The sequence below is a fragment of the Lepisma saccharinum genome, chromosome 1 (assembly GCF_977018435.1).
Source record: "Lepisma saccharinum chromosome 1, izLepSacc3.1, whole genome shotgun sequence".
NCBI classification, from domain to species: domain Eukaryota; kingdom Metazoa; phylum Arthropoda; class Insecta; order Zygentoma; family Lepismatidae; genus Lepisma; species Lepisma saccharinum.
Genome location: NC_139229.1, coordinates 80,002,372 through 80,146,550, shown reverse-complemented (window position 1 = coordinate 80,146,550; position 144,179 = coordinate 80,002,372). Strand labels below are relative to the sequence as shown.

The following is a 144,179-nucleotide window of genomic DNA, read 5'->3' as shown; positions in this document are numbered from 1 at the left end:
TGCGCGCTAAATACGAGGTGTAAGCTGGAACGCGTCAGAACCTTAAGACTACAGGACACCCTACAACTGTTCCATGGCAAACACGTGTTCTCAAAAATCGATATGTTATCCGGATTCTGGCAAGTCCCCTTGTGCGAACAGAGCATGCCTTATACAGCCTTCGGATTCGAGGATAACCTATACGAGTTTACCGTCGTTCCGTTCGGAATCTCTAACGGCGTGCAAGCTTTCACGAACGCCATGGCGGAAGTGCTCGGAGACGAAGTGAAAGATTTCTGTCTGTGGTATGTTGATGACATCTTGTGCTTTTCGAGAAACGTGGAAGAACATTTCGAACATCTAAACCTGATCCTCACTAAGTTACGAGATGCGGGAATGACAATTAAACTCGAGAAATTGGCTTTCTTTCAACCGGAAGTGCAATTTTTGGGCCACATCATAGATGCTCAAGGCGTGAGGCAAGACCCAGTGAAGTTTGATACGATAAGGAAGCTCGAGCCCCCGATATCAAGGAAAGGAGTCCAGCGCCTTCTAGGGATATTTACGTGGCACCGGCGCTTCATACAGAACTTCAGCGAACTTGCGTCACCCCTATTTGAACTGCTGAAACAAGGAAAGGCATGGAAGTGGACAGATCAACACCAAGGAGCCCTAGATAAACTGAAGGACGCCGTCTGTGAACAGCTTCGGCTCTACCACGCTGATTTTTCTGACGTTTCTTATGTCCAGTGCGACGCTTCGATCACGGCCGTGGGCGCAGTACTGTATCAAGAAAAGGAGGGGGAGAAACGTGTGATTCAGTACGCCAGTCGTTCCCTGCGGGGGGCGGAGAGAAATTACACCGTCGGAGAACTCGAGTGCCTGGCCGTGGTGTGGGCCATAGAAACCTTTCATATTTATCTGGCCGGAGGACACTTTATTGTGAGAACATACCACCGGAATCTCCAATGGCTGCACCGCGCAAAAAACTGGAGTGGGAGACTAACGAGGTGGAGCAATCGCCTTCAGCGCTGCTCGTTCGAGGTGGAGTATGTGAAAGGGCGAGAGAACGTTGTGCCTGATGCCCTGTCAAGATACGTTGGAGGGAAAGGATTAACAAAAGTGCACGTAAATTTGATGCAGTTCGATTCCCCGTACCTGACCACCTTCAGCCGCGGGCGGTTTGCAGAGATGCAACACGAAGATGCCGAGCTCGCACAGTACTTCAGTATCCTGGAAGACCAGCAACCCGCAGATCCACGTCGCCAGCGACGCGTGAAAGAGCATTTTGTCGTCGCGAACGGGATCCTGTGCAAGACGGATGTCCACAACCCGGAGCGCCTGAGGGTATATGTGCCAGCTGGAGCGAGAAAGAAAATCTTGGAGGAAGCGCATGACAAATCAGGTCACTTCGGGGGGAGGAAAATGTGGAGATACCTCGAGAGTACCTATTATTGGAAAGGGATGCGGAAAGACGCTAAGAAATGGGTGCTCGATTGCTTCATCTGTATGCAAACCAAGCCTAACCGCGTCAGAGCAGCGAGGACGAACCCAACATCGTTTGTGGCGGAGAAACCGCGGGAAGTGTTGTTCGCAGACTGCGTGGGACCACTCCCGAAAAGCAAGGACGGCATGAAGTACCTATTCACAGTTATGGATGGATGCAGTCGTTTCCTGGTTGCGTATCCAGTCAGGTCAACCGCGACGAGAGTGTTGTTCCATAAGCTTACTGAAAATTACTTTGTGCACCTCGGAACTCCGCGCTACATTCTCACGGACCGCGGAGCTCAGTTCACAAGTAACCTCTCCAGGGACACTTTGGAAACATACGCAGTGAAGCCCATATGGACCCCGAGTTACAGGCCGCAGGCAAACAAGGTCGAACGCATGCACTGCGAAATGAACCGCCTCTTGAGATTATTTTGCCATAAACAGCATCAGGAATGGAGCAAACACGTCAACTCGATTGTACTCCTCCTAAACAACACAGAATCCGACACCCTTGGGTTCACACCAGCAGAACAACAATTCGACAGCACACCTCGGAGAGACGTAATTCGTCACTTTGGGTTGAAGGAGGACAACCGCGACCCAACTGTCCAACAAAAGATCCTGATGGCTGTCGAACGAACGAGAGAAACCAGGAGGAAGGCAAATGAAAGACAGGCAAGAGACGGCGCCGAGATTCGAACTGGAGACCTCGTATTTGTAAAAAATCACGGACTTAGCTCTCAAATCGAAGGGAAAATCAAGAAGCTCTTTTTCATGTACGATGGTCCGTACTTCTGCAAGAGCAAGCTCGCCGCCAATATTCTGGAGTTAGTGGACTGCACGACTGGGATAGCACCCCAGCATATAGAGAACTGCAAGAGGTGGAACTGTTTCGATGAGAAGCGCAGAGAGTGGACAGCACTGTACGAGAGTAAGAGCGACGTAGGAAGGCTAGCTGACACGTAAATGCTCACATCTTGTTCTGGTTTTGTATATATAATCTTCATATTATGTTTATATTCAGGGTGTTATTATATATGTTATGTATCTGGAAGGTCGCAGTGTCCGTGCAGTTCGGAGAGTAAATTTTGTATACAGGGTGTTCATGTATTTGATTGCCAATTTTTAATATACAGAGTGTTCAAGGATTTGTAACCAAAAAATTTCTGTCCCTGTTTAGAGCGAATTTTTCACGCTTACGAAATCCTTGGAAGAAGAAGGGGGGCGAGGTTGTGACAGTCAGATTTACCGTCATTATTAGTATTATTATTATTATTCATGTCTGTAGCGGTAAAAAGATGTGTTGATTCAAAGTGTTGAGTGTTTTAATTTGTAAGAATACATATTTGATTTTTGCCAAGCCGACGGGAGGAACGAGACGTTCGCGTGTCTTAAGGGTGATTACCTGAAGGGTCACGTTATGCGTCTAAAGCTTAGGAAATTCGACCGTAATGACAAACATTTAAATATATCGGTTTCCAGCGGTCAGATTCATGTGAAACTTATACCAGCGCAGCAGCATGTGTGCAAGGACGGATGTGTGGAGTTTCGTCGCGATCAAGCAACAATTACGGACGCCAGATCAAATCGGTTGTAATTGATCAGTTTGTGGACACCGGTTGCAATTGAGCTATGGGCGACGGCCAGGCGGAAGCTTAATCCGCACATACCGAACTTCGAGCACGGCCCGTCCAAGTTGGGAGACAATAGAGCGAAGTGGAATGACCTCTCCGGAAGCGTCACTTCAACGATCGCCTAGCGTCCTTTTTCAAAATCCAAATAAAACGAAGGACATGGTTTTTCGATACACAGTCTTACCGCGATCTCTGTAGCGAGAGCACCTCCGTGCTACCTCTCCGTATAAAGTTTTGCCGCGATTCTTGTAACGAGAGCACCTTCGTGCTACCTCTTCGTATACAGTGGACTTTGTTGTGTTTTGCGAACACCAGTGTGTGATAGGCAGTAAGTCTACACGAGTGCGCCTACCTCAACCGCTGGGGGAAGTTGAAGCGAGACCGTGTTTCCGTGATTACCTTACGCCGTTTATAATTTTTGAGCAACGAGGAACACCGGAAACTATGGCGGGCTAGAGGAAGAAGAGAGATGAGGGCGTTACCGTCGATTCGCCCGATGTCAGACGAGACTACGCCGATGATGCCTACCAGCCGCCACGGAGAGAGAGAGAGAGACGTCGAACGCCGCCCTGTCGACGCTCCGACGACGCCTACCAGCCGCCACGGAGAGAGAGAGAGAGAGAGAGACGACGAACGCCGCCCTGTTGATGCTCCGACGACGCCTACCAGCCGCCACTTAGACGTCCCGACGCCCAGACCACGGAGATGTTCACCGATCCCGAGAGGGAGAGAAGCCGAGGAACCAGACGTATGAACGCCCTTCGCATCTTCATCGTCGCGACCAAGGAAACCTTTCGTGTGAATACTATGTGTTTTCAATCGCCTGTAAAGACGCCAGGATGCACCTCGAAAGCTGAGAGATGGTAATGTATTCATCTGTGTGATTGTCAGCACGTGACGGCCCGTTTGATTTAGAAAACGCCCTTGAAATTCGTCAACATTTTGAAAACGCCCACTCAACTCGAAACTTCATACCAAACTCCCGTCGCGCTTGTCATTTGTAATTTATCTGTCTCAGGTCAACTTTTCTTATTCCTTGTGATTTTTTTTTATGATCTTAAATTCATTGTTGTTTGTGCTCCTTTGTATTTGTTTAAAGTGCTTACTATTAGAGTGAAGCGCCGCCCACTTAGTTGTTTAATCTACTTGAGGTTTGTTCATTTTTATGTGTCAGTGCTGTGTCGCTGCTAGCTACGTCAGGTCGCATGTGTGATTATTTGTTAAAGTATTTGCCTGCTAATATGAATTGCTCGTCGCGGCGAATTGTTTAAGTCCCGCCTGCTAGAGAGTATATGTTTGCGTCACTCAACGGAGGTTATTTGTTATGTTTGGAACCACGTGAGGTCTTGTAAAAAGGAAAACGTCCGCCCACGTGAATGTAATTGCAGTTGAGACGCCTTTGTTTATGCCGGACACACAATGTATGGTCACCGCGCCGACCTAGTTTATTTTTAAAAAAGGGTGAACTTAAGTAAGGGCTGGCTAGGATTTGAGTAGCACTGGAGAAAAATCACAAATGACCTGGTTAGACAAAAATTAAGGTAAATTTAAATATGAATGCAATCATTAGGGCTTATCGTCATAAAACCTGTACATGTCATGTATCATTCTTTGTGTCGATGACCCCATGAGAACTGAATGTGTGAATGAATGTGAGAGCGTGAAAGAGGGGGAGATGTAGTAAATTGATTCTTGTTTTGTTATGAATAGAATATACTTTTTATTTTCATGTTAACTTTTGGGCTATATCATTTCGTACGCATGTCGCTACCCGTGATTTTCAGGTATGCAGCTAGCCGCTTCCCGGCTACAGGTAAAGAGGTGGTAATTTGAAAGTATATATGTTTTTTTTTTTATTCTATACGGCTAATTACTATGCACTGTTGGTCACCGGTTCCTACACACGAACTTAACCTGGACCGTAACGCTATTTCGCTTGTCCGAGGGAGATTTTTACCGCCTCTATCTAGGTAGTGGTAGCATTTGTTTTCCCGGGCAAGGGAGGGCGTTTCACAAATTGATCTGGAGAAAAGGTCCTTGGAACGAATTGAAATAATTTACAGATAAAAAGGATCTTTACGGTCCAGAACCCATTTACGCTTGGTGATTTTCTCTCCTGGACCGGAATTGAATTTATTTAAAACTCCTGGACCTTTAACAACCCTGCTTGAAATGCAGTTTACAAGAACGTCATCAAGAAAGTTTTATCCATACGTGGCAAAACTCGCGTGCATTAAGTTACATCGTTTGCTGCTTGCTGTAGCCGGCAGCGAACTTATCCTTACATTTGAAAAACAAAAATCTGGCCTGGAACTTGTGGAAGCAGTACCCAAATGAACATAACCACAAAACGTTTAGTGATATTCGGAGACATTCAAAATATTTACTCAAAACAAGGTATACTGAATATGTAAATAACATAACAGCCGAGTGTGTTGCTGAACCAAAGAAGTTCTACTCGTTATTAAATTCGAGAAAACAGAATCCTCGTGTGCCTATGGAAATTGTAAATAATTCTGACACCGATGAAATTCCGACTATTTTCCTTCGCAACACTGCTGACTCCCTGGCTCACCCTCTGTGTCTCTTACTAAACAAGTGTTTTTATGCAGGTGTGTTTCCTGAACTGTTCAAACGTGCAAATGTTGTACCGATCTATAAATCTGGAGACAGACATTCTGTAAAATCTTATCGACCAATCTCTCTTTTGTCACCCCTCTCTATCATCTGTGAGAAAATAATCAAAGACAGGTTGCTGCAGTTCACATCTCCCCTTATAAATACTGCTCAGCATGGTTTTCTTCCAGGCAGCTCTTGCTTGACCAATCTATCGGTATTACTTTCTCATGCTACTCAGTCTATCTCAAACAATTCCCAGCTTGATGTTATATATTTGGACATTTCAAAAGCTTTCGATAAAATTAATCATAATCTCCTTCTTCATAAATTACAATCCAGATTTCACATCCATGGTAAACTTCTATCTTTGCTAACAGACTATCTGCATGCACGAGAGCAGCGTGTTATCCTCCCTGGCTCCTCTTCCAGCTTTCTGCCCGTCCTGTCCGGTGTCCCCCAGGGGAGTGTCTTAGGCCCACTTTTGTTCCTTCTTTACATGGATGATCTGCCAGACAGACTGTCTTCTCTTCCCATAAATGTACTTCTCTTTGCCGATGACTGTAAACTCTTCAAGGAAATTTCATCGGAACGCGATTCACTAATCCTACAACAAGCTCTTACAGAACTACTTGTGTGGTGTCGTCAGTGGAAACTTCAATTGAACCCTCAGAAATGCTCCTGCCTCACCATTTCCTTAAAAAGGAACAAACTGGTCTCTCTTTATACTCTCGAAAACTGTCCCATCAAAAATGTTTCCTCTCAAAAAGATCTTGGTGTTATCATCGATTGAAAGCTAAACTTCAATGATCACATTACATATATTACTAAACGAGCCATGCGTCTCCTTGGTATTCTGTACAGGTTCCCTGAAATCCAAAACCAATCAGCCATTAGCATATTTTTCAAATCCTTTATATCTCCCATTCTTGAATACTGCTCCCCCATCTGGACTATGGCTTCTAAAACTAATCTTTCCAGGATTGATTCTGTCCTCAGCTTTTTCCTCGCCATTGCTCGACATAGAATTCCTTCTCTCAGACACCTCCATAAAACAGATATTATGTCTATTTTGAAGATCCAGTCACCACACGTTCGTCACGAACTAGCAGACATGAAATTTTTGCATAAAATCATTAATGGCAAAATTAAAACCGAATTCCTTGTCAACCAATTTCTTCTACGAGTACCCTCACGGCCAACCAGCAACGTAAAGCTCTTTCACATTCCTGCTACAAGGCTCTCTCTCCTACAGCGGTCTCTTTACTATAGGCTCCCCCACTTATATAATAACCTGCCTGTAAATGTGTTCTTGTCAGAACACAGGTTCCGACAATCGCTAAGAATGTAGTGTAACAATTTCTTTTTTTCGTCTGCCATCTTGTATTGTCTTTTTTTGTTGTTATTTTTATTTTTATTATTGTTTTTATTTTATTCTTGTTGCTACAGTTTCAGTATAAAATTGTATTTCAGTACTGTATCTGAAACTTTAATTAAATAAATAAATAAAATTGGATGTCTTGTGAAACGCATGAGCGATTTGGAGATGCACGCAGAATGCAAGGTCGAATTGCGCTTTGCATTATGCGATGCATTACGAGAAGTAATTTTTGACGAGGTTAATTGACGTGCGAACTTCTTTTTTTTTTTTTTCCAATACGAAAGCAACATACTACCAGGGGTGGGGGGAGGTTGCGTGCGTCGAAAGAACACGCGATTCCACCGCACAATGGGAACGTGAAATTTAGTGGAAATAGTTCAATGTCCCATGACTGAGACCAGTCGAAAATAACGTTTCAAAACCCTCCTGCTTCTTCCCTTAAGGGCACACCTTTCTCCCTTTTCTTGTTGTTCCTGTTTTTGGAACTACCCTAGCTCAACTCACCCGCTAAATAAAAGACGAGCATAAAAAAAGAGAGGCCTTTTGTGCGATTGCAGACTATGGAGAGGACGCCATCGTGCATCAGCTGTAGTGCGCAGAATTTGATTGAAACGGGATGCTCTGCGCATTATTGTTTTGGATTGAAGCAGGGTTTCTCACCAGTGTTGCAAACTTCGATTTATTAACACTGAATTTGTCGATACCTTTTGGGGTGAGTGGATGTTTCAAGATTTTCTAACTTTTTGTCCATAATTGTGCTTGTCACTTTGTAAAATCAACCAGAAATGAATGCAGATTGTTGAAAGAGGAAAACAAAAACAGGCGCCCAAGGAGGCGATTAATAATAATAATAATAATCCTTTGCGCAACAGCCCATGAAGGGCCTGGGCATACCTACCGACTGCCGGTCTCCCTCCCACACTTTCTAGTGGGGTCATATAAGCTGGATCTGATATTCCTAAAAGAAATGTCAAATTCAGGAGGAAGAAAGTGGCAAAATATATAATTGACTACCAAACAAAACGGGGGAGTAACTGGGCTGATGTGTTTTATGAACCCAATTTGTGTATGTGTGTATTAATAATATTCATTACCATTACACAATGCACGTAATTTGTGTGTCATGTTAAGACACACATGCATGGTGGCAGTTTTTTAAAAATATATTCATAAAGTGTAAAAGCTAAAAAATGAAATTAATTGTGATATGCATCCAAAGTTGTTTTTTCTAAAAAAAAATCATTTATTTTGAGGGTTTTTATGGTGAGGCAAGGTCGCCCGCAGGATTTTTCTCAGGGGATCAGCAGTGCTTAAAGTGGGGGTTAGGGGTGATGCTTTCGCGCAGGTAAAATAATTCTCTTAAAGCATTCCCAGCACTAGGATAATTTGCATAGGCACTTAATATGCTGTCTTTCACAGCATTACACGTCCATGTTTTCACGCTACAATTTCAAAATTTGAATTATATGAAGTCTTTCTAGAAATCTCAGTGAAGGCACTTGTCCCCCTGCCCCCCCCCCCCCTGCGAGCGTCCTTTGGTGAGGTCCCTCACCTTTACAGTCAACCGATGTAGATATACAACGGTTAGGACAAATTATATCTCAGATGGTTGGTTATTAAATACCTATTTTTACTTATTTATTTATTATTGTGGCCCTTCTCAAAGCAATTCTTTCTTCACAATGGAAGCTCGAGTTTCGGGCCTCAATCTCCTCTCAAGAGAGGGGGGAGGAGAAAGAAAAAGCTTGAAAAAGAGAGCATAAACGTAGGGAGAAAGAAAAGAGCCGCGAAAGCAGAGAGAGAGAGAGAGAGAGAGAGACGAATTAAGAAAGAAGGAAAAAGAGTGAGCGAGAGGAAGAGAGAAATAAAGGTATAGAGAAGCAGAGGAAGAGAAAAAGAAAGAGGAAAGGAAATTTAAAAAAAGAGAAAGAGAGATGATCTTACCAGTCAGTTTGTAGCAAATCTCATTACAATAATTGTTTGACTCCCCGTTAGCGTAAGGTTTACTCTGTCGCCTTGCAATCAAGGGGTCCTGTGTTCGATCCCTGATGGATGCACACTGTACAATGGTTCAGATCCCACTTTAAGCTGTGATTTGAGGATGGAGTGAACCAAAAAAACAAACTTTGACAAACGTTCAGATCGCCCGCACGGCATTTCTCTTAACAACGTCACTAGCTGCCATCGTTTCAAACACTTACCGACAGAAGGTGAAGGACGTCCGACTAATCTACTGGTATTGTCTTGGAAATTTCGCGAATTGTTGATCCATAGTGATAATCATCATCAGAAGTTAGCAACACTGCTTCTTCCCCGCTCTCCGATCTAGCAGCACGTTAATCGAACGAAACCTCACGCGGCTTACCCCTCCCCCCTTCGCCCCTCTCCTAGTCCCGGAACTTTCATCACAGTGGACCTGACTCATTCCTTGCCAAACGATCAATACCTATTACCCCTTCACTGTTTCCAATGTAGACACAACACATCTTTAAACATGCACACGTGGCTTTACGTCATCAAAGCGCATGCGCCGCCAATAGACGAATCTCTGCTTACGATCGACGCAAAACATGAGCGGAAAACAAACCGTGTCTTCCGCAAGTCTACGAAAAGTGTGATTATTTTGTTGTTTCTTCATATTTCTTTGATAGCTTGTTGCTAGGTAGGGACACAAGTAAGCTCTGCCCACGCTAACAAGAATTTTACTAACGCGCTTATTTGCACGTTCTATTGTAATGTTGAAAGTGAAATATATGTTGATGCTGTGTTATAAATTGTGATTAGACGACATAGGCAGCCAGGAAAGGCAAAGTTGTGTACAGGAACTCATCAGTACAGCTGAGTTTCCTTTCGATTGCAGAGACCTTCTAGAAGACCGAGCGAGGAACAGGTGATACGAATAGAAGAGCCCTCTCCTCTTTTTCCTCCCCCCGTTTGTTTCTCCCTTGTACTTCGGTTCCCCCCCACTCCGCGGCGCTCAACTACCTTTGTCCCCCCCCCTCTTCAACAGAATCTCCAGAGCGAGTAACGGACAATTCCGTCGGACGGTGTTTCCCGTGTGCGTCGATTTCTGTCAGGTCGCTGCAGCAAGACCACGGTGGAAATATTGCTGCGTTTGCAATCGTATTCGTTTTTTCCCTCCCTCGTAACCTTTGTTGAACAACGGTGGCAATTATCAAGTGAGGATATGAGTGTTCAGTAGTGACACGTTAGGACTCCACTGAGATACAACGACTGCTAACTGTAATGGACAAATTTCAAGATTCTGCGAATCGATGTACAGGTAAGTTGAATTACAATAGAAAAATGTGTATTTGGCGCACCAAAACGTTGCGTAAAAAATGTTGCGTATTGATTCAGTTTCAAGATATATGCAGTGTTTACAACAATACTTTCATCTCACTCGCTCTTGTGATTTTTTCTCGTGCATTGTAGTAACAGATTTGCTTTTAAAAAAAGCTCTTCCCAACAATCAAGCACGTTTGCAACGAAGCATGCTACAAAAGCGTGTACGGATAAACACACATTTCTAGTTTTAACCGTGTGTGTAACAATGTCTAATTAACTATATTTACAATAAAATACATTATACGTAAAGGGTATACAATTGCCAGTGACTGATTTTGACAGGCCGCGTCTTCCATCGTGAAATGAACTTCAAAGCTCCATGATAGACAAACCGAGTCTCGCTATGTGCGATATCCAGTATTGCAAAATTATATGCATAAATTCATATTTCCCACTGTGGAACGATGTTCAGAATGTTTTCGTGCTCGTGTGGGAAAGAACATGGCGCGGTTTCCGAGCCAATCGAGTCATGCTACGTCACTGCATGTTCAGCACCGAACCGTGACTGGTTTGCGAAAGTGAAAAAAGAAGGAAAACGGAGTTTCACGACCTACGTTAAACACGGATGAATAACCCAGCATCGACGTGCAAAATAACAACACGCGAATGTTTCGGGAAGAGCTGGCACGCACATATTGTTCGTCCGATTGTAACACGACAGAACATGAGGAAATATGTGCGAAGCCGTTAATTGGATTTTTGTAACAATTGGCTCTGAGCATTGAAATTTACTTTCGTTCAATGAATAATAATAATAATATCGATCAACAACAGAATTAACAATAACCATAATGGAAGTTGATGGTAGCCCAAATCCTTGTTTGAAAAACAATCCAATAACTGAAAAACCTAAAATAAAAACGAAATTCATTACTGCGTGGGTGTTAAGAAAAATTAAATATTGGGTGTTCAGCCTAAAACTGCACCGTCAATTAGATTAATTAATATCCGCGGTATACTTATAGGCCGTAGTATGGTAGTGTGAGAACAATAAGAGTGTGTCCGTAAAATAACGGTAGGGTTTTAAACAGTCATAGTTTTGGAACAAAGCATGGTAGAGAGACGAACGATACGTCAAAGCAAAGAGAAACTCTCCAAGTTTATGTACATATGCGAAAGCTTACGCACTGACACCTACACTGACACTGTACCATTGCAATAATCCCTAAATAGTTATGCAACCCATGAATCCATGACCGTTGTGCGGGTTTGCATATGCTTAAGGATATAGATAATTTTCTCCTACCCCTCTCGGCGAATATCTAAGAGATGAAAAATAGCCATGGTAGTCCTGATATAAATCACGTGTTTATTGGAGAAACAATTTCTGTCCAGTGCTGGGAAGACTGTAAATAACAGTTCGTGTTTTCGAGGTTTTATCATTGCAACAAGCAAAGCTACTTGTGTTCAGAAGTGGTGCATCCTCAGGGGAGACATTTTCTCTAAACAAATTTGCATATAAAATGTTTATATCGGTTATCCAGTAGGATGGGTAATGTAGATGCGACAATCCTTTATGACCTAATGTGTGGAGGTCCCAGAGCTGGATTTAAAATGCCGCCGCCTAATGATTGTAAGAATGTTCTACATTACTGGAGAACTGCATGGCCCCACCGCTCTTACATACTCCTAACAGACCCTGAGCATCGGGAAGAAGGGGAGGGTCGAACCAATCTGTCAACCCCGCCCCCTTTCCTGGAAATTCACATAGTTCGTTTGAAGTTACAAAAAAGCTTGTTATTTTTTTGTACTTAATAACATAAATACAGTTTATTAGTATTCGAATTCAGTAACCAAAGTAAAAAATACATTAGATTGAAAAAAATTAGTGTAAAATGCAGGAACCATGTTATGGTTTTTCATGTTCCACCATTTCATCCAAAGAAAGAATTGTTCCACAGTTTTCAAAATTCCAAAATTGAGAATTTTATGTGAGAGGTCGCATAACATAAAGTTTATGACTAAAATTTTTGTCTTGAACAAGGTGTGTAATGTGTATAAATATTTTTGAATGCATTTCAGTACAATAACTTAATGAAATGTAATAAAGATAATGAACAGTTGTATGGCACATTCACTCACTGCTGGATCTAGTAGAAGTCTCCACAAGGATATAATAATATAGTAATAATAATAAATTTGGAATAAAATGGGTTTATTTGTACTATTTTACAATAGCCATTATTGTACGTATAATAAGAATCGTAACAATAATAATTATTTTTATCAACGGGCTGACCCCCGTCGACAAACATTTCTGGCGACGCCGATGTATTCGATCCAAAATCACTCTGCTTGCATCAAATAATCTTGCGTTAGAATGTATACTGGCTTCCATTCAGTTGTGCCTCGTAATCATTTATCCGTTTCACGCAATACTTTATTTTTTAAAAACACATTTAATACTTGATACTTCTTCCCGACCAAAACTTTAACTCCAGCAGTGAGTGAATGTGCCATGCAACTGTTCATTATCTTTATTATATTTCATTAAGTTATTGTACTGAAAACAGAATCTTTACGTGGATTTTTCAATCATACACTTAGTGCATGTCCGTACATAATATATATGTACACAGAAATAATGGATAGGCTTCAACGTAGTGCGATCCATGAGTATTACCGTGCAAATTGTCCATGACTATTTTCATTAATTTTTCTCTCACATCCTATGTGTTTTTCAGCGATGGATTTTTATATATACTGGTGCAGAAGCTGTCAACAGCTTGTTTTGAGTTTTCTTTTAATTATTGAAACTTATTGGGTCAAATATAGTTCACTAACATGGTGATGGGCAATTTGCACGGTAATACTCATGGATCCCACTGTACAACAGCCCAAGGATAGTACAAATTTTATAGTTACAATTGTGCATTTCCAGAGGTAACAGACTGACAGAGCAGTTTTAATTATATTTTACTTGTTTGTATGTGATTCATGGAACATATATTGAAAAAATGAAACAGAGGAAACTTACAAGCAGTAATTTTTCTACTTGCACAGCAAAAATTCTTCACATTTATTCTGCCACCACTATGTAAAAATAAATTTTAAGGTGACAGACTGACACAATTGGCAACCTATGAATCTGGATTTTTCTAAATCAAAATGAATGGAATAGTACTTCATGAGGTATTTTTTTAGACAAATTTTAGAGTTTAGAAACACGTTTATTGTATATTCGCAATCTAAATATGTTCTCCAAAACATTGCTCTTCACTGATATATAATTTTGACCATCGAACTTAACATTTTTCAGGAATTGCTATTTTAATTGTTACTATTTATTTATTATGAATAATAACTTACAAATAACAATTTATAAATTATAACCAATAAGATTTTGTATACACAATTTGGATACAAAGTTTGGCTTGATGTATATTCATTATACGTATTAACCGCAACAATATTATATCTTTTTCATTTAAGTTTATTAGGATTGAACTTTAATTTTCCAATAAACGCAAGAAAGTGCTTGGCTTTCGTCCGGTATTTTGTATACACACCGTGCCTTTATCTACAATTTAGTACAGCAGTGCGATGCATAAACATTCCAAGACAAATTGTCCTTCACCATGTTTATTCTCTCTGTTTTACGCAATCAGAGATTGAAACAAATGCCAAACAAGCTGCTGACAATCTCTACACCAGCATACGTAAAGCACAAGTCCTTAGGACTTGTGGATGCAAGAGAAAAATAAGTGAAAACAGTATGGACAAGCAATACTTGTGCATCGGCGACGCAAGCGATTCCTATCGGCCGAACAACAAAACAGCGTCAATTCAGAAGTCGCACATCAACTGGGAAGTGATTTGGACGCTGCTGGCCAACTGTTGTAGTAAAAAATTGGAAGTCGTCAGAGCAGAACAGTCAAGAAATGGACAAAGGCTTCCTTCTTGCTCCCCCTTCCAACCCTTCTAAGGGATTAATCGGAAAAAAAAAAAAAGCACCTGTGGGGCTTCGAGGGAAGGGTTCGTTTACCTACCACGTGACCAGAAAGAGGGGGATGACGTATACGGGGGACACAATGCAGCACTCGAAAACCTATTTAGTCATTTGTCCACAAGCCGAACGTTGAAAAATCGCCTTTTATTACATTTATTGAGTTCACTACGATGAAGCCTGGTGAACTATATCGTGCAACATTGTTTGCTATGTATTAATCCGCGCGTTGTAGTTGCGCTTGCAATAGAACTCAGAAAATAAATCTATGCGTCTCGAGGAATTATTGACATAAAACAGATTATGTGGAAGTAATAATAATAATAACAGCAATCGGAAAACAAATGCACTAATTACAGTAATAATAATCTTAATAAAGATATTAAGCATATGTTTTCCAAGAGCACAGATGAAGTGAGGCAATTAGTACCACGTAGTATAGTGGGATCCATGAGTATTACCGTGCAAATTGTCCATGACTATTTTCATTAATTTTTCTCTTACATCCTGTGTGTTTTTAAGCGATGGATTTTATGTATGCTGGTGCAGAAGTTGTCAACAGCTTGTTTTGAGTTTTCTTTTAATTCTCGAAGCTCTTATTGAGTCAATAAAGTACACGAATATAGTGATGGACAATTTGCACGGTAATACTCATGGATCCCACTGTACAATAAATTCACGGTGGTTTGATTCTTTTGATAGGAAAGATGATGTAGACAAAATAGACTTCTTGGGTTTAGCTAATGAGATTCTTAGAACAGCAGCATCTTGTTTGTATCTGTTAAATTGTTTGAGGGAGTAAAAGGGCCACAGTTCAGATTCAGTGGCGTGCCAATCGATGTGTTATTGGAGGTCATAACTGCCCCATTAGGCTCAGTATTCCTTAAAAGAAAATCAAAGGCAGAAAAGGAAGGCTAACTACTAAAAAAAAGTCCAATTATAACACCATTAAGCCTTGTTTCCATGATTATGAAAAACTAAATATGCTGACCAAGGCAGTAATTTATTTTATTAAAAACATAAACTAAACGTAACGTTTCAACCTTCTAGCAAGGTCTTCTTCAGACTCTGTATCAAGTACAAAAGCTTTTGTACTTGATACAGAGTCTGAAGAAGACCTTGATAGAAGGTTGAAACGTTACGTTTAGTTTATGTTTTTAATAAAATAAATTACTGCCTTGGTCAGCATATTTAGTTTTTCATAAAAAAAAGTATGGCAGCCCGCCCTTTTCGAACATCCTGGCCACGCCACTGTTCACATCAAGTGATTTAGCGGGAACTGTACCTCCCAAAAATTCGCGAGGTTACAAACCTCTGTTTCTGAGCTACTGTTTCTTATAGTTACAAAATCAAAGGGACCCGGCTTCGATACTGGGTGGAAGTACGTTGCACAGTGGTTCGGATCCCACTTTAAACTGTCCAGTCCCGATTCGTTTATCTGTGCCAAGTGGATTTAAAACAGAACATTATAGTTACAATAAATGCAAATTCAATAATGGCAGGGGTACTGGAACTTTATTGCAAACAAGAATAACAACAACAATAATTAATAATCCGAGTCATTATCTATAAGGTTGAATAAATACACAAATAGTGGTGTTTTCCTGGTAATGTAAACATAGCACTGTTCGCAGTAAGCTTCACACTTGTGCATTCCATATCGTGGCGCCATCTATGCTGCCAAGTATAGACTAAAAGTTATGTGTGCTTCTCCTATCTGCTCACGTGGGCGTAGTGAATTTCTAGTGAGGAGTTGAGGGCATGACCGATGTCCGTCGGGGCCTAGGTAACACGGTTGCGATTGAAGCTAATAACAACCACGCTCCCTTTCCCCGCTGTTGATAATATCGATCATCCATGCTCCCATGGATGAGGTGGGCGGGGACACAGGTGATCACGTGAACGAAGGAAACGTGTACACCGACATGGATCATGTGTTCAGGTGCGTATCTCGGCAGTGAATTTTCCCAGGCATGTGGGTGTGGAAGAAAAAAGGAAATTGAAAATGCATAAAATACTTACATGTTTATGTCACGTGTACTTAAACTCCGCAGCGTGCAAGGATCTTGTAGGTAAACACTAGATAAGTACAACCATGCTTTTTAACAAGTGGTCCCATGTTCGATTCACGGAAGAGATACATTTCTTTATTTACGACTTTGTTTACATGGCGAAGTTAGGACATGAATGCCTTCTCTTCCACTTAACCAATAACTATTATAGTGTTCAATTTTTCTTTACAATTAATTGTATTCAATTAAAAATGAAAAAAATATAAATGAAAAATAAAGTGACAATAGAAAAATAAGTAAGTAATAAAAGTAAAATTAAAATAAAATAAAAGTAATACAGTTTGCATACGAGGAGTCAAGAACTGGATTAACTATTAATCACAATAGATTATTTTTTACTAACACAATGAAAACTATATATGAAGAGGAAACTAAAACTTATAAATAAATGCAGTACAGTTTCTATATAAACACACATACACACGCACACTCACACACATACACACACAACTACCTATAGAGAAGGCAAATTTCGTTAGCTAAAGGTATTATTCATTGTTTTCTGGTAATTCATTGTAGGTCCAAAATGTTTAACATGTGTAATTTTAATTTTCTTTTGAATATTACAATTGAGGAAGAGCCTTGGATTTAAGGGGGCAGTCTGTTCCACTGTAGGTCCACTCCCCTTTAGCCTAGATCATAACATGGACCTAACAAATATTATTATTACTATTATTTGACATCTAGTGCAAAATACACTAGGGTTTAGATTGATTGCTTGATTTGTTTTAACTTTCTTCGTTTTTCCACCAGTTCTGGCTAAGATGGAGATTAAAATTAAAAAGATGAAATTGATGGAAGGACCCATGAACAGGATACACTACAAACCCTACAGAGGATTATACTGGCTGTGAGTACAGACGCCAGACCCTCGTTAGTCTGCAGAATGCAGTCCAGGCTGTGTTGCGTGGAAGAGAGGTTGGCATTTTTTGTTTCTTATGGGAGAGTCGCCCCTCTCGGATGTAGGTGACTAAACATGTTGACATATTCTACAACAACGTTGTTCCAATGTTTTTCCGACGAAACGAGACTAACAGTAAAACAATACGGTACACGCTTTTGAATGTCTTGACAATTGTTGAATAGACACAGAAACACGACTCGTGCAACAAAAAAAAATGTATGTTTTAATTATTTTTTTTAATGAACCCCGTGGCGCGAACATCACTTTGAGGACCAAGGTCTTCCAATACAAAGTCTCGGTCTCGTCTCGATTTGCATGTGGCCTTGTTACCAACCCGAAACATGAAGGTCTGCAAAGTGGCTTTTCATTGGCCGATGACATTTACATCGGGCCTGTTATTGGACGAAATCCTTCACAATTTTTAGTACACCAGTTAACATTACGAGTTTGGTTTGAGTTGCTGTTTTAAGTTCACTTTATGCACAGTAAGGCTAATCGGGACTGGACCTACAGTTTAAAGTGGGATCCGAACCACCGGGTATCGAACCCGGGACCCCTTGATTACAAGGGAATGACGCTATCACTGCACCATGGGGGAGGCCCAGTTAACATTACGAAGCTGGAACACAACGTTTCATATAAAGAGGCTTTTTAAACTACTGAAAGAGAAGAAAAGTGTACATTTTTACAAAGGCAAATAAAATTGCCGGGAAACAAAGACAACGAAAAACAGAGTTTTGAACCTCATAATACAGCAAAATGTTCATATTCGAATGTGCATCAAAGAGACCTCGTTTTACCCAGGAATTCAGTTACACAACTCATTACCAAACACAGGGCTAAAATTAATAATGCACTGAGAAATTTCGGAGTATAAAAAGTAATATAGTGGAGATAATGTTACGTTCATCAAAGAATTTCGGGCGAAAGCAGTCATGTTGCAAATAACAAATTCTCTGTGTTCTGTGCATTTCTTCTGTTGTGCTGTGTATTAAAATTTTAAGTGAGTATTATTCGTACGAACTGTCAACATTCTGTGTACGTTTTTACATATAAATTATAAGCACAATTGTCCAGCAGTTTTTTCCGGTGATTCTTTTCCAAATTAAATTTCAAAATCACTAAATTCGATGAGAAAATACAGATTGGTGTCTGCACCCCAGAGGCCACCAGACTCTAGTGAATGAGTAAGTGGTGTCTGAGTGGAGCTATGCATAGGAAGTCTGTACTCGTTCTGGTCTTGAGTTCCAAATCCCTGTGTTGTTCTCGTTCTCGTCTGGAGTTCGAAATTCCTATGTCGTTCTGGAGTTCCAAATGCCTGTGTTCTCGGTTTTGTCTGGAGTTCCAACTGCCTGTGTTGTTCTCGATCTCTTCTGTTTGAACTCTTGTCAGACATAGAATAGAATAATCTCTTTATTTTCTACTGAGTGAATGAATGTACAATTCCATTTGTTCATGCATCGTCGCGGAGAAACGACGTACCTTGTAGATGATAAACTTATAATAAAGCAATGGAAATAAGTAAGAGCAATATATTTTCATCGAATTTACGTTAATGTGGCAACACTGCTTCGACTTCCCAACCGGAAGAAATGTCACCGCTGCCATAGCTTGTGTGTGCATTTCTTGCAACCGTCAAAGGTAGAAAATAGAAAAGGTAGACTGGCCATAAAGGGAAAGAGCAATAAATCTGCCCTTTTATTGTTTCCCCACTTCGACGCGTCGCTTGGATTGAAAAACGTGACAGGCATAAGTACGAAACCCTTTACATGGGATACTATTCTAACACTTATTTAGAAATTTCAGATTTCCAGTTCACTATAAGTGGTTTTTGTGCCATTGTTATTTCCGTACAGACACAACATTCCAGTATAATGTGACAGAAGACACGGGTGTCAAGAAAGATTTTCAAGCCGTAAAGTTGCTAGCACCAGGTAGCAGGAGCGTCACTCATTGTTCGGAAGCAATTCTGTGTGTGTTTCACAGTTTCCCTTTCTCCATGACTTTTCGAAGCCGTGACTGGTCAAGTCACTGAGTAGTATATTTTATGTAAGCAGTTGAAGCTCTGGTATTTTAGAGTTGTATAGTCTCACGGGAGACAAGGTGAAATAGGCAGATATAAAGACAGAGAGATAGGAAGAGAAATGAACAGAAGAAAGAAGAAGAGATAGGGACAGAAGAAGAAAGAGATATTATAAGAATGATAGTAACGTGAGGAAAGAGAAAGGAAGAGTAAGAAATAAACGTGGAAGAAAAAGTGAGATAGAAAGAGAATAAGAATGATAGAAACGTGGAACAAAGAAAGAGTTATAAAGGTAGAAGCATTGAAGAAAAAGACAATAAGAGATATGGAAACGTGAAAAAGAGAATAAGAAACATAGAAATGTAGAAGAGAGAGAGAGAGAGAGAGAGAGAGAGAGAGAGAGAGGGAGTAAGAAAGATTGAACCAGGGAAAGATAAAAGAAATTTGGAAACGTGGAACAAAAGGAGAATGCGGAAGAGGGAGTACGAAGAGAGCAAGAAACGTGGAAGCAAGAGATGAATATTGAAACATGGAAGAAAGAATATATAAAGTGGAAAGAGAGAGTAACAAAGTAAGGTGGAAAAGGAAAGATTGGAATAGAGAAAAATAAAATTGAGTATTCCTGATCACAGAAGCAGACCCAACTTGAAACTGTTAGGTCTACCCGAAGGAAATTTTGTGGCAAGCCACTGTTTCACCAATTAAAAACGGGCACTGGAAAGATCGATACAGAAGTAAATACATAAAGTGTACAGACGAGAAGGGAGGGAGAGACGTGAGAGGCGTAAAGAACTGCCAAAGGGGTCGTATAAATCTCACGGCTGTGGCTGCCTTCAGCCGAGACCTGCGTGTCTCGCCAATTGGAAGCAGGTTGGACGTGAAGTGACGTTGAGAGGCTTGAAAGGACATTGAACAAACTGCAGGCAGAAAGAAACAGTCTATTCTTTTTTCACAAGTTACAAAGGAGAAACAATCTATTAGCAGACTTTTAATCCCGTAGTAACCTTGAATGATCAATTATTAATTCGCGATTATTCTGTGCCTGACAACTTCAACAATGAGGAAAATTGTGATATAAACAGGCTGCTGCATAAATCACCGATACAAACTTTTAACACTGTATCAAGGTGAACCGTTGGCGTTACGGAAGTCGAAGGGGTCAGTGCTCCCCTCCCTATAAATTGACATCTTTCAATGTTTACGAAGCTGATTATAGAAACCAAAACGACTGATTTATTTGGTTCATTTTACTTTGCTTTTCTTACCCATCTTTGGCTAATCGCGAAGATTAGGATGAGTGATGTTGATTTGGTATTTTAAGTCCATTTTATGCACAGTAAGGCTAATCGGGACTGGACCTACAGTTTAAAGTGGGATCCGAACCACTATGTGTCTCAACCGGGCACCGAACCCGGGACCCCTTGATTACAAGGCGACGACGCTACTACCACTGCGCCATAGGGGAGGCTAGGATGAGTGATGATTCTGATGAAGAGACATTCACAAGGAACACGATATCCAGGCCGGGATTCGAACCACGGATCCTTGGCGCCCTGGAGTCTAGTACTAATTGTACAACAAAATTTGATATGCTGAATTTGCATATATCACACTTCCCATAAGCGTTACGCTAATCTCGGTCGGGATGTAAGGGATGACTCTTTCCGAAGACACCCAAATGTCAAGCCCTTGTCCACATTGTACACCCTTGACTGCATTCTTGCAGACTAACGAGGCTCTGGCGCCTAGACCTGCAGCCAGGATAATACTCTGTAGGAATTGTGACGTTCATGTGTGTTTGTGACTGGCCCTGCATCCATCTCACCGTAATCACGATTCATCCCTATTGTTGCGATTAGCCAAAAGTGGAAGAAAAGCGACGTAAAATACACTGAATTCATCATTCAACTGATCTCAGCCATTTCTGGCTAGAATCAAATAAACTATGACCTGATGTACATACATCCATACATACATGTGTATATATATGTGTGTGTGTGTTTGTGTGTGTGGGGTGTATATGTATGCATGCATATATAACGTCTGTCTCTCTCCCTGGTAGAACTTGGGAGGAAAACAAGAGATGGTCAAAAAGGGGAGGGAAAAATTCGAGAGCATCACGTGCTTAGTTCAGGAGGAGGCAAAAAAGAAAAAGAAAAAAAATGCTTGTTCGTGATTTCCTCACAGCTGCTGACTCCATCGTAGCTCGACAAAGAAAAATTTCTTCAACTTACGGCTCAGCCGAAATAAATTCTAGATAACTGTTGAAGCAAACAGCATTTTGCTCTTAAAATGTGCAAAGCGTGGGTTAAAAACTTGCACATAATGTTGTTCTGACACTTGAAAATGTACAATACATCAATAAGAGCCTTCTCCATAGTTTTTAGGGTTTTGAGAATGAAAGATTCTATATCCATGACGCTCCCTTTCCTTAGATTTGTAACTATCTCTCTGGCATCCCTAAACTTGAAGGTTTATTGCCGCAGCAACACCGTCTTCCACGTACACCCATTGTAACGTTTTGTAAAATTAAGTGTTCACTTTCAATAAGAATTAAATACTAATTATACGAAATAATAGAAAATTCTGCTTAAAACAATCGAACAATGTCGGTCACACTGCATCTGGGACAAAAATGCTGTATAAAAAGTTGATTTGTGGCACTAGTATGTGAGGTGAGTGTACTATATTTTGGTCAGAATGTGACCGAAAACTAAAAGTATTTTACTTAATTTTCTTATTAATAGGATTAGAGTTATAGATATTAATTTCTGTAACTGTTAATATGTTGCAACATGTAATGGACAAACGATAAATTTAGTTTTGGCATAACAAGACTAAACAGTAAGAAATATCTAAATATTACAAAATGAGCTGTAATTAGTGGCAAATTAAAGTTACATAGTCTGTCACATCTTGTTGCACATGAAGAATACGATTTGTAAATAACATAACTTGCTGAACACAAAACACGAACATACTTGGTAAGTAGAAAAGTACATCTCATACACATCAAAAAACAGTAGCCATTATACACCAGAGTCCTATCTATCTTACTTAGATAAAACAGCAATATATAATCAATAGAAATGTTAGACTCATACAATGTTATCTAAGTTTAGAGACAATTGAATTTAACATTTCAGGGTTTTATAAAGTTCATCTCTTTCAACGGAATAGTTTGAACACTCTAAGAAGATATGGTTTTTCTTCCCCAGTTTGAACACAAGAACAAACTGGTGAGTTATTCATTTAGATTTTATATAAATGTCTAACATCGTAGCATGATCAGACTAAAATATAGTAAAAAAATAATCATTTATATGACCAATAAAGAGAGCGTCGTGTTTACAAAACTAGGAACGTGTTTCAATTAACTTAGTTATCATGAAAAACGTGCCAGGATAGAAAAAATATATAACGTACTAAATATCCAATCCCTAATCTGTATTCCTCGAAAGAGACATCGTCTTCACGAAACGATTCAATTTGATAAAATCATGAGGTATTCGTGAAGTCTTTGTTTTCTATGTTTAAACACACTCGAGGAGTTTATAGGGAGGACATATCAGTCAAGAAAGAGACAATCAAGAAGAGAACTAGCCAAACATATTTTACTTTATAAATTTATAAATAACTTAATTGATGCTCAAGATTGTCTTCAGTTGATAGGATTCACAATTAAACCTAGAACGTTGCGTTCTTATTTGCCATTTTCTTTGGTTAATTCTAAAAATATTGTACATCAGAATTCAGTAATGGTTCAAATATGTAAGGCCCATAATGTACTAATACAAAATAATGTTAATATTGATTTTGCTATGTCCTACAAGAAATATTTATCTGTCATTAAACAATTTATTCTTAATTAGTATTTTGTCTGAAGAATTGTAATTCTATATTTTAAGTTGTTTTATCAATGCTAAATATAATTTTATAATACAATATAATATAACACAAACTGAAAATAGGCATTAATATCATTTAATTATTTGTGTATATGCAATTGGTTTATGTGTTTGTATATGTTAATATTTGTGTTTATGTATATGTTAATATTATGTTTATGTATATGGATATTATGTACCATAGTTTATTTACTTGTAAACCCCCGTTGTAAGTGGAGCAATAGCTCTGTTATGGGGAGTATGTATAAATAAATAAATAAATAAAAATGACTCCTTGCTTTCCTTATAACACAGAAGAAACGCTTTTGCCGCGATACCCAACCCACCTCCTGCTCCGTTAATTGATTTATGCGTGGAAACTTGTTTCATGAAGGCACCTGTCCCCTTCGCCACCTGCCTTCAAAGGATTCACCATTCCACGTGCGTGCCTCAGCTTCCCTCAAAACTGAGGACTGGCCTGTTTTTTGGGAACAGGGTCATCTTGCTTCTTTTGGCGGGTGAATGAAATGGTGGCTTCGCGTTTGTTGCACATAGCTGAAATATTATTTGGGAAATAATGATGCACTGCACAAGTCTATTCTAAATAGTGTTATTGTAAGATTGGACTCGATGCGATGACGACAAAGAAAAGTCACTTGACAAGCATTGACCTCAAAGGACGGTCAGGACACCGAGTGTAGTTTCTGTGTTTCGTCGTCGCCTTGTAATCAAGGGGTCCCGGGTTCGATACCCGGTGGAGGAACATAGTGGTTCGGATTCCACTTTAAACTGTAGGTTCAGTCCCGATTAGCCTTAATGTGGACTTCAAACAACAAATCAATCCAGCAATCATAGTTTCTGTGTCTCTGTGTGCATGTACAGTGCGTTCGTTTTGTCTCTGGGCCGAGATAGCGCGTGACAAGGCGCAGATGCCGGCATTTTCGTCCCACAACGTCTCGCTTATTTACGCATATATCTTTAGCATGTAGACAATTATATTTATATTGCATAATGAGTACTAACCTGTAAGAGTTCTTCAAAGTTGTTCACGCGCTATCTCGGCCCAGAGCAAAAACGAAAGCACTGTGTATGTGTATATGTATATCCAGATGGTTCAAGAGTGGTTACTGGGATTTCCGTCGCAAAAGGGCAGATCCCAAAGAGACAGAGTCGCAAGAAACCACGGCCGAGAAAGTAAAGTGTCTTAAAAAGACAGGGTGGGCAAAATACAGTGTTGCAAGAAGACAGGGTCACAAAAAGGTCGCCTAAAGAAAGCATCTCCGAAAGAGGGTTGTCAAAGGACAAAGTCGCCAACAAAAGATTCATTGTCAAAAAGTAGCTTTTTTGGAATAACTTCTCCCTGCCACCAGAGGGTCGCCAAAAAGCTTGGTGCTCATCTGATCCCTGTCTTTCAGCGCACCTGTCTTTTAGGTTTCGTGCTAAATTATCACTTCCATTGAAATATCTAGATTATTTTGTCTGCATTAAAACAGCTCTGTCGTTTGTGTGTGTGTGTGTGTGGAGGGTGGAGCATACGTAGTGCTTTAAATATGTGCCCATAATCAGTTGCTTACCCCAAGTGCCGAGGTCATCACACATCACTGATCCAGTGGCGGCTCGTGGTCTGGCTCTATGGTTGTGCACTTCAGTCTCGCGTCCAGAAGTGTTATACCACCCCTGTAAAATACTCGCACCCGTTTTTGCGTACATAATGATGCTTAATATATTGGCAACCCACGTTTTGATCACCTTTCACTGAAAATGAGGCTACGACAGTTAGATTTCATGATTTTCTTAACACGAATTGTTTTACAAATTTCAAATATTTCGGTAATTATCCAGCCAATCACGAGAGGAGCGATGTTATTGTGCAATATGTAATTCAGCATTCGATAACCTGATAAAATCAGTCAAAACATAGAGACACCGATCTACAATATCAATACTATTGTCGATTTGCAAAATATTTCGTAAAATCTTCCTCCCTGATATTAATGAACAAAGAGAATTGGCATACACCAAAGAAGCCAATCCAACTACCACACGGAGGAAATCAGTTGTGATCTATCTAGCCGTTGTTTATTTCTAACTAGCTGATTGCTCGGCGTTGCCCGGGTATTTATTTATCCCAATCTTCTATTAGACAGGAAAGTAATGAATTCTAACTATAGTGTAAAATGAACTTGGAGTTGAATGGCATTGAGAGTGTTACTATTCATCTTAGCGACCCCGCAAACTATGGATTCCACACTAATATCGGTCGTTTTCGAGTATTTTTACATGTCACCCCTTCCCACCTTCACCCCTAGGGGTGCCACGGGTGTCTTGGAGTTGAACGGCATTGGGAGTGTCACTATTCATCTTAGCGACCCCGAAAACTATGGATTCCACATTAATATCGGTCGTTTTACGTGTCACCCTCTTCCCACCCCCACCCCTATGGATGCCAGGGGTGTCTTAGAGTTGAACGGCATTGGGAGTGTCACTATTCATCTTAGCGACCGAAAACTATGGATTCAACACTAATATCGGACGTTTTTATTATTTTTACATGTCACCCCCTTCCCACACCCAGCCCTAGGGGTGCCAGGAGTGTCTTACTCCCACAGTATTTCTTTCCAGATTGTAAGTTATATGTGTACCAAGTTTGGTCATCGTGAATGTCACCAATTAGCTTAGCGACTCCGAAAACTATGGATTCGACACTAATCTAGATCATTTTTGACGTTTCATTTTTCACCCTCTCTCACCCCCCCCCCCATCCATCCCTATAGGTGATGAACTTGCAGTTGAACGGCATTGGGAATGTCAATATTCATCTTAGCAACCCGAAAACTATGGATTCCACACTAATATCGTTCGTTTTCGAGTATTTTTACATGTCACCCTCTTCCCACCCCACCCCTAGGGATGTCAGGGGTGTCTTACGCCCACAGTATTTCTTTCCAGATTGCAAGTGATATGTGTACCAAGTATGGTTGAAATCGCTCCAGGCGTTTGAGAGTTATGCCGGTACAAACATACACACATACATCCATTTTTATATATATAGAGATGACAGACTGGTCGAACCAAGCAAATCAAGCGAAACCAAGAGAATAATAAATCTCAAAAGAAAATTACAGTACTCACTCGTCCACACTGCTCTGCTTCGTACTTCAGAATTTTTCCTTCCCTTCCGCCGTATCCATATACGGCATTACTTCAGTTGCTACAGGCTTTGAAGCTAATTTCCCTCCAAAAATTCAACAACGTTAAATTTCAAGTGTCTGCTTTCACTATGTACGTACAGTTTCCCTATTCATCATGAAATCAAACATTTTGCAATGAAACAGGTACTGTACGACCTTTTGACAGCTCTAAACAATTTTACAACGCAGTAACAGACGACATACAATGCAAAATAGCTGACTGATTAATGCACGCTTCCTCCACGCGGGTTGATAATTCGACTACTACGCCACAGAGACAGTTTATTTGGCCAAGATGCACTAAGCAAAGGCAATATCAGGCATGTTTAATACACTCGTTTCGCTTTCAGTTGTCCTCCTCCCCTTCCCTCTTTTCTTCCCCTGTCATGCTCGGGACAGAATCGGAGGGACAATATACCATCGAAATTTCCCTTTTCTAAAAAAATCCCTCAATTTGCAATGATGTATGGGTTGCCTCGACTCCGTCACACGATCTCCAGTGGAATTGGTTTGCAACACTACATTTACTCGCACACCGATCGCTACGTTCACGGCTTTCCTAAATGAGGCAACCTCCCCTCACACGGCGCTCAAGCCAAAAGACCCAATCAGCGTCCTCTACGCGACTGCTTCAACAGCGTCATAGGGAGCGAAAGTAACATTGTGTTCAAAACCCCGAGCGCGCTTCGGTCTACGCGGGTTGATAGCACTGATGGCAGGCTTCTCCACCATCTCTCTTGGTGGAGCGGCGTGGGAACACTTGATGTTTCGAAAGAGATAGAGTTCAATAAATTAGTATAATAATAATGATTTACATTACCGATTTATTTGGGTGTGCACGTGCGAATGTGCGAATAGGCAGAAACCGTTACTGCTCTGGTCATCCTCATAGTCCCGAATAGCATAAATGCGTCGTTAAGTAGACAGGAATTGTTTTATCTGTATTCGAACCCAGGATCTCAAGCTTCGTAGCAGGTATGATAACCGTTTCACAGCAGGTGATGGCTGCGGATTTCATTTCCCAAGCTTCAGGCTTTATCATTGAGCTGATATTTGCTTTGGGAAAAACAACATACGTATCTAAAACAGGGGTGGGAGTTGATTGTGACGTTCTAATTTACGGGAACATAAAACAACGTAGCCAGGTGCGACATTGCAAAATCAGTATCGAAATTACGGTTCGGCAACATGAAAATCTAATCAAGTGTTGTTCGTAACATGACTCCCTTATTCTGATAAGCCTTAGTGGGAGGAGCTAGTCCAACTTGACGCACGGCAAGGTGCCGGTGATTAACTATTTGTGTGGTGCAACTCGGCACACCTCAACCTTCCCATGCAAATTCCTTCGCCAACAGTTGCATTGTTCGAAGGCGACCAACGGAACGGGAGTAGTTATGTGTGCGTCGCTTTGCAGCATGCGAAATTCCACGTGCGAGGCGTTTGGGAGGAACGCTTTCACGCGTTTCTGGCACTAGTAAAACCAAAAGGGGTCCTCCCAGGGTCTGCGCTGTGATTTCGATTGTCCTCACCTTTCTATGCTCGTTGACACTCAAACGTTCCTACCGCTGCGGCAAAATCGGTCCGATTTGACGGGATGGCAGAGTGCAATTATTTTTAACATACCTGTCTTTATTAGCCAGCTTGGGGGAGAGTTAAAACTTCCCAAGCCTCCAGTAAGCAAGTGAACCGGTTGCGTATTTACAAACCCTAGAGTGCTGCAGAACCAGACGTACACAACGCTGTCTTACCGGAAGAGCTTATGTTCCTTGTCCGTCGTTCCTTGTTTGTCTGTTTACAGGATAAGTATGGAAAGATCAGACTCGTGATTATTTAGAAATAAAATTTGTAATCAAATTGTCGAAATTATATTATGAAATATATATTTGTATGGAAAAAAAATGTTAAAAATGTTTTGAATCGTTTTCAGGTGACTAAAATCAATATGAAGCCATCGTGAATAATAATGTTGATATCTCTGAAAGAGCTTGTAGCTTATACGAAGTGATTACTGCATTAAAGGAGAAATGTCGTATCTTGGAATATACTAAATAAATCCATTTCTGTATAATCAACCATACTATAAACATTTTTCGAGCAGGCCTCATCTCTTGGGTGAGATGAGTCAAGGCAAGGATACTATAAACCTTTTCCTGCTCCCCCAAAAATAGGCAATAGTTAGGCTCGATAGTTCGATGAACTAACCTATCTCTAACTATGCACAACCATGGACGTGACATAGAAAATATATTCATAAGTAGTTACAATGTTTGCACTGATGTGACTTTAAATACGAAAACCTTTCACTTCTAGAAGAGTTCTGATTTTCTGTCTTTCGAAACCTTAATTTTAAAAAAATGTGCTCAAAATTAACCTCAGTTTGAAGGGCTTTCTTATTTTCTTGGGATGGATCTCTTAAAGCAACATTGTCAATTTCAACCCTGCAATCTAGCGTTACCTTGAGGGAACACTGGATTAACTTCCGGAATGAGAGCCAATCAGAAGCCACATATCGTTGGAGGTTCTGCAGGTTCAGGTTTCCACTGTGATAACAGAAAATGCTTTTGCGACAGTGGCGGTGAGCGAACAAACGGTCTAACCAGGGGCGGGGAGGGGGGGGGACGTTGGTTCCCGCCTCCAAATTTGGAGGTTGACGGACGGGCACCACGGTCAATTTAGTTTTGCAGCAATCTTCATTAACAAATATATTCAAATAGAAATATTCTGATTAATTGGAATTTTTCGGCGTCCGAAATGGAACATGCCAATCATAATCAGCACTTACTATGTTAATTTAATGATATTGGCCATAGGAAACTAAAGGAATCCATTAAATCCAGTCGTTGTGATCAAGTTTAAAGCAAATGTTATATTTGTCAACAAGTCTAGACGTAATTGAACCAATACTCTCTATGACTATGCCATAATTTACTTATTAATATTAAATTTCAAGGGTACATATTAATGAATGTATAAAATTTAAAAAAATCAGAAAGCTATTTACGAGTAAAATAATTGGGATCGGGACATCGACTTTTAAAAAACGAATTTACCGGGCCCACGATGTTTGAGAACCAACCACTGCTCTACGCTGTTGCCCGTCACGCATGTGCAGCGTTCTCGCATCCACCGAAGGCTGCCTCATCACTTTACTTGAGCTGGGATAACTGGAAGACAGAAGCAATCGAGTGCACGTGGCGCACTGTGCTTCTTTACCTCAGCCAACGCATGAAGTAGAAATTATTATGGGGGGTTTGGGGGGTGTTTGGTCGAACCTTGGGGTTAGCTATGGGATTCTCCTATGGAATTAACAGGGTAACAATGAGACAAATGGGGAATTCTTTTCTAGTGGAAGATTACATCTTCCCCCTCCAATTTCGAGCACTCACCTCAGTTCTTTTCAGGATTACCGTTTTCCACCCAGTGTACCTAATCAAGGGGTCACGGGTTCGATACCCGGTGGAGGCACATGGTGGTTCGGATTCCACTCTAAAACTGTAGGTCCAGTCCCGATTAGCCTTACTGTGCATAAAGTGGACTTAAAACACCAAAAAAATCCACAATCCACCCAGTGTAGTTTCGAGTTTCCCAGATGAATCATATTTTGGAACTATGTGGATGAAGGAACACGCATTACTCATATGAGAAAGTGGTTTCTCTCGAATTAGATGAAATTTTGATACGTGTGCTGAACGTCCCAGAGACCGGACTGGCCTACCGGGACACCGGACAAAATTCCGGTGCGCCCTCTCAGTGCACTTCGGAGAACATACATTCAACGCCCCCCCCCCCTCCTCAGCCGCTCGCAATCGGTGCCCTGTTGAGGAAAATTGCCACCACCCTCTTGGCAGTTCCAGTCAAGCGCGGCCCATTGGTCACAACCGTCGAAAATTTAGTTTGAAAACGAATCCATGTATTGGCCTTCCTTTTTTGTTTTTTGAAAACGAACCTTGGATACCTGAAAAGTTGGTAAAACATGGTAATGCTTATTAACAGCCATAAAAGTCTCCTTAATGATATTCGGACGCACGCCATTGAATACACGGCGACTTGGAAACATTGCCTGATCTTGTTTCTCAAATTAATGTTTGTATAATAATACAGAATAGTACGAATAATGTACTTAATATTACACTCACAAAACCAACATAAGCAGCAAGTCCTTGTCTGTTATACTTGTTGCTTGTGTCTGCTGACAAAATTTCGACCCGCTAGTGTTACCAGCTAAGGTGATATGCCCCTAAAATGACACTTTTTCAGTTAACCCATAAAATCGCCAGTCATAAATCCATCTAATGCTGCACATGACCCATATTGGTCGCAAATAACAGATTGACATGGCATCAGTCATCAGACGTCTAATAATGACCCTTTGATAATTTATTGTATATTTTTCTCACAGAAAAGTGACATTCTGGAAAACTTTTAACGCTGCCTTCGGCCAGTTTTTAATTTATATAATTTTCTGTACGACGTAATGTTAATGTTAATCACTAAAAAATATCTAAATAAATGAGGCTTTATAATGCAGAAAACACTTACGGTTTTCATTATATACATTTTCAAAGTTTGGGTTTGCACGACTTTTGAAACAAACTGTACCTGGAGTTCTTTTTGAATTTGTACACTCCCCGTATATTTCGACTACATTTAGAAAATAATTACATCATTCTATGCGGAACAATCTCCTCCCCAATGGTGTGTGGATTCAACTACCTTTACCAAAGTAACACGCAATAGCAAATTCCGCAAGTAAGCGATTATCGGTTAACACTCCTGCCTCTTATCACTCCATGCCATTGGCATTGGCTGTGTCACGTGCAACAAGTTTACGCAGTGTGGCAAAATCCCTGCCTCGATAAATCACTAAACTCAAATCAAACTCCGTTACATTTGCTAAAATCCCCACGGAAGAGTGTTCTTAACTGTAAAGATAAAGCAATTTTCTAAAACTTAACTTCAAAATTACAAATAAACAGACTTTTGTTAGTAAAGTAGCATCCTGGGTATCTTGTATGTTTGATTTTCTTACATCGCTTTTTTCCTCGCTTCCTCCAAATTTAGAACGAAACGAAACTATTATTGTAATGGTTATGATAAACTAATAAAAATGAAACAATTTTATTCCAAGATTTTGATTATTATTATTATGATCGTGATGAATTAATCATAAGCATTAATCATATAATGGGTATGAAGATAACGATGAATGACAATAATCATCACCTTGCTCACCTTGGGGAAAGTTTTATAGGACGAGAGAGAGAGAGAGAAAGAAATATAAAACTTTCCCCACCAGTGTTTCTCATTATTCTTTTACGTTTCATGCAGTTCAGGATTCGGTTATTTCGGATTCTGATTCGAATGTCAAATTGTCAATACTATTGTAGCGAATTATTAACTGAGTTGGCAACCATGGGTTAACGTGACGCGAAATGAGCTCAAGCGCAGTGAAAACTCAAGCTGTCACTCTGCTGACACGTTCTAGTGTTTATCGTATTGATTTGATGACAGTCAAGCACGCTCTCTTTGTTCTTGCAAGTATTTCTTCCTCCAAATATTGCCTTGGTAACCATGGAGCTTAGTTGTGGGAGTTTCTATGGTTCGCCGTGTTTCTAGAGTGGGTAGAAAATGGTCCATGGAAGCAACGACTTTCTATTTCATTCTGTCATCTTCTCGTCACTCCCTTCACAATATGTTCTTTTCATAATGTCTTCTACATCTCTTCTCCAGTGTGTGAAATCATTGAAGACTAATGGTAGGAAAGGATTACACACACATACACACCATATATACATATATGTGTTTGTGTGTGTGAATTATTACATGATATACATGTATTATGTTAAGTAAATCAATAAATGTTAATATATATTTTAAATATATATAAATCAATTAATTTATGTATACTATGTATATATCAGTTATATATAACTATCAAGTGTCAATAAATTACAAGTTATTGAAATTGTTTTGTTTAGTTTTTGCTTTCTATTAATATAAACTAATTAGATTTCACACTGTGTGTGTTCAATATCAAACTATTATTTTACCTATAAATCTAGTAGTTACAGTTGGGAGGGGCGAATTTAACCGAGAATCAATTCTAACAGAAACCAAGCTGACTTCCATTTTAGAGATAGAGTATGGTTTTGTAAAAATAGGGAGTCGAGGGCTGGAATTGATGATTATGCCGTTATTACAGTTCCTCTCATTGACACGGTAAACTGGACTGATGAGGAGTAAAGTGAATGAAGAAGAAACAAAAACCTATTCTCTCAAAGAGTCTCGGATTCGATCCCAATTTGAGGCAAGTAGTTGGGATCCAAATTTAAACTGTAAGTAGGTTCAGTTCTGATTAGCCTGTCATGTGTATAAAGTGGAATTAAATCAAACTTTAAAAATAATCTCGAGCCTGTTAAACTTGGTGATGAAAAATATAACATAATATATCCTTAAACCTGGCAGTTGGGAGGAGTGAACGCCGTGCGTGTGTCAGTGATACCTTATTTCAGTTTTCTCTTTGTGAGGATTCTGCATCCGTTTACTTTTGGTTAACTCATAGTTTTTTTGAAACGCACAGGATGCCAAGGGTGGAATACTCGTGTGCGGAGAAAGAGGATATGCACCGAAGTATCCGATATCCTGCTTGCAAAGACGGTCAAGTGCAGGAAGCAGCACGGGACAAAGGGAACAGAGGTGTAAGCGACCTCGCAAAGACAAAAGAGGAAACTGTCACTGCGTACACAGACTGGAACGTGTTTGTCGTCCCCTATGAGACAGACCCCCCCCCCCCCAAAAGAAAAAAAATCTGGATGAGCATCGTGTAACGCGTCCGCTGCCCGTGAAGAACTCCCCCACTTATTTTCTCCTCTCTCTTTCCTGGCTTGGCAGTGTTTTTTTCTCTTTTCGTATTCGTCATGGCAGAACGAAAGCTTGGAAGATGCAGCGAGGGTTAAGAATGCAGTGGTCTTTCACTGAAGATTGTTAATGAACTTTCCTTAAGAATTGAACACTTTCAGAATTGTTTATTCAGATGCATGCGTTGCATTCCAGTACGGCAAGGCACAGCGTTACCGCTGCAAGATACTTTTTTTCACTTTAAATATTTCTGTAATTATTTTCTAGTATATCAAAAGATTGAACCTGTATAATCGTTTTCGAGATGAAAAACCTTAGCTCCATCTTGTGGCGATTTGCATAATTGTGCATTTGTACATTTCGCCCGCCCAGTGGAAGCAGGGCACGATAGCTTTCACCCTCAATCGGCAGGGGCTGAGAAGCAATCGCAGTGCCAACAAAGCAGTGTTGAAAACTCTACGGTTAAATATCTACGGACAGCGATTTTTTGTACCGTATATTGCTATTGCCAGCGTTGAGGCACAGCGGTTATAATTGAAAGCTTTGAGCATAATAGACATCCAAAACTATGATTGTTGGCACGAACATGCTGTTCCTGATAGCTGACATGAAGGGCTTCCCCGATGGCGCAGTCGTAACGTCGTCGCCTTGTAATCAGTGCGTTCCTGGTCCAATACCTGGTGGAAGCAAATAGTGCTTCGGATCCCACTTTGAACTGTAGGTCCAGTCCCGAATAATCTTTGTGTATAAAGTGGTCTTAAAAAACAAACTCAACATACTTGACACAGACATACTGAAGAGCAAATTATGCAACACCCCCACTAAAATTGTTCAGAAAGGCCCAATTTATTGTCATTTTGGCTTTAAATTTACCCTTACAGCCCCTAAAATACGAACTTACTCCTCCACTTGAAAATTCTGGGCGAACTCCTGAACGTGACTGTTTCTGATAGCTGATACGAACATCCTCATTATTTCTCGTTGTTGACACAGGCATCATTGTTGCTGATTCTTGACACGAGCAACTTCATTGTTCCTGATTGTTGACATGGTCATCCCAATTGTTCCTGATTCTTGACATGGACATTTTGAGTGTTCCTGATCGTTGCCACTTTCATCGCATCCACACTGTTCCTGACTGCCTTCTTACCAAAACGGTAACATTTTGCAACTTGCTATCCTAGCACAGTGACAAACTGCAGAAGCCTCACCTGTAACATACATACAACACAAGATGTCGATATATTCATTACAACTTTATTGTTCCTTTCCTTAACTGACGGGAACTTGAAGGCTCTTTGTTAGTAGGCTTATTGTTGTAATGCAAAACCGGAACAAGTCGTAGACTCCACTTGCAGATCACTTTACATGTAGCGTTTCCCCTCGCAGAAACCTGTTGTAAGCAACAGTCGTCTGCTTCACGTTGGTATGCCAAGTCTGTTGAGGTTTTGAAGAATATGACCACGTTTATTTTTCGCAACAAGAAACGAACATATCTATAAAATTGAGTAAGGATACTTTTGTTTGTGGTGAAACAGCATAGTACAAGACAGGAAAGAGAGATGGAATTCACATTGGGCTGTCCATTGTGTGCGTTTTTTACATTAGAAAGGAGGATATTTTCATACAGCACTGTATAAAGGCTTCCTTCCTTGAGGGGAAATACAAGAAAATGAACGGTTGGGAAAGAGCTGTCAGGTGCAAGCGTGTGCAAAACAAGAGGAAGCTTTGATGTGGTGAAGGGCAAGAGAAAGAAGAACAGGGAACTAGAAAAGATTTAAATAACAAGTTGGCATATGCGGATTGTTTTACGGGAGGAGTTTTACATCTTATCCACGTTCCTTGCATCTGACTTTTTAGTGTAACAACAAAAGGAAAACTACCCACATACTACACACACGCACGTGTGTGTGTGTGTGGGGGGGGGGGGTGTCTGTATTATAGAATGTATAATATAAAAGTGCTTTCTTTTTGGCTATACGCGGTACCGGCTCCTTGTTATAGGTGAGAACAAAACTATTAATATTTTATTTTAATGAAAGGAATGCGCGCGCGCGCGCGTGTGTGTAACTACATAGATGCACGATCATTTATGAACATACCACTATATTTTGAGTAGTTCTTATGTAAACATACAATAACCAACTTGAAGAAGAGTACCTGAACCTTTCTTCTAAGAAAAGAATAAGCACTGTCCGTCGACCTCCCCCCCCGCCAAAATTAGCAATGCTCATGTCAGTATACAAAATAGTAGAAAGCTTGTTGTGAAGTTCAGTTAAAGTATATCGAAAAAATTGAATGCAGAAACCAGGTTATATTTCATATTCTACCATTTAATCCGAAAGAAATATTTTTTTCAAATTTTACAAAATTCAAAAAATTAGAGTTTTATATTAGAGGTCAAACAACATAACTTTATGGCTAAAATTTTCCTAAAATGAAACAGAGAAAATGCAATTCAGTACAATAAAGTATGTATGAAATGCAAAAAAAAAACAAAAAAACAATGAGCAACAGTTGTGCTACATCATCTTAGATTATTACATTCCTCAAAGATATAATAATACGTTTGGAATAAAATTGGTTTATTTGTTATTAGTTTATAGTAGTTGGTATAGTATATAGTATTGTACAATGATAGCCATAACCATGATAATAATTATTATTGTTATCATTTCTATTATTCACGTTTTACAAATGTTTCTGGCGACGTCGAGACTGCAGTTGCAAAACGCCATAGTTTTGACATCTACGTGTGTGTTTTTATTCTTACATCGTATTGGGTGTAGATCAGTTTTCGATGATTAATGAATAATTTTCAGTCTTAGAATTTGATGCTAAAATGGAGGAAAATAATTTTCATATTAGCACGTCAGATCTTTGCAAGAATGGACATCTTAGTTGTTATTATACAAAATTGTATTTTGAAATAACATTCAGGTGTTAAATAGTACACATTGTTGCTATATTGGAATGAAACTGTTTGAATGGATTTGTATTAGGTACGCAAATATCAAAATGTATAGAAATATATTTCTGAAATTTCCCCCCATTCTATATTTTCTCCAATTCGTACGCTGGTAGAGACATATTTTAAGGTATTGAACCCGCGAAATTCTGTGACACAGATATCAGCAGTGAGGTCTACCCCACGATGTGCCTCTTGGGCAGTGTTGTTACGTAAACATTCAGTGCCATCTAGCCTTGTTTCCACAAAGCTCTCACATCAGTCTGGGAATTTCTTGACCATTCCTTTGCATATAATCGCAATTGATTCGATGCATGTGGTTTAATTGTTGCCTACTTCCCGTTACAGAATCAGTGCCTCACGAGGTCCGGCTTCAGTCAGATTTGTTCGGTCGGAGGACGACAAAGAAGAAATCTACACAGATGGAAGACGTTCCGTTCTCCTCTGCAAGTCAAGCAGGACGTCAAAAATTGTCACGCGTCGACTTCTGGGTTAATGTGCTATGCCACGGTTCTCGTCTGTAAGTACTTGTTTCACTTTATTCAATTTCTACTTACCTATCTGCAAGCTTGATATTATCATATAAGGCTTTGGGTGGGGGGTGGGGGGTTGAATTAACCCGTGTATTTTGTATCTTACCGTAGAACATGCGTTCCAAATAGGAAACGAAACGAGGGACGAAATGAAATCTCGCAAAGCATCATGGGAGAGTCTTTTTCTTGCTAAGGTATCGCAGGACCAATATGGAACCAAAAAACGGAGTGAAATAATTAAACACTTACTAACAGCGAGTCAAATACGGGCATGTTTCTGTATTTTTTAAATCAAATTATGAGTAATATTTTCATATTATTGTCAATATTTGAATTTTCATTTCATGCAGAAATTTGCATGAGAGCAAGGAAGATGTTAAGATATAGCTATTTTCTTTTCATGGAAAGGTTTTTTTTAAAAAAGTGTCTTGATATATCTGTATAAAACAACAGTTCGTCCAATTCATGAATATGGTAATCAGTTATGACATGTTTATTGATAGTCAAGAATATTAGGGCCTTCCTAATGGTGTAATAGTAACGTCGTCGCCTTGTAAATAAGGAATCCTAGGTTTAATACCCGGATCCCACTCATGGACGTCCGCAGGATTTTTTTCAGGGAGAGGCAAGGAAGGTATTTTTTTCCAGGGGGTGCAAACGAAGGCAAATTTTCCCCCCAAATTGTGTTGTTCCCTAAAAAACATTGTTTAAATTTGAATTTATGGTGTTCATGCAATAATTAACACATATTATTGTGGCTAAAATGAAATTACATTTGTAAATTACATATTTTTTGGTTGACTTTCAGTTTCCAGGGGGAGGCCACGGCCATCCCTTGCCCCCCCCCCTTCCGGACGCCCATGATCCCACTGTAAAATGTAGATTATGGCGAAATAATTCGCACCCTGACTGGGTGGACCACAACAACATAATGTAACTTGGAATTTCTCACTTTCTTTACATCATAACGTAGAAAGTAATAATAATGATAACTGTGCTAAACGCCGGTCTGAAACAAACAGTGACGTGCCGAATGGGGAGATTGGTGGGGGTCATTACCCCCTTTTGGCTTAGTATTCTTAAAAGAAGAACATCGAAGTCAGGAAAAGATGGCAAAATGAGGGCTAACTAGTAAATGAAGTATACGTACACCCCACCCCCCTTTTCGAAAATGCTGAGCACGTCACTGGAAACAAAAAATATTATTTTGTCCAACTGTTATGCCATCGTGGTTATTGTAAAGCGTTTCACTAATGGTGAACATGGTAAATCACGAAATATCGCAGCACACCCTTCGCAGAAATCGGATTGTTATGCATGCAAATTCCTTGCAGTTTATGCGCTAAAGTTTGCAAATAACAGGCTGCTTGCATTTCTAAGCGAAGCGTTCTGAATTCTCGCGGTACCTGGTGACGTCAGCTGCAACAACTTGAGGACGGCAGAGAAGGGGAGAAGGGCCTTCACGATGACTCACGCTTCGGTTGCCAGTGTTGCAAACCACCAACGCTACTTCAGAATGCTTCCGCTAACGAGGAATGAACGTCGCGCAATTTAACCGTGAACGAAGATTGATATTTTCATTAGAAAAACTGTCCGATTTTTTCCTTATTTTGCTAAGCTAATCGCGACGATGATGAATGATCAGATGTAATTGATGAAAGGACAACCCACGCCCATATCAGGCCTCGAACCCTGAACTTGCGGTGACGAGATGGTAAGTCGACTTGAAGATTGACAAGAACACCAATTCCTAGAGTCAGTGAGTTCCAAAACTGGGGAGGGGTGGAGGGCAAGGATTGTTTATTTTCCCTTGGTAGATAAGGTTTACCATAGTGTAGGGGGCAAAAGTGGCAAAAATGGGGCAGTTGTATGCAGTTCCAAATTATACCAACAATAAGGGGAACTCCTTCCAAAGGTGTTCCCCACCACCCCTCCAGTTATGTGCCCGGCTGGGCGTTATAACTCCCTGTTGGCCCAGCAGCTAAAAAAAGCGTCAAATGCAGGAAAACAAATTTATTATTTTATATAACAAACTTTTGAACAAACCCAACATACGTACAGAGGCCTGCCCCAATGGCGCAGTTGTAGTAGCATCGTCGCCTTGTAATCAAAGGGTTCCGGGTTCGATTCCCGGTGGAGGCACAGTGGTTCAGATCCAAGCCCGTAGCCAGGCAGGGTGGGGGCTGAACCTCCCCTGGAACTACAGTCATTGACATTAGGTAAAACTAAAACTATTTTGTGTAATTTGTTTGCAGTGAAGAGTGAAAATGTAGACAGCAGATATTATTTTGCTCACAACTTCGGTGAAGGGTAAATTCAGGGAGCATGAACAGGAGCTATTACATACCTTCATCTTATTTATAAGAAGAAGTCTAAGTAACGGCAAGTATTTAAGAAATTCTCTTCTCTAGACTTCAGAAAGTTCCTTCACAGGGGAGTTTCTTTATCTGTACTTTCGCTACCCATGTTGCGACCTCCCATTTATACAGAAATCTGCGACTTTTATGTCATTATGCAAATTCCCTCCTCATCTGCATCAAAGGTTAACAGTTCCCAAGTTTCGGAAATTGATATGGTAAATATCAAGCATTTTAAAATGAGATGACGTCTTCGTATAAGACACCACAATGGCAATATATTATATGTTATATACTTACTTTTGGACACCCTCGTACATATTCAAGAAATTCCCAAACATGTCGTTTTCACGGATGACTTGCAAGTCACGAACAACTCCTTGCGCCTATCAACATTCTGTAAGACGTATTGCAAAGAATCCTGGTCTAGCTGCATGCCTTAAAAACTGGCGCCCTCTTGAGAACTGTATGTGAACTAAACAATGCGTTCTGCAGCTAGTGTGTTGTTTCCATTAGGTGGCAACATTGTTTGTTTTTGTGTGTAGAAAGAGGGGATATGGTTGATGACGTAAGGCCGAAGGGGAGTAACGCAAAGAGAGAAAAAAAGGGGGAGGAATGGAAGGGAATATCGGCGAACATCGATTTCCTGAGAACGAATGTTTTCATAAGAGGATGGCTGACTGACTACTCACAGAGAAATGCATGATAACGATGTCATTGAACTGTGTGTTAACGTGTTTCTTCAATGAAAAGTGACCTAACCAAAGACAGAGTTATTTGGTATTAAATTTTACTGAAGTGCAGGTGCACTGTGCCGATTCAACTATTTTACACTTGAAGTTTTCTCTCTCTCTCTCTCTCTCTCTCTTTCTCTCTATCTCTCTCCCACTCTGAAGATGTTGAACCAGTTTCCTCCTAAATAAAATTAAACTGCGATTTATTGCATAAATGCATAACATATAAAACAAAAAAACGCGTTTCTTTTATTCATTTAGCAAGACTCAATAATTTGTGCTTCAAGGACACAAATGTTATTAAATATTTCAAATAATAATAATAATGTTGATGGCAGTGATTTATACCCGAGGGCCCAATTTTTTGGCCACTTTCGCTCTAAATTTACCCCCGCTGCAAAATTCTGGATAAACCCCTGATCGAGAGCATAATGTAACGAAGTTAATGTAATGAAGTTAGGGTCCATAGTCAAACCCAATGTCCGCAGCATAACTTGTACATTTCATGAAAATATTTCACCTGAATTTTTCCAGCCTGATAGTAGCTGAAAACAAAACAGTATGAAGAATGAAGTAGGCTAATAATTTGTACAACCTTTACAAATTATATATTCACTGCAATTAATTTTCCACACTCCTGTCATTCTTGGCAGGGTTGATGATATTTCTTCCTCTATCGCCAGTCGCACATTGAAGATTTAGAGAAGAAATGAAACTTGCCATCAATTCCTTAAGAATTCCCAGAAAAAATGGCGGCTACCTTCCATTTTAGAGAAAAATCAATTCAGTATTAATATGAATAATGAAATTTAAAAAAATATATTGCCATGTAAACTAGTACTTCATTAACCATTGAGCTTCTTAGAAGATGTTCAAGGAAAGTTCTAAATAATACTGTGATTAGTTTTACAAGGATGCTTTATGGTAACAGTTTCCCCCATAAATTAGGAGTACACGATATGATGATGTTATTAGGTATGAATTTCTACATAAATCAATAGCTTGTCTTATAATATCAACATTCCAAACATGTGAGTGAATAGGTATAAAAAAGAATGACACATTTTACTAAACATTATGAATGTGATATGGACGTTCCAAAGTGGCTATTACTGAAGTAATATCAGAATAAAAGTAAAATGTAAGTACTTAATAGTTAAACCCTGAACGAAAGACCATCTTTCCAAGTGGTTTGTCAGCTCGGGCTGCAATTTGAAATATTCAAGAGAAAAGTCTGCAGCCTGGTATAATTGACACCGGGGCTCGCCTACGCTGTCCTACGGTTGAGAAATTCTGCACTAAATCATATGGCTACATTGATAATAACCACATGGTGATTTATTATTCATATGCTCCCAAATTACCTTCAACTTGGTCTAAAATTGTGCAAGAGCATCTAATTTCATTAACACTTTAGCAAAAGTTTATCTTTACACCACCCTGAAAATTACCTCCCGTCAACTGATCTAGATGTATTTTTCTCAATGTATACAATTGAAAGAGTATTTAAATTGTGTGAGTAGTCACTTTCCTAAAGAATTTTCTTTGAATTTTTTTTTTTTTTACATTTACGTATGTATATGCTCAAAATGACTACTGAATTTAGATACATTTTATTTTCAGAACTGGTGAAAATTGTGTTGGAAGGAATTCATAGATGTATGATCTGTGTGGGTACTGGTTTCCTCTGGTGCTGGCTTGATTTTGTACTTCTAGCACCATTTGAAATCAGTGCTTCTCCAGGTTGGATCACCAACTGCAACCAACTCATCCACTGAAGAGGGAGGGGATCATCTTTTGGCACAAGTTGTTCCCAGCAACATTGCCTGTATGACTATTTTCCTGCTCACTTGTTGTATGTATAAATATGTTTTTTTTATGTTAGTGCCTAGATACAGTTTCTCAATTTCACTTTTGACTTTCTGATGTTAAGGAGCGTATTTCTTTTCAGTTATAAATTAGGGCTGAGCTGATATCACTATTTGCAGATACCGATATGAATCGATACTTGTAAAAGGCTAGTTACCGAGTCATAACTCATCGCATTTTAATAATGACATTAAATAACTCGAAATTATTCTCATATAGCATTGTAGCACTTTAAAATGTCTTGTTACATTTTCTGTGAACTTCTTGCTAGATCCAAAAGATTTTTTATTTTTTTATTTTTTATTTTTTATTTATAAGCAATCCCATAACAGAGCAATGCTCCAATTACAATGGGATATTACAACAATACTCACATTATGCAACACAAAAAAAAGAAAATAAAAAGATAAAAAATACAATACAAATACAATACAATATACCCACCGACAAACATAATACAACTAATACAACAAAATAAAAATTATAAAACTAGAATAATACTATAGTACCAATATACATGAAGCTGAAGCTTCAGACTTCAAACAGTATAACGAAACTCCATATTAAAACCCGCACTAAACAAAAGAGATAAACACCCAACTCTCATTTTGATATTTTTCAGATTATCGAACATATAAACATAAACATAAAAGATAATATACAAATCCATAACGTTAAGTGCAATTCAATACATACAATACACAACATAAAAATAAGAAAATTAAATACCATTTATCGTTACATCTTAACTTTGTCTTGAATAGTAGCCCTTTATTACTGATATGTACTTTGCGTAAGGGAATGCAAAATCTACATCAATTTTATCCTTAACAATATTATTATGTAGTCTACACATACTAATGACCACAGAATTCTGATGGACCAAATTTTTGGAAAAAGTGCATATAAACGGTTGACGCAATCTTAATGATTGAGGTTTAGTACAGAAGTTTAATCTTTGCAAAACTTCTTCTGTTTCGGTTAGACCATTAACAACTTTATATAATAAAATATGCTTTGCAATATCAGATCTACTTTTCAAAGAGGAAAATTCAAACTCAGTTAGTAGCATATTATAAGGTATTCTTAACACATAAGACGATTTTTTGTATTTTTTAAAGAACAGATATCTTAAAAATTTATTCTGGATTCGTTCGAGTTTATCAATATATAATTGGAAGTAAGGACTCCAGATTACATTAGCGTATTCCAATTTACTCTTCACCAGAGCATTATGGTAAAAAAAAAATTGAAATGTTGGAAGCCGTTTTAAAGTGTTGCAGTTACATAAAAAAATCGGTGGATTATTATAAGTGTCCCTGCTTCAATTTCATGTGAACATCATACTTGTCGTTTGGTTAACCTGGAGAGGAAGGAAAACAATGTAAAAATATATAAAAATACTTACGAGGGCTGCTGGAAAAGTTTCTTCAATCAATATGAAAAGAGACACGTGAAATATGGGAATAGCTTTACTGTTTTTCAAAGTATTCACCATTAAGATCGATACACTTTAGCATACGCTCAAACCTATTTTGAAAGCATTTTTTCCACTCTGAAGCTGATACCTCAGAAACCGCTGTTCGGAATGCGCCAACAGATGCTTCAGGCGACACAAATCGCTCACCACGCATCTTATTTTTCATGTGTGGGAACAAAAATAAGTCATTAGGTGATAAATCAGGTGACTACAGACAATGAGTCATTAATTCGACATTTTTACTGGACAAAAAGTCAACAGTTTGGTGTGCTGAGTGGGAACTGGCGTTGTCGTGGTGAAGAATAATGCGACGATTTGGGTTTGTTTTACGCAATTCATTGATGACCTCTGGCAAACAAATTGTTGTATACCACTCAGCATTTACAGTCCTTCGTTCTTCTAAAGCTATTGTTGCCACATGTCTGGTATAACCGAAGAAACAAGCAATCATTTGCTTGGCAGCACTCCTCGAACAAACAGCTTTTGTTGGTTTCGGCTCACTTTTAAACACCCAAACAGTGGATTGCTGTTTAGTTTTGGGTTCGTATGAATAGATCCAAGTTTCGTCCCCTGTAACGATGTAGTACACGAAATTTGACTTGCCTCGGTGAATTTTTTGAGCATTTCTTTACACAAATTTACATGAGACTGTTTTTGAGCTTCGGTCAAGTTGTGTGGGATCCAATGAAAGTTTCCCTACGTTCAGATGACCATGCAAAATCGTATGTATTGCTTTCATGTCAATGTTCAAGGATGCCTGAATCTCACAGTATGTCACATGCCGATCTCGCTCAATCATTTCACGCACAGCATCAACATTACTGGCAACAACAGACCTTCACGAAATTCATCACTGAGAAATGTGCGACCACCCTGGAATTCGGAAAACCAGTTGAACACAGTCCTATTGGATGGTGCTTTATCCCCAAAAGCCAAATGAAGTCACTCGATGCATTGTTTCGGTGTTAAACTAAATTTGAAATCATAAAAAATCATTGCCCGAAAGTGTTCACGAGAAATTTCCATTTCTCACACGAAACTACTTCTTCAAACTGCTGCGAAAAATAAACTAAACAAACAATCAAAGATAATTTAAACATAAAAAATGTCTATTCTTCCGATTTTTATAATAGCGGAACACTAGCACCACTGTTGGTGGTAGTTTGCAGAAACTTTTCCAGCAGCCCTCGTACTTCTTGGCTGCTACAGCCCCTAAAGCGTCTTAACCTCTCTCACAATGATAGGCCATTCTCTTCTATCTTCTGCTCTACTTCTCCACCGTCTTACTCCCATCCTCCTAAGGTCCTCTCTTGTCTTCAAGCATTCTTTCCACATGTCCCAGCCACCTCAGTCTCATGCTTCTTATATCGGAAACTACAGTCTGCGCGGAAAGTATTGACACCACACCAGTGAAAGCAAGAACCACAACAGATGTATACACCAAACAAACAACAAAATCAATGTTGTACTACTCACCTTGTAGTCAGTATTTTATCGACCCTCCTTTATGCTTCCGGCATTCTGTCAGTCATTTTGGAACACTCAAAGCCAGGTTTTGGAGGAGATTAACTGGCAGATTGACCCAAATGTCGCTTATGGCAGCTTCTAGCTTAAGGAGTGTAGATGTGTCCCTGTTCCTTAAACGTCGCTTCATGATAGACCACAGGTTTTCAATCGGGTTGAGGTCGGGGCTTTGTCCTGGCCAATCATCAAAGTAAGGCACACAAGCATCTTTGAGCCATGAAACCACACTTTTGGCTGTGTAACAAGGAGCCCCATCCTGCATAAAAAAAAGATGCTCCACTTTTTTCAAAGGACACTTCCAAAACATCATTTAAGAGCTCAAAATAGGAGTGCTCATTCATGGTCTGGTTTTTAGGAAGAATAACTAACTCTCCTACACCACCATAACTAAAGGAACCCCAGACCATAATACTGGGAGGGTGTTTTATAGTTGGATGTGTGTACTGAGGAAGGGTGGGATCATCACCGGGAGAACGGTACACTCGCTTGGAACCACTACCAGTAACAAAGAAAGTGGCTTCATCACTCCACAACACTTCTTTCCAGTCATGAACAGTCCAGGTACTGTATTTCTTACAGAAATCCCGTCTTTTCTTACGATGCTTCTCTGTAAGGTGAGGTTTCGGGCAAGCTCTGTAACTGTGTAGCCCTAAGTCATCATGGATCTTCTCCTGAATTGTCCGGAGGGACACATTATCAAGCAACAGAGGATTTTTTTCATTCAGTTCCCTAGCTGTTAACGAAGGTTGGTTCCTTAGCTGCCTTTTCATGATGTGCAGTGTTTTCTCAGACACTTACCTAGGCCGACCAGACTTAGGTTTTGGGCAAGGCATTTTGACCCCACCTTTGTCCTTGAAGTGTTTCACCAAACGTTGCACTGTTCTCAGGTTCACGCCTGTTTGTGTCGTGATTTCTGTGCTTTTTATGCCTGCTCTAAACAAGGCAATCACCTGCTGAGTATCACCAGGCTTCAATATGTTGTAAGGCATCGTTTCACACACAAAATCAACTCAGAACACCAACACAACAGCCCAAAATTCACAGGAAATACCACACACACGTGCGCACGTACAACGACGACTCCCACTCGAAACTGAGAGAGTTGAAACTTGCAGCTACGAACAAAGGAAGATCGCAGGTGGTAGTTTACTGCCCATGAACGACAACTCTTTTCACGGTGTCATTTAGGAGATAGGTGGTCCTATGTAAAAACGCAAAAATATTTGACGTCAATACTTTCCGCGCAGACTGTATATCTGGTTTTTTGTAGAGTGCTCTAATTTCATCGTTCCTCCTTATTCGCCACTGTCCATTATCATTTACTGCCACGTATATTTTCCTTAGTACACTTCTTTCCCATATATGCAAAAGTTTATCATCTGCTTAAACGTTGAAAAGTTTGGGGGCACAGGGGACGAGGTCCTCTAGCCACCTCTCTCCTCGCTCACAATCAGGGGAGGCGCCAGAATTTTTCGACTGGGTGGGCAGAAGCTGTATATTGATAAATTAGGATGGGCAGTACAAACGTAATGCATTAGGTGAGTTTCACTAACACGTATCCCCCCCCCCTTTCCTGCATCTCTTACTCGAGATTTCCCTCATACCTTGTGTAGAAAGTAGAAAGTGTGGCCGCGGTGGCTCAGTCGGTAACGCGTCTGACTACCATGCTCAAGGTCCCGGGTTCGATCTCCGGCCGGTTCAAATCCGGGAACTTTTCTAACGGTGGAAGCGGCCCCGGCGCCTACCCAGCGTCGAATAACATGGGTACCTGGGGGAAACCCTGGGGGGTAAAGGCGGTCAGGGGCGTGATGCTGATCACATCACCCCCACTCACGACCGGATCAAGAAAGTGTGGGGCGTTACCCCCACACCCCCTATACGCCTTCATGGCGTGGTGCTATGCACAGGGGAACACTTTACCTTTTACCTTTTACCTTGTGTAGAAAGCGATTTGGATCCAAGGAATTCATCAAACCTAATCATTGTATCTTTTTTTTTACAGATCATTTGGGCTGTAAGTGTGACTTTTTCGAACACACTCAAATGTTAACCTCCCTCCTGAATAGTACACCCTGGAAACAGTATTCTTGTAGGCAAGTGAGTCTTTGGTGCCTGTAACCGCAGTCAAGATAATCCTCTTGGTGTTTTGTGTCTCCATTCAACCTCACCGTTACCATTGGCGAAAACTAGCAGAAAATCGACTTGAAATATAACAATGAGTCAAATCAGTCTTGATTACTTTCCACAAATAGAGTATAAATAGTTCATAGCACTTCGAAAGTTGAGGTAGTGATTTCAACCCACAATGCTTCATTTTTTATCAAAAGAGATAACTCCGCGAGCAACAACGTTTTTTATCTGTCTAAAAAAATTTTGTCCATACGCGAAAGAAATAATTTAAATCTCAGGCCAATCCATAGGTGTTTGGTAGGAGGGGGTGCAAGGGAGGCACACCCCCTGGAAAATGGGTCTTACCATAAACTTATACATTACATACGATGGGCGATCAGGTTGCTCCGACCCTAACATAGGAGGAATGATGTTATGATTGATTTTTTATTTTGTTATTGTTTAGTGATCCTTTGTATGCTTTCATTCTGACTTGCAAGTCTGAGTAGCGTACAGTTTTCTTTTTACACAAGTTTAACTGAGTGAAGTTGTGTCAATGTGCCAGAATGGAGAAAACTGAGGTGAGAGCGGTGATCAAATATTTTGTGAAGAAGAAGTGGACAGTATCCAAAATTCATGAGGACTTGGTGGATACACTGCTCCTTCATACAGTATGGTGAAGAGATGGTGTCGTGAGTTTAATTGTGGGAGAGAGTCATGTGAGGATGAACATGCAGGTGGAGCACCAAAAACTGTCATGGCGACCGAAAACATTAACCAAGCCCACAATATGGTGCTGAAGGATCGTCGAGTCCGTCGTCATGTTGCCGAGATGTGTGGCCTGTCATATGGCACTGTGAAAAACATAATTACCCAGGAATTGCAAATGAAAAAAATTGCTGCAAGATGGGTCCCTCGAAACCTCAACACAGATCAGAAGCGCACCCTAGTGCTCATCAGTCAACAACGTCTTGACAAGTTTCGTGCTGATATAGAAGATTTCCTTGCCCGATTTGTAACTATGGTTGAAACATGGTTCCATCACTTCAACCCAGAAACAAAATCACGAAGCATGGAGTGGAAACACCCACATTCTCCACCAACGAAGAAGTTCAAGGTGCAAACGTCAGCCAAGAAGGTGATGGCCTCAATTTTCTAGGACTGCAAGGGTGTCCTTCTTGTGGACTATCTACAAAGAGGCCAAACCATCACTGACACATACTACAGTGATCTAATCAAGAAAAAGAGGCGTGGGATGTTGACTCGCGGTGTGCTCCTTCACCAGGACAATGCACCTGTCCACACCTCATGCATTGTGAGGGCCGCTATTGCAGATGCATCGTTCGAATTGTTGCCCCACCCACCCTATTCCCCAGATTTGGCCCCCAGTGATTTCCATTTGTTCAAACATTTGAAGAATGACATTCGCGGGCAAAAATTTTCTGATGATTCTGAGGTGATAAGGGCTGTGGACTCATGGTTGGAGGACCAGTTGGAAGAATTTTTTTGCAAGGTATCCAGGCGTTGGAGCACCGATAGGAAAAGTGCATTGGAGTTGCAGGGGAGTGTGTTGAAAAATAAAAACAAAATTGAAACCCTATTGCCGCTCTTTCTATGTTAGGGTCAGAGCAACCTGATCGCCCCTCGTATATATTTCATTTCATTCACAGTAATTTATGTTAATTATTGGAAGGGTGCTGCAGGAACATGATAGCTTCCATTTTAAAAAGTGTTTTTTTTTTTAGAGGGGAAGCACTATAATGGGGGAATATGTCTCGCTTGCCTACCCTAGAACAAGTTACCATGCTTGTCCCTTCCTGGAAAAAATGTTTCGGACGTCCATGGGACAATCATAATAATAGGGTAATCCACCTCTTAAATGGATGCATCTTATGTTATGATAAAATGATACGGTTGACGGAGTTCTATCTGTATACCGTCTCTCCGATCGCATAACGCTCTCGTCTTATAATTAAGGGGTCCTGGGTTCAATCCCCAGTGGAAGCCCAATGCACACTCGTTAGGACTGCAGCTTAAAATGGGCCTCCCCGATGGTGCAGTCGTAGCGTCGTTGCGTTGTAATCAAGGGGTCCCGGGTTTGATACCTGGTGGAGGCACATAGTGGTTCGGATCCCACATTAAACGGTAGGTCCAGTCCCGATTAGCCTTACTGTGCATAAAATGGACTTAAAACACCAAATCAATCCAATCCAATCCAGCTTAAAATGAAGATTTAGTGACAATTAGCCTATTTGAGCATGTGGGCCTTTAAAAAAATCACTCATGGATTATTATTCCTGATTATTTAATTTGGCTGCCTCATTATAGGTTTCTGACACCCTGGAGTCAATGTTTCTCTCCACCTCTTCCTTCATCTTCTTTGAAATTCATGCAAGTTAATCATGAGAACTGCATAACTGATAGGGAAAATTTATATGTTGGAAGAAAACTTGTAAATAGTGTTAATCATATCAGTTCAGTAATTCTATATACCCTATCCAAGCTAACTGTAGAGCAGGGCCACACATATCGGCAAAGGAGGAGGAGGAAAATCGAAACGTTGCCAATCGTACGGTCCTGACCGTACATGACCTTAGTCCATACACTAAATACACGGCTTGTCAAAATTTGCTGTTGCAGTTTTATCCCTAACATTTCCTTAGGAAATTCTTAAACCAATCGTACGGACCTGGAGACAAAAATACGGTCCGCTTGCCATGTGCGTTTGGTATCAATCCTTTTCAAAAGTTGGAAATCGGGTAACTCCCGTCGCCCATTACACAATCCCGTTTCTGTCACTGTTCATTGGTGGAGCCGTCTCACGTCACTACTTGCGCAGAGACTTATTCTCGTTCGCCTGGTCTACAGGTAGCTGGTATTATTTTTATTTATTATCATTAAAATTTGGTCACCTCTGTATGGTAGTGATTGTTTTTACTCGTTATTAATTAGAACAAATTAAAAATTGTAATTTTAGAAACATTGAATTATTTGAAAATGACAGTTATGTAAAAAAAAAAAAAAAAAAAACAACTGTGAAAGACACATCAAATTACCCACGGAGTGGTTATCGCAGTGCGTTATGATGCCAGGTGTCCCGGGTTCGAATCCCGGTCTGAGCATGGGTGTTTTTGTTAGTGTCCCTTGATCATCATCACCATTCATACTCATAATTACAATTAAGGCAAAGAATATGTTTTTTTTGGTTTACCGTTTATTACTTTAATCAGGCCGAGATTTATGTGCAGGGCCGGTGCTGACAACATCAAGAACTCACTCCCATCTTTACACAGTTTCAGTTAAGTCTATAATATCCTAATATCTTTTTTCTTCAATATATGGCTGATTTCAAAGCAATTTTTCTCCATTGAAAGCTGGGAGCTTCAACCCTCCAAAGCCTTCTAAATCCTGATGAACTCTTGATCATATACACATACGTACCTCATAATTGTGAATATCCAATAAAACTTACTAAGCCTGTTGCTTGCTTCTAATCATAGCAGTGTTCATTACATTTTAAAAAAGAGTTCTGAGAGTTCCTTTAGCTTTCCAATGACAAAATTAAGGAAGTAGAAAGAAAAGTTTAAATTAATTTCATTCAACAAGATATTTGCTCTAATCTTCGTAAACTTGCTTATTAGATAAAAGTTTCGCCAAATGACAGCAAAGCTTGCTATGGATGAATGGAACTTGTGAACTTTCTAGTATCTACAATATTCACAAGTAAAATATACATTGAGTGCGGACCAACCTATACTTACTGAACCGTTTAAATTTCCCTAATTGTATATATGTATTAATTTTGATTGGGTGGGCACAGGAATTGTTGGGTGGGCACTTGCCCACCCCTGTCTGCTCACAATGTAACCCTCTCTCCCAGGTTAGTTGCCGTAGATGGAATTTCCTTTTTGCCTATTTTTTTCGCTGGGAGCAGTTGTGCCCCTCTAGGATTATGGTTTTACTACAGTGGAGTTGGGAAAGGGAAAGATTAAGCTACCTTGCAAGATTTGAAAACTTTTAACAGTGAGAAATAACTTGGATTACCAGCTGCAATTCTTGCTTTTATTTCCTCCTTAATATTATTATCTATGGTAACTAACGTTCGAAGGTATTTAAAACTTTTGCATTTTTCGTAAGTGCCTCCATTAAGATGTACTTGTTGGCCTACCCTGAATTCCTTATTTCGGGCCGAGAACATGTAAATAAAATTTCAGTTTTATAATAATGTTAATTTGTCCGGCTCTGTTTATACCCTGCTGTCCATTATTCTCTCTGTCATTTGCAATAAAAATAAGTCACTGCAGTGTCTGTATCGGCCAGCAGTCGCACAATACGCTTACGCAGAAGGGTAGGAATCCACAAGCCTCCCTCTCCACAGTGACATTCGTCCCTTTCCCAAGAACTCCGGAATTAGCCCAGCATGATAGTAATGCTGGTTTTTGAAACATCCAAGTTTTTACTTCACAAGTTCGCAAGAAAGAATTGGCAATGAATAGTTTCTTTTTTTTCCAAATAGCATTGACCACAAACTTCAATGTCACGTTTCGATGCAGCACTTTAGTCTCTCCTTTGATCCTGTCATCTGTCACCAGGAGGGTACAGCATTTCTCAGAAATCTACATGGAACTTTGTTTGTGTGTTGGACCCCCCAGTCACAAGGAAGGGTGAACGAACCTTAGAAAAGAACAAATCTTGACAAATGAGTTCTTTCTCTTGGGCACTCATCTATCTACTCGAGATCATTGGTATCGGCTGGTATTGGTCAAGAAAATTCTACCAATACCGATACATCGGTATCAGCTCCGCCCTAGTATACAGGATGGCCATGAAGACTTTCCCTCATTACAAAAAAAAAAATTAAAAAAAAAAAAACTATTACAGGTGCAGTCCTATGGTTTGCTGCAAAGGAAAGAGAAACTCATTACGTTTTTTTGACAATGTCAAAACACTTTCACATGTGCACCGTTTGTTGCCTGCAAAACATCTAATCGATATTCAATTTCTCGCGATGTATTGTCCAACTATTCTTGGGTGACACCTGTTTACTTTCCCGGACATGTGGAAACACACACGCTGCAGGGAATTATTGTAGTCATCGATCCTTTGCAAATTCTCGGGTCGCAAAATCAGCTCGACGGGGACTGTCATCCGGCTTCAAAGCTTTCACTAACTGGACATAACACCACTTAGATTTTTTTCTGTGGGGTTATGTGAAGGACAGTGTGTATGCAAAACCTGAATCTTATCAAAACACACTCAGAAGAAGGATAACTGAATCTGTTGCTGGTGTCATCCAAGAAATGTTGGACAATACATCGCGAGAAATCGAATATCGATTAAATGTTCTGCGGACAACACACGGCGAACATGTGGAAGTGTTTAGACATTTTTAAAAAAATCTTCATGAGTTTCTCTTTCGTTTGCAGCAAACCATAGGACTGTACCTGTAATGGTTATGTTTAAATAAATTTTTGTAATGAGGGAATACTTTAGAATTTTTTTGTAGGAGGGGTCAGGTCACCTGACTACTTGAATAGCAGATACATTAACAATAATAATAATTATTATAAACTAATAAAGCCAATCACATTCTAAATTTATTATTATATCCTTGGAGAGACTTTTATGCCTGATCCACCACATGAGTGAACATCCAGCACAACAGTTTCATTATTTTTTTTAATATTCATACAGTTCATGTACTGAAACTAATAGTTATTTTGTTATTAACTTTTACACACCTTTTTCAAGAAAAATCTTTAAAAGTTAGGGAGAATTTTACTCAAAGTGTATGTTGTTTGACCTCTCATATAATTCCAGTTTTCAAAATTCCAAAAATTAGAGTTTTATGTTCTTTGGATTAAGTGGTACATGAAAAACCGTAACCTTGTGCCTGTATTTTACAGCCAATTTTTAGTTTTTACTTATTTTCATGTTCTCTCACTAAATACAAAGAAGACATGTTTCCACAATTTCCAAAATTCCAATTACTATAGTTTTATGTGAGAGGTCACACAGCATACGCTTTCTGAGTTAAAGATTAATAACAAAATACAACAACTATGCACTTCAGTACACGAGGTGTATAAAATTTAAAATAAATCATGGAAAAGAGTTGTGTTGGATATTCACTCATCTGACAGTTCGAGTAGCCAAGTCTCCCAGTTTATATAATATAAAAATTTGGAATAAAATTGGTTTACTTTTATTAGTTTATAATAGTTATTTATTACAACTATAATTGTAGTAATAATTAGTAGCTAGAATATCAAGAATAATAATCAAGGTTTATCAATTGCCTGACCCTGTAAACAAAAATTTAGGGTGCCACTCATGACTGCCATGACTCGCCTCTTCATATTTCAAGTACAGTAAATCCTCGTTAAGCTGGACTTCGCTTAATCCGAACAGGCAAAAGAAAGTACTGTATAGTGTATTTAGACCTATGCCCTTTAAATACACCATAATAAAGTGTTTTGTTGCTATAAACAGTTTTAATGCACTTTCTACTGTTCTTTTAGGTTATTTCAGTTAATCCAGACTTTCGTTAAACCAGTCAACTTATCCCCCCATTAGTCTGGATTAACGAGGTTTTACTGTATGTATGTACGGATGCATGACACTTTACCTTTCTTTTCACTCATTATACTGACAAAAATAACCAATACCAGCTGACCACCCACCCCCTAGACAGGGTTAACATATGCTATCCCTGGGCATATGTAGTGTTTGCCACGGACTCCTTACACCATTCATTGAGATATGTTGTGTCAAAGCTCATAATATGCTTAATAAATAAAAAAAAAAAACAGAGGTTAACTTACAAAGAGTAAAATTTTCAGAGTGAATATTTATTTCACATCAGAATTAAAACAAATATCCCATATAAATAAAATTATATGCAACATAAGACTTCTCAGACTTATAGCGACTCCGTACATTCCCTGTTTACATACAAAAAAAACAACAACTAAATACCAGTATTATGCCTCGCAAAGATATACTTTAGAAGCCGAGATGTACATTATTAAAATTATCATTTCATGTGCATGGAAACTAGACTCAAATTTTGCAATATGTGACTTGATATTATGAATGGACAGTATTCTACAAGAATCTACACAGTGACTACATGAAAACATATACAACAGATTTACATCAATGTACAATTGTCTATGCCATGAATCTTACATGTGACAAATAAGAAATCATGTGCACAGTTACAGTAGCTTTCTATTTTTTTTTGTACTCATTGTTTATTGGTTTCAGATAAAGCTACACTGATTATATTTAACAAAAAAAATGCTAACATGATTGCTTTTCCCTGGCAGCACTGTGTCCACTTGTTCACTTTTGATTCATGTTAGTGATATAATTTAATGGATTGCTACGCTTATATATAATGCCAAAGAGTTATGTAAAGTTCGAAGCTATGCATTGATAGGGTGATGACCACGTGTCCTGTTTTTAACCTAGAGGTTAAAGTGTCCAAAAAATTATATCTGGGAGGTTCAATTGTCCTGGTTTTTCAACTCTGTGGCAAGATATGTAATATTTTCTGAGTAATCATTTTTTCCATTGTCATCTGTGACAAACATAACAAATCATACATTCAACGTGCTTTTTGTGTAAGATTTGACTGTGTAATAAATACTTCTGTTGCATTTAACATTTTACAAGAATACAGCCATGCACTACATCTAGGCTGTAATATTTTACTGTCATAATATGAACCAAAAATTGTTCATGTTACAGGACTTTAGACGCAATAAGATATTAACATACACATGCAATGCATGTATGTATGTATCCTGTACCTGTGTATTTTATTGAATTGATTTCGGTGACCACTGTCACCAATGCAGATATGTAAACACACTTCATTTGTATATGAAAAATTGTTTTGACCGGAATGTTGATGTTCTTTTTTTTTAAAATTAACAATTAAGTGTGATATCTGTGGACTTGGCATGGTAGCTGGTGACTGGTGACCAAAGCACACAGTATATACTGAATGTCCTGGTGTATAATCAGGTGAGCCAATGCATTGAAGGTAATAAATATGGTTACTAAAAATTTGAGAAACAAAAGTTTCATGACTTGGGAGGCTGGTTTGTTCAGTTAAAATTGTCTGCTAATTGCAGACAATGCATGTGCATGATAGCTTCTAACTGCACTAGTTCAGAAAATACCATTTAATTCGAACAGAGAGATATGAAGCAACATGCACAAGATGAGTGCACCTCAGCTGTTCTTAAATGGGATTAAAATGAGTAACAATGCCCACAAGAGAGTTTATATCTGCCAGAAGGACATCCCTTCCACTGGATGCCATGTGGAAACTTTCTACAACAAAATGCTGTGCCTGCACTTTCACCTAGTGTGTTCCTTAAGTCTGTGAAACAACTGGTTTCACCAGGTTCACAAGGGCCTCCGCAATGTCATAGTGATAACGTTGTCCCATTATAAACAAGGGGTCCTGGGTTCGATACCCTGGTGGAGGCACACGTGGTTCGGATCCCACTTTAAACTGTAGGTCCAGTCCAGATTAGCCTTCCTGTGCATAAATTGGACTTAAAAACAATTCAAACCAAAAAACCAGGATCATGAGCCTAGTTATATTTGTTGAATTTGTTCGTTTCGTTAAGACTTCATGAATGCACCCTATGATTTCCATGAAACCAATATATATATATATATATATATATATATGTGTGTGTGTATGCGTGTGTGTGCAGTTACAATTACAACTAACTTGCAACAACTAGTAAGTTATAGTATGGTAATTTTATCTTGTGTGGGCTCATCACAAATATTGTTTAACCCCAGCGAAATAAGTAAATGTTAAATAATATAATCTTTTGAACCAATACCAATGCATCAGTATGGGAAAGTATCAATTCAAATTTAATCACTGATACCAGTCAATACTTTTCTGGAGTCCTTTAATATCACAAGGTCTGCAAAAATGCTTTCTGACACTTCTACAGAGTCCTGAAAATTAGGCAAAGTGCAGAATTTTCTTTATTTTTACAACAGCATTGTTGGAAAAAGTGGATACTGTGATTAAATAACTATCTTATCAAAACTTTGGTCGATTAATTAAATACGGCCACGTACTTCCAATTAAAAACTATACTGTAACCCATGGTGCAAGACACATTGAGGACCAGGGTCTACTTAGCGACTGCTGCCCTCACTCCGACATGCCTCAGCAGAGGTGGGCGGGGCAATCATCCAATCAGTCATGGGGTGCTGTGTGGTCAGCACATTGAACCCTCAGTAGTTCTAGGTTTCCATGACGAGGTTACCATAACTCATTCCTAGCTCCTCAATCTCCTCACAGTGGTCGGTGGTCATCAATTCCGTACACTGTCCGAAATCTCAGTTGTTACATTTCCCCCCAGGAGACTTGAACCAGCACAAGTCCCGTATCCTAAACCCAAAGCCTGACACATTAGACCACACAGACACAGTGCAGGACAATAAATATGGTATATTTCTAATTAAAAACTATATTTTAAAATTCATAAATATTATCAACTATCTTCAATTGTTCCCATTTCCAAGTATAGACATTGTTATTGGTGAGAATTGATAAGAATGTGAGCATTGGTATCAGTATTGACTCAGAGTGGTATTGCCTCAGTTGGTATGTGGCAACCAGAAAAAGGGGGGGGGGTCTAATATCCAGGAAGGATTCTCCCTCATCCCCCTTACAATACTACCCTGGCCAGCTAAAGTCAACACAGTTGTTGCTTACATAGAAAATACAATGAAACATGTATGGTTCAAGTTGACATCTTAATCATAAACTTTTTTTTTTTAACACAACATAGTGGACACAAAGAGTGCTGCCTCATCAAAAACTCTCCTAACACTATTCTTCATACATATTCAATTTTACACTCATTATCATATCTAAAACATTACAGTTACCATATATATATATATTTATATATTTGTAAGCCAAAACATTGTGCACCATTATGGAAAAACTTACAATATTCCTCTGGCTGGTACAGACGAAATGTTCATTCAACAAAAAAAAAAAAGTAATGACAAATACATTAACACAGCAACATGTATGTATGGAATACCAACATATGTGCTAGTATCACAGTGGTTCACTATACACAACAACAACTGACAAAATGCAGTAAGCCGACAGACTAAAAACATCCAGTCAAACATCACCAGGTAACAAAACAGAAAGAGAATAGAAAGTAAGTACATCGCCCCATCATCACAGAGATGGGCAATTTAGCTCGTAGCTGTGCAGTGGAAGTTACAAAACCCTGTTCCATTAGTTTTCTCTACTTTAAACATGTGACTGTTGAGCATGTACGTTGAGGAACTTCCATTTCTCACTCCCCCGTTTCCCCCCCCCCCAAAAAAAAGCTTCACTCCTCACGATCCCACGTCAAATATACTACACCTTCCAAGTACTGGAACATTACAAAATGAACTTCGCCTCTGACTTCGGTTCTTTAAAGCTGATTCCCCACCGGACTCCCTCAAGCGGAGTGCAGAATTGAGGATAAGATTATCTGCCCAGTGCAGTCGTCTATGTGGAGACGAGACCCCGCCGTTGCTGGTGTATGGAAGTGTTGGAACATGACGAGACTTCTGACCTCTCCGTCTTGCTTTCCTTAGCCTTGCTCTCTGCTTGGAGTTTCACCCACGTGTCGCCCAGCGCTTTTGCGAAGTGGTCATCCACTGAAAAGGCAAACATTTCAATGAGCATTAAAGGAACGATGCTTGGCACAGTGAAATAAAAGCATATTTGATTTTGATAAGAGACAACTTGGACAACATACCAAGGTTTTGAACCAATACCAATCCTGATACAGGATGGGCTAGATTGATTGAATGATTTAGTTTGTATAACTTCCCTATTCTGCCAATTTTGGCTAATCACGAAAATGAGGATGAATGATGACAAGATGAGATGAACGAAGGGACAACACAACACATGCCCCACAGAGGATTATATTGGCTGTGAGTCCAGATGCCAGGACGTCACTAGTCTGCAAAATGCAGTCAGTCCAAGATGTACTAGAAATAATTACCGTATTTGCCAGTGTGAAAGACGTTTTATTCCTTTAAAAATAGGTCTGAAAAACAAGGTGCAACTTTATGTGCCAATAATCAGTATAAATCATGAAAAAGGAAGAGGCCTAGCATTTCACAAGTTTGTGAATGGGTCAAAGCTTCATGGGAAACTGTGACAACCAAGTGGTTAAAACATTTAAGAGTGCATTCACTGGATGGTACAGAGGACAATTTGTTGCATGAAGACTCTGATTTAGATGAGGTTTCATTTAGCTCTGGTTTTTATGAAGATGATTAAAATATATTCTTTCCTAGTTAGATTACGGAAGTTATTTGTTGAAATACCTACATATTATTAAATGACCTTTGTTCCTGCCAAAAACACATGTGCAATGTATCTGTATCAAAATGTCTAGCAAATAAAAAAAATACAACAAAAAGTACATTTTTTACATTAGAGTTTAATATACTATAATACTAGGACAGTGAACGAAGGAAGGATGACTTCCGTGGAACCACAGCTAAAGTGACCAGATATTTAAAACAATAAAATGAATAAATACCTATGTTTGAAAACACAATAAGGAGATATGCACTGGACTCCAAACAAGCAGTCATTTAGAATTAGAAGTCATTCATTGATATTTCATGGATGAATGGGTCTTTTTCAGTACATCTTTCTTTTCAAATAACATTTGGTAAACATTTACACACATGTGATTAAAATTATTAATCAACATAGCTTTCAAAGTGTGTACTGAAAAAGCATTCTTGTCACTTGTCCACAAACATGCAGGAAAACACTAGTTTAGTGGGGAACATTAGTTACAGGTAGAGAGGAAACTCCAAAATTTTGAGATAATTGGAATATGGCACATTGTTGACATTGAAACCTGAAATAATTTCTATCCAACAATGCCATAGTTCAGAGTGATAGTAGAGAAGGTGTGTTGTTGTAATTCTATGCCGGTAAGTCATTTTCACAAAACAGGAACATTTCGGTATCCCATTTTATGTTTAAGAAAATTGGGACAAAAAAAAAAAGAACTGTCCCAGCTAATACGAGATGTCTGGTCACCTTACCTACATCTCATTTTGTGTTCGCAGCTGGGAGAGACTCCACTTAACATGTATTTCCTTTTAAAAGCAGCAACAATATCGGACACTGCACTTTTTCATTTTGAGTTTTTTTTACTTTTAACCCTGTGTTAAATCTTTAATTATCTTCGTTTCGGAGGCTGATTTCTGCCTCCATTTTCAGGGTAGTGTGTTATCCAATAAATCATAGTTCAGTCTGAGGATGGTGTCTATTATAGAGAATAAAAATTTGTTGCCTTGAAGGATTGTTCTCGGTGGCCAAAGCTCTACCTCGTCTGCACTTATTATCCACTTGCAAGAGTTGAAAGATGACATGTGGCATTGCATATTATTTTATGTTATAGAATAACATATTTTATGTTATAAAATTAAATGTAAAAATTTTGTTACGTAGCCTTGGGTGTGAGATTAAATTCACATTATCTAAAATGAAAGTGCAGAAGCCAAGTAATCTCCTTATGAAGCACAAGTACAATGATTGATTGATTTGCTTTATTTTACTTCGCTTTTTGTGCCATTTTTGGCTAATTTGCGAAGATGGGGATGAGTGATGATATGATGAAATTGATGAATGAACACTCACAAACATGCATGCCCAGGCTGGGATTTGAACTCGGGACACCTGGCGTTGTAGCGCAATGTGCTAACCACTCCACCAGGGGACCGGCTATCACAAGTACAATGTTATGTTAATGGTCAGAAAGATGCAATTTTCCTTAATTAATTTGTGATTTGCATGTTTGTACTGCATGCATAAATGTCTAATTTGATAAAAGGATAAATACAAGCATGAGAGGTGTACCATTAAGACCCCTTACAGTATACACTGTGTAATATATGCACTAAAGAACCAACGGAGATTAATTCTTAACCTTACCTGACAATCCTGTGACTGTAACACTACTACTAGTGCTACTGGTGGTATTACTAGAACCTCCTGAGAAAAGGTTTATGTAGTCTTTCCCAAGTGATCTTCTGAAGTGTTCGTCAATCACAGGATCACACATTCCTAAAAATAGAAATAGTTATCATGGTGTGGTTGAAATATTGTGTAGGTCAAGTTCAGTATTTCTGAGTTCCTGTCACAGCCATTAACAGGTTATGGCATCTAGGATGAATATGGTAGCATATCACTGCTTTGTTTGTCCTCCTCCGTGACCGTGCGGTCTAAGGCACCTTGCTTTGGACGGCGGCTGTGGGATGGCATGGGTTTGATCCCTGGTTCAGTCTCTGGGAATTTTCAGCCTGTGTATAGGGCCGGTGGCAACCCACCGTCGTGAGGAAATTGGGGAAATACAAGTGAGTAGCGTAATCCGGTATTGAAAATCTTCTATAACGGCTGGGGTTCGACGTGCTGACCCCAGGTCACCCCATTACCAGTTGAAGAACTCCACACCTCTAGGTAGGATTGTGGAGGAAGACTGGCAGTCGGGTGAGGCGATAGGCCAAGGCCCTTCAAGGGCTGTTGCGCCACGGATTATTATTATTATCACTGCTTTGTTTACTCTCGGCTGGCAGCAGTTCTGATTTCTGCACAACTGATTTGATTTCATTTGATTTTAAAATTTTGGGTGCGCCAGCATTAAGGCTATTTTGCACCCGTCACGTTATACGGGGTCCAGCCCCTCATCGTTACACACAACAACTCTAACGTTGCAGAACTAAAATCATAAAATATTAAAATCTTCTGGCATTCGTTAAAAGCTGAGGCTGTAAAGGAGCACTCAGCACAAATAAGGACAAAACACAGGACAAAACAAAATTATACTGGCTATGGGGCCAGTCGCCAGAGCCTCGTTAGTCTGCAGTCCAGGGTGTACTACGTGGAAGTGAGGTTGACTATTGGGTGCACTATGTGGAAGGAGCACCCCTTACACCCCTTCTGCACAACTGCTACCAGCTGATGAAACAAAGCAGTGACATGCTACCGGACAAGAAAAAGAGTGCGAAAATACAAAACTTTACACAAGAAATAGTTATTTCTATGTAAATTAAATATACAAACTAAAATACAAACATGTGAGCACTAGTGAGGAAATTGGGGAGCTACGAATGAGTAGTGTAACCTGGTCATGGAAATCTACAAAAACAACTGGGAATTCGCTGTGCTGACCACACTGTACCCCATAACTGCTTGGATGATCTCCCACCTTGGATGAGTGAGTGAGTATGATCAGGTGGGAGTGAGGATGGCAGTCAGTAGGTAGACCCTGGCTCTCACAGGCTGTTGCACCATGAGTTATTAAAAGAAACTGCGATGTGTGTTATACATGAAATAATTCGTACAACTACATGAAACCACATGCAAACATATGTTTCCCACTTTTCTTTCTGCATCGCTTAGCAAAGTGGCTGGGTTCTGGCAAGAGATCAAGGGCACAACTACCTTACACATTAGCAGTAATAGAAAATAACTTCCTCGAAGAATAGTTTACAATACAGGACACTGTCACAAACAGCAGTAGGACATGTGACATTCAAATTAAAATAATAGTTAAAAGGCACAATGAAGGTATAATTTCAGGTATATTTTGCAGAAATGCATGCTAAGATTAAAAATGAGAATTTTGGGTAAAATAACTTTGAAAAGTAAGAAAAAAAAATCACTGAAAATCAAGGTCCCTAGTAATAACATAGTTCATCTGAACCACCCCGCAATACATTTCTGAACACTTCTTAGTTCTACTACCTTCCGTAATGCGACAAAGCTAAGGTTCACAGGCTAAGCCATGGTTTATTATCCAAATCATCTTCTCAAGATGTTTCCTCATTGTCTCAATTAATCCAGAGAGATAGGGAACATGAACAATCTCATATGAACAATTCCAATTCGGATTCCCAGCAGACCTCAGAATTTGTTATTACCCCACCATAGTGAGGAGAACTGGAAAGCTACTTGAAAACAAAGCCATTCGGAAACATGTGCTATTGCTTGGCAGGCTTCTTTCTAATGTTTTGTTGCAAGTGCCGAGCAATAATACAGTGCTTTTCACCGCTGAGTTGTCCATAGAGTGCATGCCATGCAGTGCGAGTGCATCTGCCAGCATAAATCCACAGCTGTACGCTGACCTTGGCGCTGGATGCATCAGTGCTTCATTATCCAGATAGCTGGTGTCCAGTTTGAACATGTTTGTGAAGTATTAAGGTGTTAACAAGTGTTTTAGATTGTTTTGTTTTATTACTGCAGTGTAATAATGTGTACAATTTAAAACAATGAATTCTTATGTACAACTTACATCATTACAAATTCTTGTAGGGAAGTTAGAAGGCATTTTGCAGCAGAATTCCCTACTATTCCCATTCCACACACAAGTGTGTTCAGACACTTGTACAAAAATTTAGGGAAACAGGGTCTGTTCTTGATAAGAAGTGAAGGGTGAAATGGCCTGTGCTTACCGAGGAGAAACTAGTTGACGTTTGAGCACAATTGGAACGTACTTCTGAAAAATCCCTCTGGCGCCTTGCACAAGAAACAGACATTTCCAAGACATCTGCGTGGCAAGCTACCAAGCTTTTAAAGCCATGCATTACAAGAATTGAAAGAAAATGTCAAGAGAGAAATTGAAGCAATTTCAGAAAGGAACTAAGACTTGTTAGTGAAAAATTTCCTTAAAAAAATGCCGTAAATGTATGGATGCAGGAGGACATCATTTCCAACACCTCTTGTCTAACAAGGTATGTGCTCATTTTAATTGTAACTGTCAATGTAATTGTACGAGCTTATTTCATTACATAGCTAGCAGTTCCAGTTACACTGATATTGCATTCAGTTTGCCGGCAGATGCGCTCCCACTGCCTGGCACCCTAGCTGCATCTCCACAGACAACTTGACCATGAAAAGCAATCTACAACATATTTACAGGTAGATGGTGGAGGCTGCCACTGAAATTAATAGGACTACATATAGTTTTGTGGAAAAGTAAGTATTTAATTTCAGTGCATTAATTTGCTACCCATGCCTTTTATTCCCTGAAACATGAACAATGTTGAATGTTCGTTTAGCAAATCAATAAGATCATTTTTGGAAACTGCAATTCTGATTGTACAAACATGGTGGAAAATTGACATCACCTGGAAAGTTTTCTGTTTACTGGAGATTTGTGCAAATCAATTTTATACTTTAACACATTCTGTGAGACTAAGTGTAAATGAATATTTGATTAAATTCACATGCGAGAACAACAACAAGAATTCCTCACTCAGAATTAGAATCCAGAACCCTGTAGTTTCACAGCACTAATTATTTTATTGTTCCTTACGTAATCGAACATGGAACTGTGACAAATTGGCAGATTTCGGAACATTATGCCAACCAACATGGAGTAGATGAAGTGCCAGTGGAAATGATACTAGGAGCACGAGTGATTGGTGTGCAGTTGCTGTACAGAGTGTTGAAAACAGTGTGGCAAGAGAGAGAAGTGCCAAGAGATTGGACAAAGGGACTAAGTTCCCATATTCAAGCAGGGAGTCAGAAAGGAATGTAAAAACTACAGAGGAATAACACTTATGTGCCACTCAGCAAAGGTGTGAGAAAATATTAGAGAAAAGAATAAGGGAAGTAACAGTGCTGAACCTGAGAGAGGAACAGTATGGATTTAGAAAAGGCAGATCAACAGTAGACCTGATATTCACCATTAGGCAAATGCAGGAAGGCACGAGTGAGAAAATGATTTGATTATGGGATTCCTAGATATAGAAAAGGCATACAATAGCATGGACAGAACGATGATTTGGAAGGCTCAGAGAGAGAAAGGAATCTAGGAAGAGTGTGTGTAGAGTGCAGAGAACATGCAAGGCCAATCAGAGTTTTGTGAAGACTGGAGTGGTGCAGTATAAGTAATGGACTAAAACAGGGAAGGGCTTTTCCCCACTGAAGAGGTAGAGAAGAAGATAGGAGAGGAAGAGATGAAAGCCTTGTTGTTTGCTGATGACTTAAGTAGTACTATGGGGAAACTGGGAAGAGGTAGTACAGAGATAGCTTAATAGTTGGAATGAGGAAATCAGAAGAGGAGAATTGAAATTCAGTGCAGAAAAGAGTGAGATGCTAATAACAACAAGAAACAGAGCCAGAGATGTACCAAGAATAAAGGTGGGCGCAGAAGAGTTGAGGGTAGTAGTGGAGAGAGTCAAATATCTAGGAAGCATAATTGAGAGAAGTGGAGGAATAAATGAGGAGGTAAGCAGGAGAAGACAAATGGGTGGTGGACTATATCAAAGCATTCAAAGATTAATATGGAACAGTGATGTACCTATGAAATGCAAGAAGGTAATATATAACACATACTATGTGCCAATAATTATGTATGGAGCAGAAACTTGGTGACAGAGAGAGACAAAAGAAAAATGCACGCAGTGGAGATGAAATTCTTAAGGAGTATATTGGGGAAAACTAGAAGGGACAGAATAAGGAATGAGGAGATCCCAATACACAGTGGGTGTGGTGAAGCTTTAGGACAAGAAAGATCAGGCACAGATGAGATGGTTCGGACACATGAAGAGGATGGATGAAGCTATGCTGATCGTAGTCCCGTTTTTCTGAGTTTGTCTTTAATCCTGGTGTACTCGTGCCTCTGCTATAGTGTTTCCTCCCCGATGTCAAAGGATTTTCACGATCTATTGCGATGGAGATGTGCTGAGAGACACTTTTCATTTTCGGCACTCGGGGCAACAGGTATGCGTGTCTCCGCTATGGCTTCACCCAGCACCAGGGAGCAGAGCTCGGCAGGTAAGGGGACCCCAGCCCGGTACTTTCACTTCCTATGCATGGCTTTAATCTGTGGAGACATACAAGTGAATCCATGACCTGTGAAAACGTTGGAAAATTTCTGTGTATTACCAAAATACACAGAGCAATAAGAACAAACAAGCTTACTGACTGTGCTTCTTTTGCATGTGAACAAATGACATATGATTGCTTGATATTTACTGAAACATGGTTAACTGAAAATGTTAGTGACAGTCTGTGAACTACCATTCGCAAGCCATTTTAACATATATACAAAAGATCGTGCAACTCGCAGTGGTGGTGTAATGATATGCGTTAGCACAAAATGGCCCAGTAAAGTATGCAATGACCTAAAGCGGAACTGTGAATTACTGTGGGTCGAGGTTTTAGTATCCAATGCAAATAATCTTCTCCTTGGTTCGTACTATAGACCGAATAAAAATAGTCCACTGTACCTTCTCGAAGAATGTCGAGATTCGTTACTTGCAGCACTGGGGGACGTTGCGCTTTTCGGAGACTTCAACCTGTCTATTGAGTGGCAAGACCCTGGTCATGGAATCGCGAAGTGTGCAAATGACTTATGGTTCATTGAAACTTTCATTTCTGGTTTAAAGCTAAGGCAGCATATTTATTCAACACCAGGAAGGACAGTAATCTAGATTATGTTGTGTGCACATTGAACAATATCAACATTACACCGCGTAAGAACCTCCTCAGTTCAGACCACGGTAGTTTTGACATGTCCATTTCCATCCCCCCACCTACTAACAGAGGTCATCGCCCCTCGATCCAGAATAACGTGACTAAGATTTTCAGAAAAATCTCTACTTCCAATGATACTAATCTTCTTCAGAATGACATAACAACGTTTTTTATGGTGCCCGACATCAAAACTTACATTAAATTCTGAAAAATGTACTACTCTCACCATCTCTCTCAAAAAGAACCTGTTAAAGTCATCTTACTCCATCTTTGGCAATAACATCAAAGCAGTATCCTCTCATAAAGACCTAGGCATTGTTTTCGCCAAAAACTCACATTTGAAGAACATAATTACAGGTACAACAAAAAAGGCTATGCCTCTCTTAGGTTTACTGTATCGTTTCACCGAAATTAGTGACATCCAAGCCCTCACCTTGTACTTCAAATCATTTATTTCCCCAATAATAGAATACTGCTCTCCCCTCTGGTCCATGGCATGTCACACTCAGTTCTCCAGAATTGATTCTGTTCTTAACTTTTTCCTTGCTATAGTTTGTTACAGGGTCCCCTCATTATGCAATTTTTCAACACCACATCTCCTGTCCTTTCTAAACTTACATACTCCCTATCAGCGCTGTTTACTGAATGATTTTAGGTATCTTTATAAAATTGTCAATGGCAAAATCCGTTGCAACACGCTCCTAAAAGAATTCCACTTTCGAGTGTCTATGTGCACAACACGCAACACAAATCTATTTTACACAAAAAAGCCTAGACTTGAAATAAAAAAAGATCGCTCTTCCACAGACTTCCCACTCAATATAACGACCTCCCATCAAGTGCTGATGTATTTTCCACAGAGTACGCCTTTCGGTAAACCATCAGTACATATGTTGCTAAATTATAATTTAATTGTGCTATCTTGACTTATTTATATAAATATTTTTATTTTTGTTCTTTTCATTGTTACTGATTTCAGTGTAAAATGGCTACGTGCTGTATCTGAAATTTTCTCAATAAATAAAATAATAAAGACTACCAGTAAGAGTTTACCATGCACAAGGAGTGGGAATAAGGCCAAGGGGGAGACCAAGATGTTGGTGGAAAGAGCAGATAGTGGAGAGTGTTAGGAGAAGAGGACAAGATTGAAACACCATGGAAAGAGAGGAGTGGTGGAAGATGAGAAAAAATGGAGATGCTTGACTTCTATTCCAACCCAGCAAAGGATGATGATGATGCCAACCAAAAGGTTTCAGCCTTCATGATACATTTCAATTAAAAAATCAAGAAATACTTCAATAAATTCAGATTGCATTATTAATTATATTCATTGTAATATGACCTTAAAAATCACAGAAATGCTTATTTGCTGTACACACTAATTTAGACAACTGAATTTTTGCTATTCAATTGCAATTTCGCACTTTTATTTTTGTTATTTAGTGTTGTTTTTCTGCCACTTTTGGCTAATCACAATGATGACAATGAGTGATGAAGGAACACTCACAAATAACACCATCTCAGGCTGTAAATCGAACCCAGAAACTTTGTTGGTACAATCACAATTGCATTTGGGTGAGTAAGATGTCAGCTTTGGCAATTAAATGTTATGCATTAGTTCACATGGTACCTAAATACTGAAATCTAAATTTGAACCTTACGTCATGGAACTCGAAGGTTCCTAACAACCTCCCCTCCCCCAGTTACCTAAGTAATGCACTCTGTAAACATTTATGTAACTTGAATTTTATGTCAATTGAATTTGTAAATTTGTTAGTATAACTTTGTAAGAAACTGCAATATTTATTATTATTATATGTATGTATATTATTTACACAGTATTACTTTATAAATGAAACATCATGCAGCAGTATTTACTCTGATATAAACTATAAAAGTATGAAAAATATATAAAATGTGAATGCAGAGTCTAGTTAATATTATGTCGCTAGTAGTTGTAATTTTCGAGATTTATTACATAACTGCAAATTTACATAAGTTGCGTATTATTACGTAAGTTACTGTGTTCTGATTTGAAAGAAAAAACAATTGGGTCTGATGATGCATAAAAGAAGTTTGTGAAATTTTACCTAATATAAAATAATCGTGTGATGTTTATAAATATGCAGTGAATAATAACAATTTACTGGTGATTGGTGTTTAGTATGTATATACACAAACATTCAACATTAGATAGTCACAAAAACCCATTTCATGCTTTTGTCACCTTCACCAGCTATTAAATCACCAATGTGCCAACAATGATACACTGTTAGGGGTAGGTAGCATTCATCATAAAGCTCAGAAGATATTCTCATTCATGAATTATATTCAGATTCCTAACCTTAATTAAACATTACTAGTTTAATTTACACATTACTTAAACATGTGTACAATTATAATTTGTTTGTTTATTTATTTATTTTGTATTATGTGGACAGTGTATTTATTACCTGCAGTAATATTGGATTCCCAGAATCTGCATAACAGAACTTTCATGAGCATATACAATGGAAGCCATTTTTAAAAAAGAATTATTTGTTGTTAATTATTGCACCATTTAAGTTGTGTGGTTTTTGAAAAATGAGGATTTATTATAATCTGAAATGAATGGAAAGGTGTAGCAGTCTATATTACTGGAACTTTACTCACGAAATTTTAAAAGCTAAAATAGGAATATCTTCAGTTATCTCATGACAACGGGTATGATCAGTTATATTAGCTAAGTAAAAAAAAACATAATTCTCCCCCCCCCCCAAACCTCCCTTTCATTTAGTGTGTGACATCCATTAAGGGTCTTTTTACAATGGCTCAGCGGTCGAGCATATTAAGTCGACTTTTGATCTTGCCAACCAGCTCCAGTCTAGGTGTAGTTTTTCTTTGTTGAGTGCCCCTTCATCAGTTTCATCCACTCATCATTCACATTCATTGCGCTTACCGCAAGAGGCAGAAAAGGAATGCTCAATCAATCAATCTATCAATATCTATTTTTATTTCTCTCTCTCTCACACACACACACACACACACACACACACACACACACACACACACTCACACACACACACTCACACACACACACACAAACAAACAAACAAACAAACAAACAAAATAGCCACCCACCTGAAAGAAGTTCTCTCCTATGTCCATGCCGGACTTCTTTTGAGTTCTGATTTCCTGCTTTGTCCTGCATCCTTGTAGGCGATGAGGAGCCTGTGTAGCCAGGAGACGGGCACTTTGTCTTCGGACAGTGTTTGGGACCTGATGCACACGTGATAACAGAAGGTCGTTGATACTGCTGTGTTGTGGTGTAATGGAACGCACCGTAAGGAGGTGGCGATCGCTGATATCGTGGTGGTGAGGATGAAGCGTTTGGTGATGAGGCTCGTCTTCTTGTTGTCATATCCAAAGGACCATCTGCGGAACTACGTGTTCTTCGCTTCTCCTCCCCATCTTCCAGCTGGGAATCAGAATTCCTGTCCGGACTAGAGAGATTTATGCAATCATTAGTTTCAAAATGTGTACAGTATTATGACCTATGACCAGGGCCACACATTTATGATGAATAAAATATAAGTTTTCGGTATAAAAACTAGGCACATTTCAGGATGAAAAGCGGTATCAAAAGCGGTCAGTGTTAAAATGGTGGATAAAACCCTAATTTGATTTAAAAAACTATACTCATTACACAAAACAAACCTTTACCTTGTAATAGCATATTTTTGCTTCTCAAATACTTACAGCAGTATTAATAAATTTTCCATTATTTGCATAACTCACAGCATAATTCAGACATTCAGAAAGTGTCCCATTGGTACATAAACTATAAATTTTACGTTCAAGAGTTTATTTTCCATTTTACAGTTTATTTCGCACCATTTTGTGACACAACATGTTAGAAAAATGCACCTCACACCTTTCAATAACATGAAAAATAAACATTACAGTGTATTATTTAGAATTAGTGTCTTCAAAAACCAAATATGAATGTCCGTACCTATGGCATGTGTCAATATTTATTTGTACCTTAATTTTTTGAACGTGTGTTACATTCATCCTCTGGAAATATGACGCAACGTAACTAGGTCAAAGTCTAACACAGAAATATTAGAAGCAAAGTAACACATATATTTGTTGCCAAGAAAGGCTGGGGCCAATGAACGTCCCTCTTTACCTTGTCATTAAAAGTTTGGTCTGGACCCTGCATGGGGGAATGTATGGAAAAACCTTTCTGGAAAGGGCACTTGCATGCCAACCTCTTTTCCACACAGTCCATTCTGGAAACATCCTTTTGCACCCTAACAAGGCTCTCTAGTCTGGACTCTCAGCTAATATAATTTTCTGTAGTGGTGTATTTTTGTTGGTCTGTGTGTTTCTATCCAAGGGGTGGTGATTTTAGTTTTTACATTATACTTGATAAGCAGCATGTTTTTCTCATTTGTGGACTCAATTAGTTTTTGCTGTCTTTAATTTGTGTGTGTCCTTGTATTAGGTGAAGGAAAGAAACAACCTGAGTGCTGATGCACAATAATAATTCAGTCAACCACTATTTCTAATAATCAATCAGTCGGTTCATATGGAAAAAGAGATTAGTTCTACCCACAAGGCTCATGCCAGTATATGCCCCTTTTAATATGTTGGTGCAGAATACAATTTTTTTTTGTAGGAAGCAAACAATTTAAAAAATTAACAAATTAAGATATTCTGCCAGATACTTTCTAGATTTATATAACATCTTTAAGAGATGTTAAAATGCACATCATCTTGATTTGTGTTTTTACATTCTTCTCTGATTTGAAAAACAACAACGAAAGAGGTCATATTTATGGATTGCTGGGGTTTGTTTTGAACTCCTGAAATGGGTTACATTGTATTTCGGATGACCTACTGTAATGGACATTATATCACCATTTTCAAATGTAAATAAGAATATTAAAAGTATATAAGTAAGGGGCATGTTATAAGTATTTTCTTTTTACAATAGAAATTATCAGTTCATTCATTTCCAATATTTCAACAACAAGGAAAACATTCACAACAAATTTTTAAATTGGCAAATATTCAAGTGGTACTGTAGATCTTATCAGCACTTTCACTTTAATTTGTTTCGATAAATAAGAATGATTTATACAGGAATCTGTATGTAGATCCTCATAAAAAAACACAAATAAATATTAAATTGGTCAATTGTTAGTTGATATCCTGAGAGCAATTGAAGGGAGTACCAGATTTGCTTGAAAATTGAACAACTTTTAGGTAACTATTAATGCCATGGTGACCAATTATGGTGGTTAAAAATGTAATCATTAAATAATACCTAATACATTGACAAAATATAGTTTTAAACATTATATGAACAATGTTTTGTATTGATATGTATGGTTCAAATATGATGGTGGCTACAAGGGCAAAGATATCAATATTTTTCCTTCTTGTTCAAAATTGATCTACACAACTGAAAGCAAAATTATTGAAACCTATAGAAAAAAAATTCAGAAGTATCCAAGCATACCTTTCATCACTCTTCCTAAGTTTGGACTTTGCTGTACTGAGGACCTCCATCTGTCTGTCTTTACACCGCCTGTCCCTTCTCCACCTTGTGGTCACTTCTTTAGATGGGGAATCTCTCTTGTCCTCATGGAGAGCAGAGCTGGACTCATCTGAGAATGACACAATGGAAACTTTGAGGGCAACCTGTTCACGTGTTACATAATCAGAACGGGAAATTGAACAGTTAAAGTGTACATGCACAAATGTTCCACAACTTTCATTATACAAATGTAGAATAATTCCATGACCTTGTGGCCAGTCTGAATTAAACTACAAGGAAAGGGAAAGGGGGAACTATTCATTATTAAATTCAGATCTAAACAGAAAAAGAATATCTGCAATGAAATCCACCCCCTCTTGAAGGGAAGATAAATGCATATGATGAACAACAACTAGAATAACACTGTTATGCCTATGCATAATTGAGTAGCTAGGCATTTAAAACGAAAGGGTTTTGTTGCTACCCCCCACCGACCCCTACGAGATTGTTGGTGGGGTATGTGCGGCATGTTCATTCAGTGTTGTTTTATCTTGTGTGTGGAATTTTGACATCTCTAATTGAAGATAAGGTTCAATACTAATAGTATTATTCGCTTGTGTTTCTTTTGATGTGTGGGTATAGAGAACAAACATTAGTGATAGCTGAGTTTAGTGATAAGTTCTGTAGTTTTCCCACATCTGAGGTGGTCTCATAGTAGGCCCTTGAAGTCTCAGTGTTGATGCTAAAGGAGCTAAGAGGCAAGTAACAAATCGACTAGAGGCTGTGGAAACATCACAACACAATAATGTAAAAACTACGTAATAAATCACAGACTTATTTTTTCCCTTGCAAATATATTTCCCCAACATTCATTATTCCAGTAATAGGTATATTGAATGTTCAATTTTATGTATATTAGCATTTTCTCCTCTTTCTAAAAAGCTAACTATTTCTTTAACGAACCAATCAACATTTACATTAAATTAAATTTGTTGAATCTCAACACATGAACTTCTAAAAACAGGTCAACTTGAACAGTGTCTTTTGTGCAGGGAGTTGCGAGGTCCTTTTGCTGGTCCTCTGTTCCAATCTTGGGTATAGCATGGACGATTCACATTTTGTTCCTTCATGCATGTACAGTGGTGGATTAGCAACCTCTCGGAGGTGGATAGCCACTTCTAAGGGTGATCACTTACTTTTAGACATTAATGGAGGCAGCAAAATTTTCCATGGTTTACAGGAAATTTTACTTTCAAATTTTAAAAACCCTCCAAATTATTATTTTTTTTAAAAAAAGAAAGAAAACTATGCATGTAGATCACAATCTGTTTCACACACATTCAAACCCTCCCTGAACACAACAGAACTGTACTTTCATCAACTGGATCCAACATCCTTTATGTTATTCAATAAACATTCAATTTGTTATCTATTTCATATAAATTTCCTTGCCAGGGCAGTTGTTCTATTCAAATTTTGGCGATCTTAGCTACACGTAAGCTACATAATGAAAAATACGTACTCATATATCTCTATTCTTGTAGTGTCTTTTTACCTATTCATGTAATAACAAAACAATATTAATTAATTTGCGTATTTTAATTAATTTCAATCAATTCAATAATTATTTCAATTTAGTTTAATTATGTTAATGTAAACATTTATATTATTATTTCCGAGACATTTGGTACGGACCTCCCCCCCAATATATATTTCTAGATCCGTGCCTAATAGAAAGATAGGTAAAATACAAACAAGATAATTACAATATTACTACTATTATTATAACGAGTATATCGTTAAATTTAGGTGATGTGGAATTGTTTATTTTTCTTTTGTTTTTTCGCCATTGTTTCTTCCTATCTGTAAAGCAGTCTGAGGCTAAACCTTACCCACTAAATAAAATAATTATTGTTATTATTAAGTCTGTAATATCCTTGGGCCAGCGAAAGTTGAGGCCTTCTCAATTGTGTATACAGATACACACACGGCGGTGCATCATGCAAAGCTTGAAGAAAACCCTTCCCAGAAGCTGAGAGGCTCTTCGTGCAGCGACCGGTCTCCTCTCGCAGGTAAACAAGCGAGGCGCGAGTGGAAAGGGGGCGAGCTTGCTTTCTTCTCCTCCTTCCTTCCAGTCTCAGAGTTACTGGAGCCTCCCGTTTCGCCTCCAGCGGTCCAGAGGCGACCTTGAACGGAGCGTTCAGGGCCGCGTTCATTCAAACCTGATGAGAGAAGCTTCACCTCTTCCCCTCCTCGACTTTCTTTCGGGGTTGCCAGATTCTTTCAGGTTCGCCGCCGCTTTCTTATTTACCATTGCTTCATCAGAGCTTTGTCGGAACGCAAAGAATGACTTATAAATGCTCTACACAGCTTGTCCAAAAAAATCAAATACATCCTTGCGATAGCTGCTTAACATCGGGCTTGACATCGGTTCCTGGGATTGACAAACTCAATATCATAGCAATTAAAATAACTTGACAATTACAGGGTAGCTAAGATTTTTTGATTATGTGAGGGAATTTTATTTATTTATTTAATCAAATACTTAAATAAATAAATGAATGAATAAATTAAATTCCCTCACATTTCCAGGTTTTCCAGTACAAAAATATTCTTTTCCCCGACATGTTTATCATCATGATTTTTGTTTTTCAATTAAATATAGAATCCGTTAATTATTATGAATATTCAGTTTCACAACTTTTTTTTAGCAAATTTCATTCTACACGCACAGAAACGTGAAAATTCGAAGAAGAAAAGGTAATATTACAATCGACATCAAATGTATTGGGTGCTACAATCACGTGCATCTAGCCTTCAGGCTAAGGTAACAGAGGTACATGATTTCACCATAACATATCTCCACAATATAAAAACAGAAAAAGTTAATAAACAACATAATCTTCATAAACCATACACAATTTTTAATTTTCCAGCGGATTTATAGTGTCGTAGAAAATGCTGCTTTTTTGCATACACAGCATTCGGAGAAATTTTTGTTCCATATAAGAATTCCATAGGAAATGCCAACAAGACTAAGATCTATAAAATAATAGACTATAACCTCATCTTCACCAACCTTTCTGATAATTATGATATTGTCAATGTACTTTAGTTATAAATCAGATATTTGGACTGCAAGTTTCACTTTGATATTCTTTCTAAAATTAGTGAATTGTGAAAATGAATTACAGAAATTCGAAGGAACCATAATTTTGCACAAGACAGAGAATCATAAGAATGAAAGAAACAAGTTTCTGAACACATTTCGGGAGTGGAATCACAAGAACCGAACCCAGAAGTGGAAGTGAACTGCTTGCTCATTTTGCAACTTTTTCTCTTGCAGACTCCAAAATGTACGTAAATTCCAGATGATCTGCAAAATTCCCTGACATTTCCCGGTTTTCCAGACGCGTAGCAACCCTGAATTAATATTATTAAAAAAAAATAATTTAAAATCCTGCATTCTACATCTAAACTCTATGTTTATGTTGAAGCGGAATTGAAATTCGACCATATTAACTATGAAACTTTGCATCAACTATTTTGCCTCAAGTGAAAATAGCTAATTACCTATCCACCTACGACTGAGCAGAACTGAATCTTGTTTACTTGAAAGAATGTATAGCTACGTTATTGCACCATCGACATTGTAACTATTATAGTTATCAACAGTGCTCGAAGTGAGGGGAATGCAGGGGACGTTATCGCCCAGCAGATGGGAAAATTTCCGCAACGTATCCAAGCAGGGTGACCCCCAAGGCTCGACCTAATAATTTCCACTTTAAGTACTGATTATCACTTCATCGCTGAAGTCTCAGGAAACATTTTACATGGAATCCTACAATCACTCAAATATTAGTCTGCGTTTAAGATTTGTCTCGACTTCCGGAAAACCGAAATCATGGCAAGGTACAACTACTTCCACTCCAATTTAGTGAAGAGGATAATTGAGAAGATGAACAGGACAATGCGTTTGTCATTAGAGTACAGGGTGACATTTGATGGGGTAATTAGGGGGTAATTCGCCGTTCTGCTAATTTTGGCACTTGGAGTTATACACAATATCCAGATGACTCGACTCAAAGAGTAGTTACTGGAACCCCCCCCCCACACTGGAGGTTTTTCAAATACAACACTGTTAAGAGTAGATGCACGAAAGAATTTTCAAACGTTATCCTGGTTAATGTTTATTATGACTCAAATTGGATCAGAAAAGTTGAATGAGTAATTCCCTGAAGACGGGACACAACTGAAGGATTACGTTATTAAATCTCCACGAGTGACTAAGGCCTTTTCAACGTTTTTTTCCTTCTTGTTTGATCTCAACAAGTAACTTTCACAATTTCTTTCAATGCCTCATATTTTCACCTGATTTCCACAAACTGGCATGAAAACCTGCATTCCGCATCACTTACAAATGATATCATGACACTTGATCTGTCAATACTTTGTAATCTGATACGCAATATTCCTTGCTCGGATTTAATAAGTTGGAATAGAAAAACCCATCCGGATTCTTAAGGGCGAAACTGTGTATGTAGTGTTGTGACCCCCCCCCCCCCCTCCCAAAGAAACACCTGGTTTTGGATGTTGCCATCATTGGCTTCCGTTTGGGAAATTCCATTCTTGCATTTATCGTGCTCTCATACGCTTTTCAAAAACTGCTAGAACAGGGAAGCATCTGTATGGAACGATATGTGACCTATCCCTTTCGAAGCCGCTAAAACTACCATGCTACACGTGTACGAGGCTTGTCTTCTGTGACGGTTTTAGAACTAACAGGTAACTGCAACCTGCAACTTTGTTATTGGTCTTACAGGCAACGTTTTTTTACAAAATGAGTTTCCATGGTTACCTGAATCTTCGGGATTCCTCCACGGCTGCCACATTCTTACGGCGCACCTGTTAGATTGCGGCATCCTGGCCACTTCATTCATGTCCGTTGCCGCAGATGAAAGAAGAGATACGCCGCACACACACTCACAAATGTTACACACGCTCGATCCTTCAGTCACCAGATCTCACAAACTCTGTGAATCGTTTCAGCACATGCACTTAAGCAACTTCGATGTTGTTTTTTTTTCTTACTCAATCACAACCACCATGCACCCGCACAGGGCTGCTGGATGACGCGGTTTTGATACCTGCTTGTGGTCAACGACACGGGCGCCAAGGTACTACCAGCGGCCGAACCTCCAATCTGAAGGTAGCTTCGAGACACTGGACAACAACACGCACGGGAAAAATCGTGGAGCAAAATAGAAGCACGCACACACGCATGCCAGCTCCCGTTCATTCACGAAAACTGTTTCGGTGGGAAACCAGGAGTCTGGGGAAACCAAACAAACGCGAAAAAAAGGCCCCCAAGAACACGCCGCCCCTTTCCTCTTCCCCCTGGAGCGGGAGGCAAATAAGCCGGTCTACCTGAGGCTCCCAAATCCTGGAGATGTACCCCCTGCGGGAACTTTCGGCGCTGCCGAGAGAGTTCTGTAATCATGCAACGAGAAACAGCTGAAAAACGCTGATGCAAGGCTTTACACTCGACTGGAATGGAAATCGACATGTGGAGCTTATCGCGGGATGATGTCACAGCGAAAATTTGCGAACTGTAAGGAGGTTACGCACAAACAAACGTCGTATACAATAGGTTCATTTCTCGGTTTAAAAGCCGGGTAAGTCTAAAACAACCAGGGTTTAATTACGTGTTTTGCTAACCTGGAGGAATAGGAACACGTAAGAACAATGGTATCTTATTTTTTGGCCAACTTGCCGTTGCTTTTCGCCTTCTCGGAAATGATTGATTCGTAATGGCTATTTTGAGTCACCTTTAGTTCGGATAGAAAAATGGGGACAGGGATACATAGTTTAAAAGCGAGATCCGGGAAATCGAATTCCGGCCCCCTTCAATAGCCACTAGCACTGACGGAACTAAAATTTTTTCCTGAGGTAGAGAATATGCTGTAAGCATAGGGTAAGATGAAACACTCGAAATATCAAAAGGGTGCGTGTGTGTGTGTAAAACACTCGAAATATCAAAAGGGTGCGTGTGTGTGTGTAAAGTATTCACATCAGGCAATTGCACATTGACTCATTTTAGGCAAGGTTGTAAAAGATCCAGGAATTTCCAATAAATTTAATTCCGTTCCAGGAGAGAAAATTAGCGTGTGAACGGGTTCTGGACCGTAAAAAACCTTTTTATCTGTAAAGCATTTCAATTCGGTCCAGGAACCTTTTTTTTTTAGGATTAATTTAAATACGATCCAGGAAGCTTTTTTCCGAATCAGTTTATTAAATACGGTCCAGAAACCTTTTTTCAATGAAACAATACGCGACTTGGACCGAATTTAAATAGTGGGAGAAAACTGTTCAGTTCTTGTTACGGAACCCAATATAACCCATTAGCATTCCTGGACCTTTAACAACCCCAGGATTGTTAAAGGTCCAGAAATTGTAAATAAATTCAATTTCCGCCCGAGAGAGAAAACCATCAAGTGCAAATGGGTTCTAGACCGTAACAAGGTTTTTATGTTTAAAGTATTTCAATTCGGTCCAGGGACAGTTTTTCCGGTTCAATTTAAATACGGTCCAGGAACTTTTCTCGGACAAATTTAAATCCGTTCCAAGTTCCGTATCGAAATGAAACAACACGCAACTTGGACCGAATTGACATTGTGCGAGAAAAAAGGTTCCGGTCCTGTTGCGGGACCCATTAGAATTTATGGGTTCCTGGACTATTAACAACATTGGTTTTAGGTCCAATTTGTGGTCAGATAAACTAAGCGGGAATGGACCTTGAGAATGAAATTATACGAACCATTTTACTATAATAGACCTCCGCCAGGAAACGAACCCAGAGCCCTATTATACTAAGCTGCTTTGATAATTAGTTTTTTTTAAATTCTACTTCATTACAATGATTACAGAAATGAGTAAGCTTGAGATTTCATCTCCTCAGATGAAATCCAGCTGTCAAGGATATTCACATATCTGTTTATTATTACGTTTGCTATTAAATTTCACATCAACAGCCTGACAGCCAGCCTACAAAAAAATTCTGGTAAGTTCCAAGTCACGAGCTTGTACTGATGGGTGCGTCAGCGCACAGGATTGTTCATCCGTCACATGAAAAGGCGACAAGAACCTTAAAGACTGGTATATGGCCGCACAAAATGACTGGTGCCATTATAAAGCCAATGACTCACCAATAACTCGAGAAGCAAATGTTAACACCTGACGTTTCAATGAATAAGATCTATGTTACCAACAGACACTGACAGGTTAAGGACAAGGGGCGATTACACCCCCAAAGCATTTTTAGTTCTTTATAATATGATAAGAATAATTCAAACAATACCAATATCTAAACTTAATGATTTGATTGGTAAATTAACTAGCGTGAATGCTTTGAGTGAAAATTGTCGTTGGACGGAGGATGATTGTAAAAATGGGATGGGTTTGTCGGTTTCATTCCCTCAAATAGCAACTGTTGAATACAATGATTCTTAAGGAACTCCCAGGAAGAATATGATTTAGACAGACATCACTGGCGTACGCAAAAGGGGATTGATGGGGCTACAGCACGTCCACAAATTTTGAGAAAATCAAAAATTGAATTGAAAATTTAGAGAAATTGCAACTCAGGGCCCATAAAGTGAACTAAAAATAGTACATATGTGAAAATATCTCAGCATTTAGAAATTGATGTTTGAAACAATCCAGTTACAAGGGCATATTTTGTAAAATTTTAGGTCATAAGAGCATATTTTATTTTGCATATTTTGGTGATTTTTAGGACATAAAAATCCTAGCCCTGCTGATGGCTAGAAAGCAGAACCCGTATCCTCAGTGGGTGAGACACCGTCCTGAGTTCATCTCGTCTACCAAGCACAGAAACTCGAGGCATTTGATGACTCCGTGGCTTCATGCCGAGAGACTGTGGGAACGGCGGGAGAGCTGACGGTCTCAAATTCCAAGGGGACAAATCGCTTGATCAACAAGGTCGAACGCTTTGTCAACTCCGTGCCTGCTGTCGACTCAAATTCTTAAACGTTTTGGTGACATCACGGATGCTTTATGCTTAAGTTTCCGTCCGAAATGGCACATAGTCGCTCACGTACGATGCGCCCCTCCGAATAAGTTACCCCCCCCCCTGCTCCTTGCTTTCTGTCTCCCGTGCTTCCGGAAGAAAGATCATGAAACTGTAGCTTTGTCTTTTTATTGTGTGTAGCACTTCTTCATTTGATCCTGTCTTGTGCTAACGTTGTCATTTCTCCGAAGCTTTCGTCAAGCTGTTTCTATAGTAAGATAATCTGTGTAAAAATACTGTAAGCTTAACTGTAACCCTACTTCAAATAATAAATAATAATAATTTTACATTATCAACGATCTCTTTGATGTACTCCACTTTCTGTGAAAGCATTTACGGTGAAACGCTCACTCTTCATATGTTGCTTACACTATTTACGTCCAGGACCTCCCCGATGACGTAGAGGTAACGTCGTTGCCTTGTAATCAAGGGGTCCCGGGTTCAATATAGGAGTTCGGATCCCTCATCCCGCTTTAAGCTGTAGGTCTAGTCCCGATTAGCCTTTCTGTGCATGAGGTGGACTCTATCGTTCCTACTTTTGATGATGACTCTCTTAAAATAAACACATTTATGACTACAGCAGAATTACGTGTGTCACATAATTATAGGATCACAATTTCCCAGGAAGGGCTGCGCACCCTTTCCACTCTCCGGACGCCCGTTATACCACCCTCATGCGTCAACCCTATTTCGAAGAGGTCTCTTCTGGTAACGCATCGATTGATTTGGTTCGCATTTGGTTCGATTTTTCGCGTCTTTTGGCTAATCGCGACGTTGAAGTTGAGTGGTGATATGAAATTGATGAAGGGGGACTCTCAGAGAACACCCATGCCCAGGCCGGAATTCGAAACAGAGACCCTAGCGCGTTGTGATAACCACTCCGCCACGGAGGTCGGCCGTGATGCATTGAAAAGGAAAGTAACAGACCGTTGAATGCGACGGCGAAGACTTGGGCGTAAAGGAAATCGTGGTTTTCTGCAGTAGCCGGGGCTGTAGAAGCGTTCGTGACAAATCTCGCTCCCGCAGAGTCACGTTCGTGTCTCCAGGAGAACAATGGGGATCTGATTCCCGTCCTTATTTAGCTCCCGAGGACAAGGAAAATGCCAGCACAACTCGATGTGTACATGATGCGCGTATTACTATACGAGCGGATGATAAGCGCGCGTGAACAGCAACCGAACACATGGGAACACAGCGGAACAGAATCATCAAAGGGTCGATCGCTTTGCGCAGTGAGCATTTCGCATTTTCACACCCATTCATGAAACGGCACCGTCCAGCAAGGACGTACGCACACACACAAAAAAGAAGACACATTTTTAAAATGTAACATGTATATTGGTACTGGTAGATTACTCAAAAGCCCCGACTTGGAGGTGGAGCGTGGAGGCTTAGAGAGCATTATACTGGCTGAGAGTCCACATGCCAGAGCCTCGTTAGCGCGCAACAATGTAGTTCAGGGTGTACAACATGGAAGAGAAGTCGACATTTGGGTGTCTTACGCCTTGCAAATGACACATGTATGAAAAATTTCTCAATACAGTTTCAGACCCATTTGGGAATGAGAATTTACTACAGCAAATATATTTAACAGCGGGAAAACAGTTTCCCCCTCCTCTCGGTGCCTTGGTGACCAGGTGCGTTGGGTGCTGGACTCACGATCTCAGGTTCGAGTCCAGTTGTAGGAATGGAGTCCTTAAATTTCATCATATCCTCATCGTCGCGATTAGCCAACAACACCAAAAACTCCCTACTTTCCACTCGTCTTTCACTAAGGAAAGTTCGTATTTAGAGGTGTGTAATGGTAAATTCAGAGCAAAATTTACCATACACTGGGTGGGCCTTTGTGAAAATATTTAGGGGGGTGTACGAATGCACAAACAGTATGCATGCCTTAATAGAACAATGTTCTGTGGCATCATTTGTTTAATAAATAAATGAGTGTCTTCATGGACAGAAAAAATACATACCGAAATGTTAATGGATACGAGTATATATTCACTTACTCCATAATTCGAACGAGCTTAGTCTTTGAAGGTCTTAAAGAGCTTGATTAGAATAGGCCACGACAGGAGGTGGGGACGATTCTTTTTCTTGTAATGAATAAACAAAGCGGATATTCTTTCAAACAAACAATTATATCAACTTTTATTGTCTCAATTACTTTCCTGTGTTGATCTTGCCCCGCCTCTCTTGCCCACGCACATTGTACAGGTCGAAACTCAAACCCAGAAACTTCGATATCGACATTGTAAATCCAGCACCCAACGCGCCTGACCAATGAGGGAGCATAAGCTATATTGTTCTGTAATTATATTTCCTATTCTAAAACTTATTTATTCAGGAAGAACAGCAGATATAGTGAAAACAAACAAGTGACAAGCGTACGGAAATTCGACAAAATTCCTGGCGGTGAAAGTTGGTACAGCAAGGAGACACGACAAATATACGTCGCAACACAAGACCACAAATACATTTAGCAAATAATACTTCCTAAAGGGTATGACAAACTGTATTCTTATAGGAAAGCCGACCTCTCGTGGCGGAGTGGTCTTCACAGCGAGCTACGACGCCAGGGGTTCCGGGTTCGAATCGCAGCTTGAGCATGGGTGTTCTTTGCGACCGTCCCTTCTTCAGATCAGTATTGTTTGGAAGGATCAAGTTAGTTCAAGTTACTTTACGACACTTTATTTGCTAAACAATGATCATTAAATGTACCAAGTCTTCATAAATTTACTTTATTACAATTAAAGATCATCGATTGTGTGTAATATGTTTGCAAGGAAATTTCCAGCACAAAAACTGCAAAAGTAATTCACACTTACTTTTCAAGTACCAGTAACTTTAACTCAAGTTATTTTTGAGATGAGTAACTGGAAATCAGTTATTTTTTAAAAGTTACATTCTGAACACTGATCATCACTCATCCCCATCGTCGCGATTAGCCAAAGTGGCAGAAAAGCGACGTATAATAAATAACCTAACTTATTCAATCAATCATTACTGTAAAGAAAGGTAACGTTTTCCCCTGTGTATTGCACGTGCCACGATGACAATAAAATAAAACTTGATTTCCTCTCTGTTCAAATCTGATGATCAACATTTATGAAGGTCTCTAGTTTGTTATAAAAGCATTCTCCTTCTGGGTTTCTTCTGATGTCTCGAGACAAATAGCAAACACCTGTCAACACCTTCCGATACTTCGCAAGCAAGCCCCACATTTCGCTGCCAGAGGTGGCATCTGGTGTTGCAATGCTGAAACTCACAAGAGGTTCTCTAACATTAGAGCCATCTGGTAGTGGAATGTCGAACCACCACGACGGGTCGCCCTTGGGATTGCAAAACACTGCGACTGCTGCGTGTTTGTTGGGGGAACTGCTAATTGAAGGCAAATGAGCAAATAAATAAAGCTTATTTTCTTCCTGGAAACACAAATATGTAGCACTTAAACCAGCTGAGAAACACATCGAAGGCCTTCTAATATTCACTTCCGCTTTGGAAAATTCCGAAAATTTTTGAGTCTGGAATCGTGATGTTTTGCCAGGATTCAAATGCTTAATCGTGTATTAACACATTTTTCGCGTTACTAATGCAAATTACTTCTGCTCGCCATTATACAATTTGTAACCAACGGTGTATATAAGACGCACAATTGAAAAGAAAGTATGAATGATGAATGAAGGCGGTCTTCCCGGTGTAGAGGATAACGTAACGTGCTTTGGAACCAGCCTCCAGTTTGGCGAATAGCAGATAAACTATCTTTCGCGTCGATAAGCAATTTCTCATCGTAGTGAACAAGTTACCGAGAAACAAAAACGTCACAGAATAACTCCAAAGTAGATAAAAATGCTACAAGGGGATACGTAGTCTACACTCTACGTTCTGTTATGAAAAGTTCGGTCAAAATTTGCGTCAAGATTAGTGCCTAATCGAGACTGGGCCTATTGTGTAAAGTGGCAGTTTTCATCTGTGGGAGTGGTAGTTCGTATTAGGGAGATCCACAAGGATCCAAAATAACCATATATGTATTTATTGGGGCTTTGTGAAAAATTTAAGGGGGGAGGGCAGGACATTTGGGGGGGGGGGTTCTGGGTGTGTGGAAAATTATCTGTAAAGTGGGATCCGAACCACTGTACAATGCTCCTTCGCCAGTGATCGAACCTGGGACACCTTGATTAGTGAGTGTTCTTATGAATTTCGAAAAGGAGAGAGTGTTGTTGATGTGAATGTCGGACATGGACTCGATACAGTATATTCAACTTGCTTTTTCACAGGGATATTTTTTGGGCAAAACGGTGTAATATTAAGTATAAGTTTCGGATATGGTCTATCGCAAGACAGTTTCCTATTTCCTTAATATTTCAATTTTTCAACGTCACCTCACCCTTTGGATCGTTATAAACTACGAGTTCGTGGCCATGTTGCATATTTACTGAAACAATTGACTGATTTGGTTTATTGCACTTCGCTTTTCTGCAACTTTTGTCAATCGCGAAGATGAGGATGAGTGATGATATACAATTAATGAAAGGACATTCACAAAGAAGACCCATGCCCAGGCTGGGATTCGACCCCGGTACCCCTGGCGTCGTAGTGCGCTGTGCTAACCCCTCCGTCACGGAGGTGAAAACCATAACAATTGGTTCGCCAAAACCAACAACGCACTAAATGCGTCGCTACTAAAGTAATAAGCACAGGGTATGCATGTAGTTTCTTAGTTGAAAGTTAACCCTGGACATTTGCTAAGCAGAACACGACACATAGTAAAAACTTGTAAATGTCTCCAGCGTGTACTTTTATTGGTTAAGATAACAAGGGGCCCACTCCCAATCTCTTCCTGCTGCCTTACACATCATATTCTCGCGTGGCATGTGTCACTCCTGCACTGACTGACTCACCACTCCGATATGCCAAGGTTCTGTCCTCGGATCTGCACGTTATCAATGTAAATGTTTACCTAGATATCGATTTATTTACATACTTTATAATGAATATACTTTCTGTCTCGTTATGTAACTCAGTAATGGCTCTTTTCGTATGTGTTCTGTACAGTGGGGAAACAAGCCGGAACGAACACTCTAGCCTGGACACGTCATAAGGCGATAAGGTTCTTTTTTTTATGGCACAAGTAGTGAGTACGGTCATTTCACGGCGGTTGCATAGCGTAGCGATAGAGAGGCTGACTGTTGTTCCACGTGGAAACGCTACAGCTCTGTTGGACATTTCATAATGAATGTTCCTTTCCGTTTATAAAAATCATGCCAACGGCTCTCGAGAAGTGGCGGCGATGCCTTATTTCGAGAAGGGGTTTGAACAATTCATATAATTTAACTATACAAAATAATTTTTAATTATTTTCAAGCCCACTTTATGGACAGCTAGGCTAATCGAGACTGGACCCACAGTTAAAAGAGGGACCTGAACACCTGTGCGATCCCCTGGGTATCGTACCCAGGACCCCTTGTTTGCAGACGTCGCCATTAACCAATGGCATGGCTACACTCCACCCGAATGAAGTTCACGACTGGGACTACATTCATTTTAACAAAATTTCTCTAAAAAGGAAATAAACAAGACAATGGAATGCAGAAAAGAAGATCTACATGCCAATGTAATTGTCATCAGTGCCCCTTTTTGAAGATGCCGCCGCGGCTTGGCTACTGTGCCACCTGGATGGCTCAATGCCAAGGCACATGGCTCCATATACACACAGGCGCGCTCGCATCGGAATGCAGCCTCCGTTGTGACACCGCGTGCCAAGAGTTCAATGAGGAGACGCACACAAAAGCCGCCTTGTTCCCCCCACGGAAGCAAGGGACTCAATCAGTGCTCTCTATTCTAACCTTCTGATCTGCTTCAGCCCACAAAATTAAGTTTCATCAACCAAGAGCAAGGGTGTACCCATTGGAGGGGCTGATGAAGCTGCAGCCCCCAAAAGCATAAGGGGAAAAAGCATGGCCGTATTTAGAGGGGGGGTTTCTAGGGTTCAAACCCCCCCGAAACTTCTGACATGTTGGATTAATGAAATTTCAGAAACCAAAATCTGTAACAAATTTTCTATTTTTTTTTTTTTTTTTTTTTGAAGCATCACAAAAATACAAGGAGACAATGTTGAAACGATCGAGCTAGAATTTTCATACATTTGGAATTCTGAAATTTGAGTGAAACAGGATTTATTCTCAGAATCGTAGCCAACCCGCGACCCCTCCATTTTCACTTCTGCTGTCATCTTTCCAGTGTTGTTCCTGCGTCACAAGGAATATAGACTGAAGATTCCTTTTATGATTTTCCCAAAATTCGCTTTCCAGCTTTTAAATTTCCTGTCCGATAAAGTCGAAAATCCCCCTTGATAGGAGTTCAAACCTAGGATCTCCAGTTTCGTAGCGCATTACGTTCGCGATTGAGGTTACAATCCATGCACCAGGCTAAGTTTTTAAAAATAACAACTGCTTCCACACTTATAAAAATTCCAAAAATGTAATTTTAAAGTTAAACAACAAAAACTTTATGAGTAAAATTTCCATCTAACTTTTAAAGCTTTTTCTTGAAAGTGTCTAAAGTTTAATGACGAAGTATAATAATTGTGCATTTCAGTACACACTGTATGAAACGTAAAAAAACAAAAATAAACTTGTGCTGGATATTCACTCATCTGCTGGATTGAGTAAGCCCCCCTCAAGGATAAAACAACAATATAATAATAATTATTATTAGTATTATTATGGAATAAAATTGTTTTATTATGAAATTTTAATAATTATTGTACAATTATTTCTATTATTCAAATTTCTGGCGACGCCCATGGGAACAATTATGAATGAACCCCCCCCGAAATTTTTTCCTGCCTACGGCCGTGGGAAAAAGTGGGAAATTCGTAGGACACGCATTTTTATCTTGCCAAATATGCGAAACACATACAAAGAAACCACTGAAATATGTAAATATATTAATATATATTTCATATTTTTGGGCCATTTGCTTCTTTCCTGTTCTATCTTTTAGTTCGAGTGGATCAATTGAAAATTCCGTCATGGCCACTAGCTGAACTGCTGACCTGTAGTCAATACTGGAATTTTAGAGCCAAAATGACCATAAATTGGGTTTTTGTGAAAAATTTATGGGGGGTGTTGGCGAAATTTTAGGTTCATTTGGGGCGTGTGAATATTGCGATGCCCCAAAGTACTTAGGAACTGTAAAAATCAACTGAAGAGTTCCACATTGACGGCATAGGTTCCATCGCCGCTCGCTATAGTGTAGTTATTACGATCTACTGATTTCATTAGGATATTTTGCGTCGCTTTTCTTCCTATTTTGGCTAATCGCAACGATAAAGATGAGTCATACCATTACATTGATGAAAAGACACTCACTGAGAACACTCGTGTTCAGGCTGGGATTCGAACCGGGACTCCTGGCGTCGTAATGCTCCGTTCTACTAACCCCTCCGCCACGGAGGTCGGCTACGAACCTGTAGCTCACGTGATGATCTAATATTCCTGTAAGTTTCGTTCCCCAAGTTTCAAAAATCCGATACCAATTTGTATTTCTGGCGACCTACATACAAGAGGAAAGGGGGAGGGGATAAGATTGAAGTATCCTCTGGTGACACGTCCCAGCCAGCAGAAACTGGCAGGAATGACGGTGAAAGTTCTAAAGAGGCCTGCTCATGTGGAACAGTCGCAACGACAAAGCTCTGGAATTGTGTCAACTGCAAAATCGACTGCGCTGAACCGTAGAGAGCACCCATCACAGTACACGTCTGCTGGATTCTTTCCTGGGGAGATTCGTAATGATTGATTGAAATTAAAATATAGGTGCGTAAGCACTGAGGCTATTTGCACCAGTCACATTATATGGGGCCAAGCCCCTTGCCATAACTATAATCTCCTTACCAGGCACGGATCTAGAAATATATTTCGGGGGTCTAATAATAACTTATTATTAAGAATATTAAAATAATTATAATTAATAACAATACTGATTAAAATATTCAATTAATTAATATATTCTTATTAGATGAATAGGTAAACAGGCGGCATAAGGGTAGTGATTCATTATATACCTTACAGTAGCCAAAACTTGTAGGGAAAAAGCAACTGGCCTGGCGAGGAAATTAATGCCAAATACATAAAAAATTGAATATTTATTGAATATCAAAAAATGATGTTAGATCCAGTTGACGAAAACTAAAGTTCCTAAGCCTCGCGACAGGTTAAGTTTGCAGCAAGTTTTATGTATTAATCCACGCGAGAACGGCGCTCAGCATCTCCCGTGCCAATCTTGCCTCAACCGTCGAGCTGTTCATGTCACAGGAAGCGAGGAAATCGGCAGTATTGCAGCGGAACTATATTCGGCGCGCACGCATTGGTCTACATGTGTGAAATGTTGCTGCAAACTTAACTTGTCGCGGGGCTTAGTAATATTGTATGCACGTTATTATAAGTAGTAATGAATCATTTCTGGTACTGGTCGTATGATCCGAATATAAGTTTGGCGGAAATAAATAACCATCGATTAAACAAGTATATTTTCATTATGTAAGTTTAGTTATTTTATTATTTCATTATTTAATTTTAGTTATTTCATTATTTTCATTAATTTTAGTACTTAGCAAGTCTTTCGGGAGCGGTCCGGACCCCCCGGATCCCCCATAAATACGTCCTTGCTCCTTACCTAGATAAAACGCAGGATAACGCCACAACCGTACAGAGGAGTGTACCGGCCGTAGATCCAGACGCCAGACTCGGCTGGGTGAACCACAGTGCGCTTATTCGGGGACATCGACGAAAAAAAACAACCTTGCCTGAGTAAACCCGCGCCGGGAATCGAACCTGTGTATCCCGTGTGGCAATCAGACTCTCGACTTACTCATCAATATAAAAGAGAAATGGAAAACTAATAAAACTATGTGTCGCCAATCTCCAAGAGCCAAGGCTGCAAATCAAATATATTAAAGAAGAAAAAACCCTCAACAGCACAACATAAATAACGACAAAAGGCATACCGTGTCGTGCGTTCTCAGTCACGCTTTTAAAAAAACAATAAAAAACAACATATTTTCAAACATTCTCAACCATCTAACTCAACGTAGCACCACATTCGCAAGCATAAACAAAGAACAAGAACAATGATAGCATGAGCAGAAAGTAAAAAATGCCATGCGGCTAAATCCACGCCCACATTTACTTTTACGCATTTTTCTTGGAGAAACTCTATCACGATAAAACATTAAAAAAAAAGGAGAAACAAAATTATCCATTGAAAAATTGCTGGTAAATTCCTCACGCACTGTCTTGTTCCCAGCTATTGATAACGCGCTTCCTTGGCTCCGAGAGAGGGGAAAGAGAGCACCACGCATTCCAAGGATAGAATTCCATTCATTGCACGCATCGCAACGATCCACCCTGAACAAAGAATCCGTGGCCCTCCACTTGGAGGAAGGAGGTCAGTGTTAGGACGGCTGGAATTCCTCCATGTCGAGTTAATAATAACCCTACGTACGTTAACACGGAGAGCAGCATCTTAAGCTTGGATAACGCACGGTTTAAAGCAGTTTAAACAACAATGGTTGCGTGTTGATTTCGTGCACTGTTGTTGTGAATGTATATCGTTACATCTTCGCATTTGTTTTCGTTATCTCCATTTTCAGATCCTGAAGGCGCTTTAGGACACCGTTCACTCGTTCCAATGCAGTGTCTTATAGAAAGAAAGGGAGAGAGAGAGAGAGAGAGAGAGAGAGATCTTACCTTCTCTCTCTCTCCACCTTCTTTCAGAGAGAGAGAGAGAGAAGGAAAGAAAGTGGAGAGAGAGAGAGAGAGAGAGATCTTACCTTCTCTCTCTCTCCACTTTCTTTCTTTCCTTCTCTCTCTCTCCACTTTCTTTCCTTCTCTCTCTCTCTCTCTCTGAAAGAAGGAAAGAAAAAGTAAGATTTCGCATCCGAGTGGCAAGTGAAACTTCACCCCGAGGTGGCAACCGACACTTCACTGCAGCCTTCATCCCGAGGTGGAAACTAACACTTCACAACAATTTTCATCCGGAGGTGGCAACTGATACTTCACGCCGAGGTGGCGATTGACATTTCACCACAAACTTCACCCCGAGGGGCAACTGACGGCACCAGATTCACCCCGAGGCGACAAGTGACGTCACAACATACTGAGCATATGGCTGGCCACTACCTCTTCCAGCCTGGAGCAAGTAATAGCTGCGAATTCGCCCCAAAACCGACTGAAGCGACACGAAACACACTATAAAAAAACACGGTTTGAGTGATGCCCAAGAGTCAAGCTGCACAAACTTTATTTCAACTTTCACATTGTGCACAGCAGTATTGGACCTAAAGTCTTGAAAAGGGGATATCGTCCTTCATGGTCACCTATCGATTACAATTACGAGAAACCGCGTGTCACAAAGGAGTAACACATTCACAGTTTAGGGTGCTTTAGCTGTAGAAAGTCGAGTGAATATCACAGTAGTATTTTGTTACAAGCGATCCCAGGTTCGAACCCTAACATTTCGGCGTTGATCAAGCATCGTTAGGACATAGCACACTTCGGTCTACAAAGCCACCTAACAGCAGGATGGGACTCGATGCGCTGACCAGTGACCACCACCTAATGAGAAACTACTTGACAGGTCTCGAAGGGTAGTTACGACACAGAATCTACCAAACTAAGGCAGCGAAGACCACAGCCGACCACCGTGGCTGAATGGTTAGCATAGTGCGCTTTGACACCATGGGTCCTCGGCTCGAATCCCGTTTTGGACATGGGCGTTCTTTGCGAGTGTCTCTTCATTAATCGCATCATATCACTCACCCTCATCGTCGCGATTCCCCAAAAATGGCAAAAGCGACGCTAAATAACACAAATCAAATCAACCAATGATACAATTTTGCAATTCGGTTGTTGCCTCAACGGTTGGTCTAGGAATCAGGGTTATGCTTGAAGCAGCAAAATCCCAAATACGAGCCGAATTCTCAATGTCTCCGTAAGGGAACCGTAGATTATTGAAATTCGCACAACATCCCCACCTCCCAAAGCGACCGTTTCTAACAATCAGAAGGAAACAGAGAGAGGGGAGGGGTGGAAATAGTGAGCAGAGAAATGTATCTGGTATATTTCCTGTGCCACGTCGACGCTTCAGTTCCTTGCATTCCACAGCCTAGAACGAACACGAATCTAGAGCCAGAACAGAAGAAAAATCGCGATCCGTGATGGCACTTCCATTTCCCAGAAATTCCCACACAAGCCATGACAAATTCCCTTTCTGACTGTAAGTATAATGTCTCTCCCTTCTCCTCAATATAAATTACCATGTTTTCAAGTAATTCCGACTAAAATTCCAGTTTCAAATTCACACTTTCCTGAACTCGCGCGTCTAAATACAAATAAACGCGCTCCCCTTTTCCTTTGAGAAAATTTCCCTTTCCCCGACAGGAATTTCCCTCAACTGATCGATTCGGAGATCTCGACGTGACCCTCCCCGCCCCTTTCCTTTACAGACAACTTCCAAGAGAGAAAAAAACGTCATTAGCGAAGAATTTCTCTGCTTTCTTCATTCCCTAATCTATACCTAACCGACGCACAAAGTCGTCCACGTCTCCTCGACATCGCGTGGAAAGTAATTCCTCTTATCGAAGGAATCCTACGCAGCCTTACCGTAATTATTTCCAGCCGAACATTACCATAAATTAGCGTAAACGTAAACAATGGTATTCACGAAGCAGGCGACACAGATCCGAGGATGAAAGTATATCCGGGCAAAGTGCAGCGTGCTACGGTTCGATGGAGGGCATCGGATAAAACAAACGCTATAGAACAACACACTATGATTCATCCTCAATTTTCGGTCACTTCTAAAGTTATACCATATTTTATTTTTCGGTCATTATCTCTTTCTTTTGGATAGACGCGAAGATGAATAGATGGAATTGATTAATGAATCAGCTAAACGTAATACACACCGGTGACTGCAGCCTTGCCAGACAACGAGGCTATGGCGCCCGAATTGATTGTTTTACTTAGCTTTCCCGCCACTTTTCGCTAGGCGTGAAGATGAAGATGATATGATGAAATTGATGAAGGGACACTCAGAAGAACACCCATTCAGAGGCCGGGATTCGAATCCCAGACCTCAGCTTTTAACAAGCTTTTTTCTATGGAGATTATATCCTCCGAGCAGGTATGGTATTATTTCTTGTTAAGAAAACTATGACTATTCTTTCTATTTCTCTTGTAGTTTACGGTTATTACAAGCATAAAAACACAGTTTTTCGTTGTGACGTTTGAGGAGAACACACGCTCCCGTCATGAGACATTTATTATTAATAATAAAACAAACTGCTTATTTCACAGTTAAGTTGCTACAGTAAAACCTCGTTAACCCGGACTAATGGGGGAAAATTGATTGAATTGGTGTTTTAAGTTCACTTTATGCACAGTAAGGCTAATCGGGACTGGGCCTACAGTTTAAAGTGGGGTCCGAACCACTATGAGCCTCCACCGGGTATCGAACCTGGGACCTCTTGATTACATGGCGACGACGCTACCACTGCGCCATCGGGGAGGCCCCTAATAGGGGGAGTAAGTTGACAGGTTTAACGAAAGTCCGGATCAACAAAACACGTTTATTATGATGTATTTAAAGGACATATGCCTAAATATACTATACAGTACAGTACAAAGTCTTACAAAGTCTGCCGGAAACAGAATTTCATCAGTGGTTGACTGCCTTTTCTTTGGGAACTTCTCTTGTTGACTTCTAGCCACATTTAAAACCTTGCATTGTGCTCTTTTTTCTGGCCTTTTGCCTGTCCGGATTAAGCGAAGTCTGGCTTATCGGGGTTAATGAGGATTTACTGTATTACAACAATGACAAAATCCATTGTATAACTGATTCTTTTTTGTTAAAAATTTTTAACCATTCTTGTAACTGTATCTTGAGTCAAACTAAAAATAAATGTCTGATGAAGGGAGCGTGTGTGTGCCCCTGAAAATCACAACCGTAGACTACAAGAGAAATAATTCTACAATGCAAGCAATGCGTTAGATCAAAATAAATTAATGAAGGGATACTTGCGAAGAACATCCATGCTCTGGCCGGGACTCGAACTCAGCACCATTGGAGTTGTAGCGCGAACTTCATGCTCTGGCCGGGATTCGAACTCAGCACCATTGGAGTTGTAGCGCGCTGTGTTAACCATTCCGCCACGGAGGTCGGCACAGATTGAGATGAAAGCACTGACTTTTTTAATGTTTGTAAACCCCCAGAAAGGAAATTTTCTTCACAACAGGAGCCTGCTGCCTCTCTGATTTTGTAAAAATCTTCCTCCGTATGGGCTTCAAATACAACCTTCACCTGTTGCTTTGTGTGATTTTTAGGAACAGTGAGTATTGTTCCCGCGAAATTACCCATGCAATAAGTAGGTCGAAGAAGCAAGGGGGGGGGGGAGAAAGAATATGGTACCAACCCCGAATCAAAGACAAAAAAAAATCACCTTCCAATGCAGATTTCCATTGCAGCGTTGCAGGATTACTTCAGTGAACGAAACCAGCAACATCTCAAATAAAGCTAAGATCTGCCTCGTCGTTCAGTTAGATCTCTCAACGCCGCTTTCCTACTGCCTCAGGTTGATCGTTGAAGTGGCGATTGATTAATTGATTTAGTTAATTTTACTTAGCTTTTCTGCAACTTTTGGCTAACTGCGAAGACGAGGATGACTGGCGGTAAGATGAGATGAATGAGGGGATAATCGCAAATATATATATGGACGACACAATACGAGATTTAAAGAGGATTACACCGGCCGCGAGTCAAGACGCCAGAGCCTCGTTAGTCTACAAAATGCAGTCCAGGGTGGAAGAGAGGTTGTCATTTGAGTGTTTTCTCAAAAGGTGGATGCTGGTCCTCGTTTAGGAACACCCGCCGTCGCCTTAAATCAATAGGGTTCGGGTTCGATGCCCCTTGATGGTGTAGTGGTACGTTGCACTTTAAATCGTAGGTCCAGTCACGATCAGCTTACGTGAACATAAAATTTACTTAAAAGAAAATCAAGTTGGTTCAGGGAAAATATTACAAGCAGAAATCCAACTAGGGATATTATTCCCACTAGATTCCCGAGAATCTAAAGCCTAATCATTATGCAACCGGGACATACAAAGCTAAAATACGGTTGCCTAACTCTCAGGCTGAAATTAGGTGAACTCAACAGTCCTCGCCTACTGGCCCGCGGTGAGCTCAAGAGACCGCTATTATCTGACCTTCTAAACGGCGGTCTATTACTTTTCAAGTAGCTCCCAGTTGTCTTATGCTGGATCAACACGGAAACTTTTCGAGGAGCCGGAATCAAACAAGAGACCGATCGCAGCAGAAATGAGAGGGCTTAGGAGCATCTCATGACATCTTTTTAAGTATTCATGTAATAAAATGCAATATTAATAAATTTGCATATTTTAATTATTTAATTTAATTGTTTCGATTTTATTATTAATACACGTAATATTATTATTATTTCTGGAACAATTGGTTCGGACCCCCCCGAAATACATTTCTGGATACGTGCCTGGTAGCTGCGTCTGTATTCGAACCCAGGAATAGCTGTTGTGTCCAGACAGCGAGCGGGCAGTTCGTGCCCGAAAGTAACGGATGAGCACAATTAGCAAGAGCAAAGAGGTAGGTCCGCCAATTTATTTCGGCCATATTGTCGACAGCCACATTTAGATGTAAACACGAGAGAGCGCGGCGCCACAGCTTTTGGCAAGTCTTGAAAAAAATATATAACAAGAACCAGCAAAGGCATGCGCTTCCAGCTGGAACCTAACCGCTGAACCAAATGCCACCACCTGGCAGATGCTGGGAGAGAGAGAAGGGGGAGGGGGGCTACTACGTCACCAAATTTCATTACCTTATCCCGCGAGAGCTGGCCGCGTTCCGACCAGTGATGATCCCAGCAGGGAATTTTCCTACGGATGGGAAATTTTCGAGCCGAAAATTACAGGAAAGGGGGAAAAAGGGAGAAACATCCAAATATGTGCAAGAAATAGAGAAATTAGACGTCTTGCGTTAATCGTACATTACAAAATTCCTTAATAAGAGTGAAATATCGTATCTCGTTTCAATCTGAAGTCAGCTGATTAATTGTAATTACAAGTGCAAGAACTATCATGTTATAACTTTAATTAATAGTGAAGACTCAAAGCAAATTTCCTAAAGTTAATATAATGCCTCTGATATGTGTATATTGTTGTTGTCAGGATATATCCTGTTTTGTCATTTGGAAATATGTCGGTAAAGAGAACGAATGGCGAAACACAAATTGTGTAAAATATTGTTTTTCGGTTAATAAAACCATGTGCATAACCAGCCATTGTATACTTTACTATGAACCCTTTTTCAACGTTCATCAGTCTCATAAAAAGGAAATAAGGTACATAGTAGAAAATGTATCCATCCCCAATTGACACTACAATCAATATTTTTGTGACATGCACCGATAAAGGTATTCACAAACACAAAATTTGAAGCTAAATTTGTTTCTACATCCCCTAAAATCGTTTGTACACCCTCTTCGATCGAAATATCGGCATATACACTTTTAATAAGTGTTTTTGTACTTATTGTTTGTGAAAGAGGGAATTTTAAGATCGAAAAGGGAAATTCTGAGTATACGACAGAGAAATTTCCCTCCTGGCCAGGAATATATACCACTGGTTCCGACCCCATTCCCCGTCCCTTCCCACCTCATTGGTGTCGACGTTCGGCTGAGGAATGCGACAGAACATATTCGGAGTTGGTCGCAAGGGCGCACGCCCGTCTTTCATTATCAAGTGCACAATAATATGTGAAATATCTCTCGGAATCGTGGACAAAATATTTCCGCAATGCGACGGATCTCGTGTCGCGTCGACGGGACGAAATCCGCCCACGCGCGACCCCTTTCCTTCCGCGGAGAAGCGAATACCAACAGTTGCACAACCTTCCCCCCTGGACATTCACTCGGTGCCGAATCGCTTCGCCCATCCCAGAACATTTATTTATTTACAGTTGAGACAGCTTTGTACGTAACTCAGTTCTGTGGAATTCTGTTTTATACGTAAATTACTGTAGGTCCAGGCAAAATATAATTTAAAAGCATGCTAATTAAACCTTATTTGTACGTAATTCGGTGTTATACGTACTACCTTTCATAAAATACAGTTGAATTGTACGTAACCAAGCTACAACAATGTCAAATGTCACAGAAGTGACAGTTTTCAGTTGCAACTGGTCGGCCATGGAGAACAGAAATACGAAAAGTTACACGCTTGACCAGAAAGTAAGATTTATATAGGAAGTCGACACTAATCCACGTAAAACTGAAATAGCTGCAGATTTAGACCTTATACCACACTTTGCACAGTCATTAGTAAAAAAACGCTTTTTTAGACGATATTTTAAAAATTTGGTAGCAAAACTATAAAACTACAGTATCTACTGTAGTATTTCACTAATAAAGTGGCAAACTTTTAGATTCGTTAATTTACCACTTTATGAAAGAAATAACCTGTATTAAGTATATTCTGATCCTCAAAATAGAAACATTTACAATATTATAATATTGATATGACATGGTATCTAAATCTGATTTGTAAGTAATTAATTCTCACTTATACGTATTATTTTCTCTTCACCTTGGCATACGTATAACTCAGGTTCAACTGTATTTATTTATTGAGAAAATTGCAGATACAGCACAAATGGCCATTTTACGCTGAAATCGTCAACAATGTAAAGAACAAAAATCAACACAAAAAGCTGAATTTGTCAACAATGAAAAGAAAAAAATGAACATAAAATACTTTAAAGATGGCATGAGTTGATGATAAGAGAATAAGCAACACTTGGGGAGTCACTATATTGGGTAGGAAGTCTGTAGAACAGAGATATCTTTTTTTGAATTTCCAGTTTTGGGTTTTCTGTGTAAAATACATTTGTGTTGCAGCGGATTCTCCCATTGTTAATTTTGTGGAGAGAGTATACTGAAGAAAAAAAAAACACTTGTGTTAAGGCGACACGGATCCAAGGAGCTCCGCACCACATTTCGATCCACCTTTATCCTTAATGGTGTTAAAGAGTCCACACCACATTTCGGTTACCTTTATCCTCAATGGTGTTGAATACAACCATATAAATGTGTTTCATCAACACCACTGTGGTTAACCGTTGACAAAACAGATGCAGGGAAGATACACAACACCCACAAACATAAAGGATCATCCTAGTTGTTGGACCAGGCGCCCAGGTCTCGTTAGAGCCGACCTCCGTGGCGGAGTGGTTAGCACAGAGCACTACGAGAGCAGCCTGGTCATGAGTGTTCTTTGCGAGTGTCCCTTTATAAATTTAATTTCATCACTCATCCTCATCGTCTCGTTTAGGCAAAAGTGGCGGAAAAGCGACGTAAAATAACCCAATTCAATTAATCCCCTCCAACTACTTGTAATGCAGCACACCGCCGAACTTGGCTGGAAGCAAATTTTGTCGAGCGCTTGCACCAAGTCCAATCACGATTCGTCCCCGTGCACAAATCGAACTCATCGGTGTGCTACAATGCGGGTACCTAGATGCTTCTCTTCTTTCAACAATGGACACGCACGCCAAACATTCCAAAGCGGTATGCGGAGTACTTTCTCTTCGTCGAGTAACCACCATCGGCACTCGGATAATCTCGCGCACTGCGTGCAAGGGAAGGGAAGCAGCTGGGAATCGCGGACGCAGAAAAAAAGGCATTCCTTGCGATCGCATAAATTTGTTCGAAATAATTATCAAGCAGAAAAGACACGCGTGGAATTAAAAGTGCAATCCAAGAAGAAAGTTATTCCGACCACGGATTCCTCGCTCTGGCACTCAGAAAGTCTCATTACAACGAATCAGGGTTGCAAACTAATAACTGGAGTGCAAAGGCGTATTCTCCAAGCTACCGCCAGTAAACCAAGTATTTTTCTTATATTCTATACATTTAGCTTTAATATGTAATTGCTCATCAAGCTTCTAAACCAGAAAGTAAACAAGAGCTTAAAGGACACTGTGTCCCTTCCTGCTTTCTGTGCCGCGCTTTACGCAGACAGCGTTACTACATGAAAGAAAATATCCCCTGACGCAAGAAAATTTAGGTCCAATTTTAGGTAAAAAGTGAAATTTTATAAAAAAATATAGAACTTGCCGGAAAATTCGAAGCATCAGGCTTCTTTTTCACTTGCATGCATGCATTGGTGTTTCATTTCTATTATATCTAATTAATATATAATAAATATCCAGCGTTCTCTGTTCCATAGACTGCCCAGCCAATATAATCATCTAAGAAGCCAAATCTGGTCAGTTTTAGAAGAAATTTAATTAAAAGCATGTAAGTTTCTTAACCTCATGTAATTTTATTCTATGTTATTATTTTTGCTCTTATGTTCTGTTAATTCGTTCCAATGTAAAATTGCTAAAGCTGTATTGGAATCTTCTATTAAATAAATAAATAAATAAATACAATAAATAAGAATTATTGCGGTAAACCAGGTAAAATTTTCAGAATACGCCACTACCGCAGAAATAAAAGTTACAAGAATTGCATGGATAGGGCACATAGAAAGAATGTATCAAAACAGAGTAACAGAGAAAATTACAAATTTCAACAAGACCAAAAGGATTAAATGGGAAGGTAATGCGTTTGAAGATCGGAGAACAACGAAGATAAAGAAATGAACAAGATATGCACAATATAGAAGACAGTTGAAGGCTCTCCAAGTTGTAGAGCTAAAACAAGTGTATAGGACCAGGCTCATTTGGGCAAGCTGTGTATAAAATTAAAGAAAGCTCGGACAATAACGATGATAGGAAAGTGACAAGTGGCGATCAGTGCTCACAATCAGGGGAACTGGAGATGGAAGCTCAATCCAGGAAGAACCCTGCGAGGAATTCGCTGGTCAAAGCGAGGAACGCCACGACATCAAAGGGAACGCACACAATAAGGCAGCGGAGTAGCCAAGAATCCCAAGAACTAAGATGGTCACATTTCGATAGGTTGGAAACGCTGACCAGGAGCGCGTGCGGCGTGGTCTGCTAACTATAGTGTGCGAGAGCCCGATTAACGGCGGCGGTTAAAAGAGACGCAGAACCTCCAGCCCCAAAGGCATTCCGTCCCCTCGGGGCATTTCATGGTAGGGATCCTCCTACATACCTCGCACGCAACCGCACTTAAGTGTTGCCATATCAATGGAAATTTCCCTTTTTCGAAGCTATTTTGAGCGAAAGGGAAACTCTATGAAAAATGCCAAAATTTCTGAGAAACTTGAAGACATCAGACTCAATATTGGGTTCCAGTTTCATATCGATATTTGTTGTTGCTACATCTTATTTCTAATCCATTGAGTGGAGGGAGCAAGGGTGGCCACACAGACAGAGAGAGACAGAGAGAGAGAGAGAGAGAGAGAGAGAGAGAGAGAGAGAGAGAGAGAGAGAGAGAGAGAGAGAGAGAGAGAGAGAGAGAGAGAGAGAGAGAGAGAGAGAGAGAGAGAGAGAGTTGGGGGGCAAAAAGGAAGTTAGGTTTTCACTCTCTTTCGTCCCATATTTATCTGTTCTCTCAAGAAAGAATAGGGAGAAGAAAGCGGAAGATCTCTCTCTCTCACACACACACACAGATGCAGACAGAGAGAGTCAAGGGAAATGAAGCAGAGAGAGAGAGAGAGAGAGAGAGAGAGAGAGAGAGAGAGAGAGAGAGTTGGAGAGGAAGATGGAATAGAGCGGACATAGTATTCATCACTCTCTTCCTTTCTAAGCACATGTATACTTATATTTCTGTTTTGTTTATTGCACGTCGCTTTTCAGCACCTTCGGTTAATAGCAACGATGAGGATGAACGAGAAATGGAAGCCTGAGTAGGGTTCAAACCAAGGACATCCGGCCCTGACGTTATGTGGCTGACATGTATGTATTTTTAATATTTTTCATTCATACGAACATGGACAAACTGAAATACTACAAATTATTAATTACTATTAGTGGCCGCGGTGGCTCAGTCGGTAACGCGTCTGACTACCATGCTCAAGGTTCCGGGTTCGATCCCCGGCCGGTTCAAATCCGGGAAATTTTCTAACGGTGGAAGCGGCCCCGGCGCCTACCCAGCGTCGAATAACATGGGTACCTGGGGGGTAAAGGCGGTCAGGGGCGTGATGCTGATCACATCACCCCCACTCACGACCGGATCAAGAAAGTGTGGGGCGTTACCCCCACACCCCCTATACGCCTTCATGGCGTGGTGCTATGCACAGGGGAACACTTTACCTTTACCTTTTATTATTATTTTTATACGTGCTAAGGGGAAATTGTGCCATCATATGGTGGCAACACTGCCGCTCTCTCAGCTGGCATTTCTTCCTCCATCAGAAGCCGATACTGGAGCTTGCGGAAGTGCTGTGTGAGGGACGACCAAATCCGGATATGCGGCTTGACCGGATGCTCGGATAAGTAGGATGCCGTGGGGAAGAGAGTAGTTCTGCGTCTGGTAACGATATTAAACCATCTCTCTCTCTCTACAAACACACACACGCACGCACACAGAGACAGAGATTGATTGTTTGGAATTGAAATTGTGGGTGCGTCCAAACTTCTGTATTTGAACCAGTCGCATTGTAAGGAACCCAGCCCCTTACCGTAAAAAAAAAAAAAAGTCTGAGGCGACTGGTGGCTCTGAAGAAAAAAAAATGGGTAATATAGGAAATTAGATCAATTGCTATACATACCTATTCTAATAAGTATGTATGTGTAACTATTGATCTAATTTTCTCTATTACCCACTTTTTCCAAAACAGCCCTTACCCTAATTCAGTCACCAGCCGCCGCTGATTTTCAAAAAGTATAATGTAAAGTATCAATTGTAATTAGTACCGTATTTGACAAGGTTTTGTTGTAAAAGCCGAAACGCCCTCTCAATAAAGGCGATTCTATTCTATTCTTTAGGTCGAACTTTTGTGAGAAGATTTGAAATTGAGAATTGTCAGTTATAACAGGTGGCGCAAAAGTCATCATCCTATTTGAACTGCCTTTATTTTGACATCTTGTTGTTTATATCAGTAACGTTTTGTGAAGATATGCAAGAAATTTATTGTGTGTGAAAATGAATAAGTATACTCCACATACAGCCCAATAATATATACAACGCAATAATATTGAAATAGACAATACCTTAGAAACGGAAGATATGGTGAGATTTGTAAAATCGAATCGTTTAAGATGGATTGGACATGTTGAGAGAATGCAAGAAGGAAGGATACCACGAGCTATTCACCGTGCCAAGATGGAAGGGAGAAGAAAAAGAGGAAGACCACGAAACCTCTGGCTAGGCTAGATCAAGTGGAAAGTGAACTGAAAACCCTAGGAGTTTCAGAGAAATGCTGCAAAGGATAGAGAAGAATGGAGAGCTGTAATTGGGGAGGTGAAGGTTCAATCAGAACTGTAGACCGGAGCCGGATAAGTAAGTATTACTAACGCAAGATATTATTGCTGTTGCAAAAATGACCTGTGACCTTTAATAAACATGCCTTCACACCAAGACTCCGAAAGACTTAATTAAATAATCAAATTGAAACTATACTTGTTTAGCATTTATTGTATAATCGATTGTTATTAATTTCCTCTGAACTTATTGGATTATATTGGGATCATACGGCTTTGAAAGCCATTACAAAGAATAATAATATGCATAAAATATTAATCAGAAACTTTACTTTTCTCCAACTGCATCTGTAGACCCGTATTAATGTTGCCCTCTCAGAAAACACAACTTGAGTTTGAAATTATCACGTTCCTACATCCCTATTATAATAATGGATGTAAATTACTGTGACTGAAATCAACTCATACGTCTGAATTAATAGGTACTTTTATGTCAACATTCATTTTTCAGAAGACGGGGGTGGCGACCATCCTTGCACTTCCTTCTGCACGTCCATGCCGCTAATTTTATAGAAATTTAAGTATAGAATAGTATATTAAGGATAGAAAATGAAGTATTTTCAAGCTGATGAAAGTTCCAAACAACGACGGGGGAGGGGGTGCATTATTTCCTTTGTAATTGAACTATGCCGCTTCGTTCTTTAGCAAATTTCTTGTTATTAACACTCGCATGCTTCATTCGTCAGTTATGCTGCCTCTATCTTGCTGCATTTAATATATATATATATATATATATATATATATATATATATAGATAGATTGATAGATAGATAGATAGATAGATAGATAGACAGACAGACACACACACATGTATAAAATAATTTGCCCACGCTACGAAGTCAGTGTTTCTACCTAATAAGGCAAGGACGTTTCACTGTGTTTGTGTCACTTCATTCATTTCATCAGTTTTCATTCATCCATATTGTCGTACTTACCCGTAGAGGCAAAAAATCGAGGTAAAATAACTAAAATAGAAATAGATTTTCGGGTGAGATAAAATACAACCATCTAAAAATAGTAATGTAGTAATAGTAATAAAATAATAATAATGTCATAGCACAAATGAGTATCGTTTGGCATAATTTCACAGTTCGAACAGCACCTTTCATGTCTGAGTGGAGTTCCACTCTGCCTCTCCCCTCCATGTTCAAGTAAGATGAGCAGGAAACGTTTTTGAGCAGGTCGTTGGAGTTTCCATAGCAATAGTTTATTAAGGAATTCTCCCGAGAAATCAATAGGTCTGGCAACACTGACATGAGCCGCGCTGAAGGCTCCTCTCCCCTGTCCTTCCCCCCACCTCCAGCGCGATGAGGTTCTGCGCAGGTTTCTTTCCTTGTGGTTCCACTATATGATCATTTTTGTTATTCAATAAATATTCAATTCTTCATGTATTTAACATTAGTTTCATTGCCAGAGGGCTTGTTATTACGTAAATTACTCCGATCTTAACTACAGGTAAGCTACGTAACAGATATGCGCTGTTATATCTATTCTTATACAGTCTTTTTACATATTCATGTAATAATAATATAATATTAATTTATATATTGTAATAAGTATTAATTTCATTTAATATAATTATTTTAGTTTAAACATTATTATTACTAATCGTGAGGCACTTGGTTCTGACCCCCCGGAACATATTTGTAAATACGTGCATGCTTCACAAGTACATACTCCAAAACAGACTCCACGAAACAATACATCAATGCCACGCTGTAATCCGAGGGGCAGCGTTAATGTGGGAAAAATAACCACTTTCACCGCAGTCATCACTTAGAACAATTTATCGGAATCTGCAACGGTCCCAGAATTCCTGCCAGATACTCGACATCAGCAGATTCTGCACAATCCAAACAACACACAAGGTTAGACACCGCAGGCGTGTGTTTTCTGGGGGAGGGGGCATGGAGACATTTGCGCAACGCCCGGGTTTGGAAACCGCGAACATCGAGAAGAAAAGCATGGCCGCTTACGAAACGAAATTTCACGGGCCCATCACGTCTTTTCGCGCCGGGACATATCATATTTGGCCACCGTGGCCGTTTCACAATATCGGCAAAGGTGTTGGAATGCGCGGCATTCGCCTTACCGCAGGCAAGGACACGATATCGTTGCACATACGCAAACCGCACGGTTGGCAAATACGAAGGCAGTGTGTCAAGTGCGGACGAATGCAAACGATACACTGCATTCCAATAATTGCGACGGGGAAAGACGAACCGAAAATTGTATGCAAATATTTATTTGTTTCAAGTCCACTTTGTGCCCAGATTGGCTAATCGGAGCTAGACCTAGAGTTTAAAGTGGGTCTCGATTAACTGTGCAGTGAGCCTCCACCTGGAACCGAACTGTGATGCCCCAATTCAGGAACTATGACTAACTTTTCTCTCCCTCGCCTTCCCTCGTGTAGTTGCTTCTCGTCAACATCATCAAACGATTATGAACCCAATCAATCACGAAACCATCTGCGGAGCACACACATCCTGGCGTATATACTCCCGTGCCGCACACAGAAGAAAATTTGGTTGCATACACGCTAAGGCGCAAATGAACCAATGAAAAAAATGTTTGTTTTTTTTTAAAAAAAATTGAAGCATTGCGGATATTAAGGGCGAACTCGCAAAATACAAGTTGCAGGGATCGGCAGTTTTCCAACCGTCTGTCCTATTCTAAAGATCGTGCACAGTAATATTCTAAAGCAACTTTCACAGTGTTAGGGGCGAGGCAGACTCCTGCCACACGTTGCATGACTTCCTAGTCTTTAATGATGTGATACAACAATAAAAAATACCGACCTTTGTCGAGTTAGAGGCATTTCCGAGACACAAGGCACCGAACGCTGTTAGCGGGACGAGCGTCGGATTCACCACATGTTGCGAAACGTACTGTAAAGCGACAGAGTTCTCCGACAACGATATCATCAGCAGAAGGAATCAACGGGAATTAGTGGCACAACTGCACAATGAAGTTTTCACAGGTCGGTATGCAACTGGCAAAGACAGAAGTACGCTTGGCAAAGCTGCTTCTGAGTTTGTGGCTAGCTGGAAATGTGACCAGTATATAAAAAAATTGCATTGTATCGAGACTTAATATTCACGAAAATGGACTCGGTATATTACTTTTTCCATGTACACAGTGACCGCATACCTGGCTACGCCAAAGTCGTAACGAACTGGTTTCAATATCCGGTAACAGCAAGCAACCTTCTATTCCCACACGCGCACGTATTTACAGATATTCAGCAAAAAAAAATGCGACGCTGGGAATGTGCGAAAATTTTAGTGTGGAAACAGCCATGAGCTTGCAACACGCAATTCTAATCCTCGTGACGTCAACGCTTGCAAAACAATGCTCCCCGTTTACAAGGGTGGGAGCTACACTATCTCCCGCCCCCGATTCCTTCGTCAAGCGTTTAAAAACGTCATTCCTTATTTCACTGTAAAACCCTACGCGTGCATGTCGGTTAAGGAAAAAAAAATGCCTGCTTCCGAACGCAGTCGTATGGGATCATGGAATTCCCAATTCTTGGAAGCCTGAGGAAAGAAATCGACATACACAACCAGATACTTATATATTATCAGAGTAAATAACATTACTTTCAATTCTTTTGGTAAACTGTGTTGTATTCACATCTGAAGGTTCCAAAGTAAATATAAACCGCAACAAAAATGTTACCTGAAAAAAAAGAAGTATTATTTCTCCTAATGTTCCAAAAGCTATCCCCTGTTAATTTATAATACTTGGTTTTTCTGTCACATTCTACTAACCTCAATGCGGCACGAATGGGTGAGGAAAGAAGAGTTTACAGGATTCTTGTTGTGAAACCTGATGGTAAGAGACCTGTAGGAAGGCCAAAACGAAGATGGAGGAATAACGTTGAGATGGACCTAAAGGAAATCTGTGATGGAAAAGATTGGATTGATCATGCCCAGGAGAGGGACAGGTGGAAGGCTTGTGTTGCTGCAGCCATAAACCTTTGGGTTTAAGAAGGCTAGAGGGTTAGTTAGCTAGTTGGCTAATCGCCAAGGTGAGGATGAGTGACGATATGGTGAAATTGATGAGACACTCGCAAGGAATACCCATGCCCGGGAGGCCGAAATTCGAAACCAAGACCCCTGGTGTCGTGCTGCGCTAACCACTCCGCTATGGAGGTCGGCAGCTTTCCCCTGTGCACTACACCGTGCCATGAATGCCCAGGAGGGTGAGGAGACTGTACCAGACTCCCCCTCCCCCAGTAGCTATTTTATTCGAGGCTAGGTGAACTAAACTTTGTTCCCCATACAGATAGCTGAGGTGACCCTTTATGAGAATGCCAACCTCTCTTCCACGTAGTGAACTCTGGACGGCATTTTGCAGACTAACGAGGCTCTGACGCCTGGACTTGTTCGGGACTCGTGTTATGTCGTTCCTATCGTCGTATAAGAACTAGAGGGACGTAACTCGAATTTAACAAATTTACAGGAAAGATGAAATAATATATTCTTAGTAATATGCCTGACTCTTAAAAAGAGTCAGTAAATTGGAGTTACGTGCCTCCACCTTACTGCTAAGGATTCGAAGTGGAGATATGTCGCTTTGACTCCAAATAGAGCTCTTCAGGGATGTTTATTTAAACCTTTTGAGAATTACGTTCTCAAGTTCTCATGTGACGATATGCAGGGTGATTCAAAAAATGTTAACACTACATGGGAAATAGAAAATTTGTTGCAATGACACGAATTTATTCGTTTTAGTGTGTTATACAGTGTGTTTAGTGTGTGCTATGCAAACATGGGTGTTACAATAATTTATTCATTAAAGAAGTAGACGTATTTCCCATATAGTGTTAACACTCTTTTGAATCACCCTGTATGTTTGCGATTGTTTCATCATCCATCTCATCACCATTCATTTTCATCTTCGCGATTAGCCAAAAGTGGCAGAACAAGCGAACTAACTTAAATCAACCAAGCATACAGATATCCCACAGGACGTGATCCACATGAAAATCATTCTAATTACCCTCCGGCAAATATTAAATCCGTGTATTTTTTTTTCTGAAACTAGCATATCAGCGTTGTTCTTCGAAATGAGACACATTAAAAGTAAAATGGCGCCTGGATCGACTGAGGGGAAAACAAACAGGATTCAGAACGAAGCACGTGACACCAAGACGCGTGGTATCAATCCGAGGTATGTATGTATTTATTTCAACTCGCAAAAGAATTCGGTTCCGGCCAAAGTTAAATTTGCCTTCGCCGCTCCCAAGGTGTTTGTTCAACGTCGGAATGCTCCCCACACCCATCTCCTTCCGAACATTCCTTCGCAGGAAGTGAAGTCAAAAGGAAAAAAAACTCATCTTCCAGCAGCGCGTGGCCAAATATTTGAACCGCAGTTAAATGGCAGGCGGAAGGGTGCTCCGCACCGGCGCCAGCAGAACACAAAGCAGAAACATCCGAGTTACCAGTCAGGACGTACTATAAACGCAACAATTATCTATCCGTCTCACTCACGTGCGAATTAGTCTTTTCCCTTCCTCCATAGCCTAGGACTAGGTATCTTTTTTTAAAAAAAAAATCGTGGGAGCGTCAGCACTTAGGCTATTTTGCTCCCGTCACATTATACGGGGGCCAGCCCCTTATCATTGCAAAGAACAACTCGAACGTTGCGTAATTAAAAATCTTAAAATGTAATTAAAAATCTTAAAATGTTCCGACTTCTGTTAAAAGCTGAGGCTGTAAATGGGCACTCAGCACACATAAGGACAAAACACAGGACAACACAAACAAAATTATACTGGCCATGGGGCCAGTCGCCAGAGCCTCGTTAGTCTTCAGTCCAGGGTGTACTAACGTGGAAGGTCACCCCTTACACCCCTAGGACCAGGTATCATAATGAGATAGCCCAGGTCTTAGACTTAGCATAAGCCACTGATATAGAGCTGAAACGGGGGCCAAAAAATCCTATTTGATTAGCCCCGTGGCTATCGCAATAGATATCGCCGGAGTGCAAGGGCAGGATCAGTATTATACGTGTATTACATTCTTATTTAGGAGTCTCTTTTATTTTTATGTTGTGTGCGGCTGGGCTTAGCGTGGTATCCAGGGGTCGGGACCCGCCTCCGCCTTAAGACTAGGGATGGCCAACCGGATCCGGATCCAAAAGTTACGGATCTGGATCCGGATCCGTAAGTTCCGGATCCAAAAATCCGGATCCGAGAGTTTCGTATCTCAATCCCATTATAATATTACCACACCTTAAAAGGTATGATCTTCGATTACAAATAAATTTCTCATTAGTTAGTCCTACAATAATTTCTTTCAAGTGTTGTTCCTAAAATACTTGCTACGCATCGGCTAACACACTCGTGCACAAAAATAGTCTTACTTGTTTAACATAAAATGTCAGAGGTGATTTTGTAAATTCCATTGAAACGAATATGTATTCATTCGAATGTATTGGAAATGGAAACGCACATAAATTTGAGACATTCCATTCCAATATGAAACCTTTAACACATAGAACAAGATAGAAATGTTATACAAAAATTATACAATTTTTCTACAGTTACAGTTTTACAAATTAAAATAAAACATTATAATATATGCAGTGTTTTATAATTACAAAGTGTAAGACTAACAAGGGAGGTTATCTAAGTGTCCCCCTCCGATTTCCATGAAACTTGGCAGGTGTATAGCGGGGCCCAATGGAAGAAATAACTGTTTTTTGTTTCAGCTAAAAAACTGTTTTAGGGGGCAAAACCCCCTCAAATGTCAAGATGAGGACAAATTGAAGTGAGGATCTGACCCCTGTTTCCCCCTCCGATTTCCATGATACTTGGCAGGTGTGTGTATAAACGGGCCCAAAGGAAATAATACGTGTTTTTTTTGTTTCGGCTAAAAAACTGTTTTAGGGGGCAACCCCCCTCAAATGTCAATATGAGGACAAATGTAAGTGGGCACTTGAAATCTGTGTCCCCCTCCGATTTTCATGAAACTTGGCAGCTGTATAGTGGGGCCCAAAGGAAGAAATACGTGTTTTTTTTTGTTTCAGCTAAAAAAAACGGTTTTACGCGGCAAAACCCACTCAAAAGTCAAGATGAAGACAAATTGAAGTGAGGATCTGACCCCTGAGTCCCCCTCCGATTTCCATGAAACTTGGCAGGTGTGTGTATAAACGGGCCCAAAGGAAGAAATACGTGTTTTTCTGTTTCGGCTAAAAAATTGTCAAGCTGAGGACAAATTTAAGTGGGCATTTCACCCCTGTGTTCCCCTCCGATTCCCATGAAACTTGGCAGATTTATAGAGGGGCCTAAAGGAAGAAATACTTGTTTTTTGTTTCGGCTAAAAATCTGTTCTAGTGGGCAACCTCCCCTCAAATGTCAAGATGAGGACAAATTGAAGTAAGGATCCCCCTCCGATTTTCATGAAACTTCGCAGGTATATAGAGGGCCCCAAAGGAAGAAATACGTGTATTTTTTGTTTCGGCTAAAAAAAATGTTTTAGGGGGCAAAACCCGCCTCAAATGTCAATATGAGGACAAATTGACGTGGGGATCATTTGACCCCTGTGTCCCCCTCCGATTTCCATGAAATTTGGCAGGTGTATAGAGAGGCCCTATGCCTCCTGTTTATTCCTATGCCATATTTACGTGGTTTCGGGGTCGGATCCCCACTTCAATTTCTCCTCATCTTGACATTTGAGGGGGGGGGGTTCCCCCTAAAACGGTTTTTTAGCTGAAACACAAAAACACGTACTTCTTCCTTTGGGCCCCTCCATACACCTGCCAAATTTCATGGGAATCGGAGTGGCACACAGGGGTCAGATCCCCGCGTCAATTTGTCTTCATTTTGACTTTTGAGGGCGGTTTTGCCCCCTAAAACAGTTTTTTTTTAGCTGAAACACAAAAACACATATTTCTTCCTTTGGGTCCCTCCATACACCTGCCAAGTTTCATGGAAATCGGAGGGGGAGACTTAGACCTCCCTTGTAAGTGTATTAATTAATTACAAATCGCGCCCGCGCGCACACACTATATATATGTGTGTATGTATGTATATTATATATATATATATATGTATATTAGCAGGTAACACATTCTTACTTTCCAAAGAAGCGCACGTGGGATGGCAAAACGGATCCGGATCAAAAAATTCCGGATCCGGATCCAGTACCGGATCCGGATCCGAAAGTTTTGGATCCCAATCCGAAAGTTTTGGATCCGGATCCGGGTCCGAAAGTTCTGGATCCGGATACGAAAAATTTTAGGATCCGGAACCAACCGGATCCGGATCTGGCCATCCCTACTTAAGACCAGAGTCTAACATTAAATAAGTAAATGCTTGCTTCCTGTTGTATTGTATATAACATGATGTTGATTCAGTTCCGAAGAGCCGACCTCCGAGATGGAGTAGTAAGCACAACATGCTACGATGCCAGAGGACCCGGGTTCGAATTTCGGTCTTGGGTGTTCTTTGCGAGTGTGCCTTCATCAATTTCATCATATCACTCATCTTCATCGTCGCGATTAGCCAAAAGTGACAGAAAAGCTGAGCTTAATAACAAAAATTAAATCAACACATAGTTGCTTGAAACGAGATCACCCAAAACTAACACAATCAGTCTGATAATTTTATTTGCATACACGTTGACGACGCTTCGTCACCAGGTCGGCCACCTGCCGAGAAGCATCGACAACACCCACGCGCTTATCTGCCCACTTCGACAGTTTCCTCGCGGTAGGCAACTCCGGTGAAAGTCGCTTTCATTCCGAGGAAACGCTTCGAAACTTCGATCTCTGTCAACGTCACATTCCAATTGGCATCGCGCCGTAAACAAAACAAAAACAAGCTGGATCCGCTGGGGCGGCACCAGGTGAATAATCGCTTCATGGACATGACTTCTCGTGTCACGGTACACTGTCCGTATCCTAGAAACCTGACAAATCTCCAATGTACACAGTTCTTTTTTCGCAGGGATCCTGAATTGTAAAAGTATGTATGGGGTTCTAGCGGGGAACGCACAACAAAATATTTCGAAATTACAATTTTTAATCTTCCATGTAAGAACTGTTCAAACACAAGAATGATAATCGGGGGCCATTTTCAGGGGAGGGGAAGGGTTTGCATTCACCACTTTGATTTTCCACAGCTCTTTACAGCTTCCACTGAAAATTTTTATTTTCTCAGAATTCCTGGAGGGGCTGTAGCCACATTAGCTCCTCCTGTGAACGACTGCGCACACATACACTGGCAGGACAAAACAAATTCGCCGACTTTCCAGACCACTCTGCGGTGCTTTAGCATGCTAATAGTCATGTTTTAAGTGTTAAGCTGCCCTTGCTATTCAAGAACAAAGATCATTCAATATTGCTCACAATAAATTAATAGGAAGAAACTATAAAAAAACATTTGATAAAATATCTTGAATCGACGAAGCTGGTTCATCTAAAAAGTGGAATCAATTTTCATTGCGATTTTCCCTGAATTTTACATTACCAAACACACCTCCCCCGCAAAAAAAAATCAAAGATTTTTCTTTAACGAGTTGTCTGAAAGTTAACACAATGAAGAAACTGTGGCACTTTAGTATATTAACTGTAGAAAGTGTGAGAAGCTTGTGCTGAATCCACTACTCTGGTAAATCGAATAAAACTGTCTCCCCAATGGTATAATAATAATTAATTCTTCCGTTAAGTTATATGTTAAGGCCTATCCGATGGCCTAGCGCTAACATCGCCATCTTGTAATCAAGGGCTCATGGTTTCGATACCCGGTGGAGGCACACAAGAGGTTTGGATCGCACTCCAAACTGTCCGGTCCCGAGTAGCCTATATGTGCATAAAACGGACTTAAAACGCAAACAATTTTATGTTAAAGGCTTGATCCCTCTACAAAAAAACATCTAGCGACGACCACGAGTTTCGAAGACTACAATAAGCCTTCTTAATATAGGAGGATCTGGTAATCGTGAAAAAAATAACCCAGCAAGGGCATTCCTCATCGACAGATTTCACTCGAAGTATTTCACGTTGGGAGCCTCCATCTCTGTTCCCAACAGGTGAACATGCAGAGGGTGGCCTCTGATGTGTGTCGGTCGCACTCGCTCGTGCCCATGCGAGCCGAACACAACAGTCTCTCTCCGCTGTGGAACACGAAGACCTTGGGGGAAAGCCTCTCAAAAGAGACTCTCGGTTTCGGAACCATGATTTTTAATCCCGTGCGAAGCAACAGTAAAGCTATGGAGGTCTGCGTTTGCCTGAGTTGGTCTTGTTTCCTGTCGATGTTTGATGTGTGGGGGCACATGAAGGCCTTAGTTTACGCAACTGAAGAAATGCGACGCTCTTTCACTTCAAGAGCAAATAAACCAGAAGTAAGGAATCAGGTTCGGGTGTGCATTCGACATAGAGAACATTTTGAGCAAAACCTGTGAACTAAATCCATTATTACATACAAACTTTCTTTCATTTAATTGTTCTTTCAATTTCCAATTCATAGCCGCGCTCTACTGTCCCGTTGCTATTGAACTTTATTCCAGAATTCTTAATTTTTTGTGAACATTATAATACGTCGTCGGACAGCTGATAAAACAAGGAAGTTTTTCCAGTAGTTTGCACGCTTAGTGTCTTATTGATATTTCGAAATATTTGCTGTTTTTTGGTAAGCAACTTCATTGAAAATTTAAACATCGAGTAAGATTTGACCTGCTCTTTGAGAATGTTCATAAAACATTGTCAACGTGTTGGCATGACATACAAATTAAAACAACTTGAATTCGATCACCACTTTCTTCTTAATTTAATTTTGAAACTGGAAATCGGGAGTTTTTCAACAAAATCAATAAATGTGGGATATCTCGAAAATGTGTTGCAAATTCGCTGTAGGATCATGCCTTCAAAGGAATACGTCGAGTTTGAAGTAACCCTGTATATATTAGTCATGTATCTAGAAATATTTCGGGAGCGGGGGGAGGGTCCGAACCAAGCGTCTCAGGAATAATAATAACGCTTAAAATATACAAATTAAAATGTTTCAATTACTTAATATTGTATTGTTATTATGACACGAATAGGTAAAAAGACAGTATAAGAATAGATAATACAATATAAGATAGTAAAGTCCCTGATTAATATTTCATGCACGTGATCATTATAAATAAAAGTGTGCAAACAGAATCTTTGGTACTGTCCGCACGCGTAGCGGAGGGGGGTGCACAGTGATAGGATGAGATGGAGGAAACCTCGCTCTTCTGCACCTTTTGACTAATCGCGAAGATGAGGATATCATGAATAACAGCCATCCCCAGGCTGGGATTCGAATCCGGGACCCATGGAGTCGTAGCGCCCTGTGCTCAACACTTCGACACGGATGTCGGCAGATGGAAGACGGGACAAACACAACCCAGAACAATTCCTACAAAGGATTATCCTGTCCAGGCGGTAGAACCTCTTTACTCTGCAAAAGAGGCTGACGCTTGGGTGCCTACAAAAATAAAGAAAAAGTCACCCCTTACACGGACCCAATCTCGTTTCGGTACCATGACTACATTTGAAGGACAAGTTCTTTGCATAAACTCTCAAACAAAAGTTAGTGCCGAAATTACACAAGGACAAAAGTTGGAAGTTATCATGATGTCGTTAACTTAAAAAAAAAAAAAAAGCTTAATGACCTGAGTTAGCCGGTAATTACACACCCACCATCTGAAGACTTAATTGCAGGAAACTACGGTCCTTATACGCAAGATGTCAGCCATGACTCGACCTCATGCATGCAGAATATGCAGGTGCGCATTGAAATTAAAATATGTACATATGTAATTAGGACTAGTCACTACAGCTAGAGCAGTGGTTCTCAAACTTTTTTTTTGTATCCTTAAGTAGTAACTAACCCTCAACATAGGTTTCTCCGAACAGTGTCTCTTGGGGAATTTTCTGGCTCCCGGATTGGTGGGGCGTTTTCGGTATGTTGGAGGCATGCATCTGCAACAGAGCGAAATGGCATTCGGACTGTATGTGGAAAGATAGTAAACAAATAAACATTAGAATCCTACATTTATTATTTTATTGGGTGTTCCTACGTTTACAGTATTTTTAAAAAAACTTTTTTTTCAATCTGAAAAAAGGTAAAGAATAAATATAAGTTTGTGAACAAACTGTCAAGCACAATTTTGGAGTTTTTACTGTTAATTTCCTGAGTTTCTAGTGAGAATGATGTGCCTACATAGTCGGACGCAGTTTCTTGATATCTGGTTCCGCACTTGAAACGTTCAAGCGGAGATTCGGCTCCTAATTTAGTATATTATAGATTTCGAACGACTATTTAGTTTCAAAACATATGAAACAAAGATAAGTGTGTCAGTGACAAAATCAGCCTTATTTTCCTGTTGAGTGTTAAAGCCATGAAGTCTTCTCGATACTTCTCTTCCGAGCTGATCCCCTACCCCCTTCAAGTAAGTAGTTCATGTACCTCTGGAGGTACGCGCACCACAGTTTGAGAACCACTGAGCTAGAACAAGTAATTATTAGATTTTCTGGAACTCTAATAATAAATTTCTCAATAGAAATACGTATGTATGTAAAGTAACTATTTAGAAATAATTAATTCGGCAATGAAAGTGTAATATGATACCCAGTTCCAAGTAAATCCTAGACTCGTAATAATTGGTGCTTCAACTTTAGGCCGTTTATCGCCAGAAGATGCAAGATGGTGTGCATATTTCAGTGTAGTGCAGGATCTTATAAAATAGTATAACATTCTCCTATACCGGGTGGTCCAAAAGTCCCGGAACGGTCACATATCGTGAGAAATACACATCGAATCGGAAAACGAAAAAATACGTGTTTAATAAGTGAAAGAAAGCTATTCAATGATATCACAATTGATTCCCCATCCCCGCCCGCTGGGGTGGGGCGGGTGGCAACTGTGAAATTTTAAATGGAAACCCCCATTTTGTATTGTAGAATCGGAAAGAGGACTCCATTCCGAGTCCAGCGAGCTATCAACCATCCTCCTAGCTCAATTAGGAACGGAGATATGGAGATTTTAATTATTTTTTGCCCCTAATTGAGCCAGCGAAAATTTAAAATCGCCACATCTCCGTACTTAATTGAGCTAGGAGGATGTTTGATAGCTCGTTGGACTCGGAATGAAGTCCTCTTTCCAAATCTACAATACAAAATGGGGGTTCCCATTTAAAATTTCGCAATTCCCACCCCCAGGGGCGTGATATCATTGAATAACCTTATTTCACTTATTAAACACGTATATTTTCATTTTCCGATTAGATGTGTATTTCTCACGATATGTGACCGTTCTGAGACTTTTGGACCACCCGGTATATCTGGAGGGGGTGGGGGCCTAGAAAATTAATGTCAACCTAAAATAACCTATTTCACACATACAATTTTATTTCAGTCACAGTAATTTATGTTGATTATTAGAAGGGTATTGCAGGAACATGATTACTTCAGACTGAAGGAGTGCTTTTGAGGAAGCAACCTTACTAAGGGGGAAAATGTATCTCGTTTGGCCTCTTCCTTGAAAATAATTCTGTGAACATGTATTATGTTCATCTTATAAAATATATTGTAATATTTTGTTCACATAAACGTCCTGATAATTTAATCAGATATTCTTCTCATGATCAACAAAAAGGATTTCACCAGCAGATGCAATTGGAATGACAAAAGTGTTCAAGTAGGTACACAATTCTCATTAAGCACTGTTATTTGGAGCAAAGGGTTTGGGCATATGCTATGGTTCATTCAATAAGGTGCCAGGTTACAATATGGGTTCATGCCGGACCCTGTGGCCGAGTGGTTAGCACATCGTGCTGCGACGCCAAGGGTCCCGGGTTCGAATCCCGCTCGGGCTTGGTTGTTTGTGAATGTCCACTCATCAATTTCATTATTTCATCACTCATCCCCATCTTCGCAAATTAGCCAAGAGGCACAAAACGCGAAGTAAAATAAAGTAAATCAAACCAAATATGGGTTCATCCCAAGATCCATGATCTCATGTGAGAATTTCTCTGACCGTGTCATTACATAGAGTAGCTCAGATGCTTCCCAGTCTCCAATCAAAGGAGTTCCTGGGGTTAAATGTAGCCAGAGCATGGCATTACACACTCCTCCCCCTACACAACCCAGTGCAATGTACAGGGTGGAGGCACATAGTGGTCCGGATCCTACTTTAAGGTCCAGTCCTGATTAGCCAGTGACATGGTGTGGGTCACACCCCTCCCCCCTTTAGGGACCAGTATTCCCCCCAAAAAAGAATGTCAATAACAGGAAAAGATTGCAAAATGAAAATGAGTAATTAAAAAAAAAGTACACGTAACCCCCACCTTATTTGAAAATAAAAAAAACTGGTTTGACTACTAAACCAGAGATCCTGGGTTCGAATCTCACCTTGGCCATGGATATTCTTTGTGTGTGTCCCTTCATAAATTTTATCGTGTCATCTTCGTGATTAGCCAAAAGAGGGAGAAAAGTGAAGTAAAATAAACCAAATAAAGCAAACAATCAATGATTTTATTTCATTTAGCGTAGATTTTTTGTCACATTTGGTTAATTGCGAAGATTATACGATAAAATTAATGAAGGTACAAAGACAAAGAACACCCATGCCAAGGTCGGGGTTTGAGCCCGGAACTCCTGGTGTCGTAGCACGCTGTAATAACCACTCCCCAATAGTTGGTTGATTTGGTGCTTTAAGTACACTTTATGCACAGAAACAAAACACACTTTTCGTAGTTTCTTCAATAATATTCATTTGGCTTTTTGAGTTCTGACATACATTTTTCATTCCAAATTATTTCATTATTCACTGCAGAGTACAACACATAGGACAAGAATGTGCACTCATCACGGGTTCGAATCCTGATCTGGATTGTACATATGAGGTCCCTTCATCAATTTAATGATACCATCAATCAACCTTATTTTCACGATAACCAAATGTGGCAGAAAAGCGAAATAAAATGAACAAACAACAATATGAAGACGCGTTAGAAGCCAAGAGTAGTATATTTAAATAAAACACTACTAAAACGAGAGTGAGAGAGAGAACCTGAACACATGTTTGTAATTTAATCATGATATATTCCATATTTAAAAAAAAATAAAATAAAGAAAGCATAACATTATTTTCTGCACATAACACGTTCCCATTTCATAAATAATAAAACTACATCCCATATTATACATACATATATTGTACAACGAGTAAAAGATTGTGTAAATACAGAAAACGTAAGTACTGTAGAAAATTTTATCCCGAGTTCTTTAAAGGATTTACAAAAAAATCTATGAGAAACCAATCCCCTATCTATAGGAGATAGACGGGGGGACCTGAAAGCCAGGGCTTTCAACCATTGCAGCGGGGGGCAATGGAGGTAGAGGTAAAAACCTTCATTTTTCCTTCGGGCAGCCGTTTCTACCTGGAAACTGGTCAGGTAGAGGAAGAACGAGCTAGGGTATCCAGCCAGCTTTGCCCGCGGATCCCACCAAAGCGGTTGGAAAACAAACTGTGGCTTTAACAAGACAATAAATATCGTGATTTGAATATAATTCGAGATGTAAGATTGATTGATCTATCTCTGCTAGACTAGCTACCATAGGCGCCGACTCCATGGGGCTTGCTTAAGAGGATCTAATGTATTACTTTGCTTCTCTTGTAAAGTTTACTCTGAATTATGCCACATGAACTTCACTTTAAATATACTTTTGAAATGTTCTACACCATCGACTTTGGGAGGGCTCTGATCAGAAACAGCAAAACATATGACATATTACTATATACTAAGTATGTAATTATGAGTATTGTTAAAATTTTTACTAAAAGAGTTTCAAAAGACTATGTGCATGAACTAGGGTAGTGGATGGGACGTACATGGCTCTCACATGACATTCAGAACGAAATCATTGATACTATATTAGGGAGATCGGTTTTGTGCTCTGTGGTAGCAGATATTAAAAGTCGGGAATATTTTGCTAATATGGTTGACGAAACTTGTGACATATCCGTCCGTGGACAATTAATATTCTGCATTCGAACTGTGAATAAAAATTTTGATATTTTTGAAGAATTCGTGGGCTTTTATGAAATTCTGAACACTGAGGCCAAAACTTAAAAAAAGGATAGAGTGAGTCATTCATACATTTATTTCAGTGATCAGAGCCCCCCCCCCCAATAATTTTGACAAGTCGGCGCCCCTGCTAGCTACTCCTCAGTGCACGTCACTGTGATTAGCCTTACTGTGAATAAAGTGGACTTAAACACCAACCCAATCAATCAATGTACAGGGAATGGTTTTATCCTTATCTGGAGGTCTGTGCTATTAATTCCCACGTGAATATAGCTCTAGCACTGATTAGAGACGGCCAAATCTGGATAAAATTTTATCCGGATATCAGATAATTTTCTATCTGGATTTGAAATGTCCAATTTATCCGGATTATTATTATTATCAGGATATTCGGATGATCCAAAGTGTGCATTATCCAGACAGTTTCATCGTTTATCTGTTTTGCAGGGTTTCCATATTATTTTATTCGTCATTTTCGTATTTCACTGTTCAGATCATTCATCAAATCTGTTTTATCCAGATTTTATGGCCACCCTACTTACCACAGAATAGTTATTTCTCTTATTATTTACAGTCCTTACAAACACAATTTTTGATGTAATGTTTCAGAAGAACACATGTTCCCTTCATCAGGCAGGCATTCAAACTAAGAATAAATGTCTGATGAAGGGAGTGTGTGTTCCCCTAAAAACATTACATCAAAAATTGTGTTTATGCACTTGTAAGAGCTCTAAACTAGAACAGTGCAAACAATACATACACAAATGGAAAAATTGTACACAAAATAGAAACAAAACTATGGTACACTTATCTACAGAGCCGTGTCTACCCTAGCCACAATATCGTAGAGGGGAAGGGAGGGATGGCGAGAATTGGGAGGAGGACTACTGCAAATTCACAGCTCACAAGAAGTGCCCCAGTAGCACTACCTGCCCACGGTGGAGAATTCTCATGATGCATTATTGATACATTAAATGCAATATGATTACGTGGGAAAAAAATCATTAAAAAAATACTAGCAGCCACATACCAAAATAAACTACATTTCAGGATGAGTTCCCTCAGACCCACCACCTTATGGAATTGAAGGAAACTTAAATCATATATATAATATCAATCACTATTCCTATTACCATTATTATTTAAACAATTATTCATGGAGTGATAAACAAGATAACATTATTTTTGGATAAGTCATGACTGGAAAATTCTCTACAAAACAATAGTTTCTGTGGGAAGGAACTGATAAAAAGAAAAATCAAAGATTTTATCCTGACATGAATACATGCAGATAATAAGGCGAGATTTGACCTTACTTGAAACTAAATATATGGCATAGTAGTACTGTAGTCACTTTGTTTTTTTTTATTTTTGCAAAAAAGCACACCCTCAAAAGAGAAGTATCATTATAATTACATATACACAATGCTCATATGTACCTAGGCTTCAGCAGTCCAAATACACACCAGCATTTGCCAACATCTTATGTCAAAGTAAATGGCAGACTTTTGGGAGCATGAGTTTGAGTTGCGTGTTTTAAGTCCACTTTATGCACAGAAGGGCTAATCAGGACTGGACAAACATTTCAACGTGGGATCCAAACCACTATGTGCCTCCACCAGGTATCAAAACAGAGACCCCTTGATTACAAGGCGATGAAGTTACTTACCACTATGCCATCAGGGAGGCCCACTTGAGTATGACAGGTGGTGACAAATCACTTCCCTCGTTGTACAGTTACCCTTTGTTATTGTACTATTTCCCCATGGCCCACCTTATATAATTAATTCAAACATCTCCAATTCTTGGAAGTATGAATGTAAACAAAGTTCAAGTTACAAAAGCAAATACTGTACACAACACACTATTAACTTTAGAAATTAGTCACCCTTTTCGGGGGAGAGCATTCCTCTGACCAGCTCCATAAATAAGAATATTAAGGAGACTATCAGTCCCCTGCTCTGGTCTAACTTGAATAGGGTTCACCTGTTCAGTTATCAACTCTCCCGTATTTCCCGGGAAATCCTGCAATAGGGCAATTATCCTCCCAGCTCCCATATTGACATTTTATTTCTCCCGCATATGTCGTTAATAATCAAGAGCACACAATTTAAATTAATTCCAATATGACTTAGGCGAGCAGCTACTTGTGAGTGTAGTTGTAAAAGAGTTTTTGAAACTTGCATAAGATAAAAAATGCTTTCTTCTGCCGTATCAGTGGACAAATATGTGCAGATCAGGACTAACATGCAAATTTCAAAATTTTTGTTCTGTATTGTGACCTGTGTACTACATAAAATGTAAATTTAATATCATCCCTCCCTAAGCCGGAGTGAAGACACAATCCTAAAAATTCATAAAGTTTGCCACAACTAAACCCCCTTTAAATTCATGGCCGAATGTTGGTCACCCTATTCACCTCCAACATCTGAAATCTTGGTGACAATTTAACTGACTAGGTCTTTTCAATGACCCTGACCCCAGAACTATTAATAAACAAAGGACAATAATAATAGTTGGTGATCAATTCGATCAGAAAGAATATCACTTTCCACAACCATCTTCTCAGTTTTATCATGAAATCAAAAAATTATTTAAGACGAAAGTGAATTTTCTAAATTATTTTGAATTACCACCTGTTCCCAAATGTGCATCTAAGTGCAAATATTTTCGTTGATTCATAATATTCAAAACTTGTGAATCAAATACTAATATTTACAATCTCGTTACAATTGAAGTTCACAGAAAAATATATAAATTCACCATTGTCAAAAACATGTAGTTCCTTTTCTTACAATGTGTATTCTAATAATCTCTCTGGTAAAAATAACACAGGTAGAAATAATGAAAGTTTGACCAAAAATGTCTAGCATGTAACAAATAAAATAAATGCAAAAGCGCAAAATTAATTAAATTATTCCTCTTGCAGATCACGATTGTTACAAGCATTAAAAACACTTTTTCTTAATGTACTGTTTCGGGAGAACATATCCTTCATCAGACAATTCATTTATAATTTGATCAGTGTTACCGTTATCTAAAAAAAAAAGTTTAAAACTAAAAGAGGAATATTTTTACAATGCAAGCCATGCTTACATAGAAGAAGAATTGTGAACATGCTAAATTTCAAAGGCATGCGCGCACTGTGAGGGAGAGGGGGGAGCCAAAATCTAAGGTCAAAAATAATAATAATGACCAAATTTTCATTCTAGTGCAGGTGTGTTAAAATTACAATGTATGCAATTTTCTCCTTGTCTGAAACAAATGAACGTAAGTCACATTGGAATCAAATTCCCTATTGTGGCATCCAGAATACCTTTGGAGTTAAAAATACATAAATCCTGTGCATGTCAATGAACAAAACAAAGTAGAAATTATTATCATGCAAGAAGTGATTAGGAAAATTACAGAAACTTCTGTACTTACTGAATGAAGATGAAGTGCTGTCTTGTACCATTGTAGCAGCACGAGATAAAACATCAAGGGGTGATTCTGTCGCCTCCATTGAAGATTTCTCTGAAAATGGAAACAAAATTATTTATTAAAAAATTGAAATATGCATGACAAATCCCCTACAAAAACAATAAAGTACATATTCAGACAGCATCATCAAACTAAAAGTCATCAAGCAGAATTGTCTTCATACCAAATCATTGTTGGACCATCCACAGAACAATTTGCAAACAATGTTTCAACAACAAATTAATATCAATATATTAAATCATGACTATACAAGAGGCACATACACAATTGCAATATTACCATTACACAAAATTGTGATATTTTAAAATTTCTGAAGAATATTCTGTTTCCATATATATATATATATTTCTAAATGAAGCAATGTAGCTTTTATAAAAATACAAAACCTATTATTACACACTGTTTCTTCTCAGTAAATGCTATAATTTTTATAATTCAACAGTTACTGGAGAAACATCTCTCCTTTCTCAAAATAAGTTTTTGATCTGCGTTACATACAATAAAATTATTTAATATAGCACAACAAAGCATTAGTTGCCTTTCAAAAAAAAAAAAAATCTGTTACAGTCAGGTTGTATCAGAAATATAAACATGCCCAACACACAAACAAGCAGCAAACAAAATGCCACTCGTGCAAATTAAATAAAACCAACTGTAAACAAGTATACCGAAAAATGAGCTGTCATTCAAATTTTGGCAGGTCTCCGTTCGAATGTATTTTTAGAAGACTTGGTATATTGCATGCAAAAACGATCCTTAATATACCTCGCGAAAATCAGGAGAAATATTGGATTACCATTCAAAATTCTGAACTAATTTCTGATAACTTTTTGAACTTTGGTCAGACAGACCTTGAGCTCGCTAATAATTTTCATTTACGTCACTACATAAAAACTGAAGAGATACATCCGAATTAATACTAAGAGCACAAAAACTTGACAATAAAAATAATTACGTGAAATTATAGCGGCAATTTTCAAAAGTACATACACGCCGTTCGTAAAGAAAAGCATTTATGTTCCATTTATTGACGAGTTATTGATTTACACAAAAGAACACACATGCAGTTGTTTAACCGCATGTCGAAACAAACTTCAGATTATTCCTAATCGAATACTACACATTACATTACACATCATTCCACGGGACGTTATTTACGCTTTGCACCTATTGCCAGGCCTACGTATTATCACCCCACACGTCAATATCGATGCTCGTGTAGAAGGGCGAGGGTTGCAAATATTTGCAAAGTTTCCAACACTTACTTATAACACACAACTTCAGGTTTCTTCGTATGAAAGTATTTTCCAGTTCAAACTTCATCCACTTTCTTCCAAAAATGAGAAACACTGAATGCCGTAACACAAACTTGCACCTTCGCCAGGCTGCCTGTCCTCAGCATGCAGGAATGTATGGTATGAGAGGACTGCAGAAAGAATGAAGCCAATACGCAGCCTCGCTGGAAAGTGCTGCCATCTCTCTCAAACAACGGAAAATACCGTTGACGTGATTGGTGAGCTCGTGCGCTGTACAGCCCTTCCTGGGGCACATCAGCAAAGGCATTACGTGGTATTGACAATTTTCATTCTTTACACCCTAAATTCCCCCTCTCCGGAACACGTTTCAGTTTCTGCGCACTAGAAAAAATATTCATACCTGTTGTCAAGTGTACGATCAAATACATATTATGCACCTGGAATAGTGTGTTTTAGGACAATTTTCGTAGAGTTCAACTCACGGAGTAAAAATAATTTGATTTTAAAAAGCGGCACAAGGAACTGTTCAGGAATGTTTCACAATATCTGAAGCACTTTAAACAAGAAAATAATAGAAATCATCGGAACATTTTCCTACAGCGATATCATCGCACCATCATCTACGTAACGTCTAGCTTTTTATAATGAACGTCCGCAGGATTTTTTCCAGGGAGGGCAAGCAAGATAACTTTTTCCAGTAGGGGCAAACAGGGCATATCCCCCGTCGTAATAGTGTTCTCCTTAAAAAACGCTCCTTGAGTTTGAAGTTATTATCTTCCTGCAAATTCCTTCCAATAATTAACATAAAGTACTGTAACTGAAATGCGTGTAATAGAATTTTATGGTTATATTACTTTTCCCGGGGAGGGGGACGCTCCCTTGTCCCCTTCCGGACGTCCACGCTTTTATTTGACACTGGCATTTATTATTCTATTCCTTTTTTCTTTTTCTTCCTTGCCCATCTCCACTACTACACATCTCAGTTCTATTACAATATTTATCTGCCTATATCAATTATGTCGAACCAATACATTGCTTTATTGTATTTAATCTTAATTTGTGCGGGTTTAATGATTGTAAGTGTAATAATCAACAGACTGTAATCAATAGGTAACCTAAAAATGTAATCATATACATCATTGACGACATCTATTGCATGTAAATCGATTAATGATGAATAAATGTATTCTATTCTATAAGAAAATATCCAACATTAATGAAACCCAGAATAATTTGACAAATTATGACACACGTAAAAATATGAAGAATATCCGGCATTCTCTAGTTTTTCCAGCAGAAGAACAGTTGTGCAGGAAAAATCTAAATTCATTTACTTCGAAAACACAATATGCAATTTGTAAGTCAAAAATATGAATTACGCATTCACGGTTGCCTTTGGCTATTTCTTTTGACAATACCGCCTGAACCGCCATATTATTCACGGCTGTCTGCCGCGAGGGGGTGGATGATCTCAGGTGCTCCTGCATAGAGTGGCTTTGAGGTCGAATCACTGCGCACCTGGGAACTACCCTTGGGAAAAAGGCGACTGGAGCGTGGTGATGACCGCACTGTGGCCAATACCATGGGAGGGACATGGTGCGATGTACAGGAGATTACTTTTTCACGTACTCCAGTGGATACCAATGATGAGCGATGTGACGTTAAATTGCAAATGAACATGTCGAGTCGATATTTTTAAAATATCGGAGAGTCGATATCGTGGCCTGCCCAGTACATGACGAATGCAACAGAAACAATCATTATAGCTTATTTTTAGTTCATCGATACGGCGAAGAGGGAAGGGGGCTTAGGAAACTGGCTGAGAACTAGAGTGATCATTCTATTGTGGTGTGGGACTCCTACTTTCGCTCTGTCTCCCTAGCAAAAATCTGACCGAGATGTTTCTAGATATTAATATCGACGTCGATATTTTCGATATTCAATATATCTATTCGCTGTCGATATTCGAACAATATCTAGTACAGGGCCACATTTAGGATTATGCTAGAAATGTTCACATATTATCAACCCATAAAAAGCCAATTTTGTCATTAGAATGTGAAAGTAATTACTAGAGCTATTGAAACAAAAACTGTGATCAAATGAATACTTCCATGATTAAAAGCCGCTAGTAGGCTTAGGAGGCTCAAAATTATGCAGGGTAAAAGCAAGATTAGATCAGAATTTAGGGTGAACTTGAGGACTGCAGCTCCGGGCCTCCACACACGTATATAAATCCCGGCCTGGGTATGGTTAATAAATCTCCAAATAAACAAAAATAAAAACATCATCTTACCGTTACATCCTCCAACAACACAATAAATTATTTCGACTTTTTAATTATAATTAGAATAATTTAATCAAAAAGACTTAGATGGACAGGCCATGTGGCACGAATGGCAGAGGAAAGAATAGTTTACAGGATTCTTGTTGGGAAACCTGATGGTAAGAGACCAGTAGCAAGGCCGAGACGAGGGATAAAAATGAGATGGACCTAAAAGAAATCGGCAAGGATGGGAAAGATTGGATTGATCTTGCCCCAAATAGGGACAGATGGAAGGCTTGTGTTGCTGCAGCCATAAACCTTCGGGTTTAGATAAGTGTGCTAGAGAGTATAATATAGTTCTAATTAGCTCTGCATTGAAATTCCAGAAGTGTCCCTTTTTTATTTCATTACAATTTTTATATACCTGTCTTCAAATATCAATATGGTATGCAAAATATCAACTTTATATTCATTCTACTAATAAGAAGGAAACACAATAATCACTACAATACTGAAGTGAATAAATTTTATTAAACCAGTTATGTTTGAAAAAGGCTACAGAATTATTCAATTACTAATGAGTGGCTTATCCCATTTAGAAATCCTCGTCCCACACATAAATTTTGCCACATTAATGAACCGAAAATATCAACAGAATCTGTAGATGCAGTTGAAGTAAAGGAAAAAAGTTATGTCACGAACTATCCAGATGACGATTTTGTGAGTTTGTTTTTAAGCCCACTTTTATTCTCAGATAGGCTAATCGGGATCAAACCTAGTTTAACATGTAGTCCGAAGCAGTGTGCATTGTGCTCCCACCAGAGGAGGAGGGGAGTCGAACACAGGACCTCTTCATTATAATGTGACAGCGTTTTCCCCATTGGGGAAAAATATACAGAAAGAACTCGCACAAACCGTGCTATTTTATCACCACAGAAGATGCGTCCATTTTTACAGGGTGATTGCCTGAGACTTTCGGAAAACAACGTCATTGTTCACTGAATTAGCTGCTTTGATCCACTAATGAAATGCTGTTCACTTGAAACAACCACCTCAACTTTCTAAGAGGTATGAACTAATGAAACTCCATTTTTGGAAGAGTAGGTTGTGGTTGATTTATTTTATTTTAAGTCATTTTTCTGCTAATTTTGATAATGACGACAATAAGCTTCAATGCTCATTAGATGAAAGTAACCAAGGGTCGAAAACAAACACATGATGACAGTCAAAATACAAACCCTCATAAATTATTACTTTGACAGTGGTTCCAGGCGCCAGGGACTCGTTGCCCTGAAAGAAAAAAGTTTCCAGGGTATTCTGCACAGGATAGAGGTTGACATTCTAGTGTGTTCGAAATGGTCACGCCATACAACCCAAGTCATCTATGAAAATAGATGAATTATTACTGGTACGGTGATCAACTTCGATGAATTCTTTGTCCTAAATCATTTTGTTACCTCAAAAAATATGTTCATGTAAGCATATGTGTATTGCGTCTCCCGCATTAGTAACATGACAGTACAGAAAACGAAAAGCAACTTAGCTATTAATATCTTCAATTCTGAATAGTTAAATCTTACTTGTTTATTATTTATGAGTGATATTTTGTTAAAATAGCCTTTCTTTAGCCAAGGAATACTTCATGGACAATGAACAAAGAATTGATTTTCCGTGTGTGTTTTAAATTATTCCTAATAATACGTTCATTTTAATTCAAACATTAAGTGGCGGCGATTAGGAGGAGCAGTAAGTGAAGATGCATTTCCCCCCGCTACATTTTGCCACTTTTCGCCTCCGCATTATGGCCTATTAATGCTAAGCCTTTTCTACCAAGAAAAGTATATTGTCCTTGCCCCTCAAATGTTGGCACCCAATCGCCGCTACTACAAACATGCAGATATATTCGTCAGTTGTACAAACCTTGTAAGCTAAGAAAAGTGACCCGCAAGGAGTAAGAAATCTCTTTCAGTCAAAAATTCATACGATGAAAATACTATCCTCAGGAACGTGCATTTAAATTACAAGAAACTTCACGATTGTCTACCATCGCACTTTCTATCACTGTCGCCGAATACATAAATCAAGTATGTGCCTTGTATTTGCAACACAAGCTTAAACCTAATTCACATGTATTTCACTGTATTAACATGCATGAAAGAATGTGATTAGAATGGGCTGGGGTATGGCTGCGCATGAGTAAACACTTCCTTGAAATAAATGTGTCCATCAGAGACAAAGCGAAAGGAAATGGAACAAGATGCGAGAATAAATTTAAAAAGAATAATGAGGAAAACAAGAAAAGGAAAGGGAAAAGATGTAAGAGGAAAATCGGGAATGTAAGAGAGAAGGGGATGCACACGTCTTACACACACATACTATATATGGTCTTACATTTATACTGCCCACCCTAATCTATCAATATGGAGCTTCTGCCCACTCTATCCAAAATTCCTGGCGCCGCCCCTGCTTCGATTCCTTTGTAAATCCTCTAAAGAACTCAGGGGGAAATTTTCTGCAGTACTTATGTTCTCTGTATTTACACAACCTTTAAAAGCTGTACAATATGTATGTATAATATGGGATGTATTTTTATTTGTATATGAATGGGAACGTACTTGTATTATGTGCAGACAAAAATGTTATGGTTTCTTTTCTTTTTCAAATATGGAATATATAATGATTAAATAACAAATATTTGCTCACGCTCTCCCTCTCTCTCTCTCCCGCTCACGTTTTAGTAGTGTTTTATTAAAATATACTAATAATTTGGCCTCCAATAAAAAATGGGTAAGCTAAACAGTCATAAATACGGATGTATTAATTTGGGCAAGAACTAATTGTTGTTGTTGGTTTGGTTTATTTTACTTCACCTTTCTGCCACATTTGGTTATCGCGAAAAAAGGATGAGTGATGATATAATGAAATTGATGAAGGGACCTCACAAAGTTCAGGCCGGGATTCGAACCCGTGACGAGCGCGCACTCTTGTTCCTATGTGTTGTACTCTGAAGGTAATAATGAAATAATTTGGAATGTAAAATGTATCCCAGAACTAAAAATACCAAATGAATATTGTTGAAGAATCTTCAAAAAAGTGTGGTTGTTACCTGTTCATCCCCTCTAATATATTTAATTTTTGCCACCTTCCATCACTTTTTCTAGCTGTATAGATTTAATCGCGATAAGTAGCTAATGAGCTTATGGAAGTCACGAGGGACAATCATAAACAGAGAACTCTGGACTCCTGATTTCACAGTGCCCTGCAGATGCACTGGGAGGAAATTATTTGCATTTTCTTTTTCCTTTCTTTAGCGTTGCTTTTCCATCACTTTACCTAAATTCTGCCATGACGGTGAACGTTGATTAAATTAAACGGATGAAAAGTTGTTACAAAGAAACACCCATACACGGGCCAGAGCTCGAGCCCGGATCCTTCAGTAACGAGATCGTGAGATGAAGAAATTAGGGAAATCAAGCAATGCATTTTTTTTTTTTGGAAAAACGTTAATCATATGCAAATATGGTGTTTCAAAAATCCAATTGAAATTTACGTACCATTGAATAAATACGCAGTTTGCTTTACCGATACCCAAGTATCCACTCATCTTTGTTGTCGGCCGACCTCCGTGGGGAGTGCAAGTGTCCCCGGATCGGTACCAGGTGGACGCACATAGTGGTTTGGATCCCACTTTAAACTGTGGGCCCAGTCCCGATTAGCTTTTATGTACATAAAGTGGACTTAAACACCAAATCAACCAACCCTGGGGGATTGGTTATCACTGCACGCTATGACACCAGGAGTTCCGGGTTCGAACCCCGACCTCGGCATGGGTGTTTTCTTTTGTGTTTGTATCTTCATTAATTGTATTGTACCATCTTCGCGATTAACCAAATGTGACAGCGATGCTAAGTAGCATAAATCAAATCATTGATTGATTGTTTCATTTGGTTTATTTTACTTCGCTTTTCCTACACTTTTGGCTAATCGTTAAGATGGTACGATAAAATTGATGAAGGGAAAAACACAAATAACACCCATGCCCGGGTCGGGGTTGGAACCCGGGATCTCTGGCTTAATAGTCAAATCAACATGTTTTGGATTTTCGAAAGTGAGTGGGATTAACACGTGCTTCTTTTCAGTAGTCCTTCCTCATTTTGCAATCCTTCTTTGACGTTCTATTTTTAGGAATGCTGGGCCCTAAATGGGGGGATTATGACCCACACCAACCTCCCTTGGGCACGCCACTGATTGCTACCCCAACTGTCGACATCACCGCACGTCACTGCTTCTTACACTAATTTTATTGTCGCTTGAAGCTATTTTCGTGAATTGTTGAAATGCCTGTGGGTTTTATGTTATTTCGTGCTCAAAATAATATGACCAGGGACAAGAATTTCAGTGAACGTCGCTCTGACCTTGCCCTTGGAAGAATTGATTATGGTGTCCAAGAATTTCTTGTTAACTATGCATTTGAAAAAATGACATTTCATTAACAGTCTTTCGGTTCCTGCTTTCAAAACTCCTCCTCGGTTTCTGATCTTCCGTTAGCAGTTTTTTTAGCTACAAAACTAATTAGAATTTAGAACAATGTCTTTCAGAGAACCTAAAAATGCGTCATGGGAGAATTCAGCTATTTGAAAATGTGTTTTAGGAGAATTCGGCAACAGAAAAATGTGTTTTAGGATAATTCAGCAACAGAAAAATGTGCTTTAGGAGAATTCGGCAACAGAAAAATGTGTTTTAGGATAATTCAGCAATAGAAAAATGTCTTTTAGGAGAATTCAGCAACAGAAAAATGTGTTTTAGGATAATTAGGCAACAGAAAAAATGTGTGTTATGATAATTCAGCCACAGAAAAATGTGTTTTAGGAGAATTCAGCAACAGTAAAATGTGTTTTAGGAGAATTCAGCAACAGAAAAATGTATTTTAAGATAATTCAGCAACAGACAGAAAAATGTGTTTTAAGATAATTAGGCAATAGAAAAATGTGTGTTATGATAATTCAGCCACAGAAAAAATGCGTTTTACGTGAATTTAGCAACAGGAAAATGTGTTTCAATAGAATTCGGCGATAGAAAAAATGCTGTCGCTCCTTTCACACCACAACAAAATTCTGTGTTGCATGAAAGATGACTCTCTTAACAATTTATCAATCCATCTTAGGAGTTGTTTTCCGAGGTTTCGTCCATTCTAATATAAATATGGTTAGGTTTTTCCAAAATAATTCTTAATTATTTTAAAAAGTAAATTTAGGTAAATGTGAAGGAAAGAAATATTGGTTGTTAATATTCTGTCCAGGTAAATTCTCCTACGGAACCTTTAACAAGAGGGCAGACCCTTACACTTCTTGTTCCTTCCCTTCTGTTCCGTTAGGTTAGGTCAATGGCACATTAGCTACATTAAATATTAAATTAACAACTGAACTAATTTTAGTAATCCAAATCCACACTATCAACAAAGTACCTGAAGAAAATAATCTGGGAAGGGTGACGACATATCAAATCCGGCCATATGTACGTACGTCTTGGTCAAGAGAGAACGTTGAATTTTCAACCCTAAGAGGGCGAGGAGAGTGTGGGCAATGAAATCAGCTGATTACCATGTAATCCTGCTCTTGCGTTGCCACAAATGTGTGGCGTTTATCAACATATCGTTGTCAATAGAGTCCTGCATGAGGCCCTTTCGATCGCCCGTACTAGTTCTAGTCTCCCATCCTCCAGCGTATAAAATGAAATATCATATTAATGTGAGAATAGGTGTGTTTCACCTACGTCACAAACTGTTGCTTGTGGCTTCGTGCAGCCATGATTGAGGCCAGTTCTTGTAAGCATACGGAATTCAAGCGGGCGGGCGGGGTTTCTGGGGGGGGGTCCGAACCAACTGTCTCAACAACTGTCTCAACATAATGATGATAATAATAATAATGATTAAACAAAAAAATATATTAATTTAATTAAATATTCAAATTAATGAATATCATATTTTTTTACATGAATAAGTAAAAGGACGATATAAAAATAGAGATATAACAGCACATATTCATTATATAGCTTACGTGTAGTTAAGTTCGGCAAAATTTGTACAAAAAGAACTGCCCTGGCAAGAAAATTAATGTTAAATAGATATTTTATAAATGTTATGTTGTAAGTAGTAATAAATTTGGCATAAATCTACTTTTAAAACATAAAATAAATTTATTGCCAGTGACTGTACGTATTGAGGGTGATGTAGAAATATGTAGTATTTGTATGATATTTATAAATTTTATATAACTTAATAAAAATGCACGGTATTCAATCACAGTGCCCACAGTACATTCAACCCCCGGCTGAAGTAATGAAGCTCAGTGAATAGTCACACTTCTATATGTTTTCTGCCTATATTATTCTCTTATGGTTATCAGCATTTTCATTATGCATTCCTCTTCTGAGAGGAAGACTCCCCCTTTCCCGTCAAAAAAATTCAGAGGGGCTTCAAAGTCATCATGGCACCTCACTCTCTTCACCCTCAGACTCCAGACCTAAAATAAAAGTTACTATTTTGGTCCAACCCCCACCCCCCCCCACTCCCTCCTTCCGTTCCACATAAAAAATGGCCACATTTATTCTGCGTGACCATTCATTTCCTATCGAGTTCTTGGGACAAACCTCCAATCAAAGTTACAGTTCTGCACAGTGTTGCACTGAAAAGTTACCAGTGGACAGAGAGGAATTCCAGTAACTACACCTGAATCATCGGGACCCCCCCCCCAAACATATACATCCATACACACACATGCTTACGCTTACAGAGAATTTACTGAACCTCCCCTCCTGGCCTAGAAATATTAAAAATACTACACGGGTGCGTGCAATTCTCCATCCATGTAAGGACGTAGTAAATACAGACAAAAACGTATAACACACATACGTATCAACGGACGTAAATGTAAATACAACTTACGCGCACGGGGTTTTCCAATGTTCGTCTAAGTTAGGCCTATGTACACAGTTCACGAAGTGCCAAAAAATAGCAGCGAAGAGAGAATTCCCCCTCATCCCCTACAAAGAGCGCCCTGTTTTTACAGGAAAGGACAGATAATCCGGAGGACAATATTGTATTTTTATTTTAAATGCGTAATTCCGTGGGAGGGAAGGGGGGGTCGGGACGCAAAAGCATCCGGAAATTGCGCTTCCGATATTCGCTACTTCCATTCTTCTCTTCAATAATGTAGCTGTAAGCCACAAGGTCACCCATAAATTTTCAATAAGGTAGGGGGTGGGGGTTTGCTACTAAAAATAACATTTTAAATGCAATTTTGAGCATAAGGAAGTAAAACAAATTGCGGTAAATAATTCCCCATTTGAACTTCTCTTGCGTCGCTTGTCGGCATCTAAGGATAATCGTGGTGATTAGAATGGACGATTAATTAGAAATCAACGAAGGAGCACAAAGTTCCATGATTATTGTTCATCACATTAATATATATTTTTTATGAATATTAAGTCAATAATCAAATCTCATCTTTACACTATACCAGATGAGGAAGTTACAATGACGTAATCACTTCTTACAAATCGCCCTCTCCCCCTTTGAAGAATCTCCATGATGGGTTTTCTGTTGCATGTGGTCACATACTTAGTATATGCATAACCAGAGTTTGTTGAAAAAGAACTTTCTGAAGTATTCCTTGTTCATAAACAATAAAATTACTTAAAAATATATAGCCAACTGTCTGCAGAGGTAACTAAATGTATGTATCAGAATTCACATTAGGTTTTGTAATTGACCACTATTTGAAACTAAACAATGTTTGCGATCTCGGGTAGTATATGGAAATATCTTTTGGTTCTATGCAATGCGCAAAATTAGCGACCTTCACAATACACACATATATACATGTGATAAATTGAAAGTCACGGATGGAGATAGGAGAGAGAAAAGTCAAGGAGAATAGAGATTCAAAGAGAGACAGAGAGGGGGAGAAACAGGGAAATAAATAGGGAAATAAATAGGGAAATAAACACAGAAAAGGTGAGGGAGAGAAGGAAAGAATATGGAGAAAGAAATTGAGGAAAAAGAGACAGAGAAGACACAGAGGAAAAGAGATAAAAGTAGGGATCAGAAAGAGAGAAGTAAAGAGAAGGGTGGAAGAGATAGAGGAAAACGAAAGAAAAGAGAAAATGAGGACCAGAAAGAAGAAGTAAAGGTAAAGAAAGAGAAAAGAGAGGGGAAAACAATGAACAAAATAATGAAAGGGAAAAGGAAAGAAAGAGGGAGGGAAGGAGAAGAAAACAAAGAATGTCAGAAGCAGGAAGAAAGAGAGAAGAAATAAAGTTAAAGAAAGAAATGAAGAGACAGGTAGAAGAAAAGAGTGAAAGGGAAAGGAAAGGAAGGGAGGGAAAGATAAGAAAAGAAAGATACAGTAAAAAGAGAAGAAATAAAGGTAAAGAAAGAGAGAAAATAGACAGGGCGACATAGGTGGAAGAGAAGAGTAAAAGTGTAGAGGAAAGGAAAGAGAAGAAAATAAAGAAAATATAAAACAGGGAGAAGAGGTACAGGGAAAAAGAGATAAATAGTAACATGGAATCTGAGAAAGTGAGAGGGAGAAAGCCGAAGGAGCACTGCCAAGTTTTGAAAGGAATTAATTACCAATTGTGACTGTCGCTACTCCTACACAATCTCTACGTACCACACGACCGACCTCTTCGCCTTCACCAGCTTGTCTATCACAGTACTTATGGCTGCGATAACATTGATGGCAGAAACATGCGACATTGGGCAATTCGAAAGCAAATACCATACGTATGGATCAACTATGTGTGTGATTACATTGCGATATCTCAAATGTAAATTTGCAGACGGTCTCCAAGGAATGCAAGTATCAGAAGCCACGCCCAACACACAAGATTGACTTTCTTGGCGAACAGACCACGGAGCCTTGCAACCGATTATCTTCAGAGATGAACCCCCCTAGGCAGCAATTGAAATAAATACTGGCCACGTCTGAATGTTTATCGACATATTCATGAATTCCAATCCTACTCAAGCTATTGGGACGAATGTTTGTTTTGTCCATGAATCACAGATGGAGTGTTTTGCCAAGGTGGCTACTCAGATAAAATTCAAGTGCATTTCCAAGTTTGAAATATAGTAACATTTGCTATAATTACATTTCACTTGTGTTATCCTTTTTCAGTAAACATTTTAATAATTTATGGACCCTCACCGATCTTAAATGACTGTCGATGAACCCTTTTGGACGTCGAAAGGACGAAAACGCTGTAAGTTTCATATCAGTCATAGGCGTTAGCAGACCCTCTGATTAGGGGGGGGCAAAAACATTAGCGCCGACTTAGGAGGGGCAACGCACTTTCTGCCCCCCAAATTCCTCAAGACGTGTATATACATTATACGCAAAAAAATATTGTTGTCAATCTTGCCTCCTCCCCTCATATTTATATGGCCCGACCCTGTGGCCGAGCGGTTAGCACATCGCGCTGCGACGCCAAGGGTCCCGGGTTCGAATCCCGGTCGGGCTTGGTTGTTTGTGAATGTCCATTCATCAATTTCATCCTTTCATCACTCATCCTCATCTTCGCAAATTAGCCAAGAGGCACAAAACGCGAAGTAAAATAAACTAAATCAATCAATCAATCATATTTATATGAAGTTGCCGCTCCGAGCAAAAACCGTAATGAAAGCTCAGTCTGAAAGGAAACATCTCATTCCATCTCATTGTTTTAATGTATTGATGGCACGAAACAGGGGCGTATGTAGTGCGTGCCCGGGCTACCGAAAAGGGCTACCGAAAATCCCCTTAGTGTAACTTTAGGCGTATTATATTTCAGTTATGTAGGAAGTAATGAAGGCCCCTCCCCCGAAGATGCTTGGAAATAACTTCATTTTCTACAAGAGTATAACATCGTTTACTAACGGCGATAAGATTCCTCTACAGTAAATATCTATGTGAATATATATAGGGTATGAACGTCTGGAAAGGGGGGGGGAGCATATCTCCATCTCCCCCTGGAAAATTAACCTAAAAGTACACATTTCAGTCACAGTAGTTTACATTGTGTATGTAGTGGGGATGCAGGAAAGTGTTAATTTCAATTTCAAGTGGTGTTTTTCAGAGCGCAACACTATAATGAGGAAAACATGCCTCGTTTAACCCTCCCTCCTTGGAAAAAAATCTGCTGACGAACATGATTAGGGGGCAATTGCCCCCCCCCCCCCCGTGCGCACGCCTATGATCAGTATGTGCTTATTTTATAATCGATCGTCTTGTGTTTGTGTGATGGCTGTTTGAACTCTTAACTTCCCTCTTAACGTATTTTGCCAGCGTTACTCTGTGTTGTTTCAGCGGCAGACGATTTTCACGTGAAAAGACTTCAATTATATTGCTGTGTTAAAGGCAGTGCTGAAAATTTGCATTTTATGGATGTTTGTGATTAATTTATAGGGACGAGTGCAGAAAGAAGAGACATTTGCAACACGTCGAGCTACACAACGGTGAGTTAGCGTTCAGTTATATTTTGGAAATAAAGTCAAATCGCCAAATTGGAAAAAAGAAAGGTTTGTATAATTACAAACTTTAGAAAATTTATGTTAATTAGGCTGCATTGCATTCTTCTGATGATTTAATCACTAAGTGATTGTTATCACAAAAATTACTTTCAAATCACAGTGGTCGATATCAAATTTACATTTTTAGCGTTCTGTTATTTATACTTCCTCTGTGATCATATTCATGAAAGTTATATGAAGGTGCATCAAGGAGAACAAAATGTGATTCCATGCATTATTTTGTGAATTAAGTTATGAAACAAGTGTTTGAGTTGAACACACCCAATATTTTTCAAAAATTTGGGCCACTGAATCTACGGACAAAACAACATATCTTTCAAGAGAGAGCGAGAGAGAGATGGAAAGACGGAAGTGCCATCTATGGTAAGAAACGCAAACCAAGGTAGGAATGCACATCTCGACAATAGAAAAGCTTTCTGGGGGCAATCGTCGTATTTCCAACCGGCGAGCAAGGGAGAGCGGGTGATGCAATCAGCTGGTTGCCATGTGTGATCCTACCCCTGCGTTACCGAAATGCGAGACTTTTTCAACACATCGTGCGCCTTTGTATAGAAAAATTTCCAATGCCAGCTGACCACCTATTGCTTAGAGGGGGGGGGGGTAGCGTAACCTTGGGTATATGGAGTGTCCGCGGGGGGAGGAGGATCCAAATATATAAATCCGAGCCTCACCCCGCGATTCTGGGACGTTTCCCAGACATTTTAACCAATTGACAACAGTGGCAACAGTGATTTTCGAAAGGGGAGTTACGTATATTTTTTTCTTAGTAGGCAGTCATCATTTTGCCATCTTTTCCTGCCCTTGACGTTTTTTTTAAGGAATTCTGGGCCAAATGATAGGGTGGCCCCCACCAAAACTCCTTGGGTACGTCACAATTAGACAATCATAATGCAATTCAGTTTTCGACACACCGAAAAAAAACGAGCATAAAACACCAATAAAAAGGAGGGATTTCTTGCCTCATTCTCGACTTCGTTAAATCTAAAATTAAAGGAAGTTTGAAGAGGCTTGAATCTGAATTACGAGCAAACTCATTCAGCTCTTCTAAACAAACAAGGGGGGAGAACTGCCGATTGAAGAACTTAAAATGTGCTCAACAGAGGGCTCCAGCTGTCATCGATCCGACCGTATCCTTCCGCATCTTCCCAAGAGAACTACAAAATTCTCAGGCTCGACACGTCGTGTCATTTAATTTAGGAATGCAATCAAAGCAAACGCGTCTAGAGGCGGTTGTTTATTGAATGAAGGAGACAGCAACATATTAGGCTGGCGAGCGCGGCTCGTTCTGGTTTCCGAAATCGCCCGTCGCAACGCCATTTGTTTCAACAATGAGAAGTAGGCAATGGAATTCCTTCGCTCACAGAGTCGTCACGCCACCTACTTTCGTGAGTGGAGATCCTGAAGCATCCAGGACACACATTCCACGATTCCAGAAGAATTTTCACACCGACCTTCGCCTACAAGCGTTACCTGCAACTCGACTTCCACAGCCTGCCGTGAGTTTTGACTTGTGCGATTGTACAGGGTCTTCCGAAAGTCTCGTCGTCCTCATACATTTATTTTGACATGTATATTTATACACAGTAGCGCCAGGCTCGCATCTAAAATATATTTCGGGAGGGTGCTCCGAACCAAGTTTCTCAGCGCATTACGCCGCCAGGGGTTCGAATCCCGGCCTGGGCATGGTGTTCTTTGTGAGCGTGCTTTTATCAATTTCATCATATCATCACTCATCTCCGCGATTATGCAAAATTGGCAGAAAAGGTAAGTAAAATAAACCAAATCAATTAATCAATCAACCAAATGTCTCAGAAATAATAATAATATTAATATAAATGTTAAAATTAAAATAATTTTATTAACTTGAAATAAAAATAATATTAATTAAAATCTGTAAATTAATATTGTATTGCTATCGTTACATGAATAGGTAAAAAAAGGTATAATAATAGAGATATACGAGCACGCATTTATTATCTTACATACGTGTAGGTGAGATCACCAGAATTTGTATAAAGAAACAATTGAATATTTATTGAACAACAAAACGGCTGTTAGATTCTGTTGAGAAAAAGTAAAGTTTATGATTAATAATATCTTATGCATATTAATATAAGCAGTAGTTTGCATAAATCTTCTTTGGTAGTGTATCCACGGAGGCTGGCTATAAGCCTTTGTTCTCCATTACTTTCAGAATAAGGATATGACCACGGACTGTGTAAATATTACATAGAGATCTAACAAATTGTTATGAACAGTAATTAAGTTGTGAGAATTATTTAAGTGCATTATTATGAAACCGTTTGTTTTCTTAATCGCGCGGACTTTATTTCTAAAATATAACAACAATACGAGGCAAATTATTGGGTGGGCAAATAAGTTGGCACCACTGTACACCCCGCAACCATATTACATACTAACAGCGTCTTCTTTGCGTAATGATTACCCATAGCAGTTATTTACGCACACACCCCCAATACTCCATAATGCCCTCTCCCAAATACGCGACACTCCCTTAATTTTTTTTCTCAGAGACTAAGTTTCTCGTAACTTTGGTGCTAATTTTACCCTCCCCCCTTTAAAAATCGTCCTTAATCCTTACATCCTACCCTGAGAGAGTTCTAAGGTCACATCCTTGCTTCTTCCTTCAGCTGGTTTCTCGCATGACAACGCTGGGTCTCATCATAACACGACAACCAACATCGTGTTCTGGCGTAAGCGAGGAATGCGTTCGTTGTTTATATACACTGACAATTTATCTGGCCTCGACCAAAAGTGTATTTTTTATGCTAAGAGAACTAAACCTAACAATGAAGGCATTCTGCACTGACGTCAGAACACGATGTTGGTTGTTGCTTGTGTTATGAGCGAGACCCGACAAGGTTTTGACAGCAACGCTGCGATACAGATGGTTCTAATCTATTGCGGCACACACACATGACGCGGGCAGACAAAATTTTAGTCTCACGCTACAATAACGAAAACGGCGCTGAATATGTCGAAAAGTAGGTTACGAGTCACTGGAAGTAATACAATAAATGTAAATTACTACTGATGTCCTTGTTTTATATTATGGCTAATCGGAACTTACTTTCTGGACATGTACAGTCACCAACAATAAAAATGGGACACCTAGATCCTGAAATACTAGCTTTTCCTGTAAGGTGTTATGTGTATTGCCTAACTCTACGGCGATTGGATTTTAAAGCAATTTTTCAATAGCAAGCATGGCAACTTCTAGCACCCCTGGAGAGTTAGGCAGCACACACAACGCCTTGCAGGGAAGCGAGTATTCCAGGATCTAGGTGTTCCATTTTTATTGCCGGTGACTGTACGTATAGAGGGTGAACTTTGTAGCAGCCACAAGTCATAAACGTTCCTGCGCCATTTGTGGTAGATGTCTGACCTACACACAATAAGAGTGTGTTGTTAATACTCATTTAATACATTACATAATAAAAATGCATAACAAAAATGCTGATAACGATAACAGTATACGCAAAAAACAGATAGAAGTGTGACTGTTCGCTGAGGCTGACTGAACCAGTGGCGTAGCGGCCGCCCCCGCAAATAACGCAATGCGGGGGGGCGCGAGGTGCAGGGGCCCCCCAATGTTTTCTCTGCACTTTATATAATTTCAGAAATTAAACACAGAGTGTAGTTTTTTTTTAAAAAAATACGAAATAGACAAAATGTAGGTCAACAATAACAAAATTTGAACTTGAAATTCACTAAATAGAAACTTCCGATCGGTGAACTTAGAATACGTATGTATAAACAGAGTTACTGTAATTTACGAGTCAGTGGACACCACAAATAACAAGACTGTTTTTTTCTCTATTTATTTATTTTCATGTGGAAGGTGGTCGAGTGGGTTCCCAGTATGTCTGAGGGGGGGAGGGGCGTACTGGCTCAATCTAAGAGGCCCTGGCAACTTAACCTCTGGGGCCTCAGAAATGCCGTATGAGTATAAATTGTCTGCAGTTGCTCGGACAGTCTGTTCTATACAGGCCCGTAGCCAGGCAGGGGCCAGGGGGGCTGAGCCCCTAGAACTGCCGTCAGCCCCCCCCCCCAGTGCCACTGCCATCAGCCAGGGGGCTGAGCCCTCCCTTGACCTGCCTTGCTACGGACCTGAGTATTGCCAGTGAAGGGGAGAACAAAGGCCATGTTGCCAAAATGACCATAAATTGAATTTTTGTGGAAAAACTTGGGGGCATTGGTGGGTGGGGTATTAGTGAGGGTGGAATAGTCTCTGGTAGGAAATTCTCAGAATCATTAGAGTAGAACAAAATTCTCTCTCTGACGCATACATACTCGCACATAGGCACTTAATCTGCTGTCTCTCATGGTACACCTCGTCCATTTTTTCACGCTACAATTCCACCATTTGAATTATATTAAGTCTTTTCAGATATCTCAGGGGGCCAGTTGTTCCCTCTGCAGGCGCCCTTCATAGGAAGAAGGAAATGAGAGAGGTAAGAGAGAAATATAAATACAGACTACGAAAGACAAATGGAGAAAGAGAAAGAAAGAGATAGGGAAAAAGAAGATAAAGATTGAAAGAGAAATGAGAAACAGAAGAAGAAAGATAATCAAACAAAGAAAGAGTTAGAGAAGAAAGAAAGAAAGAAAGAGAATCAAAGAAAGAGAAAATATAAAGAAAGAAAATCAAACAAAGAAAGAGAAAAGAAATAGAAAGAGAATCAAACAATGAAAGAGTTATAGAAGAAAGAAATACATAAAATCAAACAAAGAAAGAGTTAGAAAAGAAAGAAAGAAAGAGAATCAAACAAAGAAAGACTTAGAGAACAAAGAAAGAGAATCAAACAAAGAAAGAGTTAGAGAACAAAGAAAGAGAATCAAACAAAGAGAGTTAGAAAAGAAAGAAAGAGAAATCAAATAAGGAGTTAGAAAAGAAAGAAACAGAATCAAAGAAAGAGTTAGAAAAGAAAGAAAGAGAATCAAATAATGACAAGGAAGGAAGAGAATCAAAGAAAGAGTTAGAAAGAAAGAAAGAGAATCAAAGAAAGAAAGAAAGAAAATCAAACAAAGAAAGAAAGAAAGATAGAAAGAAAGAGGGAGACAGAAGAAGAAATGAGAGACAAATATAGAAAAATAATGAAAGAGGAATAGAGCAAGAAAGGAACAGGAAATAGAGTAAGAAAGAAACAGAGACAGCAAGAGATGGGAAACATCTAGAAAAAGAGGAAGAAAAAGAAATAGAGAATAGGTAGAAAGACAGAGGGAAAGAAAAGTAGGAAAGAAAGGGAGAAAGAGGGAAAGTAAAGCTAAAAGGAGAACCTTTCAAGATATGACATCCGGGACGGAGGCCACCTGAAAATATGTCATTTACCCCCACCCTCCTCAACAAATGCTCTAGCATCCCATTCTTTTCTATGGGGTAATGCAGCCGATTTAATACAATTAGCTATAAATTAGAGGCATTCTTTTCTACTTAATTGATTGATTGATTTGCTTTATTTTACTTCGCTTCTTGTGCAATTTTCGGCTAATTTGCGAAGATGGGGATGAATGATGATATGAGGAAATTGATGAATGGACACTCACAAACATCCATGCCAAGACTGGGATTCGAACCTGGGACCCCTGACGTCGTAGCGCGATGTGCTAACCACTCCGCCACGAGGGTCCGGAAGGGAGGGCAAGGGGGGGGGGGGTCAAGCCTCCCATATGGAATGTGAAAGTCAACCAAAAATTGTATATCTCACATATATAATTTCATTTCAGCCACAATAATACATGTTTATTATTGCATGAACATGATGAATTAAAATTCAAGCAATGTTTTTTGAGGAGACACTCTTATGGGGGAAAATGTGCCCCCTTTGCCCCCCCCCCCTTGGAAGAAATCCTGCGGACGTCCATGGAACCAGCATATAATCTGTTTTCTGCTTTCTGCCTTGTATCAGAGTTCGCCACTGCCCATCCTAAATCAGATTGGCCCACCCTGTAGAATGCAATGGACAAATTAAGCAATAAAAATAAGATGGAATAAATAAATAAATGTGCTATATGCATTTCCATTAGAAGCTGAGGCCCACTTAAATCTCTGGCACAAGAAAGTCCGGCCCTTACAAAACGTGAGAACCGATTGATGTCATTTGTTAAAATATCTGTGTACTATTATCAGTGGCGTGCCCAGGATTTTCGAAAGGGGAGGGGGGTTACGTGAACTATTTTCAGTAGGCAGTTCTCATTTTGCCATCTCTTCCTGCCTTTAACGTTCCTTTTTAGGAATACTGAGCCAAAGAGGTGGGTATGACTCCCACCAAAACCCACTGGACACGCCACTGTCTAATATTGAAATTTCATTAATTGTCTGAACCCCCCCCCCCAAAAAAAACTCACAAACACGTCTGGCAACGCTCATGCATACCAGATTCCTGACACCGCAACTGCATGAAAATAAGGTAGAATAAAATATAGCGATGACAACAAGAAGCTATGGCGGGATGTAAGGGGTGCTGTTTCCACGTAGGGCACCCAATAGTCAACCTCACTTCCACGTAGTACACCCTGGACTGCAGACTAACGAGGCTCTGGCGACTGGCCCCATAGCCAGTATAATTTTGTTTTGTCCTTATTTGTGCTGAGTGCTCCCTTACAGCCTCAGCTTTTAACGAAAGTCAGAAGATTTTAATATTTTAGTCATGCAACGTTAGAGTTGTTATGTGTAACGATAAGGGACTGGACCCCGTATAATGTGACGGGTGCAAAATAGCCTTAGTGCTGACGCACCCAAAATTTTAAATTCAAATTGAAATTTAAATTCAAAAGAAGCCATGACCCATACAAAATATCTGAACACGCCACTGTACCTTTTCGGCCTAACGTGAAGAAAAAGTAACAGAAATGTTCATTGCACTTACCTGTGTCTCGCAAAATCCATCTCCTACTTTTCTTTCCTGTTTCCTTGACTATGTTCCTCCTCCTCGCCCGTTCTTCCCTCTCCTTCCGCTGGGCAACCCCGTTCCCCAGATTGAGCGTGGGAACAGCGTCCCTCTTCAGGACTCTCCGGGTTGGCATCCCGGCCGACTCGCTCTTGAAGGTGTACGCGCTATCCTCGAAGTGAGCGGAGCAAATCCTTGCCTTGTGAAAGCTTCCACCGGCGCGACTTCGTTGCTCCCAAACCCTCCTCAAGCGAGCATTCCGAGGGAACACGTGAAACACCGTCCCGTTGTCGACCCGGCTTCCGTTGTTGCACGAGGCCACGGAGCACTGTGGCATGTTGGGGGATTTAATTCCCCTGCACAAACATAGTGACGTTAGGTAAGAACAGAACTGGGGTGCATACGCGATGCGAAATGCAACGCCTCGATCCTTTTCACACTTTTGACAAGTACGGATCACCTGATGCACTCGGAACGTTTCCCAGTGTGTGTTAATGTTTTCAAGAATCGTGCAGACGACCTCTTAAGTCTGCTGACAGTGTTTCCAACGCACAAGACGAATTTCGTACCTGTACGTTCAGCCAGGATTTTTTTATGGCGAAGCGCCGAAGCAACACAATTTGCAAATGAACTTACATTTTTTGGTGGTGCTCCCGCGAAGACTAATTATTAGCGCTCCCACCATTGGTCCGAGAGGTCCCGGATTCGATTCCCGCTGGGAGCTACGAAATTTCGGTGTTGACCCAACAACGTGAGAACAATTGGTGCAAGTACTTTAAAGCAATAGCGGATTCTGACCTCGAAAACCAGAAAACAGCGGCGATGGGACTCATGCGTTGTCCGCCGATTTCCGTGGCGGAGTGGTTAGCACAGCGCGCTACGACACCAGGGGTCCCGGGTTCGAATCCCGGCCTGGGCATGGGTGTTCTTTGTGAGTGTCGCTACTTCAATTTCATCAAATCATCACTCATCCTCATCTTCGCGATTAGTCGAAAGTGGCAGAACCAATCAATGGATTCGATGACCACACGTTATCTAACAAAAAACCGCTTGCAAGGTAGCCTACTGGCCATTAAAGAGCTGTTTGGTTCAAGGTGGTTTCTTTTGTTTTCGTTTGTGCCGCTGTTGTGGCTCTTTAGGGTAATCGCGACGATGAGAATGAATTATTATATTTTTCGTTATCTTACATCGCTCTTCTGCCACTTTTGGATAATTGTGATGGAATGATACAATTATAGAAAATAGAATAAATGGGTACTAACTACACTTACAGGAAGCGTAAGGAGGAAAAATTACAAAATATTTCAATATATACACATTGTTAAATACGTGATAAAGGGATTCATTTTTTAATTTTATACTTTAAATCAGATGTTAATAAAGCAACATTTTATCAAATGTTTTTAGCTTGCGAGGAGTATGGAAGTTTGTATGAATGTTACTAGTCGGTAAACTAAACTATTTACTTGCAGTTCTGAGTACCGTAGAACATTGTTGGTTCTAGCCTAGGTAATTAAATCTATGATAATATTTACACATAATTTTGAAACAGTTACTATATTTACATCCTAAGAAAACCCCTCATACACAAAAATAAAAATATCTATCGAACCAGTAACACCGAAAACTTGACCAAATTTCTATTGCCAAATTCAAACGTAACGTCCATTTAACCTAACTACAAGTTTCTTGTGTACTGTTTTCATCTTAAGCATTGTTTGCTGTAGAAGTGTAACTATCTTTTTTTTATGTGAATTGTATTAGCATTGTTTTACTATTTATATGTAGCATAATCTTATAATTTTAGATACTTATGTATAAGAGTGATCTGTTTAATATCATGTACACTTGCCTCAATTAGTACAGTTTGCTTCTCTGTACAGCATATTTGCAGAAGATACAATTCACTTGCAAGAGTTTCCATATACGCTTTATAAAACACAAGTTATTACTAACTTCGTTGATCCTGTACATTTTGTGCAGTCAACGGCATAGATAATGGTAAGCAAATTGTCCACAGCTAGTTTGATTACTTTTTTATTCTATATCATGTGTTGTTTTAAGGAATGAAACTATGTTGGTTCGAAGCAGGCATTGTTCTTTGCTTATTGACGTCTTTATTTCAATTCATTGCAATTCAGACCGAATGAAAATGGTGGTGAATTCGCCTACTGTTTCTTTCGCCGTTGGATGTACCATAGATGATAAAACGATCGGAATAAATCAAATCAAATACACAGTGGCGTAAATAACACACATGAACTTCGGGGGAGCAGTAAGAATGATAAATTAAAAAAGACTGATAGTTCACAAAAGTTTTCCTTTAGGCGTTAAAATATATTATATATTATATATATATTATATTTTTATGCCCCTACAACTGCAAATATAAAATGTTAATGACTAAAAAAGTAGAAAGTGAATTATCAGATTAGAAATAAACCTTCTTAAGCTGAATAGTTCAAGTCGTTGTTTACATCGTCAAAGGTTAGAAGATAGCCAAGAAAAATTATCTGGCTACGCTGATTTCAATCCTGCCCGACGACTCGCTCCGCGCCCCATTTCAGGAAGGTTTGGTGAAACTATGCTGTTCCGGTTAAGTTTCTTATGTAGCTGTTATTGTTAATGAAAATAAAGTGAGAAATGTTTAAAAGCAAACGTTCAAGTGGTGTTGAATTTCCAAAAAGGAAGAAAGTACAGGAAAAACATTGTTATACACTTGCTTATATATACAAATTCGGAAGGAAAGTTCTTTTAAAGCCCTTTTCTTTTGTTTTCTGCCACTGCCAAAATAACAATAACCATCTAAAACCATGCTTTCTTTTAATGTTTATGTTTGATCTATTTTTTACGTACTTATACATATTTTAAGTTTTTTTTGCGCGAAATTGCATAACCCTGTTTGTATGTACGTACAGGCCCGTAGCCAGGAATTCTTTGTAGGGGGGAGGGGCGAAGTCAATCCTAGAGGGGGCAAATTTTTAATATCTTGTGTCGCATTGGCAGATATAGCAGGGTACACAGAGGCACTTGCCCTCCCCTCCCCCAA

General features: G+C 39.5%; 1 protein-coding gene across 2 annotated transcripts; it reads right to left on the bottom strand.

Annotated features, from left to right (window-relative positions):
* Positions 1–53,745: 53,745 nt before the first annotated feature.
* Positions 53,746–141,582, bottom strand: Tgi (Tondu-domain-containing Growth Inhibitor). Of its 2 annotated transcripts, none has more exons than XM_083133376.1 (6): positions 141,110–141,582; positions 120,071–120,160; positions 70,994–71,141; positions 68,605–68,966; positions 59,935–60,066; positions 53,746–57,623 (listed from the first exon to the last, which is right to left on the bottom strand). In XM_083133376.1, exons 1-6 carry the CDS (start codon positions 141,465–141,467, stop codon positions 57,472–57,474), a joined length of 1,242 nt encoding a protein of 413 aa, XP_082989502.1. In that variant the 5' UTR covers positions 141,468–141,582; the 3' UTR covers positions 53,746–57,471. The 2 variants fall into 2 exon arrangements, with proteins under 2 accessions (XP_082989502.1, XP_082989509.1); XM_083133383.1 differs by lacking the exon at positions 141,110–141,582 and adding an exon at positions 121,393–121,674.
* Between the last annotated feature and the right edge of the window lie 2,597 nt (positions 141,583–144,179).

Bases quoted from the DNA above. Each gene is read 5' to 3' on its own strand.
- Tgi (XM_083133376.1), bottom strand. From the start codon at position 141,467: ATGCCACAGTGCTCCGTGGCCTCGTGCAACAACGGAAGCCGGGTCGAC. The intron at 71,142-120,070 runs GTAAGTACAGAA...TGTCATTCTCAG, and splicing joins CAGCACTTCATCTTCATTCA to ATGAGTCCAGCTCTGCTCTC. The intron at 68,967-70,993 runs GTATGCTTGGAT...AAATCTCTCTAG, and splicing joins CTTAGGAAGAGTGATGAAAG to TCCGGACAGGAATTCTGATT.